At 50.8% G+C, this 138,866-nt stretch overlaps 14 protein-coding genes across 14 annotated transcripts; 7 read left to right on the top strand and 7 right to left on the bottom strand.

Moving 5' to 3' along the window:
- Positions 1-12,588: 12,588 nt before the first annotated feature.
- CAMK1G (calcium/calmodulin dependent protein kinase IG) lies at positions 12,589-19,294 on the top strand (the record flags this gene model as incomplete). The annotated part of the gene is made up of 11 exons (XM_079546505.1): positions 12,589-12,680; positions 14,278-14,406; positions 14,723-14,797; positions 15,034-15,172; positions 15,273-15,396; positions 15,919-15,994; positions 16,521-16,633; positions 17,104-17,182; positions 17,486-17,573; positions 18,301-18,686; positions 19,201-19,294. 11 exons carry the CDS (start codon positions 12,589-12,591, stop codon positions 19,292-19,294), a joined length of 1,395 nt encoding a protein of 464 aa, XP_079402631.1.
- A 2,179-nt stretch (positions 19,295-21,473) lies between these two features.
- LAMB3 (laminin subunit beta 3) lies at positions 21,474-41,114 on the bottom strand (the record flags this gene model as incomplete). The annotated part of the gene is made up of 22 exons (XM_079546553.1): positions 41,060-41,114; positions 40,273-40,427; positions 33,409-33,523; positions 33,200-33,273; positions 32,790-32,981; positions 32,342-32,405; positions 31,870-32,045; positions 31,522-31,642; positions 31,046-31,234; positions 30,808-30,963; positions 30,069-30,265; positions 28,925-29,039; positions 28,296-28,665; positions 27,984-28,144; positions 26,879-27,087; positions 25,618-25,821; positions 24,875-25,019; positions 23,783-23,990; positions 22,667-22,808; positions 22,222-22,398; positions 21,798-21,951; positions 21,474-21,610 (listed from the first exon to the last, which is right to left on the bottom strand). Exons 1-22 carry the CDS (start codon positions 41,106-41,108, stop codon positions 21,474-21,476), a joined length of 3,510 nt encoding a protein of 1,169 aa, XP_079402679.1. The 5' UTR covers positions 41,109-41,114.
- A 6,370-nt stretch (positions 41,115-47,484) lies between these two features.
- Positions 47,485-47,793, top strand: G0S2 (G0/G1 switch 2; the record flags this gene model as incomplete). The annotated part of the gene is made up of 1 exon (XM_079546303.1): positions 47,485-47,793. One exon carries the CDS (start codon positions 47,485-47,487, stop codon positions 47,791-47,793), a length of 309 nt encoding a protein of 102 aa, XP_079402429.1.
- Positions 47,794-52,723: 4,930 nt separating this feature from the next.
- On the top strand, positions 52,724-60,323 carry HSD11B1 (hydroxysteroid 11-beta dehydrogenase 1; the record flags this gene model as incomplete). The annotated part of the gene is made up of 12 exons (XM_079546454.1): positions 52,724-52,811; positions 53,370-53,500; positions 54,020-54,131; positions 54,767-54,952; positions 55,618-55,761; positions 56,442-56,646; positions 58,078-58,283; positions 58,690-58,820; positions 59,107-59,218; positions 59,327-59,512; positions 59,859-60,002; positions 60,079-60,323. The coding sequence occupies 12 exons, from the start codon at positions 52,724-52,726 to the stop codon at positions 60,321-60,323; spliced, it is 1,890 nt and encodes a 629-aa protein (XP_079402580.1).
- Positions 60,324-62,657: 2,334 nt separating this feature from the next.
- Positions 62,658-71,277, top strand: TRAF3IP3 (TRAF3 interacting protein 3; the record flags this gene model as incomplete). The annotated part of the gene is made up of 15 exons (XM_079546273.1): positions 62,658-62,891; positions 63,900-64,014; positions 64,183-64,234; positions 64,399-64,423; positions 64,568-64,597; positions 64,684-64,779; positions 67,608-67,679; positions 67,941-68,081; positions 68,302-68,439; positions 68,591-68,726; positions 68,973-69,035; positions 69,114-69,173; positions 69,723-69,871; positions 70,762-71,034; positions 71,194-71,277. 15 exons carry the CDS (start codon positions 62,658-62,660, stop codon positions 71,275-71,277), a joined length of 1,668 nt encoding a protein of 555 aa, XP_079402399.1.
- Positions 71,278-72,229: 952 nt separating this feature from the next.
- Positions 72,230-73,057, bottom strand: LOC306955070 (UPF0739 protein C1orf74 homolog; the record flags this gene model as incomplete). The annotated part of the gene is made up of 1 exon (XM_079546302.1): positions 72,230-73,057. One exon carries the CDS (start codon positions 73,055-73,057, stop codon positions 72,230-72,232), a length of 828 nt encoding a protein of 275 aa, XP_079402428.1.
- A 649-nt stretch (positions 73,058-73,706) lies between these two features.
- On the bottom strand, positions 73,707-77,119 carry IRF6 (interferon regulatory factor 6; the record flags this gene model as incomplete). Its single annotated transcript, XM_079546326.1, has 7 exons — positions 73,707-73,928; positions 74,244-74,362; positions 74,727-75,119; positions 75,313-75,459; positions 75,565-75,687; positions 76,124-76,328; positions 76,946-77,119. The coding sequence occupies 7 exons, from the start codon at positions 77,117-77,119 to the stop codon at positions 73,707-73,709; spliced, it is 1,383 nt and encodes a 460-aa protein (XP_079402452.1).
- Positions 77,120-85,249: 8,130 nt separating this feature from the next.
- On the top strand, positions 85,250-88,495 carry GUCA1B (guanylate cyclase activator 1B; the record flags this gene model as incomplete). Its single annotated transcript, XM_079546251.1, has 4 exons — positions 85,250-85,453; positions 86,269-86,418; positions 87,693-87,807; positions 88,368-88,495. The coding sequence occupies 4 exons, from the start codon at positions 85,250-85,252 to the stop codon at positions 88,493-88,495; spliced, it is 597 nt and encodes a 198-aa protein (XP_079402377.1).
- Positions 88,496-93,074: 4,579 nt separating this feature from the next.
- LOC306955241 (guanylyl cyclase-activating protein 1) lies at positions 93,075-95,742 on the bottom strand (the record flags this gene model as incomplete). Its single annotated transcript, XM_079546489.1, has 4 exons — positions 93,075-93,235; positions 93,556-93,646; positions 94,226-94,375; positions 95,545-95,742. The coding sequence occupies 4 exons, from the start codon at positions 95,740-95,742 to the stop codon at positions 93,075-93,077; spliced, it is 600 nt and encodes a 199-aa protein (XP_079402615.1).
- A 1,707-nt stretch (positions 95,743-97,449) lies between these two features.
- Positions 97,450-98,218, bottom strand: CIMIP3 (ciliary microtubule inner protein 3; the record flags this gene model as incomplete). The annotated part of the gene is given in 5 exon segments (XM_079546491.1): positions 97,450-97,821; positions 97,823-97,843; positions 97,995-98,066; positions 98,070-98,079; positions 98,172-98,218. Coding segments are annotated over 5 exon segments (522 nt in total).
- A 3,878-nt stretch (positions 98,219-102,096) lies between these two features.
- LOC306955078 (uncharacterized protein C6orf132) lies at positions 102,097-114,454 on the top strand (the record flags this gene model as incomplete). Its single annotated transcript, XM_079546312.1, has 5 exons — positions 102,097-102,238; positions 105,952-106,067; positions 110,872-110,947; positions 111,293-113,996; positions 114,349-114,454. 5 exons carry the CDS (start codon positions 102,097-102,099, stop codon positions 114,452-114,454), a joined length of 3,144 nt encoding a protein of 1,047 aa, XP_079402438.1.
- A 5,542-nt stretch (positions 114,455-119,996) lies between these two features.
- On the bottom strand, positions 119,997-122,981 carry WDR77 (WD repeat domain 77; the record flags this gene model as incomplete). Its single annotated transcript, XM_079546533.1, has 10 exons — positions 119,997-120,156; positions 120,351-120,419; positions 120,547-120,655; positions 120,756-120,827; positions 121,103-121,157; positions 121,535-121,605; positions 122,147-122,196; positions 122,276-122,417; positions 122,536-122,721; positions 122,816-122,981. 10 exons carry the CDS (start codon positions 122,979-122,981, stop codon positions 119,997-119,999), a joined length of 1,080 nt encoding a protein of 359 aa, XP_079402659.1.
- Positions 122,980-127,245, top strand: ATP5PB (ATP synthase peripheral stalk-membrane subunit b; the record flags this gene model as incomplete). Its single annotated transcript, XM_079546452.1, has 7 exons — positions 122,980-123,187; positions 123,308-123,359; positions 123,443-123,588; positions 125,235-125,398; positions 125,790-125,915; positions 126,338-126,517; positions 127,094-127,245. 7 exons carry the CDS (start codon positions 122,980-122,982, stop codon positions 127,163-127,165), a joined length of 948 nt encoding a protein of 315 aa, XP_079402578.1. The 3' UTR covers positions 127,166-127,245.
- An 8,684-nt stretch (positions 127,246-135,929) lies between these two features.
- Positions 135,930-137,723, bottom strand: ADORA3 (adenosine A3 receptor; the record flags this gene model as incomplete). Its single annotated transcript, XM_079546340.1, has 2 exons — positions 135,930-136,545; positions 137,329-137,723. 2 exons carry the CDS (start codon positions 137,721-137,723, stop codon positions 135,930-135,932), a joined length of 1,011 nt encoding a protein of 336 aa, XP_079402466.1.
- Between the last annotated feature and the right edge of the window lie 1,143 nt (positions 137,724-138,866).

Below are 138,866 nucleotides of genomic sequence, written 5' to 3'. Positions count from 1 at the left end.
CATCTCCACACCATCTTTGTTCAGTAGAGCTTCCACAGGTGGCACTGATGGAACCTCATCATTTCAGGCCCTTCAGCTGTGCCCTGCCCAGCACAGCTGATTGCACTGCAGCTAATTGGGCTGTACCTGTGTTCTTGCTGTCCCTGCTCTGCCCTTGTAGTGGAAGCAGAATTAAAGAGCAACAAAATTCAAAACCAACATCTGGGAACAAGGGACTCTTCATTCAGTGAAACAAGTCACTACTTTTCAAAGTGTTTCTATTGGGTTTCACTCAGTTCTTCCAGCTTCGTAGCATCCTTGGCCAACGTTGCCTCCTAAAAGGCTTCTTATTGATGAAGTGTTACATGGACATTTACATTTCTTGGAGGAAAGAAGAGGTGAAGAAGAAAATTGAATTACTTTGCTTAGTGATCTTAATTATCTGCAATAATTACCTTCAGTCAATTCTCAAACAAGAACTCTCCAGAGAGCAGACCATTTTAGTTTGGAGGGAAGAAATGGACCGGAGTCCAATGGAATGCATTTTGTAACTTATTTAGATATACCTAATTAACCCTCTGAGTGAGGAATCCAATCAAAGCTTCCCTGTTACGCTTATTAAAAGCAATTTAAGGGGGGGGAAAGCATAAATGAGGGCTCTGAAAGAAATCTCTGTGACTCAAAGGTAAACTTAAGCAAAGAGCTGAACAAGTGGATGGAAGGAGGACAGAATTAAAAGATTTTTAATAGAAATGGTTCATTTCTCAGCCAGACCCCAGTGCAGAGCTCTGGTGTTGTAGGCACAGCTCTGTGTGCTCCTCTGCTGCAGCTTTTCACAGCTTCCCAAGCAGCAGAGAACAATCTTGCTTTATTCTGATGTATGTTGAACAGGAGTAAATTGCTCCAAATACGTAATAGATTCCCACGCAGTGAGATATTCCAATTTTAATGGAAAATTGTATTTCAGTGGCTGCATCTCCACAGAAGGGGGCTTTGCTCGCGGCAGCACGCAGGCACTGGGATGTGAGCAGGCGGGATCCATTCATCCCTCTCTTTTATTTCCCTTATAAATTGCAAGGAAGTTTTTGGTGACTCCTGCTTCAGACAGAAGAGATCTGTACATAACTGCAGCTCTCTTGGAATAAAAGCAAGGCAGTGTGTGTGTCCCAGTGCCAGCCCATTTGTCCTTTGTCAGAGCCACCGGGAACGAAGGCTGAAGGAAAGCTGACACGCTCACCCAGCCCTTCATGTGGCAGAGGTGGACTGGATGCTTTCTTTCTGCCAAAGCAGGAGGAACTCATTGCTCAGCATGCCAGCTAATGGCTACAGCACACCACAGGTCTCCTTGCAGAGCAGTACAAGGCAGCTGCAGCACAGCTGGGATAGCTGCTCTGCGCAGGCAGCTTTGCTCCTGCATGTCTCTGCACACAGTTCAGCCTCTCTCGTCAGCCCCCGGGGCAACTCAAGGACTTAAAAGCAGGATACTGGTTAAGGGTTCAATCAAAGCAAACAAACTGCTAAAAATACATTGGCATCCCATCTGTTGCCAGGCAGGGAATTTAAGTCTTAGCAGTCAGGGGACGGGATGAAAGGCTGCAATAAACACCTTGAAATAGATATCTGAGAAATTCTGTGGCCTCGGGAAAGCAGGCTGATTTTCTCTTCCTTCCTTTGCACAAAAAAAGTTTGGTTTTTTTTTTTTAATTTATTTTTCCTAAGGGGGGAAAGTGAGCACTGAGCACAGGCTGCTGCAGCACAGGGAGGGAAGCAAACAAATACTGAACCTCTGTGTTTAATAATGTTGGAATGAACCACAGCTGATAAACAGTTTCATGGGCGGAATGGGAAGCATGGGCTGATCTAAGCAGTGCCAGCCCAGCCTGCTCCCAGCGAGCAGCACAGCACCCCACGACACCATCCTCCATCTCCTGACAGCAAAAGCCTTTCCAAGGGAAAAACCTTTGCTCGAGGAGTAAATATTTTGCAAACTGACAGCATGCCAACAGGCTGCAGTCGCAGCACTGCAGCAGCAGAGCACACAGTGCTTGTGAAAGTCCATTTCCATGGGAGAGGCAGTGAGCAGCAAGAGCCTGCACTGCTGCCCGTAGTTTTAGGAAGAGCAGACAAATGATGGGTGACAAATAATGAACGCTTTTGGAATGTAAAAATGCTTAATGCACAGAGAGAGGAGAGGATTTGGTGCTGCTGGCTGCTGCACAAAACTGCCCGCCTGCAGTAGGTGGGCCGGTCCCTGTGCTGAGCCAAAGCCATGATGAATAAATACCTCTCATAGCAGCGAGATGCCTGGACAGAGCATTTGGGGATGTCTGCAAACACAGAAGCGGGTTCTGGCAGTGGTTCTGCCTCTGGCACGCTCTGCTGCCATCAGCTCCTGCAGGACACCCGCTCAGCTCTTGCTGCTGGCAGCCATCTGCACCAACCTGTCACCCACCATCCCATCTACTACTATTATTTCTAGCCAGAGGAGGAAGACGATGGAAAAGAAAATTAAAAAGAAGCATCTGAGAAACTGCAGACTTCATTTTTTCAGCTATCCGGAGAAAATATTAGCATTTTAATTCAGAAAAACACCATGTGGGAATGGTTTCAGGGCCTCATTTGCATCTCTGCAGGCCATAAGGACCACCTTTCCTTACACGCTCAGCTTTCCTGGCCCTGCTCCCTGCACCTCCCAGCAGCTCTGGCCTTTTACCTTTCCTTTTCTCCAAACCTGGTTTTATGCAGAAGGCAGCGCTGATGGAATCACGCACAAGAAACAGGCAATCTGACCCTGCGACTGTGAAGTTTTCCTATTAAATCTCCCCCTGCTTTGTGCAGGAGTAGCTCGTTTGCTGCCACCACTGGTTTTTGGTAACGCTCACAACTGGCCTCACAAGAGATGCTGAGCGCCCGCGTCACCATTCAAGCTGTGAGATCATTACAAACCACAAGACTGAAGCTTTAAGATGCAAAAGGAGGATCACGGCCAAGAAACATATTTGGGAAGCAAAATAAACCAGCTGTTTAAAGTCAGGAGAACCTGACAGACAGAGATCAGCGGAGCCCTGAACGCACAGACGGGTTTGAGTCGAATTAAAGCACCAAGAGGGCTCCTGGGGCTGCTGGTGAGCAGACGGGCAGGGTTCTGCCATTCCCACAGCAAACTGCTTCACTGCATGCAGCCCTGGGGGTCTGGAGCTGCTTCTTAGAAACAGCACTTCACTCTGGTTTTGCTCCTTCCAAGGCAGCCCCACGGGCAGTTTGTCTTTTACACCTTGCTCTTGGGGAGGGATGCTCACAACGCTCTGCTTTCCTCCCTGCGGTTGCCAACCTGAGAATGGACACCTGACAGCTATTTCTGGTACTTGGCAGTATAAATAATGAATGGTTTCACACTGGGAGGAAATCAAATGGCACCAGATGACTCCAGTAATAAATCAGAAGAAAGGCAGGTGGTCTCTTGTCAGGCATCTCAAAACCCATGTGCAGCTTTATGAGGAGGGAGGTGGCTCTGGAATAAAACCCATCAATGTAAATCTCAGCTGCTTAGGAGTTGTGGCACTTTTCAGTGCTGCTGTAAAGCACTGCTGTGATTCTGCTCTTAGAGGAAAAGCCCTCAGCGAAGGGCTGGTTTAAAGATCACACTTGTACCACCCCAACTTCTTTGTGTTCATTGCTGTTCTGTAGCCATACTGTGTCACTGGGGGGGGAACAGCTCGCATGCTGCCAGTTTTGCTAAAGAAAATTCAGCAAATGCACAGATAAGCATTGAATCAGCTGTTCTGCTTAAAGAAATTACAGAGGAAATAAAGAGGGGGAAAAAAAAGGGAAAAAAAAGACTGCTACATAATTATATATCACTGCCTCAATTCCCAGCTCAGAGGCTGCTTTGCTGTCACCTGTCCTGCACGCTGCCAGCTGTGATGGGAGGTGGTGGGAAAGCATTTGGTGCTACTGAGGTGCTTTGTTTGTCTGAAGATGACAGAGTACCTACAGAGCAGTCTGTGTGCCCATAAGGATAACTGCCATCTACTCAAACACAACAGAGAAAGGAGTATTTAAATAGGCTTGGACGTATTCCCCGTGTCACAGCAGACCTTGTTAGCTGGCAACAGGCATCCCAGAGCTATTACCAAGTGGCCAGAAAACAGATATTCTGAGTAATTACATCTAGCAGGAGCTGGGAAGACAAACACTTCTCAAACATCACAAAAAGCAAGAGAAGGACTTGGGAAAATATACCGATGTGTGTCTATGGTCAGTTTATACATAGGTGAGAAAAGCAAAGGCTTTGCAGCACTGCCAGGGGCACAGGGGCAGATTGCAGAGCAGCAGCTCAAGGCTGGGAGCAGCTCCCCATGAGCAGAGCTGCTCAGATCAGCACTCCCACACACCGAGGGATGGACTCTGTGATTGCTTATGAAATGTTTTGTCATCTAGCTTCAAGTTATCAGCAAGCTGATGAAAAAAAAAAGCATAAATCCATCAGGCATGTTGTCTTACCAGCTCCTGATATGTTTTGGCTACTTACAGAGAGTAAGAAGAGTCTCGGGAGCAGATGTGAAACACAGATCTTGTTTGCTCGCTTGTCATCACTCAGCAACCAAAACAAACAGTGCAGGAAGCAGCCCCTGCTGTGTCCCACTTCATGCTGGGGGGGCTTTGCTGGTGCCCCAGCATCACATTATGGGGCAGCAACAGCCAGCCAGGGAAAGCACGTGGCAGTGATGTGATGACATCCCCCATTTTAAAAGCCAGCTCACATGGAACCACGCTGCACCTGAGAGAGAAACGTGACCCAGGAGGGAGAAACGTGACCCAGGAGGTCATAAAGAACCATTTCACACACAATGTCCTCAGGAGTGACCTGAGGCAGTGGGATTGAGTTCCTCCCATTAGGATACTGTGCAAGCACGTGGAGCTTACCTCAAGCTCTGGGTCAGGAAAGCAGGATGAAGGCTGCTGGGAGTATTGCAGAGGGGCAGCACCGTGGCGTTTTCCTTCTTTTCCCATGCCTCCAATTGCAGATAAAACAGAGAAAGTGATGTGAAGCTGCTCCCTGGCCCAGGACAGGAAAGAAAGCTAAGCAAAAACACACATAATCCCAGGTGCGAAAAGTCCCAAAGCATCGAATTAGACTCCTTAAGCTAAATTCTTCAGTATCGTTATCTCCTTGATTATTTAGCACAACAGCAAGCAGACAAGGAAAAATCACTCTTGATGAAGCCCTTCGGCCAGACTTCAGCATCTTAAGACCAAAACCAAAAGAAAACAAAACAAAACAAAAAAAAAAAAGCAGAGAAAAAAAGATTTTTACTGGAATCGATCCTATCGAATTTTTTTTTTCCTGCGAGGACGGAAACAGGAACGACCCCACGCGGTTACACGGCCGGAGTTCCGGCGGTGACCGCCAGGGGGCGCTCGCAACTGACGCTACTCCGCGGAGCCGCCGTTCCCTGAGTAATTAACCACCCCCGGAGTAATTAGCCCTTCAAACCTGCGTCACGAGTGCTTTATGTTTTGAAAAAGTTAACGGAAAGCACTTTTAGTCAGCTCTCAGCCCGAATTACCAACGGCCACCTTATCACAGGGTCTGCGCGGCTGGGAAATACCTAAAAGCACGCGGGCAGGACGGGCGCTGGGAGCACAGCGATGGGCATCCAACACGGATCACAAAGCAATGCCAACTGATTTGGGTTGCAAAGCATCCGTTCCTAACACGAAGGCATTCAGCCACCAACCCAAACCTGCCGCGTTGGATCTGCAGGTCAGGGCTCTGCTGCAAATCTGGGGGCGGTTCATTCGGGTACCGCTGAAGAGCTTAATTAACGGCACGTCACGTGGTTCTTTACCATTTCAAAACGAATGGTGAGTTCACAGGACCTCAATTAGCAAGCAAGAAGTGCAAAACCTGCTGCTAAATTCTCTGCGTATCTCAGCTGATAATTTAACCGCTTACAAAAAGAAAAAAGCCACCATCAACTGAACCATCTATAGAAAAAAGCAGCTCCTTCCAACTGAGCCAGTGCAGATGAAAAACAGCAGCAAGTTGCTGCCCAGCTCGCTCCCAGCCACCCGGCAGCGAATGAACCTCCCTGCCGCACGGCCAGCGCCGTGCTTTACTCTTAAAGCTACAAAAGAAAGCAGATAACGCTCGCAGATGCCACTTGTGAGGGGCACGTAGTTGGTTTGTGCTGCAAGGAGCTCGTATGGAATAACAGCCCGCCCTGACCGCTGCTGGGGAGTCCTGGCTGCGTTGTTTGCACAACTCTGTGTTTTTCAGTGCTTTCATTGGCTGTGCTGCAGTGCTCTCTGCTGGCACCAGCCGGGGATTTCCTGCCATGTCACAGCTGAGCTGTATTTGCTTTCTGAGCTTGTATTTACCATTAGGGTGTCACGTCTCCGTCTGTCTCTCTGTCTGAAAACCACTGTGCTGATGCCTCCTGTTTGCCCTCTCGATGACAACATTCTGAGACGTTAATTTTCTGACTTCTTCACAGATACCAGCAGAGGACACCTGAGCCGAGCCCCACCAGCTCATTTTTCCCAAGGTAAAGCTCTGTGACACCACCCAACAAACAACCCAGCGCTGAAATCACAGCCCTGCCCAGGATCCGGCTGCTCCTCCTGGCCCCTCCATGCACTGCCTGTGCTCGATGCAGGGCTGAGGCTGACGGTTCTTCCCTCCCAGCCCCTCCTGCCACGCTGCACTGCTGCATTCCACCTCCTCACTTCTGATTCACACCATTAAAACCAAGATTGGTGCTGAGAGTCGGAGCATCTTTGGTTAATAAGTGCTATTTTAACACGAGCCCGTAGAGAGCCCAGCACAAGGCCCTGATTTCTGTCCCAGATTTCCACCAGGCAAGGTCAGGATTCACCATCTCAGTGGATTTCTTTGCAGAGCACACACAGCGATGTGTTCCCTCTCCTTTCCTCTGGTCGTTGGTGTTTTTCTCAGTGGTTCTGAAGGCCAAACCCCGAGTGCTGACTTTGCAGTGCACCCACTGCTCCGCTTTCCATTTTCTCAGGCAAGTTTCTTCCTACTTCGACGGTTCCTGGCATTGTCCTGCTATGGCTGTGCTCCTTCTGTAGGATCTGGAAGACATTGGCAGCAAGTGCTGCAGGAGCAGAACAAGGAGTCCTCACCCACTCCAAGTGGGTTTATCACAGCTGTCTCATTTCAGTACAGCTCATAGCAGCACCCAAACTCCGAGGACTGCAGTGCAGTAAATGCTTCCCTTTTGTTCTCATTATCTCTGCCTTAAACTTCTCTCGAGGCAATCGCATTATCCTGTGTAACGTCGCCTTGAATTTCACTTCCCCTTCATCACCCTGTGACCAGCTGTGCGGTGCCCATTGCGCTCACATCACCCAGCAAACAGCCCAGGGATGGGGCAGGGACCCCGGCACCCCAGGGGGAATGGATGCTTATTGCACAGACGGTGATTCATCCTCGGCAGGGGCACTTTATCCTGAATTATGGCCTGAAGAGAGCGATTTCAGCAGGGGATGTGCTGCTTTCCTCCTGCAGCTCCTCTGTTCGTGTCCACCCACCTCCTTGCCGTGTCCTCAAGTGCAGTTGCATCAGTTATCCAATGCCCTCAGCTCTGCCCTTGCCTTCCACTGTCATCCTCAGCACACAGGAAGCAGCTTTGGCCTTCCTAGAGGAGGAGCCAACTCATGGCCATTTTTCTCCTTCTTTTTGCCATTTTTGCCTTCATCTCACCAACGTTAAAAGGACAACAGGTCACGCAGTCCCAGCACAGCACAAGCATCGATTCACAGCAGTGCCATCCCCAGCTGTCCTGTGTGACAGCCATTAAGGGCATGAATAGGTGAACCTTTATGAGGGTTTCAAGATCAAAACAATGCAAATTCCTCCAAAACCTGGAGCTGAAGGAGACATTCAGGCTCTACTCCACACCCAGAAGTTCTGACCCAATCCTGACTCTGGGCTTCACACTGATGGAGTCTGACCAGCAAAGAAAGGGAGAGTTCCGAACTGCCTTCTCTTTGTAATTAAGCTAATGAAACAATCAAATCTTAAGAAAAGTAATGTGATCTAGTGCTGCCCTAAAGCTGATTGTTCCTGATAACAAACTGAACTTGGCAACATAGACATCCGTTGTGCATCGCTTTAGATGACACTGTGAATCAACAGAGTGCAGTCAGCAAAGTTGGTTTTGTCCTCCCTAAAAATTTCACACGATGGGAAAGATTTGAAGAGCAGTGAATATTTCCTGTACTCATGTGCTGCGCTTCCCAGGAAGGTGACAGACGGATTCTGGAAGTCAGTGCAATGATTGGTTCGAAATAGTCTAAAACACTGCTGATGGAGATTAATTAGATTAATTAGTGTCATTTTTCTCTGGGGTTTTGTGCCATATAAGGATGGCGGAGAGCAGCACCCCAACTCGCTCAGTTGCAACTGCTCACAGTGCGCCCTGCCCAGCCCCGCAGCCCTTCAGCATCACGAGAAGCAAACGGGGTATTTTTAATCCCGAGAAGTCATCCGTTTGATGAAAGCTAATCGCATTTGCATTCCCCCCCCCAGCACTGTTTCAATTCCACGCCGGCTGCTGGAGGGCAGTGGAGCAGCCCAGCACCTGGCCGTCCAGCCGGGCAGCGCTCCATCCCGCTCCCCGCACCAGGTACCACGGCTGCGATGCACGGCGACGTGTGCACACATGCACACCCACAAGCTGCTTATTCTCGTGTCAATTGACTCCCTGTAAGTGCTGCCTAGCTACCGGCACGGCGGAGCCATCTCTTCTCCTCCCGCAGCCTCTGCCTGCTGCCACCAGCAGCCCTAATCCCCCCAGAGCTGTGGAGCAGAGCGGCAGCGCCGGGGTCCGACTGGCTTTGTTCCTGCTGACTTGGGTAAGCGAAATCTTATTTCTTCATAACCATTCCCTGGCGGATCCGTGCAGCAGAGCAGGCGGTGTGCTGGCTGACCTGGCTGTGTTTTTTGAATGAATGGTGGCTCGGAATGGGAGGGAGGATCCCGGAGGACCTACGAGCGCGGGGCTGTTGGTCTGATGCCCCGCGTGTGATCCTGAGCAATTCATAGAAAGCTGCCGCCTGGCATTTTCACTTCAGAACTACCATAGGAATCCAAAATGCTCGTATTGATAAATGTCATCTTGAGAGTGGCTCGTCGAGGAGCGCCGAGTTACAGCACTGCTTTTGAATCAGTGGGGCGGTTTGATGTGGATTTGCCTTTAATGGCGAGCTGTGTTTTCAGTTTCTCAGTCTTTTGTCCCCGAACACAGAGGCCTGGCAGCTAATTTCACATGCAGACTGCTTGCTTTGGTGTATTTTGAAAACAAATCCTTTGACATTGTGCTCTCCTCCTTTATATATATATATATTTATATTTTGCTTTAAACTTCTTTCCAATTCCAAAAGCAGAATCATGAGAGAACCATATATCTTCCCCCCACCACATGTAACTTTGTCACAAGACTATTAATCATGCCTACAACCGTTTTGCTGGTGCAGTATACCCATTCAGGAGCCCAATGCTTGTCTGCAGAAGGATTTGTTACCATGAGATATGGAGCCGAACAGATTTCTACAGGAAATATTTAAGCAAGGTCATAATAACACTCATTACATTCCAAGCAGCGACGTGTCATTGCTGGATCAGACAGAGCACGGCAGCAGTTGTGTTTATTGACCAGGTCTGTGGAAGAGCCCAAAGGTTGGCAGTAATGTTGGAACCACTGCTTTCAGTGTGCGCTCATCAGACCGGAGTCCTGCAGGCAGCTTAGTTGTTCATGCTGGGGGAAAGGAAACAAATGAAAGCAGTGTTATGCCCTTCTTTTTCATCTCAGAAGGCCCTTTTGTACATTTCGTTGTCCATTTCATTGTACAGTCTTAACACATTGCTGTTAATGCACTGTTAAAGGTAGGTGGGCAAAGCCAGACCGGTCAGGAGCTGAAAGCAGTGTGCGTTCTGGTGCATGCAGGGTGTGCTCCGTCCCATTCCCTCTGCACATCCCACTGCTCATGGATATCCTCCTGCAGGGCTGTGCTCCAGGAGGGGCATGGATGGGTCTGATGCACAACAGGAGGGCAGGAAGCTTGCCCCAAGCTCAAAGGCTGCCGGCTCAACTTTTGCTATGATGTTTGCATTCCTGCAGAAAGCAAAGCTCCAGCTGAGCCAATGGATCCATGGAACCCTTTCACATGCTGAGAAAGGTCAGGGTGTTGGACCAGAGTCAGAATAAACAAAAAAATAACCCACAGATGTATCCAGTGCCTTGAACCAGTGCAAAGTGCAACAGGTGCCTTAACCAGACTGAGAGAGGTGGGAAAAGATAAAATCACAGAGCCCACACAGGGAAAATCCCAGGTCCCAAAGTGCAGAAACACAGGAAGCACAAAGCCCTGTGCAAACGGGTCCTGTGGGCAGCAGAGGTAACCGTATTGAAAAGAAGGTAATCTGGTGCTGGGAAAGGGGGAAGGTGGGCGAGTATTTATTGCCTGAGTACGTATGCAGCTTTACATCTTGGGCAATTCAAACATTGGATTATTTTGCTCTCAAAATAGCACCACTTACTTACTCCCCTTTCTCTCAGAAGGCAGCGAGGCAGGAAATGACTTGCTCGCAGTGATAGAGAAAAACTGAGAAAGCAGGAAATCAAATACACGTGTATGGAGTCAGAGCGATTCATCCAGCCCTCCCTCCAGACAGCAGCACAACCAAATGCTGCGTGCATGGAGCAACAGAAGGAGAAACTATAAGACCAACAGATGATTCACGGGAGACTGAAGAAAACAGGCTGCTGTCTTCCTTCTAGAAGGAAAATCCATTCTAAATCAGAAACACCTTCCGTCTGCAGCCGGACATCTCTGCTCAGGGTTCCTTTCGTGTGAAATTCCAGTTCTGCAGAGATTGAGAAGGTGGGATGGATGGTGACTGTAAAGTGGAAACTCCACTTCTGAGACCCAGAGGAGGTTTCTACTGATGGGTCACCATTATTACGGAGAACTTTTGGACTTGGCTGATTCCAGACGTAACGTTATGGCTGGTTTTTGTTTTCTTTTTGTAAATATTTGTAATTCTGAGAGTTTCACACGCGTCAGAATACAGAAAGTAAATAAAGGTCAAATGCACAGCGGCCTTTGGTGATTTCACAGAGCAGAGCCTCCAGCTGTTTGCAATTGAGTCAGTTCAGTTTTCCATAACGTTAAATTAACCTCTAAAAAATGGTGTCAAGGATCTCGAAATCCCAAAGGTGCACTAATTAAGGAGGTCAGTGAGGTTCAGGAGGAATTCAGGCACCTATGGTGACTGGCACAGAACATCTTTCAGCTTTCTCTGCTGCAGGACTTTCCCCTTCCCGAGCACTTGTGCACAAGAGGAGCTTTGGCCCCAAAGGCACTTGCAGCCCAGGGCATCTCTTCCTGCTGGTGGGAGGGCGATGCTCATGGCTGCTTTCAGCCCATTTCTTTCATATCTCCATCATGCCAAAAACCAAGTGTTTTGATCGCTTTTTCCCTCCCATGGCTTCATTTTCACCTTCCAGCATACTCCCAGCTCTGTAATGTTAGACCTGATCTTATTAAGAGTGCTCAGACACTTGTATAACGTTTCACCCCCCCCCCTCCCCCTTCTCCAGGCCCCCTATAAGCTCTCCTAATTCTCCCACCACTCCAGTGAGCTCACACAGCATTTCCTCTGTGTGACAGCAGTGCTTAGAGAAGGGAGCTGGGATACTGCCAAGGGCAGACAGCCTGCAGTCCCCGCATGCTTCCAAACAGAGCACACCTCCTGTGACATCCCACAGCCAAACCCCGATGACGGGTGTCCAGCCACCACGCAGCACGGCGGGGTTTGACTGCACACAGCTGTGTTTTCCTCCATCTCTGCCCGTTGTGTCACCATAACCCTGCGATCAGTCAGGCCAGTGAAAACCCAGCTGTGTTTCCTTTTACCTTCATCCTCCTCCTCAGGGCTGGGGATGCTCTCTCCCCACACCTGGCTCGACTCTCACTGGTGGCATCAGTCATGGAGCACAGTGGGGAGCAGGTAGCAGGAAGGTCATGACTCAATTAACAACAATTAGACGACAGCAGTGTAAACTGCCCACAGCAAATCGACAAAATGCTTTCTATCAATTCCCTTTCCTGCAGTCTCAAGCTCTTTCAACCATTTCTCAAGTAATAAATTAGATCAGCTTTGATCCTTCTGAGTTGTTCGTTGCGCCTAACTTTTTAACCCGTTAAGCCACGGGTGCCTTCACTAAAATTAGCAGCCATACTCATTAGCAGAGTTTTTAGCACAATAGGAACATTTGTGGTGGGCAACATGCACCAGAGGAGGGCAGTGACTGGGCAGCACTGCAGTGTGCAATGCCCAGCTGACCCGGTGTTACGCTGCATCAGCAGCTGGAGCTGGATGTAGCAGCACCAACAGCTGTTAAGTAGCAAAAGCAGCACCAAATTCCCCATACTTCAGTGATGTTGAAAAGCCTGAATCCAGGTGAGCGCTGTGCATGGCACCCTGAGCCAGCCCTGCTTGCCATGCCAGCCCTCACCACAGCCCTCAGCTCTCTGCCCCTCTTCCTCACAGCATTCCCTGCTTCCACTCTGGAGGAGATGGGCCGCAAGGAAGAGGATGACAGCAGCTCCTGGAAGAAACAGACGAGCAATATCAGAAAGACGTTCATTTTCATGGAGGCGCTGGGATCGTAAGTACCCCCAGGGTGCAGCAGCCCAAGCCCTGCTCTGCCCTCCAGTCACAGCCTGGATGGGGCTTTGCTCTTTTCCTTGTGAATGCACCGATCTGCTGCTGCAAGGTCAAGCAAGGTCAAGGGATGGCTCTGAGAGGTTTAATAACGCCGTGTCTTTATCTCATAAACCCTGAGTCATTTGAAGGATGAAACGAGAGCGTGGCTGCTCGAGTTGTACAATATTTCCCTGGGAGTTAACAGCTTAATTTGCCTATTGGTCTGAATGAGACGAGAGAGCGTTTCTAAGGCGGTGGAGGAGGAATTGAATTACCTCCAGCAGGAAATTCTGCCATGTCCAGATTTTCCATGACTGTAGAACCCACAGCAAGGCTTCCAAACACAGCTATGCCAGAGCTCGGCTGGGATTTAGGTTCTCATGTTCCTGGTCAGCCTCAAAAATCAGTGACGTTACCCAACAGCTTCCCCTCAAGGAAGAAGGCAAGAAGAAATGCTTGGTTTCTCCTCGCCAACTTGTTGAGTCATAATTTTTTAATAAGGGGCATAATTATTATAAACTGTTCGGGACAGATATATAGAACAGATGCCCCAGCATCTGATTTGTAGGTTGTTCATTTCCTACTACTACATTAATAGGATAATTTAGTATTAGAGTTTAGGAATTTTTTCCACACGCATTGCTTCAGCTGGCCAAGGAAAGCAAATGGAGATCTGGGATTTAAAATCACTAGGAAATTTCCCATCATCTCTATGGGGAATCCTCAGCTATCGGATTAGGGACCTCTGTGCTGCCCATTCCTTGAGAGCCCTCAGGAGTGTGGAAAGCATTTCTGTGAAACAGCCTTCAGGGCTCAAAGGGATGAAAGAGGGAAATATGAAACGAGGAGAAGGTCCTGGCACCAACTGCACCACCAAACCCATCTGTGCCTTGTGTTCTTTGTTCAGGAGATTACAGGAGCTACAGGATTTCTGCCCTTGTTTGATAGGTTTGCTACAATAGCATCCCACCAGCACGCTTCCACCATGCTCACCTTCCTCTCTCTACCCACCACTGCCCTGCAGGGTTGTAGGCTCAGCAGCTCGTCCCATTTAACCGCCACAAATTAATCTGTTGCTCATTTGATGAGGATTACTGGGGACTGACCTGGCAAAGCATGCACTGTCACTGTCCCAAGACACGTGTTCTGCTGCCTGAGAAAAGCCTCTAACAGGATTGCAAGCTTAGGACATGTTGCAGATACCCACTCCTGGCCACGCCAAGCTGAACCCTCATCAGGATCGTACCAAGCACTGCAGGCAGCCTTGAAGGGCATCACTTAATTTGACTGCAGGGAAATTCTTTGTCCACTCCCTCAGTATAGCTCCATGATAAACTATGCAAACATAACCTTTCCTCTACAGAGAAAATTGTCGTGGGTTTTTTTTTTTTTGGTACAAAATCTTGCATTGTGTTTCCTAACTCTGGGACTGCTGGAAATGTACCTTCAGCTTTCCAATCAACGTCCACTTGGTGTTAAACCACTCCCAGGTTGTTTTTTCCTTCTTTTCCTGTTCCTATCTGTCAGTCTCCCCCTGTTCATCACACTTCTCTTTGCAGAGGTGCGTTTTCAGAAGTTTTCTTGGTGAAACAAAGAAGCACTGGGAAGCTCTTTGCTCTGAAGTGCATCAAGAAGTCCCCGCTCACAAGGGACAGCAGCTTGGAGAACGAGATAGCAGTGCTGAAAAAGTGAGTTCACACATGCATGCATACGTTGTCATGTAAAGAACTAACACCCTTTCCCAAGATGTGGTTCCAAAGTGAAACTGATGCAAAGAAATAAGTATTTCTTTTCAAATAATATCTAAATTAGTACGCTAACGGAGTTACTTCTCCCCACAGCCCCAGCACAGCCCCAGGTATGGGAATGCAGCAGGTTGTGCAGGCATGGAACAGCCTGGTGAATTGTCACTTGTGTTGAAAGCAATGTGACGGCTGGGTTTTCAGCTGGAAAAGCCACTTGGTCCTTGTCAGGTTCGTTTCTGACCCAGGTTTGTCTTTGCAGAATAAAGCACGAAAACATCGTGACTTTGGAAGATATCTATGAGAGCACAACCCACTTCTACCTGGTGATGCAGCTGTAAGTATAGCAGAGCCACAGCACACTGCAGCTCAGCACAGCCATTCTAGAAGTCAAAGATTTGCTAGGAACGCTTCCTGATGCTCCAAATGGACTCAGGAGAGCCTGCTGGCTGCTGAGCTGCTGCCTGAGAGCAGCTGTGCTGCAGGAGGAGCTGTAAAGGGCCTGAAAGGTCATGGCTTGTGTGGAGGAAAGCGCACGATCGCCTGTCTATTTTTCATCTTCTTCTGCAACAGGGTGTCGGGTGGAGAGCTGTTCGACAGGATCTTGGAACGAGGGGTCTACACTGAGAAAGATGCGAGCGTGGTGATCCACCAGGTCCTGACAGCCGTGAAATACCTGCATGAAAACGGGATTGTCCACCGTGACCTGAAGGTGCAGTCTGGCCCTCGGCCGCACGCTTCCCGACCTCCATCCCGTAGCTTGCTTCATTTTTCCACCATGAATTTCAACCTCTGGCTCTCTGTATTCACAGCCTGAAAACCTTCTTTACCTCACTCCTGAAGAGAACTCCAAAATCATGATTACAGACTTTGGTTTGTCCAAGATGGAGCAGAACGGCATCATGTCCACTGCCTGCGGGACGCCAGGATATGTTGGTGAGCTGAGAGCTGGGAACAGGGTGCTGTGGTGGGCTGCCAGGAAGAGGGCTGTGCCCCTACAACATGAAAGGGAAAAATATACAGCCACCTTAACTACAGCACACCAGAGGCAGCACTGCAGGACCCCACAAAAAGTGGATTACTGATGGTTTTGGAGACCACAAAATCACAGTGTTTAAAGGGTAATTCTAAGAGCAGTGAGTTTTGCTGTTAGCCACGTATTTATTGAAAATTCACAACAAAAGAATTTAACACTGTGGGATTTTGTTTGATGTCAACCTAAGTGCATTGCCTCCATCCAGCTTCTCAGAGCCTCCTGGGTGCAGGCAGAAGTCCTCAGTGGGTCATTCTGTTCAACAGCATGAAGTGGATACAGAAGGCAGACAGCAATCCAACTGCTGCATAGGGCCAGTACTGGCTCCTGTGCTGACCTCTCAGAAGCCAACTGCACGAGGATCTTCTCCTTTTCCCAGAATTTACCATTGCTTGCAATTTGCATTTCTTTTTGCTTTTCTGCAGCTCCTGAAGTCCTCGCCCAGAAACCGTACAGCAAAGCTGTGGACTGCTGGTCCATCGGAGTCATCACCTACATCCTGTGAGTAGCAGCAGGGCAGCAGCCCTCCCCATCTCCACGTTTCCCAGCTCGTGCACTGCCTCATGCACCTCTGCAGCATGGAAGCGTGAGCGGAGGCGGTGCCGGCCCTCTCCTTCCTCGTGACAGCACTGCAGTGTTCTCCTCCTTCACACAGATCCTCCAGACCATAGAAATGAAAGGGGTGGTGGGAATCAAGAACTGGAGAGGAGATGAAAGGAATCGCATTTTCTCTATTATGTGCCTCATCCTGTGCTTTGTTTTTCTCATTCAGTCTTCCTCTGTATGTTTTGTTTCATTTCCTCCCACACCATGCAGTTCTGTTCCAGCTGTTGCTTTGTTCTTTTGCTGCACAGTTTTTAACTCTTTTCTGCAGCCTTCCCCATGCACTTAGGGACAGATGGATCCATACAGCAGCCTCCTGTTACTCACTCCCTCGTGTTGCACACACGTGCCCAGCCTTAGCAAGCCACACCAAGCTCATGTGGATACACAGCTGAAGGACTTGTGCCCCTCTGCTCTGTTCCAGGCTGTGTGGGTACCCACCTTTCTACGAAGAGACCGAGTCCAAGCTGTTTGAAAAGATCAAGGAAGGCTACTACGAGTTTGAGTCTCCTTTTTGGGATGACATCTCCGAGTCAGGTAGAGCCCAGCAGCATTTCACCTTCTTTGGCCGTGGGGATGGGGACAGCCCACAGCAGCTGCCAGCACTGCAGGGCAGGGCAGCGATGCCAAAGCTGAGCCGTGTGGGCAGAGAGAAAAAAAGAAGAGGAAAAAAAGAACAGAAAATAGGAGGCTGTTCTTTAGAGCAATTTCTAAAACCTCTCAGTCCCGACTTTTGTATTTTTTTTCTAGTGGCAGTGAGAAATTCAGTTCACATTCACTCCATCTAAGCTGAAATTAGGTACATGTGCAGGTGACATTTTTCCATCAGAAGCCTTTCACCACACATATCTCCCTCCACCACTGTAATGAAGTGGTGCAAACACCTCCTTCCCACGCTGACCTTTGTGATGTTTATCTACGAGTGTTTGCCCTCTGCTATTAGGATCTCATCCTGGAACGGGGAGAAAATAACCTTTCCTCTCTGCTTCTCGTCCCTTTCCAAACAGCCAAGGATTTCATCAGGCACTTACTGGAGAAGAACCCGGACACAAGGTTTTCCTGTGAAGAAGCCCTGAGGCACCCATGGTGAGAGTTGTCCCCCAACCTGGCACTGCCATCAGCCACCTCCGCCAAACAAAGAGAACTATGAATAATTAAAGGTGCAATTGGTGTAATATTTGTCTCCATAAACAGAGGCAAAGAAGAAATCCCATTCTGGGCTTTTCTGAGCTTTGAAGTGTGTGTTTGTGTTACATTTTGTTGCTGTTTTTCCTTTGGGTTTAATTAATGCTGATTGAATGTACAAAGCAGTTAGTTGCCTCCAGAATGTGGAATGACTTACAAATGCCATCTGCCTATGAGCCCATTTTCTTCTCTCCCCATCTGCAGGATTAATGGAAATACAGCCCTTCACCGTGACATATACCCATCTGTCAGTGCTCAGATTCAGAAAAACTTTGCAAAGAGCAAATGGAGGGTAAGTTGTTCACCATTGGGAGCCCAGAGCCATTTCAATAGCAAACGCCAGTTGCTGCCATCTAGCAACAAGCAAGGTTCTGTGATGGGTAAGCACCCAAAACCCTCCAAAAGTTGTCTGAAAATCATATGCAGCTACTCTTTGTGGTATGCTTGGACCAGCATTATCTACTGCAATGCACACTGGTCTGTTTACCATGGACACTATAGTGCCATCACAGTGCCCTTCCCAACAAAACAAGGGCTGGGGAAAAGGATTGCTGTCTTTGTGCTAGGGGAACAAAACCAGCACACTGTCAGCAGATCTTTTTGTGAGCTTAATCCAGCTTCTCCTCCCTTCAGACCTGGTACTTCAATCTATATCAAAAGAGCTTTTGTAAGAATTCAGATGGAGAGAGGAATACCGTAGGAACCACTTGAATTAGAGTGTTTTAAATACACTCAAAATTCAGCTTGAGTCTCCGTTCCACACTGTGGGGTAATTTACAGCTGTTCCCCCTGATTTCCTTATCTAGAAAGAGTTATAATCTTCAAAAGCATCAGCAGTTTGTAGTCTGTGGTATTCGCCATGTTTATGCCAGGAATTAGAGTTTTCTGCATGTTGTGCAAACATTCCAGCAGCACCAAGCAGCTCAGCATTACCACCCTGCTGCAGCTTCGTATGGACAACGTTCATCCAGCACACTGGGTGCTATTGCTCACTGTGGGGTTTTTCTCTTCCTCCCCAGCAAGCCTTCAATGCCGCAGCCGTGGTGCACCACATGAGGAAGCTGCATATGAATGGCCACGCCACGGCTGGCAGCACCCACCCAATTATACAAGGCTCTGAAGCACCCAGACCCAGCACACCCAACACCACGCAGCCAGCAATGCCCAGCAAGGATGAGGACATGTCACTGCCCCAGGTCCCCTGTCCGGCCCCTCCTGCTCCACTGGAGCAAGGCACAGGAATGAGAGGGAGCAAGCTGCAAAGCCCCCCAGTGAATGGATCACCAGACAACCAGAGCCCGCCAGCCAGATCGTGTGGCTGCAGCCCAGTGTGCACAGGGCATGAGAGAGCCAAGGCATCCTTCTGCTCCGAGATGGTGCTCCTTAAAAAACCTGCAAAATCCCAGTAGGTATCCACGTCATCAGCCGAGACTTCCGACAAAGTGTATGGGAATAACCCTGCCTGGAAGTTGCTGCCTGGCACATAAGTTGCCAGCTCCAGGTGGAGTAGAGAGGAGGGAGGAAAAGGACAGAAGCAAACATTGCACCAGTACCTAGCCAAGCGTTTTTTTGTGCTTGTATGAACAGCAGGTGAGGCACAGTGCCCAGGCTGCACAGCAAGGCTTGCAGTGGGCTGAGGTGGTGGGGGTTTGGTTGCCATTGCCATCAGTGCATTTGCTTTCCAGAAGCTGAGATGATCTATGGTTAGAGCTGTTGATGCCAATTGCTTAGCAGCTGCTGGCTGAGTGGACCCTGCCTTTGCTGCAGTGTTGACTTGCACTCCAGCTCTACTTTGCTTTCAGCAGATGACACTCTTTATATAAAAAACACAACTGTAATTCACCTGCAGAACGACCATAAACACAGCTGTTTATCTTTTCTTTTTTTTTTTCTTCCCATCTTTCTCCATTTCCATCCAGCCATTTCAAATCAGAAGTTCTCGTTCCAATGAAGACTGGTAAGCACTCATCTCACTGTGGCACTGGGCAAACTGGAGTTTGTTTGATCATGTGATGAGGAAGGCAGCCAGCAGGATCCCCCATCGCCATGGTAAGTGCACACCATCCCACCACCAGCTGCTTGCAATTAAACCCATTACAGCATGAAAATGGGAAAGGCACAACTAGCAAAGTGACTGTACGGAAACAAATTGATTTTGCAGGTATTTTGTAACAGAGAAAGCCCTAATTAAGCCATCTCTTGAGGAAGAAGTCATCCTTTGACTTCCAGGTGGACCAGCCCACTGGCTCTAAAATCAATTGGTTTCAAAGGCAATTATGGCCTGAACAGCCCCTCCTTGGCCCAGATTTGGTCCAGCTGGGTCAGTTCCAGTTGCTTTGTTATCAGCATGACATGGAGATGGTGGTTGTGTAGGTGAGCAACAAATGCCAGAGAAGTAAGAAAATGAAAGTTTCCTCCTGTTTGGTCATAGCTCAGATTAATTCCGAAATTAACATTTGAGACATGTTGTGTATAAGCAGTAGGAAATACTGCTATTAGATTCTGGCTGAGAAGATGTTCCAAAAAGGTGAGCATGGGCCAGCATAAATCTCCCTGGAAACTACATCAAGTGAGCTGCATCTTATCATCTTTTATGACCTTTTCTTCTGATGAGATCACACGAACAGAACTGTAACGTACAAAGGATCAATAGATGAGACAAATGCAAGTAAGATCTACTACAGACTCCAAACAGGTCAATTCCAGCGATCAGTCATGTAACAGCCTTTTATAAATGCAGCATACAAAAGGAACTAAGCTGCTCCTAACCCCCGTGCTGCTGCCGCCTATTAACAGAGCACACTGTGAAGGCAGCAGTCTAGCGAAACAAAGTTCAATTCCCAATTGAAATTCTCACTCTTGCAGAAACAGAAGGGCTGTTTTACTCTTTTCTGCACTTCAAAGCCAGACATCAACAGTGCAAGCAAGAAGAAAGGATGTTGTGTCCCGCCAGGGGCTGACAGGCAGCAGCGTCACGGAGAGCAGCGACGCAGTGATGAGCAGCACAGAAATGCTGGGAATCCATCAGCGCGGCGACCTCGGCCTGCTTCTGATCGTTAATGCTGGGAGAAGGCACTTTAGCAAGGGAAAGTCTGAGGCTGCTGCTAGCATAGTGTATATTATCCATACAACACTGCTCAACGCTGTAAGCTTTTGTTTTCTGTATACTGTTAAGTTGTCCGATGCATAACAAGTGCACTGCACAGCATAAATCCTATAAACCAAAGCCATGCAGAGTTTTATTCAGTGGCAGCTCAGTTATTTTTACAACCTGCATCCTTCCCATTCCTTCCATTTTGGTTTCTCCCAGGCTTCAGCTCTCTGCAGCTCGGTGCCAAGCAGCTGCCCAGGCTGCGTGGTTCTCACTTCAGCTACAAAAGGAGACAACCTGCTAGCAACCTCCCTATGTCTGTTAATAACCACAGCGAGGTCTAAATTCCCTGCTTCCAAGTCTGTAATTGCACAATAAATACTTGCTTAATAAAGCTGACTTTTGTTTTGTAAAGTGCCTGTTGGTTATTCGTAGAAATGTGATGTGGAAATGGTCTATTAAGTCCCTTCTGAAGCATCCCCTGAGCAGCTGCAGAACTGCTCGCTCTGATATTTTTCTGGCAAAGTGTTACACAGTAAATAAGATTGTGGCAGAAAGTCAAAGGAGACATTCAGCATCACACGTTTTGAGTATGAGATTGCATTTCTCCTAGTTGCAGAAATAGAGGTTTGCTATGTAGATACGACGGAGATAAAATTCTCCATTTCTGTGATCTGAATCTTTGATGAAAAATCTAGGATGGAAGGACAGCAGCCATGGCAAGTTCTAAGCATGAACTGCATTGCCCCACATAATGGGTTTTGTCTGAACAGCAAATCCAGCTACAAAAGCTTGAATTGGTTAAAACATGAACTTTTTTTTTTTTTTTTAACCTCTCTGGAAATAACAATGTGGGGGATGTGCATATTTGTAGCTGAAGTTCTGTGTCTGTCCTTCTCCTCCATGCCCAGGTAGCTTCAAGTGTACCAACCAGCACAAACCCACCGAGGGGTTCACCCCTTTGGCTCGGTGCAGCTCCTTTCCAAAAGGACAGAAATCCCATTTGCTAAATATACAGACATTAGGAAAGTGAGAAATCCTGCCAGAACAATGGGAATCAACACAGCAGTCGGTGTCTGCAGCAGGAAGGTGCAGCCTCACTCAGGAGCAGCTCTCATAGTAGGTGACTCGCTTATGGATGGCGTCCCGGATCCTGCCCACCTGCTCCTGAAGGCCTGACAGCCTGGCTGACTTGGCCACAAGAGCTCTGTTGCTTTCTTGAATTTCTGTCTCCAAAGCTGAGGAGAGAGGGCAGGGAAGGTTTTGTGAGATCATAAGTGGAGGAAGGCATTGTGTGCAGCCTGCCTTCCTGGACTGAACCCCTCCTCCCTCCTGCACCCCTCTCTTCTGCCCTAAAAATCCCAACCTCTCTGGCACCCAAAAGCCCCAGTTCACCTGCCCATCACCCCGAGCTCAGAGGCTTACTTCCCATATGGAGCATCATGTTCCACGTTTCCTCAAAGAGAGCTTTTGCCTCCAGATCTATGCTCTGCACACGGCTGCCCTGTGCTCCCAGCGCAGGGCTCTGCCCCTCTCTGCTCTTCAGCTCTGCATACATATCTTTCACTCGTTGGAAAGCCTGGGGAAAAGTAAATTAAGCAGCAGCACATGTAGGACTGAGCAAATAAACTGGTGAAGATTTACCAATGTTGAACCCATTTTAAATACTAAAGAGATACTGTGCTAGAGCTCTGCAATCACGTTAACATGCACAGCGTGCTCACAAAGATGCTGACTGGCATCTGCACGGGCTGCTCTGCCTCAGGTGGGGCAGAGAGCAGAAACAGGTCTTGAGCCAAAGGCATTAAGATTGAGAAAGCCAGAGGGAGCACGGTGCAAGGCCAAATACCTGCTGAGCCCCATTGGCCTCCTCGCTTGCTGCTGCTGCTGCCTGCTGCGCATCGCCGGCCCGCAGCCGGTTCTGCCCTGCTGTCTGCTGCAGCCCAGGGAGCCTCTCCGCCAGCACAGCCAGCTGGGCTGCCACCGAGCCCACGTTCTTCTCAGCTGGACCAAGCACTGCCTCGATCTACAAGCAGAATGTTCCATGTTAAGAGGGAAATTGCAAACAAAAACTTTTTCTTCTGTGCAGTGAGGGCCCACGGATTTCCTCCTTGCAGGCCTGGAGCTCAGAGAAACAGACAAGTGAAGACCCAAAAGGGAATAGGGTTTTTTTTTTTTTACACAAAATATCTCACCCACTTTGCTGGTACAGGGCTGTACCCCACTGCAAAGCAGCAAAGGAGCAGAGAGCAGGGAGCAGTGTGTTATTTGGGAAGTCACTGAACATCACTTACTTCCTCGACACGCTCCTGAATGAACCGAAGGGAAGAACCTGAGCCCCTGATAGCCCCCTGAGCCTCCAGCAGCACTGTGTTTGCCTGTCTCAGATTCCCAACAACTTCTTCCACATTGCCTTCCACAGCATTCGCCCGGTTCCTGGAGAAACACAAGAAACAGCCAGAGTGAGTGTGGAGAATTGCATGGACTGGATATCAGGACTGCAGGGGCAAAATATGCAAGCTGGGGAAGCAAGACAATACTGTAATGGAGAAGGCTGTGATCACCCCACACACATCCAGACACAGTATAGAATAGCCATAGAGCAGATTTCCATTCAAGAGAAGTGTTACTTCCATTTCACATCCCCAAACAGAGGAAATGAACTGAGAAGGGGAGAGATGTAGAAACAACTGCTTTGCAAGGGTGCAGGAAAAAGAATTAAAGGGAAATTAAAGGGAACCAACTTCACTGCATACTATCTGCTTTTCATTGGGACTATTTAGACTGGAGGACAGAGCTCCCCATAGTGTCATGGTTTTTCATTGGTATTCCACATCATAACAGAAGCCAGACTGCTTTGTCTCATCGATTCCAGCGGGCTAAGCAGGTGTCAGACACTATAAAGGAGTTTACATACTTATCCCACTCACCTTCTCACCGGGATATTGCTGAAAGTCAACACATGACAAAGCAGATGCTCCAAATTTGCAAGGGCTCTGTGTAATTGCTTTTGAAGGGACCATGGGATAATCCTCCCAGCTTTCACCCAGAAAACAAATAGCCCATTTAATCCCCTCGTGCTCTCTCGTGTGATCAGAATGTGGGTCACCAATATCAATAACAGAGCCACCCCATCATCTCCCCTTATATGGTCTTGAGAAATAGAGAAAATTCTTTGTTACTTTTGGTATAGAGTTTCTTGCTCTAGGATCCATAACAAGATCTATTCTTGGCAGCCAGATCCTTATTTGAATCAAAGTATCAGAGAAGCCTCTGTAGAGACTGCAAATACATCCTTTTAGCCACCATGCATACACAGAAGCACAGTCAGATTTCACCCCAGCTGAGCATCAGCACATTCCCTCTGGCTCAGTGACCCTCAGCTGCCGAAAGCCTTCAGCCAAGCTGACCTGGCCTGTTCTGCCTCCTGCTGCAGCTGCTTGGCCTTTGCAATGTCCTCGGCTGTCTGGGCAAGTATGTTCTCTGGGCATTGCAGCTTGGTAGCCAAACTTTGAATCTCGTTCATTTTTCTCAGGACTGCAGCAGCATCCGTGGGGAGACGTAGAGAGAGAACAAACTCGCTGATTTCCTGGATTGTTGCAGGGTCCGTGTCTTTGTCTGCATGCAAACAGAGGAACAACGTCAGACAGAAGAGAGGTGAGAGGCAGGAAGGTGAAGGCAGATGTCCAGCATGCTCTTACACGTCATCTCTTCCTTTCAGACAGCTGCCAGAATCTACTCTGGTTTAATCAACAAGCTCAAGTTGCCGTCCTTAAAAGGCAGGCTCAGTATGAACATGATCTGCCCCATCCTGATGGAAATGGAGCACCAAATGGAAAGCATAGAGGGACTGAGGCACTATTGCGCCCCACATTCCTGCAGAGCACAGGCAGGGCTTGCACCACTGAGTAGATAAGGCTGTGTTTCAACACAAGCCCTTTTTATTGCACAAATAAAAGTTAATAAATCTGAGGAATCGGAATCAGGCTGAGCCCAAGGGACATTAGCCCAGTGATTAGCTCAGAAATATCTTCCCTCATCATTAACACCAGGCAGCACCAAGTGACCTGATTTTCTTATTCAGCTAATGCTCGTGAGGCTTATTATGTTATTACAATCTGTCTGTGAACAGTAAGTCATCCCACTGGTTTATAGGACAATGAGGAATTCTCTCACGATTAGCAGCCTGTTCCAGAGAGACATCCATTTATCTCCTGTCCATAAGGTCACTGCTAAACTCTTCTACACTGTGGTCAGTGCTGACTGCAAACCTCTGGGGAGCATCTGTCATGGTTATGGCTTGCCCTTGGACCTAAGGACAGTGAAAGACTCCCAGAGAGGTCTGGATAAACCAGGTAGCTGAGAGCCTAGCTGGGGTGAGCTGCTCAGTGACTCCTTTGTACCCTATTCTCATACATAATATCAGTGTAAAAATTGGGTTTTCCATGCAGAAGCCAACCTGCACACACACACACACACACTGTGAGCTTGCACACTGCTACCTGACAAGAAGTTCCGAACTTGCTGGATGAACTGCTGGGCTTGCCGGACATCTCCTTCGATCTGGGTTCTTGTTATGCTCATCTGTTCCATCAGCCGCAAGGCATTGCTTTGAATCTGATTAGCAGATGCCTCTGTCATTTTAATCTGCAAAAACCAAAATCCTGATGGAGTCATTCCTACTTGACCTGGAATCCCAACAGCCCTCCCTAAACCCTCAGTGAATTGAGCAGGTCACTTTGAAATTGCACTATTTCCATTTCTAACATGCCATCGTTTTCAAGGAGCACAAATGTTAAAGTCTGAGGGCTGGATTTGCAAAGAAAGCTCCCAAAAGAGGCAGTACCATTTAGCTTTTGCAAACCCATTTGAAATGGATTCTGAATGACTTTGAAACCTTGCTTAATCTGCACAAGCCCTTGGAGTCTGTAGAAAAGAGGTGCAGCAGCACGAACACGAGCACTGCGGGCTGCATCAAACGTTAGGGCATCCCTGCAGATTCTGAGGTATTTCCACATCCCTCACCCTTCTGTCATCCCAGTGCTAATCCCAACACCATGAGGAGGTCAAGTTCCAGCTTCTTAGTGACATTCCCACTGGAAATACGAGAGCAGCTTTCTGCCCCCTGTGCCAAGGAGAGGCCGAGACACTGCGCAGACAACTGAACCTCAGACCAAGCTCCAGGCTGGGTGTTTTATGGTGGGCTGCCCCTCCATGCCCACCCCTCAGACCTGCTGGCACTCACCAGCTGTGCTGTCTCCCTTAGCCGTGCACTCAGGCTGTCCAGCTCCCCCGCAGCTTTCCCAGCCACACGCAGGGCCCCACCGGCTAATGGCCCGGCACCGCGGCAGCTGAGGCCATCCCCGCAGGCCATGCCACCATCTTGTGGGCACAGCGAGCCTTCACACTGCGCTGGGGTGCACGTCTCCGCTCGGAAACCACCACAGATCTGGAAAAGAAGAGAGAAGCAGGGCGGTGAGGCCCACACTTGGCTTTGAGGCCTTCTGAAGTCAAGCTGGAGTCTCACAGGGACCTCCGTTTTGAAGGGGGCGCCATTTTGGCAGAGGCCGCCATTTTGTCAAGGGCCGCCATTCTGACAGCGGCCATCATTTTGACAGGGGCTGCCATTCTGACAGGCTCTCTCCAAGAGGCTGAGGAACACTGTGTGCTGTGCAGCAGGAGCTCCTCTTGGGGACACCCTCAGAGGCAGCCCAAGCAATGGCAGTGATTGGAGCACGTCTGCTTGGCTGCTAGCAGCATGCTGGCACATGGAGCAATCACTGCATTGACCCTCAGAACAGCAGCTCTTCCCTCGTAGAGAAACCCTGCTCAACCTCTGTAATTTGCTTTTAGACAGTAGGATGAGGAGGTCTGAGCAGTGTGTTTGATTGCCTGGCACCTTCTGATGTTGCCACCCAACAGAGAAGGCACTGCTGCAGGGCACGGGCAGGTGCACAGCCAGTGCAAGCACCAGCCCCCCTGAGTGCTCAGCAACACGATGGTGCCCTGCAAAGCAGAGGGGAGGCTGGTGGTCTCCACAGCAACCGTGCATTAGGAGGCACTGAAATGGATCTCCATGGCAATAACAAAGCAGTGAAGGAGAAAGGAAAGGAACCTCATCCAGAAATTAAGTGGGTCTGTGAGACAGGAGAACTGACACGTGAGAGAGTCCTTGGAGGAAAGATGCGCATGGCTGGGAGGGGGTGGAAGGAGAGCTTGGGTGTCTGCTGTCTGCAGCAAGGTTCTGCTCTGATGTCCACAAGCAGAGCTTTCCATTCAGGGCAAGTCTCTCTGAACAAAGTCTTCACCAAATCATTGAGATTGGAAAAGACCACTAAGATCCTCTAGTCTAACCATCAACCCATCACCCCTGTGCCCACTTCGTCATGCCACAATGGGCAATTTGAGCAAAGACATGCGACCACTGGGTAAAACCTCTGCCCCTCAAGCTACACAAGGCCGCATTGACAACTATACAAGCACAGAGAACCCCTTTCTATTTTCACCTTATTCACGGTAGGAGTCAGATTGGGAGATGAGGCCATCTGGGATCTGAGGGCCAGCAGCTTGCTGCTGTGCGTGGCAACTGCTGCCTCCAGCCCTGCTGCGTCCATGCGGCTCTCCCTGGACGTGGCCAGCAGAGTGGCAGCAGCAGCAGCAAGGCTGCTGGCGTTGGTGGATGTCTGGTGAGCAGATCGGATGGTCCCAAAGGCTCCTGCAGGAATAAAGGCGGTGAATGACACAAATGCCTCAGTGAGTCATAAATGCAGCAGAGCTACCGAAAGGAAGGCATTGACTTTACCCTGTGAGTGGATGTGTGCATGGAGAGGAGGGGGACACAGCTAGAGTGATTAGTCATGAAGGCACAAATAAAAAGCTCCTTTTATTTCCAAACGCCTTTCAGCCATTCCTGTACATAGAGCTGCAGAGCTTTGCTGAAGGACTGACCTCATGTTTAGGACTCTAAGACTGAAACAAAACTAAAGCAAAAGCCATGCGTGTGCTGATGCAGGGCTGTGCTGCAGCTCTCTCCCAGCCTTTCACACCGCCAGAGCAGAGCCCCACACTCTGCAGTGTAGCACGGGGGAGGCAGCAGAAGATGGCACTTGGACAGCATTAGCTGCTGCAAGGATTTAATGGCAACCTACCACCAGCAGCATCACAGGGCGTAATTAGATCTTCTGAGCACCTGACAGCTAGCTGCTGGTTCTCCTCCACCCCTCCATCCCTTCCATCTGCACACAGCCATTACTCCTGCAGCCGCCCCCAGCGTGATGACGCCTCCTCCCTGGGCTCAGCCCTATCCCTGCTGAGCTGTGGTGTTGGGGTGCTTTGGCACACAGTGCTGCGCTGGTGGGAGGGACATGGGGCTGCATACTGAGCTGCCCAGCCCCAACAACCATGGGAAACAGCCCCAGATTGGTCAGAGATGAGGCAGAGCAGAAAGCATCTCTCACGCAGGAGGGAGAGAGGATGTTTGCTGTTCCTAAGCTGACAGACCGAAAACTTCTCCATCTCCTCCACACAGCCACTAGGAAATCATCAGCTACATAGTCCTACTGAGGTTAACTGTCAGCCTCAAATGAAGAGTTTAGAGTGGTAGTGCTGTACCTGACAGATCTGTGCTGCGGCTGGTTTCAAACTGGGTCTTCTTGCTCTGATACTGGGCACTGATGGTAAGCAGGCTGCTATTGAGAGCTTCAAAGTCATTTGATAGAGAGGCAGTCACATCCAGAAACTGAAAGTTGGGATTAACGCCTTGCATTTGCTCCCTGAAAAAAAGAAAACGCAGAAAACGTGAACTTGAGCAGAGAGAAAAGTGCATGTAGGCAGAGAGCAGGACTCTCACTACAGGTGCACCAGGTGGGACTGCAAGGCAGTTCAATATTTCGAGTCACAGAAGCAAAGCAGTGCATCCCTCACCTGATGGCAGTGAGTGCATTGCCCAGCTGGGCCAGGCCCTGCTCAGTGGCAGATGAGTGACCAAGGATGCCCTGCGCCTGCTGCACGCTGCTCTGTGCCCGTGAGAGCCGGAGGCCCAGGTGGGAGCCCCCAGGCAGCCCCATGCTGGAGTTACTCAGGCTGGCCTGCTGCAGGCGCAACCGCAGCCGCTGGATGTCACCATCATAGGTGTGGAAGCAGGGGTGGCACGGCTCACAGCTGGGGTAGGTGCTGCAGTGGTCCCGTTGGCATTGGTCACAGCGGGGGCCGGTGACACCTGGGCGGCAGAGGCAGCGGCCTGTGGATTTGTCACACCCCACGTCCTCGGTGCCCTGGAAGTCACAGTTGCACTCTGGGGAATGGAAAGGGGAGAGAAAAGGTGTGAGGTCCATTGAAAGGAGAAAATAACAACAGATCAGATCCTTCTAGCTGGATGGCAATGCAACGCGCAGTGGGACCCACCCTGGTAGCTCCACAGTGCCAAGGACAGAGGTGAAACAGCGTGGAGAATGCTGATGTCAGAACATGGACCAAGTGCTGTTTTTCTAGAATAGTGGTGATTTCACAGTGCTAAGAAACGCTGTGCCAAAAGTGAACGTGATGCACCCTACCTGTGCATCCTACCCTGATGTCTCCAAAGTGCCTATCTGGGCAGGCCTGCTCCTGCTGTGCAGCAGAGCACGTCCGCCCCGTGAAGCCTTCTCTGCATTGGCACTGTCCTGTGAACTGAGAAAGGAAAAGGACGTCAGGGAGGAGACTCAGCACTGCTTATGCTCCTGGAAAAGCCCTCCCTGGTGAGTGCTGAGCTGCTCCCCAGCCTTTCTGTCACCTGTCAGCTTCATCTCCTACCTGGGGGCAGGAAAACCATAAAAGGAGTTCCCAGCCTGGGAGAGAGATGAAGCAGAGCAGAGGAAAAGCGGCACCTGAAGTAAAAGCAGCAATTATACTCCGCAATGCTTCTTAACAGATGCAGGGGCACAGCAGGGAGCACAGCTCCCCAGTGCTGTGGAGGCGAAATGGAAATAAGGCGTTTTGTCACCAGCCTGCTGTCAGTCTTCTCTACACAGCCCATGTCCTTGGATGTGGGTGCAGCGATGCCAACAGCAAAGCTGTGGGGCACGGTCTGCAAACAGCCTTGACTCATGAGCACTGCAAAGCTTTAGGTTTTGTTTCCAAGACAAAGGAATCGCCCACAAGAAACCAGTTTTTGAGCTCAGGTCTCCTCCCTGTGTTGTTTAGAACCTATCTTTGGCTCTCTGCTTTTGTAACGGCATTTTTACATTTAGCTATAATTTTCCCAGTTATCTGTTAAGGCTGAAGTGACACACATGCTTTCCGTTGACAAATGAGGATAATTAACTTGCCGTGCCTGCTTGAAGATCTCTTATTAGGATTTCCTTGCTAAATAAATATCAAGCCTTTTAGTGTGGCTTAATCTTGCCTCCGTAATTATCACCTCCTTTTATTTTCCTGTGTAGTCTGTCATAGTGCTTCTAGGAAAACAAGAACAGATTGCGGTATGAAGTGCACTGCCCGTTTGTAGAAGCTCCCAAAATTGGGACAGGTGCTTTCAATGCTCTGAGCAGTCCCAGGCTGCAGTGCTGTCCAGCAGGACAGCTTCCATTGGCAGCGATACCCCCAGCTGCACTGAAGCAGGCAGAGAAAACAATAATAGATATTGCTGGAATGATTTCCAAAGGGAGCACCAAGGCCTACAGACAGCTAGTGACCACCAAAGGATGCTCAGAGCAGTACCTGGTTGCAGTGGATGCTGTGGGAACCACTGGGGTTGCACTCGCAGGGCCGGCAGCCCCGGCCGCTCGCCATGTCCCAGTGCCCAGCTGCACACTGGTCACAGTCGGTGCCCACCACGTTGGGCAGGCAGGAGCAGCTCCCCGTCTCATCATCGCAGGGCACATTCTGCCGCGTTCCCAGGACGTTGCAAGCACATCCTGAAACAGAGAAAGGTTCTTTGGATTAAGATTGGGTGCTGAGCAGCAGCCTGGCTTCTCGCAAAGCTGGGAGGCTGCTGCCTGAGACATGCTCTCCCACTCCTCCCTTTGCAAAAGAGCTTGGCACAAAGGTGCATCCCTGCTCTTGTACTTGCTGCCTGCTCAAGCCTAGCAGCCAGATTCAGCAGCCCCAGAGACCTCTGTTCCCAGCACAGACAGCGTCCACCCCAAGCTTTGGCTGCCCTCTGCTGCACACAGCCTGTCTTGCCTGTGCCGCATTGCCTGCAGCACCTCCTGCAGCTCCCTGCATCAGGAACAGCGCACAGCCCTATGCATGCCTTGAACCCTGTTCTCCCTATCCCTGTGGCCAAACACATCCCTGAAACAGGCCACAGCCTAAGCAAGGAGCTATATAACGTTTTGCAAAACGCAGCTACATCTCAGAAATCCCAAACCCAAGCTGGCTGGGAAGCACAACCCTTGCAGAAGATGCTGAGGGCAGAGGTGCAGGGGCAGCAGGGGCTGTCTCACAGCATACTCACTGCGGCAGCCCAGGGGGTTGGCATGGGCCAGCTGGGCAAAACCTGGCTTGCAGAGGTGGCATCGTTCTCCCTGCACATTCTCCTTGCAGACGCAGTGCCCCGAGAGCGGGTCGCAGACGGAGCCTGGCACCGCGCCGTCTGGGTCACACTCGCAGGCTGGAAAGGTGTGAGAAGTGGCACTGCTGAGCTGCCTTCAGAACAACTGAGGAGTATGAAGGGGAGATCACTGGGCACTCACGCTGGCAGGCTTCAGGATGGGTGAGATCCTGCCGCTGGTTGCGGAAATAGTTGGTTTTGCAGCGCTCACAGTTGTTTCCCTCCGTGTTGTGCTGGCAGTCATCGCAGACACCCCCGCTCACCCCACCGCTGGCGTGGAAAAGCTCCGGGTCGAAGTGGCACGAGGCCGAGTGGCCGTTGCAGTTACACTCTACAAAAAAGCCCAAACAGCCCATCTGGTGCTGCAAGTGTGCAAGCCCTCCAGCAGCACAGGACACGCTGTCACTAGAGGGTGCCCTAGTCCCCTGCATGGCACCTCTGCACCCAGTAACAGTCCCAGTACGGAGCTGAGGCATACTGGGCAAAGCAGAGCGGTGCCAGTGCATCCGTGATATTGCCTGGCTGCAGCCTCTGTGGAGCAGAATGCTTTGGGAAGCCGTTCTATAGAGACAGCTCATACTCAGGAGGAGGAGGAAGAGGGGAAGGCTGTCACCGTACGCTGGCACTCATGGGGGTCGTTGTCCTCCGCGGGGGCCCAAGGGCGGTCATTGTAGAGGGCAGCACAGTGGCCACAGTTGGGGCCAGCAGTGTTGTGCTGGCATTCACAGCGCCCATGCACCTACAGCGGAGAGCAATTACTCTGTGAGAGCTCAGAGCTCAGCCCCTGCAGCCACCAAGCTCCCAAACTCCTCACAAAGCCCCTCTGCCTCCCTCCCCACACAAGACATGGGTTAACGGCCTTCATTCTCATGGCCACCATCCCACGGCTGCAGGCAAAATGGGCACTGCTCCCCCCAGTTACATGCAGCATTGTCCCCAGGCTGTTCTCTACATCACGAAGCTCACCATGGCATGGAGGTCCCTCGAAGGGATACAGCGGTCAGCGTGGCCATTGCAGAAGCAGCTTCCCAGCACCTGCATTTCAGTCACCGCATAGAAGCTGCTGGGCGAGCGGTAGCTGTGGTGCATGATGTGTGGGAGCTGGGTGAAGTTGATCCTCAGGTTGGTGAACTGCCCCAGCTCTGTTGGGGACAGACATTGTGAGAGGACAGCAGCATCAAGGTGCCATCTGCAGAGATGCCTCGCGCTGCGCACAGCGGGCTCAGAGACAGCAGCACCAGCACCCCAAGCAGATGAACCATCAGCAAAGGCCTAAGGCTGCTCCTTGGCACTCCAGGGGCAGCCATTGGGCACACAGCAGCTTAAGGCTTTGCTTGAAGAAGAGCTGTTCCAGCCCTGCATCCTCCATCACCCCTTGGAAAACTGCAGGCTGTGTCTTCCCTCCCTTTCTCAGACATAACAGAGGCTGTTCACTTACTATTAACAGACTGGCTGTAAGAGGTAGTAATGGTAGATGCCAGGTCTTGGACACTGAATTTCACCTTAGAAGCAATAAAAAAATTTAATTAAAAAGCAGAAAAAGCAGAGTGCTGTCTTCTCAAACTCTGAGGGTAAGGGTGTGCTCCAGACCCCAGCCATCACTTAAGGCAGAAAAAAGGCTTCAGAGATGCAGAGGGTTTTGCAGAAAGATGACCTAACCCACAGAGGAGTGAGGGCTTTCCCTTAGGAGCAACAGGAATCCTCCAGAGCCCCCCACTGGATGCGTACAGCATCACTGTATACAACATTGGTAAAAGTTTTTTGGGCCACCGTGTGTTTCTGGGACACCACACAAGCCACCCACCCCAAATCCATGGTCACACTATGGGGCACAGGCACGTGGCTGGAGTCCTTTCCATAACCCACCCAAGTGCCCCAGATCTCACCTTGCCCCCGTGCACAGGGTACCCATGCTGGGCCTGCAGAGGCTGGCATCGAGCATCCCCCCAGCTCTCGGGGGCACCACGGGGGACGTGGGGAAAGGCAGCAGCACAGTCAGAGGCCAGGTACTGGTACACCTCCCATGTCTTGCCAAAGTCTGTGGAGCGCTCAATCAGCATCGCGGCGGGCAGCGGTGACTGTAACATCAGGGAGAGAGGGACATCTGGAAGGTGATGCTGTGAACTGGTTCCCACCCAGGGCTGGGGAGATCTTCATCCTCATCATCATTCTCCTCTCCTTCCCTCCAAAACCTCGTGTCCTGTGGGCCTCCATCAACTTTTGAACCACCGGGAACCAGCAATGCCCACCCATCACCACCCACGACTCCCCATGAGAAGCACTACTGCATACTGACCCTGAAATCCAGCATGACGCTGCTGAGCTGGAACTTCTCATCCAGATCCAGCTGCAAATAAACGTGCTCCATGCCTGTGGGCACAGAGAGATGGCCTCAGAGATGCAGGACTTCAGGAAAACACACCATTTGGCTGCATAAGCCAAGCCATCTATTCCCCTCTTTCCCCGAATTTACTGAACCCAGCCCTGCTGGGGACCAGCACTCACCACTCTGGGATTGCCACCAGCGTGCGCGCCCGGCAGAGGACAGCATGTTGGCCACACGGTGCCCATTGCGGGCGTGAGGCAGCCGGGAGTCACACTTACAGCATCTCATGTTCCACTGCAAGGAGAAAAGGCGAGTGGGAGGTGGGTGGGATAGGGCACAGCCCTGGTGCAGACCCCACCAGCACTGGACAAAGAGCCAACACACTGGGGACATCATTGAAGAGCTCCATCAATGGAGCTGAGTTATTGGAGACCTGGAGAACTGCCATCATGTGCCAAGTGGTACCCAGGACCAGAGTGGTTACCCTCACGCTCCATGTAAAAAGAGAAAACTTATGAATGAAAGGGTTAAAAACTAAAACCGAAAATTGTTTTGACCGCAATATATTTCTAGCAAACCATCAAAAAATACTTCAAAAAAAAAAAAAATCATTCTCCAAAACTGCAAATCTCAAAATAAAGCTCTGGGCAGCTTTTCAGCACCAATTTGCCCCATGCCGATGGCCGAGCAGCTATTTGCTTGGGTGAGCAGAAGGGTCTTCCTCTCACATCCCAAACCCTGTGTGGGATTCAGCCACCTCTGCACTCTCCCCTCCAAGAGCAGTGGCAGCAAACAGCTCAACGGGTGAAAAGTCAGTAGGTGGGAAGTCAGGTGACTCAGAGTTCAGCCCTTCACTTAAGCAACTCATTCAAGCAGCAAACAGAGACGTGGCATGGGCAACGGGGAAATCAGGATCCCCGGGGAGCAAACAAACACCCTGCTTTTGACCAACCAAGCAACGCGCTGTGCTGGTGCTTCTGAACGGCTGCCGGGTACGTGGAGCACATGGGTGGGCTCAGAAACATTTGGAAAGAGACAGAGAGGGATTGAGCAAGAGGCAGGGAGTGGGAAGGTATGGCCAAGGGGGGAGGTGGCATGGAGAAGCAGATGGGCATCACCAAATCGGGGGGTCCTGCAGGTGGAGCTGCGGTGGTTGAATGGGAAGGCTGCAAACAGCTACTGTGGATGAAACCCAAACACAGACCCTGCCTGCTGGTCCTAGCTGCACCCCAAGGCAGGAGCTGGCTCTGAGCAGGAGGCACTTTTTGGCCTGGAAGCCTCTCAGCATTGTGCTGGATATAGAGAAGAGATCCTCAGCTTAAACCACTCTGTTTCCACAATATTTTCCACTCTTTATGTTCTCTGTCTATAAATACCCCAGAACAGGACTTGGCTAACTACAGCACTTATAACAATATTGCAGAGTAAGCAAACACAGACCTGCCACTGCATGATGGTGCAAGTTCCCTGGCTCCACCACCCCCTCCCAGCACTGCCAATAGGAACCAGCAGCACCGTTCTCTGACCCAGAAGCACCATTCCCTGACCCAGGCAGAGGAGCTCGCTGCAGATAATGACTGCTAGCAGCAAAACAGCAGGAAAGCTAGAGCAATTATCCACAGAAATAACCTAGCAAACAACTGCTAATAATGATTAAACTTCCCAGCAGTTCTGACTCTGATTAGAACAGGGGAGGATGCATTTCTGCAAGGGGAAAGGTTAATGTCAGCTAAATTATTCATTAGGAATTACTCATGCATGCTTACTGAGACCATTCACAGCCACAGACATGAGCACATCCCACAGCTACAACCAGTGTTGGCTGCAGTCACACTCAGAACACGGTGCTGAGCAAAGAGGCAGCTCACAGCCACCACATCTGGGGGCTGTGCAGCAATCTTTACCAATTCACAGCTTCCTAGCTTTATCCCCCAGGGCAGCCTCGGACCTGAGTGTGGAAAGTTGAGGTTTTTTTCCCCTCTCCCATCCTCCCCCTTTATTAAGGCCAAAATTAACGCTGGAAAGCCAAAATTATTTCATGCACTTTGAGCAAATTGTGAAATTCCTCTATTGCACAACATGAGAATTCGCTATTACTGACTGTGCATGTGTCTCAAAGTTCCCTGGGGCAGAGGGAATTACCAAAAATGACGGCCCAGCTCTGGTCTGAAGGAAGGCTTCCTAGGAGCACACCTTTCCCCAGTTCTCCCCTTCCTATTTACCAGCACAGAAACAGCCTGAGTGGATTCATCAGAGCCAGCATTGCCAGGAATAGAGCAGGGCCGTGAAAGTACGTGACAAAATGGAAGTCAATAGGTCACAGTTTCTAAACTCGGGCCCTCTCCATCTCTACCCCAGCAGCAAAGGCTCCCGGCTGTGTGGCAAATTAGAAGCACCAAGAGCCACAGTGAGTCCTGGTAGCTAGCAGATGGGTCTGCTTAGAAAGTACTTACTGACTTCAGTGCTGCCCTTGGAGCAAGCCAAAATTCAGGTCATGGAGATCTTGGGAACAAATGAAATCTGGTTGAACCTTTAGAAAGGTAACTCATGAGGGGTCATTTGAGAGGAAAAGCAAGCGTGCTGAGAATAGACAGACTCCTGTTTTACAGGTAAGTGGTGGAGAAAAAATAATCTATGCAGAACAAACAGCTGTTGTGAAGATGAGGATATACGACATAGAAAAGCAGAGCATGTGTGGATGGGCTGCATGAGTGGAAACGTGCACGCACCTATGAGTGATGGACAGCTGCAAAGACCAAAAGACACTCTTGGGACACTTTGCAGAGTCTGGGGATGCCCAGCCCCATCCCTGTGCCCTGCTGCCACTCTGCCTCGTGCTGCTCTCTGCTTTCACCCCGTGCATGGGGGGTGCCTGGCGTTGGCTTTCCTTCCTCATTTCCCCCCCTCACATGTAGGGGCAGAAAACTTCAAATGACCTGAAGCTGATGGCCTCTGACCAAAGTATGTTAAGTAGCTGTAGCTGCCATTTTCATATGAGTAAAGAGCCCTTAAAATAAAACCTGGCTGAGGTGCATCACTCAAAATAAACTGAAGCAACTCATTCAGCACATATGAGAAGCTGCTGCTCTCCGGTCATGAAATAGAGACCTTTAGGAACTCCAGGACCTTGGTGGTCCAGTGCCAACACAGCTCTGTGAGTCAGAGCTCTGCCAGTCAGCTCCAGGCATGCGGCAGCCTCGTGTCTCCTGTGCAATTAATATCCTATTGCGATAGTAATCACTGCCCCAGTTCTATCTGGGGAGTAGAGGGCAGGAAAAATTTATATGTATACAGAGAGATGGAGCATTCAAAAATAGAGTTGGCAGCAAGAGTAAGTTATATTGGGAACAAAGACACCTGTCAGAGCTCTTAGGCAATCCCCTTTTCCAGCCCCACAAATTCCCTGCTCACACCAGCACTGCACACCAGGCCAAGCAAGGATGTGCTCCATCTGCTTTCCATAGGAATATGCTGTAGAAGGACCAATAGATGTGTCACTGCAGCTGAACCTCCTGTGAGCAAACTGTGTTCATAACATGGGACTGTACTTCAATTCTGAAGCACAGATGTGTGTCTTAGCCATAACCTCCAATGCCATTCCCATGCTGAGCCAGTCAGAAGCAACACAGTGAGCTGAAAGCACAGAGCACTCTGTCCTCAGACTGGTGTTGCTGGTGATCCCAAATTCAGAGGTGATTGCAGGGCCGGGACTGCAGCAGGGCGAACATCTTAGGCATGAGGGCTAAGGAAGTAAACTTCATTCCTCCTGCTTGAAAGCAAGCATGTGGGCGCCTGTTTTCCTCACCCAATCTGTCCTCACATCATTTCCCTTCAGAAAAGCTTCACTTAAAGCCTGCCACGATGACAGTCTGCAAATCTGTGCTGCACGAGCTGCTCCCCACCCCACACATTGTAGAGGCCCTGCTGCCTCTGCGAGGGGTGACGTGATGTCTGAGAGCATACGGGGGAATTTGCACTCAGGTGGCAAAAAAAGAGATACAGAGAATGGAGGAGGAGAAAAGTGGGAAACTGCCTTTTTCCTCTGTGCATTGCTGCAGGTAGAGACATATCCCTGCACCAGGAACAAGGTGTGTCTGAATGCCAGAGATGTGATAGCACAGAGCAGCACCACAGCTGCTGAATTAACTTCAGCAGGGCAGGGATTATTTGGTGCAAACCCTCAGCATCGTGAAGCACCATCAGCTCTGCTTTGAGCAGGAGGGGAGATTGAGGTTGGATGTCAGGGGGAAGCTCTTTCCTATGAGAGTGGTGAGGTGCTGGAACAGCTGCCCAGAGAGGCTGTGGATGCCCCGTCCATCCCTGAAGGTGTTCAAGGCCAGGTTGGATGGGGCCCTGGGCAGCCTTGGCTGCTATGAAATGTGGAGGTTGGTGGCCCTGCGTGTGGCAGGGGGTTGGAGCTTCGTGATCCTTGAGGTCCCTTCCAACCCTGGCCGTTCTGTGATTCTGAACTTGGGGACCTCCTCAGTCCCATCTGACTACAATTATTCCCTGCTTCTGAGGAGGCATTTTTCTGTGTAAAGGACCTGAGCTTGATTCATGATTGGGGTCTGGAAAGCAAACGAGCTGCAGGGCCCAGGAACGTTTCAGTGGGAGCTTCCCTATTCCAACACACCCAGGAATCCCAAAGGAGCAGGCTGTGTGGCTTGGACCAACATCAAGCCAACTCATGCAGGTGGATACAGAAGGTAGCAGCAAGGCAGACAGAATCATTACTCTTCAACATATTCACTTTCACAAGCATCAGCCCGTGTTTTTTGGGAGCAGCCAAAACCAACTCAGTGCTTGGGCACCATAGGGAGGGATGCCACGGTGGCACAAGAAGGGATCTGGGTGATTCCCACCTCATACTGCTCACATCCACCAAATGCAAATGCAAGCAGGCAGAAAACCTTACACAAGCAACATTTAACATCCTATGTTTCCCAGGGCCAGGGTGTGAAGACCCACAGAATGGCCACGTGCCCATAGACTGCTCCCAAAAGTGGGAAACAGAGCAACAATACAAAAGGAAGGCAAATCATCTTTTCCCTATCTTGCCTATTCTTTAAACAAAAGATGTCACAGTGATTTGCAGAGTGGTTTGGGTACTACAACTGCAGTTCTGAATAGGCCCTTCAGCTGAAAGCACTGCCAGGCCCTGAGGACACAGGCATCTTCTGACATGAAGGCCAGGGCACATTGCTGCAGAGTAAGTGCCTTCATGCTGTCCTTGAAGGGGCGGCCAGGCCAGGAGCTGCTAATCCACATGAAAGCCACACCAAGCCTCCCCTTGGTTCCCCTCATTGCCTCCAAAGCGCTATGTTTAGCATCCAGACAGAGATGAGCTAACCAGCCTTGAATCACACCTGTCTTAGTCTTTCCACATGCATCAGTGCCTTCAGGACATCAAATTCAGGGACACCTTTTTTTTTTATTATTATTTTTATATTTATTTTTTTTAGTTTTCCTCTTTGCCTTCCCTGCCACCTTGAACAGCCATTTCCTGAGCTCTGAGTGATTTCCAAGCCAGGCCATTGGTCTGTTTGGTTTCCTCCCCCCTTCTCTTTTCTAATCATCGCCACAGTCCCTTGTGCTATAAATGGCAATCCCGAGTCTCCAAGGGATGGAGCAATCAGTGGTGCAAAGTATAAAGGTTAGAGGGATCCGGAGCAGACAATGGAGCAGGGGATGCAATCCAGCAGCCCAGCAGGATTGCAAAAGAAGCCCCCAGGGCGGCAGGCAGACGGCTCATATCAGCCAGCCGGCACCAGGCATCAGCACCCACAGCAACCCCTCATCCCGTGCCCTCTGCTGACACTGCAAAACCCACTCCAAATTTGTACCTATTTGGCACCAACACACGAACCAGGCAACAAAAAGAGTCAGTGAATACATTTGACTATTATATGGGATGAGAATAGGGGGGAAAAAGCGAGTTTGTGAGACTCATCTTGGCTTTAATTAGGAAATGCTCAGCATGAGGATGTCTCCAAAGATAGAAGCTGGAGTATTCACAACTTGTAGCAGCCATCACAGCTGCAGAAAAGAAATGAAGGTCTCCGATTCCAGCAAAGGAAAGGCATTAAATACACAAAGCTTCTATTCTCAAAGCTAGAAGTGATGAATCCAACTCAACATACCAACATTAACTGTTCCAAATTCCTTTAATGTCAGTACTTATCAGCATAAGGTGCTGATTCCACTGACAAGCTATAAGGAATACAAAACCTGGATGTTTTAGGGATCTGAAGACCAGCTGGCCACCACCACCTCTCTGCCTCCCACCAATTCCATTCCAAACAGGTATTTGTGCTCAAGGTATTTCACAGAAGAAAGCTGGCTCATTCCAGCTGGATTTCACTGCACAGAGCACATCCTCATAGAGGACTGCTGTGCCCTTTCCTCCTGAGCACCTCATCCAAGCACCCTCCCAAGGTGCTCCTTGCCTGCCCTTCACTGAGCCCATTCCAAGCTCTCCAGCACAGCCACATTTCCAGACTAACACAGAGAGGTATAAGGAAGCACTCGCATCACAGACAGCACCCCTGCCTGAGCACAGAGCTGAAAAATGCTGCGAAATGAGCCGTTAGCTCTGACTTTGGATTCTGGTTACAGCTTTGGAGCCTGGGAACATGCAGCTGCAGCTGTTATCCTCTGAGCACCACTTCCTACCCCCACACCATTTAATTGGAAACAGCCGCTTGGCTCAGCAGCTCTTCCAGCAAAAGCCTTGGAATGTTCCCATTTCTGACAATTGAAAAATGAATTTAGCTTACAGCTAAGGAGGCTGGGGACTGGATGGCTTTGGATTTTTGGTTGCAAAAGCTTCCATTCTGCCCATTGCACAGCTTGTTCCCTGCTCACACTCAGCTTCTCTGCCCTGATGTGGTGCAGAGGAGGACCCCAGTGCTGGAGGGGACACAAAGCATGCAGGGAGAGAGACAAACACCCAAAGTAGATCAAAAACATTGTAAAGGGTAGAAAGGATGGGTAAAGGCATCAGCATCCCTACACAGGCTTAGAGCAGAGGGAGCAGCACGTACCTCTCCGTGCGGTGTGCAGTACGTCTCAGGTTTGGTGAGGCCACAGGTGGAAGAGGCCATCAGGTGCTGACCCCGTCCCAGCAGGAGGTCCCCAGTGGGGGGATAGCAGGCCCCATGGGAGCAGGCTGGCTGTGCTACCCCTGGCTGTGGGCAGGCTGCAATGGCAGGAGAGGAGAACACAGTGACTAAGGCAGCAGGTTGGCCTGGGACAGAGCTGCACCTGGGCACGCCAGAAAGGATGAGGGTTCATCCTTGAATTGCCTTTGTTTTTAATAGCTTAAAATAGCTTTTTGTAGCTATTGCTCCTGAAACTCTTCTTGATAGGACACATCTCCAGAATCCCAACGTCTCGGTTCCAGGGATGCTCAGTTCCCTGCTCACTGTACTTAGCAACCCAGACTGGTTTCCCTCCATGTACCCACAGGCCCTGCAGGAGGTTGCTCAGCACAAAGCATCCTTTTCCCAAAGCACTATTACTGAACGCCAATCTCCCAGCTGCAGTGCTGCTAATACAATGTTTACCTAGCAGCATTTCTTAGCCTCAAAGGGAAAACCTTCCTATCATTTCCTTCTCATCAATAAACATAATCATCCAATTACTTTTGCAAGAAATTTAGCTATCCGTAAACTCACCTTGCTTAAACCATGGCACACACGGAAGCTCTAGGCAATATAACTCACTGCAGTACTCATTTACAAACCCAATTAAAAGATCAAGGTAATTTCCAATAGGCAACAAACAGCTTTCCCTCCCATTTTTCCAGAAACATGGAATGTTGAGCCTTACCAAGGAGGACAAATAATGCCCACAGCCAAAGCTGGCAGCAAGACTCCATCACGCCAAGGACAAGGACACACCTAGAGAGGAATTTGCAGTGTAAGCAAAAATATCAGAAAATACCATCTTCAACCTCATCCTGGGCACTTTACATTCCTAATCTACCTAATTTTAATTGAACTAGCAGGTGAAAGTCAGGAATAATGTAGAGGGAACCCCTCAGACTGTACATCAGATGAGCACAGGGAATCGCAGCCCTTCACCAAACAGGACACCCAGGGTCCCCCCTGAGCTGAGCACAAGGCAGTCCCCTTCCCAGGCACTGTCTGTGGATCTTTGTGTTGTTGCTGAGGTGAACCACACAGGCAAGAACGGCCCCTTGCTGTCTGCAGAGCTCCAGTTTCTGCCTGCCTGGCTCTGGGGACCCCAGAAAGCCACAGGCACACACACAGCATCGAGCAGTGCCTGAGGAGCCCACAGCCACCCCATGCTGCTGCCCCTCAGCCTGGCCGTGCTGCTTGCTGCCTAACGCAGCTCCAGCTGGAAGATCCCAATGCCCTGAGCCTGGGCAGAGAGCACTGATAAGTGCAGCTGCTAGGGGAGCTGGGCAGCCAGCAGCACGCTCCACTCCAGGAAGTTCCCCCACTGCTGCCCTGTGTGACCGGAGCCCCATTCCCAGCCTCTGAGGTGCCCCAGGTCCCCTCCACATACCTGCCCGGTGGCGAGGGCTGTCCCCAGCAGCTGATCCCTGCAGTCACACCCGTCTCCAAGTGCTGTTGCCTTCCTGTTTGGCTTTTAACAAGCTTCTGCCTCACCTGGAAGAGAGGTGCCCGTGGGTGTAGCAGTGATAAAGGCGTGATTCAGGCACTGCAGACATCCCCACCCAGCTCCGGGGAGCTCAGCTGCTCCAGACTTTACAGTGTGACAGTGGTGTGAACAAGCAGGCCTGCAGGAAATGGCCTCGGGTGCTTCAAGGCACATCCCTACAGGGATGTCCTTACCCCAGGATGTGCCCCAGGTGTGCTCGGGGCTCAGGTGGGTGCTGCACCCAAGGGCTTCGGTCTCCCTCTCCCCAGTGCCAGGCTGCACAGCCAGCAGGGTGAGGTGCCCAGCCTCATGCAAAGGTTTGGTGCACCCCGCTCAGCACCCCGACCTGGGCATTTAAAGCCCAGTGAGATTCTGTGTGGGTTGTAGCCGTGCTGTATATTCACACACCAGGCATCAGCCCACAGATGACCTGGAGGAGGGATGGAGGGATGGGGCTGTGCAGGCTGCAGCACGCATCTCTCCTGTCTCCAGCAGCAGAGCCCCTCGAGGCACAAAATAGTTCTCAACCTCATCTTACACAATCTACATAAATACAGTACTGCAAACTAACTGGCTGTGACAAAAAAAAAAAGGCAAAGAAGAGAAGCACAATTCTCTTTTGGGTATCAAGAGAAGTGCCACAATTTCCAAAGAGACTCTGTATTTATCACACCAGGATGGCTTTAACGGCTCCTTGGGAGCCTGCAGGAAAGTCACCATGAGAGCAGCCCTTCTCCCCTGCCTGGGGCCTAATGCAGACCTCTGCTGTGCTTGGTGCTTCAGTGCCATCAGTGCTTTACATCAGCATGCAGCAAGGCACAGCTCCAGCACCCGCAGCACTGCTGAACTCAGAGGTGCAGATTTCATAGTTACCTCCTCAAATCCCCAAAACCACACAGACCCCCCCATGCTCTTGTTCTGACAATTTTTTTTTTTTATGGTTTAAGCCAACCCCAGGGAAAACTTGCAGGAAGATTTGCTATTTACTGACTCAGCCCAACATCACGTCCTGCGCCCCGTCACGCCGTGCCAGGTGGCCCTGAAGCTGTGTGCCCAATGCACTGCTGGTGGGAGCTGCCTGCCCGTGGAGCTCCTAGAAAAGGCGTGCAACAGAGCTGGGAAAAATACTGCCCTACGGCTACAAAGTGTGCAGTGTTGGTTCCTGCCCTGCTGTGCCTGCCCACAGTGCCGGGTGCAGGAGCAGAGCTGGGTGTGCCGTCCTGAGCCACTGCTCAGCAATGTGGGGCTGCTGCATTCCTGTGCCCAGCAATCCTCCTCCACCCCAGCTGGGGGGTGGGGGGGTGTAGGGAGAACACCGGAGCATTTTGCTGAGGACCTGAGAGCTGAAGCATGCCACGAGCACAGACGGCGTCCTGGCGCATCTCATCCAGGTGGGCACAGGGACCCTCAGCTCAGCCCCATGCAGCCCAGGGCTCAGCACCTAATAAGCACTGCAGGAAACTGCAGCAAACCTCCCTGACTCCTACACTGGCTGGAGGAGAGGAGAGGAGAGGAGAGGAGAGGAGAGGAGAGGAGAGGAGAGGAGAGGAGAGGAGAGGAGAGGAGAGGAGAGGAGAGGAGAGGAGAGGAGAGGAGAGGAGAGGAGAGGAGAGGAGAGGAGAGGAGAGGAGAGGAGAGGAGAGGAGAGGAGAGGAGAGGAGAGGAGAGGAGAGGAGAGGAGAGGAGAGGAGAGGAGAGGAGAGGAGAGGAGAGGAGAGGAGAGGAGAGGAGAGGAGAGGAGAGGAGAGGAGAGGAGAGGAGAGGAGTCTGCGAGTCTGGGCTGAATGTCTGCTGTTGGGCACCTCTTCTGTCTGCTTCAGTCACACCCAAAGCAAGGACAGACAGACAGGTTGGCTTTTGCTCTGCTTAGTGCTCACCACTTTGGAAGATGAAGCTGCACTGCTGGTGCTGGGGGGTATCAGCCATTCCCTGACCCAGGTCAGCACACAGGCTGCTGCCAGGATTTTCACTTCATCTTCCCACAGCAGCTTCAATGCAAACAGTGCCTCGGTGCCCCAGGCAATGCAAGCTCAAGCAAGAACAGCCTCACTTATGGAATACCTGCTGCAAATTTTTAAGTCTCAGAAGGAAAGCAGGTGGGTATTCAGGGACACAGCTTGATGTGGGGGACCCCCATCAGCACTGTGCCTTGATGGGACTTGGGCTTTTATAAGGAGGAAGCCACAGCTGAAGGCTCACCCAGACAAATGCCACTGCATGCAGCTCACTGCCCACCTCACCACGTCCTGATGACAGCACTGTCTGAGCACGTGGGCATTTCAGGAATTTCTCATGAATTCTCACACATTACCAGAAATCCCTGCACCTGCCTGAAAGCAAATAAAACTTTGAACCCAAAAAATCACTGACCTAGTTTAGATCTAACCCGGGGTTACCCCGGTGCCCTCTGCTCAGCCTGGCACTGCCCCAGCCCTGCTCCTGCTCTGATCTGATGCGCTCCGTGTCCCCAGAGAGGAACTGTCCCACTAAGAGGCAGGGAGGGATGCTCCTGCACAGCGAGACCTTGGCACGGCCACATTCATCAACAGGAGAAGCTTTGCAATAAATGCAGGCACTCTTTGAGCTGTGTCCCCTCTGGCACTGCAGAAGTCGCACTGCGTTCTGCTCCCAGTGGCCACTTTGTCCCTCCCCACAGACCAGAGACACCACCAGTGCATGCCATCACCCCACTGTGATAAACACCAGAATTTCTCCCCTCTTTACACTGTCAAAGACCAAACCCAAAAGCATTGAGCTCAGCGCATGGCCATGCTCAGGGCAGCCCCTTCCCAGCCGCCACATGTCCCCCCTTCACACCATGGGATTTGGGTTAAGCCTCACTGTCCTGCACAGCTCTTCCTCCCGATGACGTTCGACTCTTGTCGTTTTCCCAGCTTTAATGCCTGCTTTAATCAAAATTGCAATTAAACCTGACAACCTCCCTGTGACTCTCCTAAATAAGATTAGGAACCGGCTAAAATTAGTCTAATTTAATGTTAATCATTAATCTTTTTATCCACTCTTAATCCAATTTAAATGTCCACACAACGAGACTGCATAGATGTCGTTACTGCAGCTCCAAACAACACTGAATTAAATATTATTTAATTAACTCAGCACCGTGCTGCCATCAGAAGCGCTTGCAGGTGATCACCAACCGCTCAGTTACCCAAACCATCACCAGAGCCCTGAGCTTCTGCAGCTCCAGGTATCAGCACGGTGTGATTGCAGACATCTCCTTCTGCATTTTGTGTATACAAAGTTCCTGGGTTCAGGAGGCAAAGCGATCCTGCCTGCTTTGTTTTGTTGCTTTTCTTTTTAACTTCTTATTTTTCAGGCTGAGCATCACCTCTCAGACCCTCTGCATTGCCTGGGATCACAGCCTGCACCGTCCTGCAGTTTGCAGCACTCTGGGTGGGAGCAGAGCCTGCCCTGGGCAGGAGCACGACCTTGAACTTGCCCTGTCTGATTGCTGTCTCCTCTGGCTATCTTTTCTGCAGCGCTCGCTTTTCAAAGAGCTGCAGAGAGGAAAAACGTGGCTCGAACCAAAGAATTGGCTGCAACCTTTGCCGCCAACTTGGCAGAGAAGATAAGGACTTTATTTTAAGAAGGAAAAAAAAAAATAGGCAGTAAGGAGGAATAGCCTCTTTAGCAACTTTTACAGCCAGCCTTGCAATAAAATTTCCTAAGTGCATTCAGAAGAAAAAAAACCACCCCAAATTTCCCTTGCAGCCCAAGCACCTCCCAGCAGCACGGGGATGGCCGCAGTCCCCTCTACGTGCGGGATGTGAGCACAGGGCTGACTCACTGCTCACACAGCACAGGGACCAGCTCAGCAAGGAGGAAGAGGGAACAAAACCAATGCACCCACTGCTTTCGTTTCTGAGGAACCCAGCGCCCGCCTGCCACCGACCTCACGTGGGCAGGGAGTCGCACAGCAGGTGTGCCAGGAAAAAAGGGGAAGAAAGCAGCACATGGACTGCAAACAGGCTTGGCGATGCGAGCAGGACTTTGGGTTCCTCTAACCATGAGGCAGACTGCTGATTTTAGGGCATAATTTGGGTAACACTGCCTCATAGAGCAGCTTTTCAGGTCATCCAGAATAAGGACAGAACAACATAAGCTCCAGCCGTTCCCAGATGGCTCGGGGTCTCTTCCTGTCTTTCCCACCCCAACAGTGCTGAGCCAGGAGATTCCTCCACCTCTCACCATGGCTCCCTCTGGGCTTTACCCCTTTATCAGCACCTCCTCCTGCACCAGCTCACACTGCACACATCCCCAGCAGCACCCTTAGCTCTGCAGAGCAGGAATTACCGACTGCAGAGCACAGCTGGGACGCTGCATAGGTGCACCAGCAGAGCCAGAGGTGCAGGGAGAGCAGAAGCAGCTGATGTAATGCATGGTATTGATGCAACGCTATCGGGCAGCGAGCCAGGGAAGCAGTGTGACAGTGCTGTGCTCTTTTTTTTTCCCCTGTAAGGAAATACTCTGCTCTTTCCGTGAATCATAAGGGAGGTTAAAATTACAGCGGGGCACTACGGAGTTTCAGCACTGGGAGAAGGATGGTGTGATGTAAGAAGCAGCCTATAGCTTTTACTGCAGGTGTCACTGCCAGTTGTTCCCTTATTTGAACAAATCAAGGTGTTGTCACACACTGCATCTCACAGCTGTTAATGGGTCCCTTTGCCAACCTGCAGTAGTCTTTAAAGTGCCTGCATCCCATCCTGGGTCACATCTGTTGGGCTGTACCTGGATGGTTGTACCCAATTCCCAGGCTGGATGTGGCTCTGTGCAGCCTGGTCTGCTGGTTGGTGACCCTGCACATAGCAGGGGGTTGAAAAGGGATGATCATTGCGGTCCTTTTCAACCCAGGCCATTCTGTGATTCTGTGAATTCACTGTGAAAATGGGCAGCATGAGAACATCAGTACTGCTGAATCCAAACCCCACTTCCATATACAACACCTTACATCCACCAGCTCAGAGATTAAACACTACTGATACTACTTGAACCCCCCCCCCCCGCCAAGCACTGACTCGATAAACCTGTATAATATACAACCTAAGCACGCTGCTTACAGAAGCAACCACAGAGCAGCGCTCACAGAAGCCCTCCTGCTGTGAAACGAGACCGGAGGGGAGGGAAACGTTTTGCAGATTAAAAAAATAAAGGTTTTTTTAGGCTGTCCAGGACCGCAGCCAATGCCGGGGGGAAGAAGAATGGGGGGGGGGTGGAGGGGGGCAGCTCGTGCTTTCAGTGCCCGCCCCCCCGGCACCGCCCGCCCTCGGTGCCGATATAAGGCGGCTGCAGCGGGCAGCGGGCAGAGCCGGGCGGAGCTGCGGGCAGCGCAGTGCGGGCTGAGAGAGCTGAGAACCGCAACGGCACCGCAACCGCAGGGCGGCCTCGGGTAAGGGGGAGCGCCGGGAGCGGTGCTGGGACGGCGCGGGGTGCGGGCCCGATCCTGATCCCGACCCCGATCCTTAAGGCAGCCTCTGGCAAAAGCCAGAAATGTCCGTTTGAACGAAATCGCGGTGTCTGCAACGGAGAGGAGCGCTGAGCTACACTAACGTGCCCCTCTCTTGCTCTCCTCTCGCAGAACGGAGCTCTTGCTACGCTGCTGTGCAGAGATGGAAACCATGCACGAGCTGATCCCCTTTGCTAAAGAGATGCTCAGCCAGAAGCCCAACAGGAAGATGGTGAAGCTGTACATGCTGGGCAGCATGCTGGCGTTCTTCGGTGTGGTCATCGGTCTGGTGGAGGCAGTGTGCAGCCCTTTCACCTCCGAAGGGAGGATAGAGGAGGAGGAGGAGGAGAAGAGACCGACCCCATCTCGAGAGCCAGCTCTCCCTCAGAAGCAGGAGGATTTGGTGTTGGAGCAGAGCAAGAAATTGTCAACGGTGCAGCGGGGGCTGGTGACCAGGCAGCATGCATCCTAAGGGACCCACTGCTCACCCGAGCACACGGCTCTGCTGCCCCGATGTCCCAGTGATGGTGGTTCCAGTGAGAAGGGCGAAGGTTTGGCTGAATGAGGAGACTGCAAAGTGCAGGACTTGAAAGAAAGGAACGGTTTTATTTGCTGCTGTGCAGCAGTAGGAAAAAATACCTTTTGTTGGTATAAAAATGTGCAAGATGCACGGCGTGGTTTCTTATTTTTACTACAGATGCGTTTTACAACGTTTTGCAAAATCAATAAATATTTTATATGGTATCAGTGCTCTCTACTGCGTTCATTTCATGGACAGGATGAGTTTTGTTTGTGCTCTGCAGGAGCCTCCGGTCCCTTCATGAATGGCTGTGGCCAGTAAACCAACCCTGTCCATAAAACTCCTTCCCCTGGTCCAGCAGCTCAGGGCAGAGTGTTGGAGTTGCCCCACTCCAAAAATGCTGCTGCCTTCCAAAAATGGGTCACTGTGTGGGGAGGAGTTGGCTCACAAGCCACGTTCCCAAAGCTGGAGGTGGGGATCTTCCTTCCGGGGTTATCTGAGTTTGATGGCATAGATTCAGGGCTCTGCCATGACCACGTGCACCCAGAGCTGCTGAAAAACCTGTCTGTCCCCCACAGATCTCTAACATGCTATGGGCACAGCTAAAAGCAATGCTCTGCTTTGGATGGGATCCTTCCTGAGCCTGGCACTTGATTGTGGAGAACAGTGTTTGCTCCCCATGTCACAAATGGAAAAGCTGCTGCATGGGTGGACAGAGCAGCACAGTGGGAGTGGTAGAAACAGGCATCTGAGTGCTGTCAGCATCCTTAGAGAGCCTTCACCTGTTCGAAACCTTCCCAGGGTTAGTTCTGAGCACTACAGATTCTTGCTGTGTCACTAATGTTAAACTTTGCAGAAAACTGCAGCTTAAAGATTCTGACCGTGCTACAAAGCAGTGGTGAAATCATCCTTGACAAGCGGGGAAGGGGGAGAAAATCCCTCTGTTTGCTCAGTGCCAAAGGCAGTGTGGCAAGGATAGGGGCATGCATAGAAACGAGGAGCTAAAAGCAAACAGTTGTTACAAACTGCAGGAGGGGCTGGAAAACAAAGCAGCACTGCCTGACAGCCACAACAAACACACAGATCCTCCCAGAGCTGTGAGTCAGGATTAAAATCCAGACAGAATCCACACACACAGCTTCTTGTCAGGCTTTGAACCAAGAGCAAAGTACCTTTTCCTTGAGGGCAAAAAAAAAAAGAACAGAGTCCAGTTTAAGAAAAAAAAAACAAAACAAAAAAGGCCTTGGAGAATGACTTGATTTGGGCTTTAACCAACCCTTTGGCTTTTGGTGAGGCGGAGTGACCCCAGCACCAATGGGAATTTGGAGGCAAAGAGGGGCAGAGGGTCGCAGCCTGCAGCACCCCGAGGCCAGGCTCCATGGTGGAGCACGTTGTGTGTCCCCACAGCACAGCCAGCGTAACGGCGAGGGTCAGCCCCAGCTGAGGATCACGTCTGTCCCGCAGTGCTGGGCTTCACCCCGTGCTGCTGGCACACCGCAGCCCCGTCCCACTGCACCCCGCCGCCCTCGCCGCCTCTCTGCCGTTATCCAGTCACGGGTTTATGAGCTTAAAGCAAAGAGGTTTGTGGCACAATCAAAATAGCTGCTCCTAAGGCAGCTCACGGGATTAGACAGCTCAAGAGCCGCGCCGGCGGTGCTGCAGCCAACTCGGTAAATCCGCGTCCTGCTTCTCTGCCTCCTGTCTCACGAGTTGCCCCCCAGTCCGTGGGGCTGAGCCGTGTGCTGCCACTTCTGCAACAGTGCCTCGGGCTTCAGCTGGGGCTGTAGATCAGGTGAGCATCGATGGCTGATGCACAACTACCGTATAAGGTCCTATTTGAACTATATGGTGACTAACAGAAAAACTGAAAGGAAGGCAACTTTATTTGAATACAGTGAATATTTGAATACAGTGAGGTGACGGAGCACTGGAACAGGCTGCCCAGGGAGGTGGTGGAGTCTCCTTCTCTGGAGATGTTCAAGACCTGCCTGGATGCCGACCTGTGCGACCTGCTGTAGGTAACTGCTTTGGCAGGGGGTTGGACTCCATGATCTCTGGAGGTCCCTTCCAATCCCTACAATTCTGTGATTCTGTGATTCTGTGAAACTCAGTGTGTGTGGGGGATTGGTAGCCCGTTAACATCACTGTAACTGTGATCAACGGCAGACTTGCCAAATGCAGCAGACCAAAGTGCTCTGCAGACGTCCCAGTCCTTGTCCCACAGCAAACCCCTCCAACAAGGCAGCTTCCAGCCCCATCCCTGAGCCCCCACCCTGATACCCAATGGCACAACCCTCCCAAACAGCACCTGCCACAACCACGTGCCATCAGCAAAACGCATCCACGTGGACCAGGTGCGAATTGCAGGAGGCAATTGTGACTGGGATACACTGGGGAGTAACCAGGCAGGGTGTGTGCTGCACAGCCAGTGCTGCGAGGACATCTGAGGCAAGCACAGGGAGCATCTGAGGCTGAGTTAAAGCCACGCAGTGAGGGATAAGCTCTCGAGGAGAGCCACGCGTTGCCCAAGGTGCAGCACATCGCTGGAGCCACCCAGGGTCAATTTCTATTGCTCTGCTGCCTTAAGGACCTGTCTGAATGCAGTTCGCTCTGACCTGTAGATCAGGTGCATTAAGTCCTCGGGCAAATTGCAGCTGGCACAAGATCTGATACCTCTCTGCCTCTGCCAACCTGGCAGCACAGCCACAGAGATCTGATTTCAGCTCAGGCCCTCGTGGCAGAGCTGGGCACCAGGAACGCAGCAGCCCTCCTGCCCAGGCCGTTGGCTTCAAGGGCATGAGCTGAATGTCTTCGGCACGCTCGCCTGCTATTTGGAGTGTGGGCTCTGCATGTTTTGAGAGCTGCCAGGCTAAATTTAGGGGCCCAGATAAGGATATTAGCCTCTCCTACACAGCAGCAAGGGCATCAGGAACATGGAGAGTGGCCAAGGCACAGGGCAGCCAAAGCAATGCATAGAGGCAGAAACTCCTGATTTGGTCACACAGGAAAAAAGTAAATGCAGTGCTTAGAAAAGGCCCAAACTGGACAGGATTTACTCCAAAACAGCAGTGAGTGCAAGCACAAAGTCAAACCAAACTATCCCACAGTCACCACAGCACGTAATGGGGGCACCCCTGTCTGTAAAGAAAGACCTGCATTCATGGTAAAGAATGCTGGGAGAGCAGAGTATGAGGAAGGGTCTCATGTCTACAGGATAAAGGAAAATGAGGGGAAAAGATGAGGAAAACAAGGGGAAAAGTGCAACCCTCTACATTTAATAAAGATTTGCTAATGGGTTAAAAACAGCCAAATATCCTTCAAAAGGGAGAACAAAAAGCTGTATTCTAGTTCCTGCCAAATGCCTCTGTGTCCCCACGGTGCATGCAGGAGCCTGCCTCAATCCCAGTGCTGGAAAACACTGGCTGCAAGGGGCTGGGTGATGCAGGAGGGACATGCAGCAGGAGGGAGCAGGCAGGAGGATTCAGGTGGAGCTGCTCCCCTTGCAGTGACCCCTATGAGGATCTGGCAGCAGCGCAACCAGGAGCAGCTCCATGGGCTGAATTCAGCTCCTGGGATCAGAAAATGCCTCCACAGCCTCCCCGCCCTCCAGAAGAGGTTAAAAACAAGTTCTTAAGCAAAACAAACCCAGAAAAAGCTCTGAGTGGGAGTGAGGCGCAGCGATGCCAGGTGATGGGGAGGGAGGGAAAAATCCCCATGGGCAGCAGAGCACAGCTGGGGTGGGGGCTCTGCAGCATCCGCACCAAGGCTGGCAGCTATTGCTTCCCACAACATCCTCATGCTATGTAATAACAACAGATTACAACAGCAGCTCTCCCCACTCGCAGGACGGATGAGGCAGGGCTGAGGGATTTGTTTTCTCAAGCCCAGCAGTGAGATGAGTGCCCTGTGATCACAACCCGAGTTCAAAGCAAAGGGACTCAGGAAGGGGCAGAGCTTCTGCAGCGCTGTTATGGGACCAAATGTGGGCGAAGTGATTCTTATCAGGAGAAAGTTGGGTCTGAAGTAAAAGAGCAGAACTGGGAGCAGCGAAGGCTGCGGGGAGCACACGGTGCCCACCTCGTGCAGCAGTGTCAGTGTTCTGCAGGGCAGCTCCCAGCCCTCTCCCACACCATCAGTGGCACTGGGTTTGCTGCTGCCTGGACATAGCAAGGGAGCGGATGTGACATGTTTTTCCCTTGGACTGCATTCACTTACAAATAACAGCAAAGCTCCCGCAGCGCTCCAAGCAGGCAGCACGAGGACTGTGACTTCTCTGCAAAAAAACCCACAACTCTCAGTGCTTGCCTGCAGGATTCTCGGTGCTCCCCTTGGAGCTGGGGGTGCAGCCCTGAGGGGGTTCAGCTCAGCCCTCTCAGGAGCAGGGTGAGGTGAAAAAGCAAATGCTGCCTCCGTGGTTTCCTCCCTGGATGACTGAGAGAGGTGACTGCCCTGCGTGGAGGGTCCCATCCAGATGGGTGCTGCAGCTGCATGCATCCAGAGCCAGCGGGCATTAAAGAGGAGCCCCGGCCACCTGCAGCACTCTGCCTCTGATGTTCTCCGAGTGAAACTTGATGCTGTTCAGCAAGGACACACCTCTTCCAGGGTGTTGTGCAAAATTCTGCATTTTAACGTAGGGACAGGAAATATGAACAGAGCCGGGCAGAGCCCGCAGCAGCACCACTGGTTAGGCCACGGCTCCCCAGCTCCGTGGGAGCAGATTGAAGTGTTTGCTTCTCTCACCAACCCCACTGTGACTTCCCAGTGCTTTGGGAGCCACGGCTCCCGCACCAACAGGTTTTGAAGGATTGGCATTGCTGCTGCGACCGGGAGCAGCTCAGCAGAAGCTGTTTTCCTCTTTTCTCTTCCTGCTCCATTTCCTACGATGGGTTTGTTGCAAAAGATTCTCATCCCCGTTTTGGGACTGGTTTTGGCCTTCTGTTTTTATTCGTCGAGGGAGAATTTCAAACCTGGTGAGTATCGCAGGGGAATTTGTCCTGATGCAAAATATTAAAAGCCACATTTGGGCATTTGGCACGGAGATGTGCAGAGGTTGGACCAAGCCTTTGTGGCAGGGCTGAGGATGGAGCGCAGTTTTAGCAGAGATCTGGACTCAAATGGAAGAAGCAACATGCAGCTCCCGGGGGAGCAGGGAGGCAGGGGCTCCTGAAGCAAAGAAGGCTTTGAGCACTTTGCATTCAAGCGCAAACTAACTAACTAATGTTGGATTTTAAGTTCTGCAGCATGCACTGATGGCGTGTTTTTCATTGCAGAATAGCTGGGGTGTTTGTAAGTTGCGTCCTGATGTGTGAAAAGCTGTTGAAGGAGCCAAGAACTGTGCTGTTGTGGTCAGTTCAAGCTGCAGCTGCTCCTGGGTACAGCATTTCCAGGGGAGGGAAGAGGATGAGCAGGACAGAGCACAAAGATCTGCATTCGTCTTGCTATTCGCTTCTACTTGAATGCATTAGGGGGCTTTATTTTCTCTTCAAATAGGGTTTGGATAAATTAAACTCCTGTGCCTTGGTCCCCAGAGATGCTGAAAGGGAAGCGTGTGATCGTCACCGGAGCGAGCACCGGCATCGGGGAGCAGATGGCGTATCACCTGGCACGGATGGGAGCCCACGTCCTGGTCACGGCGCGGACGGAGGCAAAGCTTCAGCAAGTAAATGGCAAGCTGGGCACTCACACATGCACACACAGACACAGGAAGGCCAACCTCACATTGCAGGTATATACGTAAATACGGTTGCATGGAACTGCACCGGCACAGAGAGCAGATGCGTGCAGTTCTGCTCACGGGTGTGCAAAGTTACGCTCTCCAGAGCTCCTGCATGCACAGAAATGGGCCTCCTGCAGGCACGCACTGCACGCCCTGTATGTTTGAATTGCTCGGCGAAGTACACGTCTGCATATGCACAGACTGCAGCCACACACACCCTCATTCCACTGCAGTGATCTATCAGCTCCCGCTTAACCTACACACACAATTCCAGCACAGACCGCACTGATGAGGAGCCAAACGGCCTCGGGCCATGCATTCACCAAAGGAATAAACTTCAAAGGGAGCCCGAGAGATTCAGAGGCTCCCAGAAACCCTGCAGTGAGGTTTGGGGGGCTGAGGCGTGTTTTGGTGAGCGCAGCCCCCAGCTTGCAGGGCCTGATGCGCCGCGTTGCATCGCAGGTGGTGGAGAGGTGCCGGGCGCTGGGGGCCAGCTCAGCACGGCTGGTCAGCGGCAGCATGGAGGACATGGCCACCACCCGGCAGCTGGTGGAGGTGGCCGAGGCTGAACTGGGTATGTCTGCAGCTCCCCAGCACGCTGCTTTGTTGCTGTGCGCCACAAAAGCAAAAAGAAGTGGGGATGGGAAAAGGTTTCCCTTAATTCTGCGCCCTGCAGCCCAGCCTGCATCGCTCCAGCAGAGCCTAAACTGCCCTCTGGATTTCATCCCTGTGCCCTCGTAACATCCTGTCCTGATATCGCAATCCTGGGTTTCATCACTGCTGCTACCAGGGGTGAAGCCATGCAGCAGCTCACAGCTGCACTGCTGTTGTGGTCGTGGGTCATCACTGCAGAATGGCAGTGCTCAGCTCAGTGCCGTGTCTCCCTCTCCCAAAATGAGCCCAGATAGCTCAAGAGCAATCTCCCTTTTGCAGTGTTATTTGTGTTTCAAACTGGGGAGGGAAAGGGACACAACAGCTCTCATCTGGGACGAGTTATTTGATTCCAGCATGTTTTCGCTGGCAGCCACCATCCAGGCCATCCCAGCTCCAGAGATGGCAGGCCGCAGCTTTGACCCAGAAAAACCAACCCCAAGTGACACTGACCCCAAAACATTCTGGTTGCATTGGTTCTGCTGTCAAGAAAGGCTCCATCCTGCCCACAGCAGCCCCCTTCCCACCCAAAACTAACACCCGCTCCTCTGCTTCCAGGAGGCCTCGACATGCTGATTCTTAACCACGTTGGCAAGTCATACTTCAATTACTTTGATGGGGATGTTGGACACGTCCAGAAGCTCCTGAACATCAACTTCCTGAGCTATGTGGCCATGACAGTCTCTGCCCTGCCCATGCTGAAGCGGAGCGGGGGTAGCATCGTGGTGGTCTCCTCCATGGCAGGTGAGTGGGAGCGAGGTCTGGGACGTGGGATTCCATGGGTTGGTTTCTGTATGAAACATTTGCACCTCAGAGGAGCCAGAACTACTTAACACACCCAAAGCAACCACAGTTTCCAGGTCTTTTTCGCATTTCTGATGCAATCCCCCTGCCCCACCTGGTGATTAAATCCCACACCCAGCGGTGCAGCAGAGCTCACGTAGCTCCAGTTCTACAAAGAAAAGGGGAAATGCCGTCATTTCTCACTGCACTGTTCCTCTGACGGCTCGTTGTGGTTTGCCAGGTCAAGATCCTGCAAATGTTTGCAGAGCCTTTTCTAATAAGTTTCTGCTAAGTCAGGAGATTAAATTAACAGCAGCTGCAGCCCCAGCACTGCTGGCTGCTGGGAATCAGCTCCACTCAGCACCCAGCGGCAGGAGATCAAACTTTGCTCCATGGCTGCTGCCTGTTGCTCACACCTGAGCGGAGCTGTGAGACGTGCTGCTGGACTTCAGACTGTGACAGAGCTGGAAGCTGACAGGACTGCTCTGCAGTCCTGCTGCTCAGGTGCCAGGGTGACGTTTCCCCTAACAGTAAACTCCCTTTGGCTAAAATCCTTTATCTGATGAAGCAGAAACAGAGGCTGCTGCAGCTTTCCATGCTTTAATGGAACTTCACTCTGTATCCAGGTAAAGTTGGGTTTCCCTTTACGGTCCCTTACTCTGCAACTAAGTTTGCCCTGGATGGATTTTTCAGCTCCCTGAGGCAGGAATTCAGCATCCAGAGCGTTAACGTTTCCATCACACTCTGCATCCTTGGCTTCATTGACACTGGTAAGCTCCATCCGTGCCATCTGGCTGCCCAGGAACTGAGCATCACATGCCTAGCTTTGTGCCCTCCCCTCCTGTGCCCCCACCTCCAGTGCTGCTTTTCCTGCTGTAGTGGGAGCGAGTGCAGCATCACCTCTGCTCTCAGCAGGCTCCTACCTCTCTTCCACCAAAAAACAGACTCCAGACTGATTTGTTTCCCTGTGCTGTACTCAGGTAGGATATTAGGACAAAGGTATTCTGAGGAAGAGCAGTCAGGCAGCGGCTCAGGCTGCGGAGTCACCATCCCTGGGGGTGTTTGGAGCCGTGGAGATGTGACACTTGGGGACAGAGTCACAGTGGGGATGGCGGGGTTGAACTTGGGGATCTCAGAGCTCTTTTCCAACCCTGATGTCTCCGTGGTTCTATGAAAATCAGCCACTGTGCACAGGCTGGGACAGCCTAAAATTCAATGAGTTTCAGTGGAAGCACCGGCCGCACATCTCCCATTAATCTTACCCGATGCAGCGAGCGACGGGAGCGAAAGCAATGATGGGAGCGACTTGAAGCTGCTTCTGTTTTCCAGTGCACACACTACATTTAGCTGTAGGAACAGAGGCAGCTCCGCAGCTCGCTCATCGCAGGCAAACCATCAAAAGCACAAGCAGAGGGCAGCCCTACTGAAACCTCTCTTGTCCCTCGACTAGAGAACGCCATGCGTGCGGCCGCCGACGTTCTCCTGATGTCCCCGGCTCCCAAAGAGGAATGCGCCCTGGAGATCATCAAAGGAGGAACCCTGCGTCAGCGCGAGGTCTATTACCGCTACGCATCCACCAAACTGCCGCTGCTGCTGCGGGATTGGGCCGCCGAACTGCTGGACCTGCTGGTGCGGCAGCGGTACCGACCCGAGCGGCTGCGGGCGGCCTGAGGGATGCTCACCGCCGGGCCGACAGCCGCCTCTGCTGGCCGCAGCCGTGCTTGCAGCCATCCCCCGTCAGTTAGCTTTAATAACCGCCTCGCCCCCGAGAGGAGCCGGCTGGGATCCCCGGCTGAGCTGCGGATTCCTGCAGGTGCGCCCTTCCTGCTTGGAAGCCGTCCTGATTGGAGCCTTTCCCCAAAGCTGGGGAAAGTAGTAACTAAGTGATTGTTAAGTGCAGCTTACTAACCTTGTTGTGTGCTCTGTGGATTTTTGTTGTTGTTTTGGTTTTAATCTCTTTTTCCATTACTAAACACTGCTGCGAATGGGCATTGTTCCACTGACCCGCCTTTCTTTAATTATTGAATGCTGCAATAAACCATTATCTCACTGGAAGAGTAACAGTCTAGCTTGTTTTTCATTTAGCTTAAAGTCCAAGTTCAATGCAAATCTATTCAGCAAGTTAATTCTTCGGGGTACAGTCCCTTACACAGACATTAACTACAAAACGCCCCTGGACACACAGTGCTGCTTCGGTGTTGCCCTAAGCCATAAGCTCAGCACTAAGCACAGTGCTCACTGAAGGCAAAACCTCAGCATGAGCCTGCAGTGATGTGACACAGCTCCCCTCACCCCAGCACTGATATCCGACCGGTGCTTCCATCCAAAATCACTGCCCACCCTTCTGATCGCTGCCTGCTGCAAGATGAAGTAAGAACCCCATCCCCAGGCCACCCCCCAGGATCATTTTGCTCCTCACTATCTGTAGGAAGCTGGAGCTGCACTTCTGTTCTCCTTATCTTGACACCCATTGTGTACAGAGCAGGTTTTGCCCTTTAAATTTCTCTTTGGGAAAATTATTTGCAAGGCAGTTTGCCCTTTGCCCAGGCAGGTGCTTAGCAGTGACACAGAACACCTGTGAAAGTGAAGATCTTCATTATTCACCTCTTGGCTCTTTAAGTGCCTTTCACAGTCTGCCTCGTTGGATTCCTCAAGAGAGAGTGCAATTTTGTGGGTCTAAGAGCCACACAGGACCTGTCAGCACTGTGCCAATGGTGATGTTACAGAGCACAAGCCAAAAACAGCAGCAGTGCCAGCCCTGTTCTGCCCCACATCTGTATGACCCTGTATCTCAGTGGTCAGTGCTGACCAACAAACCCTTGTGGCACCAGGGAGGAAGGGAAAATTGGGCTCAGTTTTAGATATGAAGTGGAAGAGAGAAAGCTGAGAGGTCTGAAAGGGGGGACACGGGTGTCCCAGCCCCACCAGCAGTCACCAAACAACAAACCCACATCTCCATCAGGCAGCAGCTTCCCAGGGTGGCCTCAGAAAACACCCTGGACATTGATAGGAGGAGAAGGGTGCAAAGAGTCAGCCCAAAGTCCAGCACAACGCCCTCTATTAGGTTAATGTTTGCTAAACTGCAGGGAGCACAAAAGGAATAGGATCGAATATAGAAGAATAGAAGACCTGCAGGGATCAGCTCAGAGCAGCCACTGCTCCCCTCGGCCGTGCGTCTGCTCCAACCCGAGCACTGGCAGAGGAATGGGGCTGCTCCTGAAGGTTCTCATCCCCTTGTTGGGGCTGGGGCTGGCCGTGTATTTTTACTCAGGACCTGGGAATTTCAGTGAAGGTAAGTAATTGAAAATGCACACTTAGCAGCAGGCAGCCGGGCTGCTGCCCAGCCCGCACCACCCGGGGGCATCCAAAGCAGCTGAAAAGCAGAGCGCAGGAGGTGCACAAGAGGTGGGAGCCCTCCTCTCCACGCAGGAGCAGCTCATGGGGTGGTGTGTGGGTCTGCCAGGCTCGCATTCTTACTCTGAGCAAACGGATTTGTTTTGGAGACACACAGTTTACCGCTGTAAATATTTATTCATTTTCTTTGTCAACTCTTGCCAAATGCAGAGCAGCTCCATGCTGGGCTGGAGCCCGGCTGGGGGCTGCAGCAGCAGCAGCTGCATCCTGCAGCGGCACAAAGGAGCCGTGCACAGGGGTGTGGTACAGGCTGTGCACAACCCTGAGCTCTGCATCCCCTCCAGAGATGCTCCGGGGAAAGAGAGTGATCGTGACAGGAGCCAGCAGTGGCATTGGGGAGCAGATGGCGTATCACCTGGCACGCATGGGAGCCCACGTCCTGGTCACGGCGCGGACAGAGGCCAAGCTGCAGAAGGTGGGCAGCAGGCACTGTGAGCATGGCTGCAATGCAGACCCCCGCGGGCAGGCAGGAGCTCAGCTACCCACCCATCCTATGCTCACAGGGATGCTAGATTCCAAGCAGGCTCCTCAGCACACCACCATAAATTGTATTTTCAATGCTGACAGCACAGCATTTCTTCCCCCATGGAATTCAGCTATTGCAGAAGAAATGTCCCTCTGAGCAACATCCCCCCAGCAAAGGGAGAAGGGTTGCCAGCCACCCCCAACACCTCGACCAGTGCCTCTCTCACTGTCCCCAGGTAGTGGATAAGTGCCTGGATCTGGGTGCTGCATCTGCCCGCTATGTGAGCGGCTCCATGGAGAGCACAGCCTTTGCTGAGGAGGTGGTGAAAGAAGCTGAGATCACCTGGGGTGCGTAGCAAGCACCCAAACCCTGTGCTACATTTTGGGGCCACCACAACGCAGCCTGAGGCTGAGGCCTGTTGCTGGCTGCAAACATCCAACACACTCTGCTTCCAGGAGGCCTTGACATGCTCATCCTGAACCACATCGGCCACAGCTTTTTTGACTTCTTCAACGGGGATGTGGATCACGTGCGGAAGGTGATGGAGACCAACTTCCTCAGCTACGTGGCCATGACCGTGTCTGCCCTGCCCATGCTGAAGGAGAGTGAGGGCAGCATCGTGGTGATTTCCTCCGTGGCAGGTGAGCACATGAGTGCCCGTCTCTCCCTGCCTCGTGCCTTTCCTACTCATCTCTGTGCATGCATTGCAAACAATGCAATTCTGCAGGCTTACCTGCGTGACCACACGTTATACACACATTTGCCATACACAGGTACATATGCAGGAAAACGAGAACAGTGCAGCTCACAACAAAGGTCTCTCACGCCACGTGCTGAGCTTTAAACGTTTCTTTCCTTCCCTAAAGCATTTAAGATAGGTTGCTCACGCTACAACATTGCAGCTATAGGAAAGGCAGGGACAGGCAGAGCTGTGCAGCCCTGCACCCACCCAGCACAGGTGAGCTCTGACCCTGCGCCTCTGTCCAGGTAAAGTTGGCTTACCCTTCACTGCTCCCTACTCTGCGACTAAGTTTGCCTTGGAAGGATTTTTCAGCTCCTTGAGGCATGAATTCATCATAGAAAACGTCAACGTTTCCATCACGCTCTGCATCCTGGGCTATATTAACACAGGTAAGCTCAGCACCACTGAGGCTCACAGATAAAAACGTGGACCTGGTGCAACACAGCTGTCCTTCTGTCACTGCAGAGAACGCGGTGCAGATGGTTTCACACGTCATTAAGGGAACACCAGCACCCAAGGAGGAGTGTGCACTGGAGATCATCCGGAGCGGGGCCTTGCGTCAGCATGAGCTGCACTACCCTGCCAGCAGCGTGACCCCAACACTGCTGCTGAGGGACTTTGCCCCTGACTTCCTGGGTGGCCTCATCAGGAGCAACTACCAGGTGGAAAACATCAAGAAAGCACCGCCACCCCAGGGCTCGGGGCATTAGCACAGCTCTGAGCGGCCAACACTTCCCCATGGGCAGTGGTGCCTCCAGAAAAGCCCACCCCAAAGCAGTGCTGGGGCCATTTCTGAAGGCGGCGTGGCTGGGAACTGTCTGCACAACACTGGGCACTGGGAGCCTACGACACAACATAAAAATGTTTATTTATGCTGCCCATAAATGGCTCCTTGCAGGCAGTGGGGGTCCCCAAAAGGGCTCTGCAAGGCCAGAATTAGGAGCAGGCTGGGGGATGCAGGCAGCACCCAGACCCCAACTGCTCTGTGTGCTTTGCTGCATCTCCCCCACATCCCTCCAAATGGAGGAGTCAGTCAAAAAGTTATGGATATGGAAGGCACCGGACCTGTAGAACACAGCCTTGTGCTTCTGAAGGAAAGATGGTGGGATTCAGATTGGCACTACATGAAGATCTGCAGTGACCCAGTTGCAATTAAATATTTTAAATAATAATAATAAAATTATTTAGACTGGAGACTCACGGAAGAGGATTATAAAGCAGAACTGCATACTTACAAAGCTCCGAGCTCCTTCTGAGAAGGGATTTGGGCCAACCCCCATCAACCAACCAGCAAAGACAAACAGAGGATCCTCACACTACAGTGGTTTTTGCCTGTACCCTTACTTCCGAGCAATAAATCCTACATTACTCTGTGGCATCTCTGGTTTGAGTTTTGTTCCTCTTCCACTGGAGTATGCGCAGAGCCCCTCTCAGCACAGAGCTGCTTAAACCCACCCCATGATTTGCATTAACACAGCTTTCACTTCTCTAAGACCTTAATGAATTTCTGCCGTTCGTGACCTCTCCTGAAACACACTTTTTTCCCTCCTTTTCAATCTGCGAGAAGCCTTACAATAATAGCATTACTCCCTGGATTTCCCTACTCCCAAAGCAACCCGGAGTGATTCGGTCACCCAGTGCTGCCGGAGCCCCGGGACCAGTGCTCTGATAAGGGAGGCAGCCGCAGGGACAGGCAGTGGGAGCTGCTGGCACCCCAAGATAACCCCAAACCTCACGCTGCGTGAGCAGGACAGGAACCAGGGCTCAGGCTGTGGCCCCAACGCTTCCTGTTCGACAGAAAGAAACACAGTGAGGCAGCAGCAGCACGAAGCTGCGGGCACCCAGAGGACACGGTGTTTGTCACCCAGCTGCACCGAGGCACGGCCAGGTAAGTGCCTGCAGCCCTGCAGCTCCAGCGCTGCCCTCTCACCACGCTGCTTCTTCCCCTTCTTCCACCCCTCTGTGATGGGCACAGGGAAGCGGTAACATGAACCGGCACGAAACGTTTCTTGTTGTTTGTTTCCCTCGAAGCAAGAAACGTTAACAGGTTGAAAAGCAAAGCTAAAGGACACGGTTGGTAATTAGAGAGGGTAACTTCAGGCAGTGGCAGAAGGAAACAAGGTATTCGCTCACCAAGAAGGCCTCAACGCTTTGCTCAGCTTGGGGTGAGTAACGGACCGCGTGTTTCCTTAAGCCTTACCTTGGTTTACAACAACTTCTGGTTAACTAAGGTGCTGCAAGGAGGCCTGAGGGACGGCCAGGTGGGCAGCGGGGCTCCAGAGGGTGAGTGAGCTATGGATGGGAACAGCAGGGTCATTGTGGTACGGATAATAAGACGTGGAAATAACCTGCTCAGCCTCTCGTAGCCCCAAACCCCTTCTGCTGGAACCACCAGCACAACCACCAAAAAGTAGAACGCTGCTGGAATCGCTCAGTAAGCATTGGGTAAAATTAGAGATGCTTTGGAAGCTGTTGGAAGCTTCAGAATGGCATATTCAGACAAACACAGAGCACAGGAGTGCTGACCATCGCTCAGAAGCACCGGATCACCCGGCCCCACAGCCCCATGGTTTGCAGGGGCTTCCTCTGCCCAGTGCAGGAGCAGCATGCTGGCTGGTGGCACATCCAGACCAAAGGAGAGGCTCACTGTAGATTAACAAGCATAGAAGTGTTATATACATAAATGGGTTTTTACTTGCTTACATCTTTTCCTCCCCATTAAACTCAATGACTTCCTAATTGCTTGAGACAGAATGAGACCAACAAAGTTTTGCTGTCTTTTTTTTTTTTTTTTTTTTTACAAAGAAACTCACCCTGCAGATGCACATGGTGCAATAGCGCAGGTGCTCAGCCGCCCACCTGGTTTCGGGCCACAGAATATCCCCAAATACAGAGCAGAGGAGGAATTTGTGCGGGTCGCAGCACCCACCCCAACGAGCAGCAAGCGCAGGGTGGGATGGGTGATGAGCACACTGAGCTCACAGACAGCACATCTCACTATAACCACCACCAGCCCCTGGTTTTAACAGGACGGGGGTCTCGCCATGATCAGCCCCCCAGAACGGACCCGGCCGCGGCGTGCAGGCGAGAGCTACGAGGAGAAGTGCGAGCGGCGGCAGGAGACGCGCGAGGCCTTGCGGCGCCGTGGCCACGCACACAGCGCCCGGCGGCCGGGCCGCAGCGAGGAGCAGCCACAGAGCCCACGGCAGAGAGAGTTCCTGCGCAGGAGGAACCTTGGCAGCACCGCCGGGGAGCTCGGCGCACCCGTCCTGCTCCAGGTAATGCTTCACCTCCACCGCGTCGGGGCCCTGATGTGCAAAGCGGCCGCATTTGTTTATGGGCTGCAACAGCCGAGGGCAAAGTGTGTCACCTCCCTCGCAGCGTGTTCCTTCCTGTTTGCTAAGCTAAATGTGAACCAAATGGAGAGCTGCTGCTGTTCCTCCAAGTGCAACCCCTTGTCCTGTCTGCTAAATTAGTTTTGCACTTCTGTAATTACTTTTCCCCCCCCCACGAGAACTGCACTGTAAACAACTGGGTTCCTTCCATCACCTTCCCTGCTAGCAGGAACAAAGATCATAAAATTGCTCAGGTTGGAAAAGACCTTAAAGATCATCAAGCCCAATCTCAAGCTAACCATACTACCCTAACTCTAACCACCCTCTGCTAAATCATGCCCCCTGAGCACTGCATCCAAACGGCTTTTAAACACATCCAGGGATGATGGGAAAACAAAGGGGAATGGTCTTAAACTGAGACAGGGGAGGTTTAGGTTGGATATTAGGAGGAAGTTTTTCACCCGGAGGGTGGTGAGGCACTGGAACAGGTTGCCCAAGGAGGCTGTGGATGCCCCATCCCTGCAGGCATTCAAGGCCAGGCTGGATGTGGCTCTGGGCAGCCTGGGCTGCTGGTTGGTGACCTGCACATAGCAGGGGGTTGGAGCTGGATGAGCACTGTGCTCCTTTGCAACCCAGGCCATTCTATGATCCTATGATTGTATGGTGATGTGTTTGATGCTCTGCTCCCCGCTGCCTGCCCTGTGCTGCCCAGCTAACAGGAACATGGAGCCTCAGATCTGCAGAAAGATGCAATGCAAAACACCCAGCAGACAAACAGATTTCCTTCTAGATTTGCATCCTGTGCAAAATCAATAGCAGATCCCATGGGAACAACCGTGCTCTCAGCATCACCTCATTATTCTTCCTCCACCAAAGGCACAAAGCTGGACCCAGCTGCAGCCCTCTGCCCCTTGTTTCACAGACCCTGACACGAGCCATTTCTCATTGCAGCGCCCATGGAGTCACCCCGTGTGCCCATCCACACTCGCCCCACTTGGGCTCAGCAGTCCTACAGGCATTTTGGCTGAAGCCATCCCTGGGCCACGCACCTCTGTGAGCTCCCGAGGTAGGTGAGGGGCACTCGATGGCCCTTCTTCCCCTGAGCACCACAGCATCACATCCCCATTACTCCTGGCTACAGCTGCCCCTCCTCAGCACTGCTCAGCAGAGCTCAGCACATGCACAGAGAGGAGCTTTATGGCCCCAGGTGCATCCTTTCACTTTATTTTCACAGGAACTCAGACTCCTGCAAGCACGAGGGTGAAGGACTCAGGCCAACAGACAGAGTAAGCCCTGCTCCCCTAGGCACAACCCAGCCATGCCCACTCCCTGCTGCCATAACACACAGCCTGCAGACAGCTGCACTGTGCCCACAAGGAGAGAGCTGGGCTCTGGGATGCTGTAAGGGCTTGCATTCACCTCACAAGTGTGCTTTCTTTTTCCATTTCAGCTGTGGAAATACAGTTTTCAATAAGGTAAGCAATATACACACGATATACAGCCCTGTCCCCACTGTTGCCTCTAGCTGATTTCACAGCATTTGAATGCTGTAGCCCATTTGTTATTTGTTTGTGAACTGAAACAACTCCGTGGTCTGAAATACTTCCTCTTTCCTGCAGGAAATCGTGCAGCTCTCTGGTTACCTGAAGGTAGGCACCAGGCACCACGAGCAGCCCTGGAACAAGAACAACCATACATTATTATCATTATCAGACCAAGGGCTGCTTCCCCACAGGAGGCCCTGCACCGTGAGCTGCTGCTGAAGCAGAAGATGGTGATCCTGCAGGAGCTGCTCGCCACACTGCTGCACGCCTCTGAGAAGTCCTGGCAGGTACAGGCAGCTGGGGGCTTTGCTATGGGGCAGGGACAGACAGACCATGTAACCACAGTCCCATGGAGCTCGCTTTTCTGTGTCTCAGTATAGCACTTTGGAGATGCTACACATGCAGCACTGTCTGCAAAACAAAATGCTTCTTTTCTCGCTCTCCCCTTTCTGTTTAGGGCAAGTTGAACGCAAGCTCAGTGTCATGGAGTTGACACTCAGAGAGAAATTGAGGGGACGTGTGCTAGAAATTTTTCCCTCTGTCCTTATCAGGAGGTAAAGTGGAGGCAATGCATTTTAGGGCTCATTCTATAGGGACATAGGAAGCGTTTTATGCAGGGTTGTTAAATCAAACGTTAATAGAGAGTCCATCATACCATCAGAAAAAGGGTTTGAAAGTTCTGTTGGGGCACAAAAGCAGCGATAGGGCGAGAGAGTGTAAAAAACAAGTGTTAGATGTACTGTGGTTAGAAGCTTCCGCCTTCGCTTGCTTCTTCAAACATAATGCAGGAGGAAAAAACACCGACACGCTGCATGAAGTAGCCATGAAACCTCAGATTAGAAACAGGTGGGTGCACTTTGCTTCTTGCTGTCTCTGCTGCAGAAGGGAGGCTTCCCTTTCACTGGGGGCTACGAATTAAACAAATTCACTCACTGCTGGCACCGCAGGCACAGAGCAAAGCAGGCAGCATCATGCTGGGAAGGGGCAAGAGACGGGCTGCTGTGGGGTGGGTTTGGATGTCCCTTGTATGCTGTGGCAGCTTTAAATTCCTCTCAGTATTTGAGGTTTTAAAGACCTGGAGCTGCAGGTACACGGGTGATCTGGCAGCAACTCTTGAAATGGTCAGAGTGATTTAAGGAGATGCTCAGGTGCTTCTAGTTTGAAAGAGCAGCTGCACACCGTGCAGGAGGATGGGAGCATTGCAGTGCTGTGGGGATCAGCCCCTGCATCCCCCCATGGTTTTACCTCCAGGATGGAGACTCTCCTGCCACAGCTCTGACACTCAGCTCTTGTCTGTTGTAAAACTGATGGATTCAAAAGTACCGGCAGGCACAGAAAACACAGTCTTTCCTATGGCTGTTAAATTACTTTAGAGCTGTTCTCTTCTTGAAAATTATTTCTTTAATACATTTGCTTCAATTTCTACCTTCTGAAGTTGAACCCAACGCTTGGAAGTGCCTTACAGCCCCGTAGAATCTAAGCTCTGTCACATCCCATGCTTTACTGTGATTTCATGGACCCATTTTCCTGGCACAAGCATTGTGTTTGTGCAAAGTGGAAGCCCTCCAGAAAAAGCAGTTATTGCTTTACACCAGCTATTCCAAATGGCTCACCAAGGAGTATCGGAAACAGTTCATCAGCCACAGGACAACAACAGCTGCCAGACAGAAGAGTTTTAAAGTCACTGAAGTGGCAGTCATGGAGAAACGCAGCAGCGGAGTTTTCAAGCAAAAAGTCTGGAGCTGCTCAGCCTGGTAACTTCAGAGTTGAGGATGAGGACTATCAAGGGTTCCAATCCAGCATCTACAAGAGTGGACGCTTTTTGAACCCATTAACCTCAGCCCTCTCCCCTACCTGGAGTTTTGCCCCTGGGCTCCTGCACCAGGACTCTGAGTGATGATCAAAAATCACCAGAGAGGAGAGGAAAGACCATCTGACAGTGATAGCTGTAGGGTTTGGTTGTTGTGTGGTGGTTTGCTTTTTTTAAGCTGGCCCCTTTCATGTCAATAACCATCAGCACAAAGGCTTGGCCAGGATGAGCTCACATAACTTTTCTCGTCAGAAGCACAACTACTTCTGCCCTCCCACGTATCTGCACAAACCCACTCGGTCTGGTAACAGGCAGTTTATTCCCTATAGGGAAATCTCAGCCCCGTATGTTCTTCTGCCAACTTATAAACTGCATCTCCATAAAAGCAGCCTGCCAGCACGTTTCTGCTGTACAGCGTAGGAAGGGGCCGGTGCTCTGCTGCCCTGTACTCTGCACAGTGCACAGCAACCACGAAACACCACTGCCCTCCTTTGTAAGCCTCCGCATACAGCAGAACAAATGAACCACAAAGGAAAGACAGGCATAATATTTCATATTTTAAAATGCTTTGCAATATGCCACCTACTTTCTAAGGGGACACAGCCCTGAGGCTATTTTTGTACTGACAACCGAACTGGGAAGCTTTATTCTTTGGGACTGTAAACTTATTCCTGTGCCAATTTAAACAGTGCTAAGACACCAGAGAGTCAGGTTTGGCTTGGGTCTGACAGCTCTTCCCCAAACATCAAGGAGCTGCTTATTCAAAAGCCCAGCTTCAAACACCAGCAAGCAGAAACAATAACGATGCTCTCAGTATCAGTAGTGAAAAAACAGCATATGTGAATTCTGCTAGAAATTGAATCTGAATTTGCATGCAGTCTGGTTTCACAAAACCTAAGTAAAAAGCCCAGCAAACACCGAGATGATAACAGGAAAAATGAATCCTTGTTGTTGTCATCCATCCTCCTGCCTGGCTGCTCAGTGTCACAATGCAGACCTGATCCGTTTCCCATGCAAGCTGCAGGATGAGAGCTCAGCACTGCAGGAGCCATCAGCTGGGACTCACAGCCCTGTGGCCAGGCAGTAGTTCTACCTCAGGAAGGGTCTCACGTGTAAAGGTTTAACTTCCCCCACAACCCACTTATTCCAAGACTGAAGTCTTACTGGAACTCTAAGCACTGAAATACTTTGACCAAATTTAAACACAGTATTATAGAAGAAAATGAACAAAATACAAACTAACAGCGTTGGAGGCAGAATGTGTAAATCGTGATTGCATACACTGGTCCAATTGTTTTTCCCCAGGGTCAGCTGAATGAAGATAAACTCAAGAGTAAACTGAGGGCCCTGGAAAATCAGCTGCAGGCCTGCACCCAGGTAAGGTCTGATTGTCAGAGCAACAAGCAAGGCTGAAGAAAGGCATGAAAAACTGAATCATGTAATTGGGTCAGGTCTCAGTTTCTAGAGTAATCTGATTAGATACGGATCTGAAAAGTATTTTTCCTCTTTGCTGAAGCAATATTTCACAGCAAATTAGCAGTTGCATTTACACAGTGTGGATTTGCTAATATTCAGTCTTGGCGAGATTAGGAATATGTCAGATAAAACCCCTCAAGCACTCTAATTCTTCCTTTAAAGAGTTACTCAAAGGAGTGTGTGAAGAAGATCCTGATAGAGATGGAGGTCCAGAAGCAGACCTACGAGCAGAAGGCAAAGGAGGCTCTGCAGAAAATGCTCGAGGACAAACTCCAGGCAGAGCAGCAGCTGCAAAACTCTCAGGTAAGAAACACGTTTGACACCTGGCTTTGCATCTCGTCCAGTCCCTTTATTTCAGGGAAAGGCAACAACCAGTTTACTGTTTGCAAAGATGCAAAATTACTTTTTTTTTTTTTTTTTTTTTTTAAATGCTACCACCCAAAGTCCAAAGGTAACGACAACCTGTGCTTATTTTATGCTGTTTGTAATAACCTGGAGCGGGGCTCATATCTGCTTCTCTTAGAGGTGCCTGGCTGCGGCAAGGGAGGACCTTGCCTTCTGGAAGGAGCACTACACCGTGCTCAAATCTGAGTGGGCCCAGATGGCCAAGGCACACAGCGAGCTCAAGAGCAACCTTCACGCCCTGCAAAGCCAACTGCAGGTACATCAGACCCCCATGGGAGCAGCGCTGCGGCCCAAGGGAGCCCATGTTTTCTGATTTGCAAACAGCCCACAGGCTGAGATCATTTCATACAAAAGCCCTTTGGTGAAGTTGCTGTTACTGCACACCCAGTCCTTGCTTCTCACCACAGCACACGGCTACAAGGAATGAGGAGCTCTGCCAGGCCCTGGACTTACTGCAGCATGAGCATGCCAAGCTCCAGCAGCATGCTGACAGCCTGCAGCAGGACAACCAGCTCCAAGCCAAGCGTATCTGCAACATCGAAGGTACCACTCCTTCAGGGAAGGGCAGAAAGCAAGGACATAATCTTAAAGCCCTGGTTCTTGGAGCCTAGTACACCCAAAGCAATCTGTATCTGAATGCATTGCATAACCTCAGCTTACTGAGAGCCTTTGGTTTCCAAAGGGTCCCAAATTAAAGATTAAAAGGGTTTCAGAAAGAAGGGTGGAATGGGAAACTTCCATACCTGCATGCAGATATTTGCATGAACACTGGTTTTCTTATTATTTCAGGTAAATTGCAAAAAGAGCAAAATCAGAAGCTAATATTGGAGGCAACAATCAGCCACCTGCACAGTGACTAACACAAAGAAGTACAATGTGAAAGCTCTGCATTACTGCTGTAGCAACGACAGCGTCTTGTTTTGTCCCCAGATCTGATGCAGAACCAGACCAATGAGCAGAAAACACAGGAAGTGGTGGTGCAAAGGAAAGGTCAGCAAACTTTCTAACTTCCACCTAAAGCTGCTCTAGCTTGACATGGGAATGTCAGAAGTGACTCCAGGAGAGGAGAAGTCTGTATTTCTTTAGAATAAAGGATTATATTAAAGCTACACAAAACTAGTTATGATTCTATGATTATATTTTGGTAGTTAACATTGAAAGACAAGTTTATTTTTGAGGCAGATACTTTACAAAAAAATAAATGGTTTTCATTCCAAGTTCTTTTTCAGTGGCTATGCCATTTTGAAAAAAAAAATCAGCTTGTAGCTGCAATTACAGCTGTACTTCTGTACTTAAAGAAAGCAGTAAAAGAAACTTAAGCTCTTACTCCCTTCCATTGCCGCTCCCTTCCATTGGTAAGTGCTTGAAAACATTTCTCTAAAGACTATCATCTTGCATCTACAGGAGAGGCAAGCCTATGATAACTGAGCTCCTCTCTGTACATAGCTTGCAAATATTATCTTCAAACTATGCTGAGAAGCTACAAAGCAAACTGGAGGTCAAGATGTGTTTCTCACCAGCAGCCTGACTGTTTTCTAGATCAGGTTTTCACCATGCAGAGCCCACCTCTCACTCCTGCCAAGGAAATGCAAAATGCAATGTCTGAGCATCCCAAGGAGAAGGCAGAAGAAAGCCTGAGGGATGAGATGCAGGAAAGGACATCCCAGCTTACAGCAAAGGAGAAAGAGGTGAGGAAGTCACTGCTGGGACAGCAACCCTGTCAGGGATTGAGATGCCTTTTAGGTGCTCTCAGGAGCATAGAAAAACAGCACATTAAAGCTCCTGGAGGCAGCCAGAGCTGCAGGCTGCACCTGGGATCCACCAAAAGCATTTACTCTGCTTTATTTCTGTTCTGATACCAGCCTCAGATGAAGCTCACAGTTTCTGCTGGCAGGGACAGGGCACCAAGCAGCCGTGTCTAGAACCACTGCTTCAGACAAACCCATTTCTGTTCATGGGAAAAAAGATAAAGCCACTCTTGAAGAGCCAAAGCCTTAGGCATAAGGGAAGCATGGGAGGGGGAGGTAGGAAGGCTCATAAATAAATAACAACAGAAAAAACCCTGTAACATCTGACTAAAAAGCCCTCAGTTTTCTGACCTTCTGCAAGGTGCTTACCATATAAGCAATTATTTCAGGACAAAAAACCAGTAGCACAAACTGTTCTTGCACACCAACAGTCTCACACATCTTACTGCAGAACTCATAACAGGGACTTATAAAAATAAGATCCATGACTTACCAGAGCTGAGGAACACGCCAGGACCTGTTCCACTAACTCCTCCAGGACTGTGCCCACATCACCTGGGGAAGGGGCTTAGCTGAGTGTAATCACAGCAAAAGGGAACAGCTGTGGGTGCCACTGCATTGGCTCGCACAGAAGGACATGAACCCTGATGTTCCACCCCACATCTTTTTCCTGATTTGTATGTGGTCAGAAGAAGTGGTTATTTTTTTTCTTTCTTTTCTTTCACATAATGTGAAAGATGGCAGTAGGAGCAAGCAGATCACAGGATAGGAGCAGCCAGGGCACTGTCTGGGCCCCCACCTAACACTGAGACCTGCTCTATCCTATTTAGGTATGTAAGGGCACGCGAGTAGCAGAAGGGGAAATCCCCCCTTGTCCCACTGCCCACACACAGGTGAAGCACCATAGCTGCTGCGGGAGCCCTGCCTGTTCTGGGGTGTCTGAAGCCACAGGACTCCCTCCTGCTGACCCCTGCCTCCATTCCCCCTCCTCCAAGTGCCAGGAGCTGCGTGCAGAGCTGGAGGCACTAAGTGAGGAGTACCGCTGCTGCCTGAGCTGCCTGCGCCAGTGCCGCCAGGAGCTCAACCAAAGCCAGATGGTGAAGGTGGGACCGACCCTCACCCCTTCCTTGTGGCAGCTGCACATCACCCTGGGAAACACTCCTTTATTTGGGGGCAGTGTGGAAGGATGAGCAGCATGCCTGTTAGGGATGGGATGAGAGGTTTTCCCATCACCTCCTGGTTACATTTGCTTCCTTTCGCAGAGACAACGCGGTAACTGGCTCCCTCTTCTGCTGGCAGTGATAGCAATAGCCACGGCTGCTGTGCTGGCCAGCTACAGACCATGAGCACCTCCTCAGTGAACTCCGTGCACAACTGACTCCTGACCTGCTGGCAGCAACCTGCCCTCACTGCAGTGCTTCTTCTGCCGCTCCTTGCCTGCTTCATACCCCAAGCTGGTCTCGGCCAGACAAACTGACATGGCTCCAATAAATGTGGGGAGATCACCCTTCTCTTCCATGTGAGTTATTCTTTAACTGAGGGTTGCACTGCTTGGTCCCTGCACAAAGCCATTCAAATGGCATCTCTCGGACTCATGGGGGCAGCAAGGATCGTGTGTCCCATGCATTTGGGAGCCAAGCTGTGTGCATATAGAGAAACAACAATGCAATTCCCTTCATTTATCGTTTCAATGCATGGGAAATATTCCACCCTACACCATCTTTTCTGGCATCCAGCAATAAAACTGCATACCACCCAAGCTGAGCACCCTTCACACCACCTGCCCAGCCCAGGCTCAGCCATACCCCAGCTTCCCTCATGGCCAAGCACCCTCAGCCATGTCTGCTTCTCTTTCATGCTCAGCACACTACTTTGGCAGAGCCAGGTTCTCCCTCCCATCAGAGCTGTGCAGGCTTTACGGCAGTGCTTGTCCCTTGCTCTAAGCATGGGCTCAGACACGAGGTGTGACACCACATCACACACACAATACAGAGCCTACAACAAACTTCACAAACTAAGAATACTGCCGTGTTAGCATTTTTTATTAATCCTCAGTCATTCACAGCAAATAAATACACACAATAACACACTTCACAGTCAGGATCCAGGCTGTGGAGCTGCTCTGTTTGTTCATCCACATACTTGGGACACGCATGGACTTGATCCACACCTGGCCTGGTCAGGCCCAAACCCATCTGGTTCTTGCTCGGGGCCTCCTAGAATTGCCTCAGTGGGTTCCCCACCTCACTCCCTGAGGCACGTGAGGAACAGGATGAAAAGCCAGTGTTTATCCATCTGTCACAAGGCAACTGCTGGCAGCAACACCACCTCGCTGGAAATGCAGAGATCAATGAAGTCGCTCTGTGCACAGAAGTCATCCCTCAGCTCTTTGCTCCAGGCGTCCAGCACCTCTTGCAGCTCCACGCAGAGGCTCTCAGGGATACTGAAGGAGCAGATCTGCACCTGGAGCCCTCCCTGTATCCTGGGGCAGGAGGCCCGGGCCGTGAACACCCTGAGTGGCGTCAGCGCCAGGCAGTTCTCAGCACCCTCCTCCACAGGGAAGGTGTAGGCTGCCGGATAGCCCAGCAGCACCCCGAACACGGTGCAGAGATTCCAACCCGTGGCCACGACCTCACTGCAGGACACGGGGCTGTCTGCAGCCTCCTCCGCAGCCACGAGGTGGGCCAGGAGGGCCTCCACGTGTTCCCTGACGGCCGCAGCTTCAGCTGGGCCGCAGAGCGCAGGACCGGACCGCGCCGCCGCCACGTCAATGAAAGGCCCGGGGCGGGCACGGAGCGCGGCCTCCAGCTGTCGCCGAGCGCGGCCCGGGTGCAGCAGCAGCACCTCGCCCGCCACGCCCAGCAGGTGCAGGCGGCCCAGGCCCAGCCCGGCCTCCCGCAGCCGCTCCACGTAACGCCGCAGCTCGGCGGGCCCCGCCGCCCCGCAGTCGTACAGCAGCGCCGGCTTCAGCCCCGCCGCCACCGCCAGCACCTCTCCGGCCAGCTGAAGGGCGCGGGCCGCCGCCAGCCGCCGCCCGGCCCCGGCCCCCAGCGCCTGCCGAGCCGCCGCCACCAGCTGCGGGGCGGGCAGAACGGCCTGCGCATCGCCGCGGCCCTTGGGGCCCATGGCCGAGCCCCGGCCCAGAGTAGCGGCGCACCGGGCGCCCGCGGCTTCCGGCCCGGCCACAGCGCCACGCGACGCCGGGGCGGAGCGGCCTATGGCGGCGGGGCAGGCCTCACCGAGGCGGTGCTGAACGCGAAAGAAGGCGGAGCGGAGCGATGCTGGAGCTCAGAGCTCCCCCTGCCTTTAGGCGTTATTCTAACGCACGCGCGGAAAGAGACGTGAAATAGAAAGCACAGCGGGAGGAACGTGAGCTGGCCTGAGAGCTTGGAGCCGTCAGAGGCTGGTTAAACAGAAATAAAATAAGGCGAGATAACGTTAAAGCAATTTTAATAGAGTACAGATTAGTTTTTCCTCTCTCCCACTCAAATCTTTATATACAGGATGTCAGTATTTGGTTTAAAAAACATTACAGAATTACAAATCTGATTTATACATAGTGGTGGGTTAAGCAAGCAGCTAAAAACAGTGACGGAGCTAGAAGCATTCCTTATTCCCTTTATTTATAACACTCTCCCAAGAAAAGTACCATGAGACTGTGGAAATTCAATCAGAAAACCAGATTTACAGATTTCTTTCAGGTTCAGGCAAGGCACTTATCAAAGTTTTCTTATATACACATGGGAGGGAACAGCACAGGAGGACCAAGTGCCTGTCACTGCGCGGGCAGCGGCTGTGCCATGTGCATGGTAGGGGCCTGCATCGGCCACCCATCCTGGTGGGTCTGCAACAGGCGGTACAGCTGCTTCAGGTGAGCCACAATGTTGTCCTTGATGTCAGGAGTAGAGATCTGGAGCCGCACGCTGCCGCTGTCAAAGGAGCGCGTGAAGTCACCGGAAAACATCTCGTATATCATCCGAGCCACAACAGGGATGACCTGTTGAAGAAATCCATCATTTCAGCCTAGCCATCACACAGTACATTTCTGTTCCTCAGCAAGGACTCCTTGCCAGAGAAGGTTCCCTGCAGGATAGTTTCCACAGACACCTAAAGCACACTCGCAGCTCAATGCTATTTGGCAAAAGAGCATCTGCATATGCTGTGACAAAATCCAGCAGCCCTGTTGGGATTTCCCCCTACCAGTGGTCACAGAAGAGAACAACAGTACTCTGGTTCCTGTGGGTATCAATCTAGAGCCAGTGCATTGCCCCAGCAGGGTTATCACACGTCACTCCAAGGCCTTCGTTCCTACCTGAACCACGATCAGTTTTCTCTCCCGAGGTTTTCCATCAGGCCACTCTTCCCCAAAACAGAAATAGATCTCAAATGGTGGCTGTTTCTCAATTTGTCCTTTCTGGTGGGCAATCAGCTCTAAGAAGAAAAGCAGAATGCTGCAGGTTTGTCCACTTTTTGGATAGGAATGCTTACCATGTCCCACCCACATTGTGCCAGGTCTCAACTATGCTCCCTTGCCAGAGCTGCTTCTTGCATATCCACAATTACAGCCTGTTTCTTGAATACACAAAAGCTTCCTTTAAAAGCAAACCCACCAGCAGCTCAGAGCATTAAATAAGCCACTCCACAGTCCATCAAGGTTAGGGGAAGCAAGGACAATTACTCACGCTCCATGCATACGCAAACTAATTAGCACATTCAAACCAACCCCCAGGACAGACCGCCCTTTCCAATAATCACCAGGATCCAAAGTTATCTTCCAGAAGCAGAAGCTACCTACCACTTAGGAACGTTTCCAAACAGAAGAGTTTGACTTTCTTTTGCCTCTCAATCAAATTTGGTGTAGTGGCAGAAGGTGCACAGGGACCGGACCAGTACACCTTGCACTGGCAGAGCCGCACAGCGTAGATGGCATGGCCACTGACCTCCAGGATCAGTCCCCTGTCCATAACATCCAGCAGCCGACTGGTGAAGATCTTTTGCTTTTCATTGGTGATTTGCTCTGTTCCTGGAAACCTTACTTGTTCCAAATTAATTGGCCCAAAGAGCTCTTCCTGGTCTGGCATAGGACCCAGCTCTCCGTAGAACAGTCTGCATCCCTGCGGGTTGCTCACAGTTGTTGTCTGCCCAGTCTCCTTTCCTCGATATTCAAACTTGATTTCTAGGTCTGTCACTGAGAGAAACTGTCAGTAGGACTTTTCCTGGACGTTTGCACATACATCAGCAGTAGAGACATATCACACAATACAAGCTAGGCTTCCAGGGATGTTTTAGCTATACACAGATGCTAACGAGCAAAAAGGATTAAAAAATGGTTTTGACTTTTTAAGAACAACGACAGAAACACTACAAACCCATGAACGTACTTGGAAGAGAGCTGATCCAGAGCTCCGGGCTGCTGAAGAAGTCATGCTGCAAAGCAGTCGGGGGCATCTCCATATCCAGAGGTTCATTCTTTGGCCACACAGCTTCAGGGCTGCAGTTCTCTGCGCTGGCTGGAGCCATCGGAGAATCTACAGAAGGGAATTGACTCTTTCCTAAGCCAAGTCTTAATTTCAAGCACGCACCAATATACAAGCAAATAACTTCACTATTACATTACAGCCTGTGGTACCAACCATTGATATTAAGAAATGGAAATGTCTCTTGAATAGGGACATGCTGAGATGGATTCAATTCTTCCTCTTCATCCTCATCAAGATCATTTTCCTTCTCATCCCATGGAGCTGAGCCAGTGGAACCTGCAAACAAGCACAAAGTGGGCAGACAATGGGTATGAAACACTGCAGGGCATTTCTTGGGAAAAAAAAAATAATGTAGTTTTCATATTGGCTTTGCACAATATCAAAAGTTTATTTCTGATTATAAGTTAAACAAAGAAAAATCTCATCTGTACAACATTTTCAGCTTAATACCTGCTTTTAGAAAGCTGAGCGTACAGAAACTATTGATAACATTGGATTTTTTTCAGCACAAAGCATGCCACTGTGTGAAGATGTATTAATTTTAGTACAGGCATACTATGGCTCAAAGTCCTCTTCAGGTGCAGCTGGGCTTACAGCAGCTGCCAGGCGCTGCACACAAAGGCAGCTCGGGAGTTAATGCCACACAGGGAAAGGTGCGCGCATTGGACAAACGCCTGCTCAGTAACCAGCTCTGTACCAACAAGGCCCTCACCTGGATTAATGATTGATCCCTGGGACTGCGGGATATCGCACACTTCATAGATTTTCACAGGATTCATGGGCACCTCCTTGGTGCCATCATACATCAAATTGAACTCCCGGCTTTTGTTAAGAGCACATCGGAGCTGGGCTTTCCATTTTGCAGGGTCTGGCTCGTCGACTCCTTCCTGGTATTTTCCTGTTTCCACAGCCCATGCCTGGGGACAAAGTACAGCACGGTGCTCAGTCCAGCCCTCACAACAGAGCCAATTTTATCAGAAATAAAGCTTAGAAACAAATTTAGTGTGAAAATCCTCTCTTGCAGAAGCCTTAATCACAGCTCTTCTGATAACGGCAGCAGACGTTCCCTCCTTAATAGCTTTTCCCATTAAAAGGAGAAGATAAAAATAAATGCATGAAGATGCATGCTCTGAATGTACAAGTTAAGTACCAACCACACAGGATTGTGCACTGAGTCTCTCTGGCTGTCTCAGCTGTGATACCAGAAGCCATTTCTGCAGTCTGGAAGCATCTCCTGTGCAGGGGATGGATTTGGTTACAGTGGTGTGGAGCAGCCCCAGCATCAGAGCATCAGTCATCCATTGACCACGCAACCATACATCACCAGGCCTGTCATGGTCTGAAAGGGTTAAAGAACTGTACACCTCTCCAGCACAGTGCCAAGCTTGGCACAGAGCACCAAGGTGCACAGAGTGGCATTTCAAAGAGCCAAGAAAGAGAACAAAACGCACCTGGAATCTGTTACTGAAACGCTTATAGAGCTGCGGGGACAACAATTCGGCCCTTTGTGTAACCAAGCTTCTCCCTCCCTCACCTTGAAGATGGTGTTCTCCTCCTCGTGCTGCGGGCTGTGCCGGGTCGCGTGCTTCCAGGGGATCTGGAACCTCTTGGCTTCTCGGTTCAGCCAGATGAGGCCGGGGTACATCCCACTGTCCACCTGGGCCACCAGCCACGGCTTCAGGCGCACTCTGCGCGGGTGTAACGCCATTGTCTAAGACAGACAGAGGTGAGAGCAGACCAACTGCAGCAGGTTAGTTTGATTTCTCTTGTTTACAAAGTGGACTTCATGAAAAAGCACCCTATGGGGTGCTACTGCTATCAGTTGTTGTTACTGCACACTGAAATCACTGACTCAGACTTAGCTAGCGAATGTTCTACAGGAGGAGCTACAAACGGGTCACTAAGCAGAGACTGTAAGTATTTCTAGAACAACAACTTGGTAAATATTCCATTAAGATGTACGTTATTTGTGTTAATTGGGAAAGCTGAGCCCCAGCCAAGCCTGAGCTGGAAATGCTGCACAGGAGATAAAGCCACCAGCAAGCCACAGCAAGAACTGACATTGGAGTTCCAGAAGCCTCCACGTACCCTCACTGAATGGGACTCTCACTTAGTTTTCCTTCAGTCCTGTCAGTCTCGCCTTAGAGAGACAAAGCTAAGGGGCCAAATCCGAAGTTTCTGCCCCAACTGAGGTATAGGAGGAATCATCAGCATGGACGGAACTGCTTTATAAGAGATGGGCTTTCCTCCAGAAGTCATCTCATGTCTTTCCTCAAGTTCCTCAGTGCAGCAGAATCATCTGCAAACATCACTGCAAGGTGCTGACCTGTAGTAACTGCAGTGTTTATCCAGGAGGACACGAACTGCAAGTCCACGCTCATGCTAGAAATCAAGTCATGCTGCCTTAACGGTTTGTTAAGAAAACAAAACTGCAGTTAAACTACAAATCGGATGCCTTAAGTAGTATCTTGTTGCTGCTACATTCGTAACCAGCAATATTCTTCTTCATCAGAACAGACAAAGCCAAAGAGAGTTAACAACTGCCCCCTCTGCAAGAAAAAGCAGCATTTAGCATCTTTTGGGAGGAGGGATTCATGCTACACGTGTTAGAAGGCATATCTCACACATTCATTCTGTGAATTGTAAAACAACGAGGAAAAAATGGCAATTTTCCCATTGATAAAGCAAATACAAATCCTTCACCATGAGCCCCAGACACTGCTACTGGAGTTGCAAAATGAGTCTAGCAGCAGAGATAGAGGAGATGATAAAGCCTATCCAAGAACTAGCTCAGGAACACGTTTTATTTGTTCAAATACCTGCAAGTGTTCACACAAAATTAATCTGAACGCAGCTTATTTTATCTGTTAAGCAAAGAAATTGTCCTGATTTCACTGCAAATCCTGTTTAAATAATACTTGGAAAACGTGCTTAGCCAAGGACCCGGGCATATTAGCAGATATATCTCCAGGTGCTGCAAAAGATCAGAAAGGAATCCTCAACATTATTTTTATGTTTCTGAAAGCTGCTCTATCAGTTATCCGTACACAAAATCCCATCAGAATTAAACACTCCACAAAGTGTTTGCAAAATCACAAAGCCCAGGTTAATTCTGGGCTTAGAATTGAGACAAAAACAACAAAAATCAGGTATTGATCTCACATGCAAAGGGAAAATCAGCAATTTCTCCTTGGAACAAGGAAATCCTAACCGAAGCTTGTTTCTGCAACTTCTCATGCATTTAACTTTACTGCAAGCAGCCTCTCTGCCTCCAGTAACACACACATCTGCAAGGCCAAGATGGAATAGAAACCCATACGCACCACAGAGAAAAATTCATGCCTGCCTTTCATAGAAAACAAATTCAGTCACGTGCACAGAGCATTGGCACTGCCCATTAGGATCAAACTGTCCCCTGGGTGACAGCCAGCCCCTGTCAATACCAGACGTTACAATGCTTTATGACCTTTTATCACCAATGACTTGTTGACACACTACGAGAGCAAACCAACTTGAATCCATTGCAGCAGACAGTGACTCAGCCCCTCACAGCCTTCAACTTCCAGCCCAAGAATCCACGACCACCGGGCGCTGCGAGGGCAAAATGTTACCCAGCAAGAGCTCACGGGGGGCTGGAAAACGAACAAGCACCTCACAGCCCAGCAGCAAAAGTCAGAGCCAGCCACAGTCGATTCCGGTGACCCTCAGCACAGCTGTCAGCCAACGTAACAGCACACAGCACCACGCTGCATAGGGGCTGCTCTGGGTCAGGGTGAATAGCCCGTGTGCCCCGAGCTGAAGGATGCTCCGTGCCCCTCCTGCCTCCCTCCTGCACGCCTCTCCCCATAGCGTTGCAGCCCACGGGTTTTCCCAGCTGCAGCGCTTTCAGGCTCTGCCAGCACCGCCAACACTCAGCACCTTCCCAACCAGCTCACAGCCTCCAAGCAAGGAAGGGGCGTTCTCTGGGTGCAGCTTTGCAGTACCACGGGCTGCCACCTCGTTCCTCACTTGTTACCTTTGTTTGATGACATTCTCGTGCATCTGGTGGATTTTTTTTTTTCCTTCCCAAAGGCAAGCAGCTCAACCCTCGTATCAGTATTCCCACCGACAAACACGCTGAACTTTCATCCAGTTAGCTGACACTCCACCACCCCCCCGCACGGGGAACCTACGGCTCCCACATCTCGCAGCGTTGTACATCACCGCTTCCCCAAAGCCCCACAGCCCCTCGCTGCGGCCATTAACCCTTTCAGCACCATTAACCCTCGCGATTTCCACGACAGAGATGAAAGGAAGGGGCCTCCCAGGTGCCGGGTCTCATAGCTGTGCTATGGGAACAGCCGTCGCGGCACGGAGGGACGAGAGCCACTCCGTCCTGCCTTCGGGCTTCGCTTCTGCTGACTTCAAAGACATCGCTTAAGGCTAACGGCAGCACGACCCGTGCGAGCAGACAGAGAAGGCAATAAACGGACACGGGCCGGGCAGTCCCCACCCCTTACAGCCCGGAACGGGCCGGGCAGGAACACCACGGGACGCCTCCCGGCGCCGCCTCGCACAGAGCCGAATCCTCTCCCCATCGGCCGCCTTCCAGCTCCGTCGCGGCCCCGCGCCCCGACCCGCTTCGCCGGAACCCCGCACCGAGCGAGTCCCGAGAGCGGCCCCGCACCGCCTGGCCCCGCCGCACAGCTGGATCCCGCGCCACTCACCGCTCCGCTCCGCCGGGGGTTGCCGCGCCGAGGCAGGGGCCGCTCCGCTCCGCGCCCCGGGGCTCTCCGCCGCCCCGCGGGGCCCGCGCGTGGGCGCAGCGGCGGGGCGGCGCCGGCGGAGGAGCGAAGGGGGGAGCGCGGCGGCGGCGGCGGCGCGCACACGGCGGCGGCTCCGCCCTCACCTGCTCAGGTGCGCCGGGCGCAGCCGCGACGCAGCCCGCCCCGCCCCTCCCACGGCTCCGCTGCGCTGCGCCCCGTCGCCACGGGTGGGGGCAGCCCGACCTCTTTTTTTTTTCTTTCTTTCTTTCTGCTCTGAAGTGCAATTCTAAAAAACAAAATGAATTTCGTCCTTTTTTTGTTTTTCCCACTCCTCCCCCTTCCTCCCCCCCCCCCCCCCCACTTCATAACCCGTTTGGCCCAGCGCATCCATCCATTACGTTTTAACCAAAACTTAAAGCCTCAGAAACTTAAAAAGACCAGCGCACAGCCGCTTTCTCACCAAGCCGTACCAACTTTCCTCCTCCCGCAGCCCCGGCCCTGCGCGCACCCTCCTCGCTGCCTGCGGCATCCCTCAGCATCCCGCCGGTCTCGCTTCTCGTTCGCCTTTCATTTCTTTTCCCTGTAGGTGGAGAGCCGTGACTCAGTGGTGAATCTTGGTTTCAGGAGATCGCATAATGCTTCCCCGTTCAGTTTCAATGAACTAGAACAAACAGTGGGGAATTTCCCTCCTCCTCCATCATGGAACACCGTGGACGGTGCTGAATCCTGACTTTGGAAAGACTAACCCACCCCCAGAGCTCAGTGCTACACCAAGATTTAGGAATTATATGTGCAGAATGCTGAAAACCTTCATGCGAACAGAAAATGGAACTCTGTATTTTCCTTGGGAAGTGTGCCTTGCAAGATGCCAAGTGAAAGAGAAACCTTTCAGCCTTATTCATCACTGAAGCGTGGCCATTGGAAGTGACATTGAGCAGGAGTTTGTCAGAAGAGAGCAAAATGTCTGGCAATGAGAGACAAACATCTAAGGTTGATGTTTTTGTTGTACGACTGTGCTGTGCTGGTGAACTTCAGATTTGGCTGGTTGGTTTTCCCCAACTTTTTTGATATGGAAAGTGAGGGACAGCTGCTCCTTAATAACACCTCCATGTTATTAGTCCTGCCATGTGCAATCATAGAATGGCATGGATTGAAAAGGACCACAGTGTTCATCTCGTTTCAACCCCTTACTGTGTGCAAGGTCATCAACCACCAGACCAGGCTGCCCAGAGCCACTTCCAGCCTGGCCTTGAATGCCTTCAGGGTTGGGGGCAATGCAATGGCCGGTGTGGTGAACGGGCTGAGCTCCCAGAGTGTGGGAGACCTTTGATCTCCTCCTGAGAAACTCAGCACCAGCACTGGGCACATCCACCCCACATTCCTGTCACCTGCACTGCTGTCTGCTGGCAATGGGAAAAGTCGGAGTGGTTCCAATTGGCGGCCGGATGCTCAGAGCACCTCAGAATGTTCCCTGGGCAGAGCTCTGCTCCTCCCATGCCTGCCCTGGGGATGCTGCAGACTGCCCATCCCAAGGAGTGCTCGTGCTGCTGTACCTGAAATGATGGAGCAGTACAGAATGAGTGAAGCCCTCACTGCACCTCCAGCCTCACAGCAGCCGATCTCCTCGCACAGCCAGGCCTGCCCTGCAGCCATCCCAGCCTCTGCTCAGCAGGGACAGGGAGGTGATCGTCCCTCTCTACTCTGCTCTTGTGAGGATCATCTGCAGTGCTGTGTCCAGGTCTGGAGCCCCCAGCACAAGAAAGACAGAGAGCTGTTGGAGAGGGTCCAGAGGAGCCACAGAGATGATCAGGGGGCTGCAGCACCTCCCTACAGGGACAGGCTGAGGGAGCTGGGCTTGTTCAGCCCAGAGAAAAGAAGGCTGCGGGGTGACCTCATTGCAGCCTGCAGTACCTAAAGGGAGCCTACAAACAGGAGGGGAATCAACTCTTAGAAAGGGGAGATAACAGCAGGACAAGGGGAAATGGTTTGAAGTTGAGGGAGGGAAGATTGAGGTTGGATGTCAGGGGGAAGTTCTGTGCTATGAGAGTGGTGAGGTGCTGGAACAGCTGCCCAGAGAGGCTGTGGATGCCCCGTGCATCCCTGAAGGTGTTCAAGGCTGGGTTGGATGTGGCCCTGGGCAACCTGGGCAGCAGGGAAATGTGGAGGTTGGTGGCCCTGTGTGCGGCAGGGGGTTGGAGGTTCGTGATCCTTGAGGTCCCTTCCAACCTTGGCCATTCTGTGATTCTGTGAAGGGCGCTGCAGCTGCCAGGCACATAACACAGAGCTGTGCAGGGCTTTTCCCTGAGTTCCTCCTGGGCACTGCTGCAGCATGTGGCAGCTTGTTGTGCTGGGGAGCTGACAGGAGCCGTCTCTTTTTCCACGCTGTTGGTGGGGAAACTCTGCAGTGTTTCAGTCGTATGGGCGATGCTCTGCGGATGTGTAATCAGATATTCCCCTTTGCAACTCATCACCGAAATTGCTCATTCTGATGTGACATTTCTTAGCAGGTATCACCCTATGAAGCATTGATCGGAACCCTTCAAGGAGCCGAATAGAACCTGGCTCTTTATTACAGTGACCTGCATCTGTTTTTTGAGGCTCCTTAGGTTGACAAACTGTCCTTCACAAAGTGATGTCCTGCTGGCCATGGAGCAGCAGCTGTGTCTGTAGTCTGCGGAGTGCATGCTTTGGGCTGCAAGAGTGTCTGCAGGGCAATGTTCATACCAGGAGCGATGGTATTTCATTTCAATACCAAAATCACATCAGTACTTGTATTAACCTGATTCCATACCCTGATACGAGCAGCAGCACCAGGCAGACTTTGCAGCTCAGGTCTCTTTCAGTCCTCCGTTCCTGGCTAGAAAAGCTTGTAGTCATCGAAACAACGAGGAGCCATTTTCTGTCCTGGGAACAGATCAGTAAGTTCCCATAAGGCAAAACACAATTATGCAATGAGGCAGCATACTGTCCCAGGCATGCACAGTCTTGTTATGCGCTCTCAGTGCTCACATTCCAACATGCAGCCGCTCACAGAAGCGCTGCACAAAATGGTGCAGAACCCTTCAATGCGCTGCAGAGCCACGCAGAATCCTCCAGTGCAATGCAGGAGCATGCAGAGCCCCCCAGCTCGTTTCCCAGCAGAAGCAGCTATGCTTCTTGCAGGCTCTTTGACCCAGATAGAGCCGTGCCCTCACCAGGTATCAGGTGAAATGAATCAAGGAATGTCAATTGAGGAAAAGGCTTCATGTGGTAAATGGAATGGGGAATACAACAGATGAAATACCACAGTAACAGTCGGTTGGCAGAGGTGCTTTCCAGCAGCTCTGGCTGAATGGTGAGATCCTATATGTTCAGGTGTCACACTGCTCCATTGCCAATGAGTTATCTCAGAGGGGTGAAACTTGTCCACAGCATTTGTAAAAAGAAGAATTAATCTTAGTAATCCCATTGCATTCTAGGTGCAGAGAAGGACAAACGTGATTCCTCCAAATTAGCAAGCCCAAATAGTTGACTTTAATTGAAGGAGAAGAGCTTTACCCTTCCCAACAATTCCCCTGGTCTTCCCCACCCATCACTATTACTGCTGAGCAGCTTTTGTCCTCTTTGTGTTTAAGATCCTGAAGTGAATGCATCATTCACTGCCTGGGCATCCTCACACACTGAAAATTACTGACACCCACAGCTGTGTTCTACTTCTGCAGATCTGCATGCACACACACAGGCATCTCCCCATGCACACGTACTGCTATTGGCAGCACATCAACAGCTGGAAGCAGATTAAGAGGAAGCCCCACTGCAGACACAAAATACTCCCACAGCAGCAAATTTTAGACTGACTGTTGACCTCTCTTTTTCCATATTAGAAACTCTTCTTCCCAAGCCAATCTGCTTCCAAAAAAGAACAGCTTAAATCCTGGTGGTCTTTAATATTACTGTAATGGGGAGTCTACTGTTTCCTATTAACACTACTCCAATCCTCTTAAAAGGAGAATCCTATCTAGCTATCAGCCTGGCTCAGGCACATTTTTAGCTACAGGTCATTTCTTTCCAGCTGACACAGATAAGTGGTTGGTTTCAAAACACCTGGGATGATGAAGATCAGGGCTGGAAGCCCCAGCAGGAATAGGGAACAGTGGTGGGAAGGAGGCTTTTGGCAGCATTTGGCTGTGACCAGCCCCATGCCAGGCTTCTACAGAGCAAGAGGAGGTCAGTATTATAGCTAGACATGGCAAGCAGAAGTACTTCAACTGCAAAACGCACAGAAGAGGAATAAGAGGCCTCAGGTTTTAAAAATACACATTTCTATATAGAAAGGAAATAAAAGACGTGTTGCTGTTCATTGAAAACATCCATCATGTAGAGCAATAGGAACACTTGCCTCCACGTATTCAATTCTTTAGCACTTTGTGTAGAGTTCAGCTTGTAGTAGGCATTCAATTAATTTTATAAGTCAGTGGTCCCATTAACTTTAGCAGCTTCCCTCATGTGAGTGGAGTTGTATGTATTTTATCAGGCTTTGCTCTTAATGTTTCTCATTCACTTGCCTTATTTCACTGAAAAGTTGGAGCGTTCCCTGCAAACAGGTGGTATGTGCTTCCATTAGAAAAAAAAACTAATGAGGGAGCTTATTATCCTTCTTTTTAATGAAAAACATAACGAAGTGAACACAGCTTGTGGGCAATGTGCAAAAGGAAGCTCAGTTCCCAAATTCTTCAGCATAAAGGTGTTGATGTGCAGGAGGACCCCGAGCCTCTGCAGTCTGGTTCTAAATAGGGCACAGCCCAGAACATCTGAAGGTCTCTGTGGCTCATGGGTGGGAATCTCCTAATGATCTTAGTTATTTTTATACGTGTCTGCTGCCACATGCTGCTCTGCCCCAGTGCAGAGAACAGCTCTGTGAGCACCCAGCGAGCACACGGGGAGCTGGGCACGGCCTGGGGAAGGAGAAATTAAAAGACAGCAGCAACACAAAGTCACGATATTCACATCAAATAGAGGCACGGAACAGCCAGGAAAAGAAAAAGCAACTGAAGGCGTTATAAAGGAGCGTACAAGCAAAGGAATTTGGATTTTCTCTTCTCTTACGGAGCAAAATGGGACAGCAGTTTACCAACGCTGAAGGGGAACAGACAGAGATTGACGTTGCTGAACTGCAGGAATGGTATAAGAAATTTGTGGTTGAATGTCCCAGCGGAACCCTCTTCATGCATGAATTCAAGAGGTTCTTCGGCGTCCAGGATAACCACGAAGCAGCAGAGTACATCGAAAACATGTTCAGAGCTTTTGATAAGAATGGGGTAAGCGGCGAGGAGTTCTTATGCTGGTTTGTCAGTGATCAGCACCTTTCCTTTCCTCCTGCAAGATGCAGGTCTTCTGGTGCAGCTCCTGCCCATGTCATGGTGCTCTATTGGGACAGAAGGGGCATGCAAGGTACTGCAGTGTTCTGCATGGGCTGGGATGGCCTCGCAAATCTGCATACTGACTAAAGCCAGAACACCCTGATTGGAGTGTTTGTAGATGGATTGAAAGATTTAAGTTGTAGGCAGTCGTATTTGTGACAATATTACCGAAAGGACATCCAGTTATCAAAGGCTGAGTGGGAAAAAATCTGCTATGCCAGGGGGGTGACAGTGACTTGATATGCAGTAGAAGAATCGTGTGTACATATATGCAGGTGGCATGTAACAAAACATTGATTGTAGTTGCTCAGAAGCAAAGGAACGTCGTCCAGTTCAGACCTCCTGGTATGGATTCCCTTTGCTGTAGGGAAAATGAGGCACCCTTTCCTGGGGTGCTTTCCCCAGGGCTCCTGGGCAAGCAGGCTTGCTGGTTTAGTTGCAGTTTATACATTCTCATATGTTAGTGCAAAAGATAGCTTAATGCCCTCCTGTAATATTCATGGAAGTGTAATATGCTTGCCTTTCTCATCTTGAAATAGGTAAGGGATGCTTGACAATCTTATTTTTCTGAAGCTCTTGACTGTATTCAAAGCAGCACAGATACTCTCAGCCCATACAGTATCGTCTGGCAGTTTTGCACTGAGGTTTTGTAGGCGGTTTTCTATCAGTCATGGCCAGTTAAGCATCAGTGAGACTCTCCTCTTTTCCTTCAGGATAACACCATTGATTTTCTGGAATATGTGGCTGCCTTGAATCTTGTTTTACGGGGAAAACTGGAGCACAAGCTGAGGTGGACGTTCAAAGTGTATGACAAGGATGGGAATGGCTGCATAGACAAACCTGAGCTGCTAGAAATTGTTGAGGTAAGTCGGCATTGCCTCATCCCTCATTTCAGCAATCACAGTTCTTTGGCAACATTGTGATGCACTCAGTTTTTGTGATAACTGAGGTTTCAAGGCAGCCGTGGGCAGCAAAGCGACAGTGCCTGACCCTGGTGAAGGGTCAGAGGGTTGGTGGAGCCCAGCAATGAGAGCAGCAGTGCTGTGAGCTCTGGGTTTCTGCTCAGACCTTTCCATCAGATGTTTTACATCAGAACCCGCTGTCCTGGCCAAGAGGAAAATGCTTCAGCCCTGCTCCTCCCAGCAGCCAGGCTTCCTGACTGCACAGCAGCTGAGAATACGCTGGGAGGCACAAACTAGCAGAGAAATCCCATTTGTAATTAGTCCTTTCTGGGTTTCTGTTCCGTGCTTAGTTTTAATTAGTGACTGTGAAGAAGCGCGAGGAGGCATGTGGGTTAGCAGGCAGATACAGGTAACTGGCCTTTAACTTCAGGTGAATCCCTCAGGCAGTGTGCCAGCCACAGCTTCACCCTTTCATGGCCATATTGATGAGGTTCAACTGATGCTTGTATGATATTTTAAGATTTGGGGGTAAATGCAGTACCAAAAGAAATCAGCTGTGGAAATCAAGTCCTTCGGATAGCCAGCAGCTGGGAAATAGCAACCAGTGTGTCACCTGCAGGGCAGGTGGGGAGCATGTGGGAGCCAGACCTGGGCAGGTTCAATTATGGTTTTGAGGTCAGACTGGAATTGGCCAGAACTGTGTTAGGCCCTGGCTAATCCCCTCTATGGGAAGACATCAGACAAAACTCTTCAGCCTAATGAGCAGAGGTAATGATGAGCAGGTGGCTGTCATGTCAGGCGGAGGTGGAAAATGCCATTTTCTAATGGCAGAGTGAAGCAGGAGTTAGGGTACGTGATGCTGCAGGTTTGGGGCTTGCAGCTCAGGCAGGAGCTCCAGGGGGGGCTGGGAAATGTAGTTGAGCCTGGCTTTGGCTCTGCTGAGGCCTTAGGAAAAAGTCGTATTGAAAAGCCAGTTTTTCCTATCTGAAACTCTTGCCTTTTCTTTGCAAGGGGGCTCTGAGGTCTTGACCAGGTTCTGTGAGGGAAGTAAACGGCTTCAAGGCGCAGATAAAGCAATCCCTAGTTGTGAGTGTAAGATCAGAGGTGGATCTTTCTCAAAAGAGGTTAAAGCTGCAGCCTTTCTAAAAGGCCTCTGCACTGCTGGTGAAACAATGAATTTCATCACTGCTCTTCATTTTCTAAGCCCTTTTTCTGACTTGTGATCTTCCTTTCAGTCCATCTACAAGCTGAAGAAAGTGTGTCGGTCAGAGGTGGAGGAGAGGACCCCACTGCTCACACCAGAGGAGGTTGTGGACAGGATATTTCAGCTGGTGGATGAGAATGGGGATGGTAAGGAACTGATGGCTCAGATTGCATTCATGCATAATGAAAAGCTATCTCTGCTGGGCAGGCTGGTTTTAATTATGTTTATCAAGAAATCGCTTAGAATGATCGCATTACTCAGACAAGTTGGGTTTGGTTCTGGTCTGTTCATGGTCAGAGCTGAGAGCAGCTTGGTGCAGCAGGAGGAAATCTCTTCTTATTTTAATGTAAAATATCACTGTTCTGTTTGCATGCCGCACCACCATTGTTCTCTGAGAGCCCGCAGCAGCCACAGAGTGCATCCCAGCCTGTGAACTGCAGCCCAATGGTGCCTGCGGGGTGTGCTTGTGATCCTGGCTCAGCCTTGGGAGCTAAGGTGGCACTGCACGCTAGCCAAAGGGATGGGGAGGGGGGGTGGAATGAATGGATGGGGTTACAACCCCGTTATTGGCCTTTTTTAGCCAGCTGACCTGTAGAGTTTGTATGGGGAAAACACAGGAGGTGGTTTTCACTTCCTGTTGTCCTCCTCTTGTGTCTGATCTGTCCTGTTTTGTCTCCCTGTCCTGTCCTCCTCACCTCCCACACAGGGCAGCTGTCCCTGGATGAGTTCATCGATGGGGCCAGGAAGGACAAGTGGGTGATGAAGATGTTGCAAATGGATGTAAACCCCGGGGGATGGATCTCAGAGCAGAGGCGGAAAAGTGCTTTGTTTTGAGGGAGCCCAGTTTTGATATGGCTGAAGATGTGATGCAGACTGTGGCTGTGGCTCTCTTACTCCAGGATGTAGTGGCTTTCCTTGTCAATACAATCTCAGCATCCAGATGAAAACTGCAGTGGCTGAAGAAGCTGTATCTCACTCTAAACCCACGTGCTGCGAGGACTCCTGGGACCCAGAGACTATTTTTGGCCAGTGAATAAGTCTCTGTGTGTACACAATGCCACTCTGGGATTTGGTTACACCCCGAGGAACAAACTTTCCATGGTGAAGTGGAGCAGGATCTGGGCAGCATCTGGTCCAGGCAACAGAGCAGGGAAGTGAGAAGTCCTGGTGTGGCGGTGCCATCTCTGTGTGCATCGTTGATGTCTGCAGATAGCAGATGCTAACCCAAAAGCAATAGGGGTGCTCTGATGACAGTCTGCACCATCTGGAATACTGTTATGGTTCATAAAGCGTTTGCATGTTTAGTGGATTACACTACCAATAATGTAAAGTGATTGAACACCATTGTATTGTAGATTATAAGGTTTATATTCAGTGTAAGCCAAAGCTGCACACAGCCGAGGAAAAGGCAGGGGGAGCAGTCACTGCGAGTGCCTCCCTCTGTAGAGCAGATTCTGCTCTTTGCACATGGGACAAGGGCTGCAGGAAGAGCAGGGTGAGCTCAGGGTGTCACTGCCATGAGGAGGTGACACTGCTTGGCTGGCAGGGTTGGAGAACAGGAGGGGACTTTAATCATGACAGTAGTACCTTTCACCAGGTGACCACTTTGCTGGTTTGCAGTTTAGTCCACTTAACCAATGTTTAAGTCCGGGAATAGGAGGAAGTGTTTAAGGTAGGGCACAGTCAGTGCTGGAGACCAAATTTCCACCTTGAAGCAGCCTTTCTGAGAGCTCTCTGTAAATAGGCTCTCACTCATGGCATTCCTGCTTATCAGAGCAGATTGGACTCCTCGCTTATGCTGCTGTAAGGAAGGGTTCAAGGCTCATTCAAGTCAACAGTTGATCCACCTGAAAGAAACATCTCCCTTCCAGTTGTGATATGGGGACCTGGGGGACAAGATTCACTTTGCTGATTTTCAGCCTCTCGGACAAACGTTCTCATGGCAGAATACAAATCAAGCCCTCACATTTCAGCATCTCAGGCAATGTGACAATTCATTTCTGCTTCTCACAGTTCTTAACTCAAATGGTTCTGCAGTTACTGTAGTTTCACAGCCGTGGTTTAACCAAAATGCTGTGGGTTTTGGTGCCCTGCTCCCCAGTGGGGCAGGCAGCTGTGCATCTCTGAGCACGCACTCCTGCACTGGGGTGGTAGAGGGCATCCTAACACCGAGCAGATGGTGCCAGGAGTTTTGTATCGTGCGTTTAATAAAGGTTGGTTTATTAAAAGTTGGTTTGTAGCAATTATTTTTCGCTAGAATGAAGCTGGAGACTGGAGAGTCTGACCACCATTCTGGTGTTTAGGATTGATATAAAGAGTTTAAGGGAAGTAATGGGAGTTAAGAGCAGCAGCTGAGCTGGGTGAGGCAGAGGTGAGGACGGTGTTGCAGACAGAGCAGGAATGGAGTTCCGTATGGCTGCTATGCAACGACATGGGCAAGTGTGTGTGTGATCAATGCTCATTTTCTGAATGGAATTTGACAGAGCTGCTGACAGTGCTGGGAGCTGAGGGTGCAGCAGTGAGATGGCCTCTGGTTCATCCCTGTGAGGGCTCAAGAAGGGACCAAAAAAACGTTTGGGACTCAGCTGCAGGACGCTGGCACTGACGGGGACAACAGAGGTGCTTGAGCTGGAGCAGCTCAGCGGAAAATCTCTTTCCAATCTTGTGATCTTTCGTTGAGAAATCACAAGGCGCTTTGGTCTCGGTCCTCCTTTTAAATCCACAGGTATAAAGGCTTTGATCTCCTCCCAAACTCAGCTCACACTTACATCAAGGTACCGAAGTCAGACATTCTGCATAATCCATTTTCCAGACTCGCAGCCCAGCTGGAATTGGATTTGGTTGATCGGATTTCTTGTTGGCCTAAATGGGGAAACAGGATGGCTTGGAGGGGGCAAATGCCATCTGATTTTCTGAGCTCCTTACCGTCAGCTCTGAGGTTTGATGCACGCAGGGTTGGGTGGGATTGAAGGTGAAATAAATGGGTTGGGAAGCTGGAGGTGAAGCAGGTGGCTGAGAGTGAAGTCTGTGAGTGGGGAGCACTGCATCCTCAAATGCTGTGGGAGGGAGTGCAGCTCTGAGCAGCCGAAATCGTGAAGCTGAGAAGGACAGAGGCTGGTTACACTGTGCTTAGCCACACTATTTATCTGTGTTTGTATTCTGGGAGGTGAGGCTCACCTGTGTGTCGCTGGGGCTCTGTGGCTGCCCAGGGGAAAACGTTGTGTGCAGCTCATCCCCAGAGCAGCTGGGATCCCCTTGGGAGTATTGGGAACCAATGGGCAGCCCAGGGCTTCAGCAGCCCCACGGGTTCACCCACTGCTCCCCAAATCCTCCGCTCTGTGCAGGGGTTGTGCTGCACATCACTCCTTGTTGGCATTGCTGACAGCATGTCTGTGGCTCCAGCACAGCTGCTGCCATTTGGAAAAGAAAAATTAACCAATTTTGCTTGATTAGGAAGTCACAATATTAGTTTTTCAATGTTTTTACTTTGTTTTCATCGAGGCTGAGAAAACATCCTCCTGAGAGCAATGCTGAGGGGTGCAAGGTGCCAGCTGGGTTTCTCAGACCCTTTTAGAGGAGCTTTGTCTTTAGGGTTCCTATGGCATTGAAATTGGGTGTGCTGGGGCTTCTTGCAGCAACTTGGGAGCACAGTGCATCCCTCTGCTCCCCAGGGCAGCAGACAGGGGCAGGATGGGGACAGAAGGAAACAGAGGGAAAGCAGCAGGAGCCTGGGAAGGCCAGGAAATAAAGCAGAACTCTCAGAGAAACAGCTCCAGGAATATCCAGGGGTGAGTTCTGCTTAAAGAAAGCTAAATCTGTTCAATGCAAACGGCACTGAGAGCAGCAGGCAGTGCTCACTGTGAGAAACCAGGGCTCCTTCCTTGCTTGTGCTGTTCTTGCAGAAGGACATAACAAAAACAAAGGTTGTGTCAGAGCTTGTGTCAGAGAGTTAACCTGTTCTGCTGGAAGCAGGAGTGATTGATAGAAAGAGAAAAGCACCAGGTGAAATGATTTTGTAAAACACCTTTATTAATTCACTATAAGATCGGAAGTGCAAAAGCTTCCAGGTACAGTTGCCCCCACATGAAAAATGTGCACAGGAAAAAAAAAACAAAACAAAAAGGACCAAAAATTCGCTTGTGAATTGCAAGCATCCAGAGATACACAACAAAGTCCTTCGGGTGGGCAAGAGCTCCTTCCTGGTGCCCTGCATTGCCTCATCGTGCTGAAATCGGCTCCCAGCAGATGAGGAAACTTCAGGGTGCTGGAGGAAGGGCTGGGTGGGTGTTTGGGGACGGTGCTCACGCCCGCTGTGCTGGTGGGTGCTGGGGCTGCCTGCTCCCCACAGCTGGGGTGTTCGTGGAGCCCATCTCTGCAGCACACCCAGCTGCATGGAGATCATTGCTGCCTGCAGAAAGCAGCGGATGCTCGAGGTGCCACGGAGCATTGCGAGGGTTTGTTTTGTTGGTTGGGTGATGAGACGTGCAGGAGAATTCCTGACCTGGTCCCTCTGGGGTTACTGACATTGTGACCGTTCCAGGTATGAGCATATCCTTCAAGTTCTGACTGTTGGTAGAAAAAAGGCACCATTCTGTGTTTTTAATGCTTTAAAACAAAGAAAAGCCACTGATTCACCTCTCTCCTTTTCTTAACTCAGAGATGTTTTTGTCTTATGTTATCACTAATGATTGCTAATGTAATAGCAACAAATCAAAGAATTGTGTGACCAAAGCCATTTGCTTTTGGGGAAAACATTAAGAATGCTCAGAAAATATATGGAAAGAGACATCTCAGGTCTGCTTTTTGGGCACAAACAAACACTGCTCTGCTCTTCAAAGGGAATTATCCCTGTGCAGAGGACCAGCTGGGGACTCTGCAGATAAACACATGCCCTATTCCTGTTTGCAGCAGCTCTGTACCCAACGGAGGTCCCACTGAGGAGCAGAGTCCTCGTGTGAGCTGAGCTCCCATCCAGATCCATGTGCTCTGTGGGTGCTGGCATTGGCCAGTGGCTTGATGAGAGCTCTGACTGCTCTAATGTACCTGAACCCTGCGTGCTGCAGCTCTCCCTGCCCACAGAGGTGGAGCTCTGCACACTCCTACACAGCAGTGACCTTCAGAGGCACCCGAGTTGAGGTGGGCACTGGCAGCCCTGCAGCAGCATGGCACGGCCGTGTCCCCAGCATGTCATGCTGCATCGACCCCCCCCCCGTGCTCCCTCCACAGTGCTGTGTGTCAGCAGGGCCAAGTGTTCGGGGGGGACGTCAGTCCCTGTGCTCATAGGGTGCCCAGCGCTCCGTCACAGCATCAGAGTGGCATTGGGACAGTCCCCAGCTCCCGCAGTCACAGCCCGTTTCGTGTCAATAATGCAAAGGAAGGGGGAAGAAAAGTTTGAGGGAATGTGTCCTGGAGTTTACTGGGCAGCCTCCTCTGCCTCCTCCGGAGCGTGTGGGTTCTTCCCATCATTCTGGATTAATTTCACAATGTGTGTCAGGTCCAGGCTGCGGGTGAGGATGTCGAGCAGCACCTCGTCCTTTTGGACACCTTCCATGAACTCCTCCAGCGAGAGCTCACCTGTGACACACAGCCAGAAAGGCTTCGTTAGGTCTCATTATATCCTGCAGCCCTCATCCTCCACCCACAGCCCCCACACCAGTCCAGGAGTCGTGGCACGGGCTGAACCATAGCACACAACCCAGCCCCACAGCAGTGCAGCCCCACACTGCAGTGTCCCCCTGGTGCCCACAGGGACCTATGGAAGGGCAGTGGGAGCCAAACCTTCCCCTCACCCACTGCTACGGGGCACCCAACACCCAGAATTGCTTCAGCAAATCGGGCTGCAGGGAAGGAGAAGGAGAGGGCAGAGCTTAACGTTGCATGGGAAACTTCCTTACCATCCCCATTGATATCAATTTTATCGAACACCATGTTTGTGAACTCCTCAGCTGTCATGGCTTCATTGCAGCGGTTGATGGCTCGGATGGCCTGGAAAGAAAGGAAACACAGAATGGTACTGAATGCTGTGCAGGTTTCTGTATTGCTACAAGGAGCTCAATGATCTGACACGAGACACTTTTTTCCAGACATTTAAGTTCTGGAAGGGACAAGTAAAGTCCTTCCTAAAATAATGGAGATTAAACTCACTTTGAATTGCACTCAATGCATTAAAAGCTTAAGTGGGCATACTGGGATAAGCCAGGAGCCCTTCACCTCTGCAAATCCTTAGATTAAATTCAAGTGCTTATCTCAGCCCAGGCTGCAGTGGCTATGCTCGTACATGCCATCACAAGGGGCTCACTGTGCACCAAGGTGTGGGGCAGCTCAGGGCTGAGGTTAAGGCCAGGGTGAGGGTTAAAATTGAGTTAGGATTAGGGTTGGATTAGGGTTAGGGTCACGGTGAGGCAGGTCCCAGTGTGCTCTAAGAAGGCGGGTGGGAGCACTGGGCAGTGCCTGCTGATTTAGGGAGTTGTTTGTTGGGTTGGGATGTTCCCATTGCAGCCTCTCTCCACCCGTGTCTGATAACCCTCGTCTGTGGAAGAAGCAGGAAAAGCAGAGCCCACTCACTTTGATGATGTTTAGCAATTCTCCCCGGTCAATGCAGCCGTTCCCGTCTACATCATAGAGTTTGAAATACCATCGCAGCTTCTGATCCACTTTGCCTTTCAGAACCAAGCTCAGGGCTGCCACATATTCCATGAAATCTATGTAGCCATCCTAGAAGCAGAAGGATTTAATCTATATAGAGCCTTAATGAGCAAACTTCACATATGTACCTGTCAAGGGATTCATGAGCCTCAAATCTCCCCGTGCTAAAGGAATCTTGCTCTGCAAAGCAGCAGTAACTCAGAGGTCAAAGAGGAGCAGGGCTTATGGTGGATCACCCAGCGCTTTGCTCTCTGCACACACGTAACAGCTCCTCTCTGCTGTCAAGGGGTTTGTCTGCAAACTTCCAGGAGAGAAGCAAACCCAGGAGGGACCCAGGGCCATGCAGAGTCCTGGGTACCTGAATCCCATGGCCTTCCCATCCAAATCGCTTCAATGGAAAATGGTACATGCTACAAAACCATGGAAAATCTTCTGGAGAGAGTAAGGTGGTGCTTTGTCAACGAACAAAGCCCCGGGCTGTCCCATGGAGCAGCTTCCAGAAGGGATTATCTGCTCTGCTCCACTGCTGGATTAGTGCAAATCGCTGCTGAGCCCTTCCCAGCAGGGGTCTCCTGAGCATCAATTCCTTTTCCAGGCACGGAGTCAAATACCAGGCAGTGAGCAAGGAAAGGGCTCGGGCATAAGCAAAACCACTTTTAGAGGATTCATGGCCTAAATTGTATTATTTCCGTGGGATTAAGCCCACTAAGCATGAAGCATCCTCCTCATCTCACTGGTGCTCAGGCCCTGCATGCAAACCTCTGCGGGGAATGGCAGCTCCTTGCCAGTGCAGAGCATGTGCAACAAAATCAATGACATGGCAATCTGTTTACAATTCATAACAACAGAAAATCACACCCAAGCTGTGCTGCAAAGCATTGTTTGTGCCATGGTGGGCTTCTGCAGGAAGCAGAAGGTGTCACAACACCAAGCCTTTGAGGGCACTTCATTTTAAAGGGATCGCAGCGTGCCCAATAAAACCCTACAATTTTAGTAACTTTAAATTCAAAGGGAAACATCAATCCTTGGAGAGCCTCTTCCAGAGCAATCAGCAGGTGAGGAGGCTCTGCTGGCTGATGCCCTACTGCATTTCTTCACACTGCCTAATTACAATCTATGAGGCTGCAGACAATCAGGCCATGCATTGCAGATGCACACCTACACTGCCAACGCCCGCCATCGCGCACGGAACAGCACGCAGCCAACCCACAGAGCAGAGTGGGAAGGACAATATTTACCTTATTAAAGTCAAACGTCTCAAACATTTGCTCAACGTATTTGTTTGCTGACGGGCTCAGGTTTTTCAAGCCAAAAAACTGTTTGAACTCATAGAGGGTGAGCTGGCCTGATGGGCACTCCGTCATGAACTTCTTGTACCACTGGTGGCACTCGGTGGCACTCAGCTCCTCCACTGCTTTCCCATCCATGTTCCCCATCTCCACACAGAGCGCTGGGCACTTTGCAGCCAAAGCTGGAGGTCAGTGGATGAGTTCTGAGGTCGGTGGATGAGTTCAGAGGTCGGTGGATGAGTTCAGAGGTCGGTGGCTGAGTTCTCAGGTTGGCAGATGAGTTCTGAAGTTTTGGGGCTTTGAAGTTCTCCTTCTCACCTTTAAAGTGCCTCGTGCTGGTCCCAGCCCAGCGGTGGTGGTGATGGACGCGGGTTCCTTTGTCTCTTCAGGCAAATGTAAAAGCACAACAACCAAAAAGCACAAAGACACAGAGCTGAGGGTGCCATTTAAGTACCAGCAAATCCTCCCTCAGCCAATGAGGAGCAGGGTGGACCCCCACCAGGAGCATTAAGCATTCAGGTTTAAAATAGAAAGGAGGTAAAATGGGAAAGTCTTGCAGATTACAGCCCAGCAGAAGATTAGGAGGGCAGAATTTGCTCCGTGACAGTGTAAGCTCCTAATCTACTTCACTTACAGTTTTCTGTGGGCTCACACGAACAACAGCTTTTGCACCAAAATCAGTGTCAAAGAAAAAGAGAGGAAAGCACTCAGATGTTCTGGTGGTGGTGTCACCCTATCGCTCTTCCTCAGCCTTATTCTACTGGAAGATTCCTGTGTGGGAATCACGGAGTCACAGAATCACAGAATGGCTCGGGTTGGAAGGGACTTCAAGGATCATGAAGCTCCAACCCCCTGCCACATGCAGGGCCACCATTTAATACCATTTAATACCAGCCCAGGCTGCCCAGGGCCCCATCCAACCTGGCCTTGAACACCTCCAGGGATGGACGGGGCATCACAGCCTCTCTAATTCAAATCAATTTGAAATTCAGAGAGGGAAATTTCCATTTTGGCTCCTATCAGGGATGCTGTTAGGGTATATTGGATGGACACAAGCAACATCATTCCTTTGAATGGCAAAGTGTAAGTGTGAATGCAGCTGCCAGATGCTTGTGCATGGAAGTTCCTGCACCACTGTAAGCCCCACATCCACCCTCACAGCACCCAGAGGAGGACTGGGAGATCACAGGGCATATCCTGAGGATGTGGCATGGGCCTTCTGCTAGCGCTGTCATTGTGGAGCTGCCCACAGGGAACCTGTCCCATAGCACCTCTGCTTTTAGATCACAGCCTTAAGACAAAGAGCTCAGTTTTGCCTGCAGAGCCTGGTGTTGAGCCTTCATTGAAGTAAATCAGGAATAAGTCTGCTCTGGTAGGTGGCATTACATAAGCATAAAACAGTTATGAAAAAGGAATTAGATCGAGGAACTGTAATTGGATGTACTAATCCTGCTCCTGCCCGCGGCTGGCTCAGCTCCTGCTGTGCCCAGCGTGGTGCAGAGGGAGCCTCTATGGGGCAGCCTGTCCCAAAGCACAGCCAGGCCTTGCAGTTGTTGGGTGCCCATTAATAGAGGCAGGGTTGCGTGCTAGGGGTGGGTGTGAGCTCACCAACAGTTTCCAGAGGCTTTGCTAACACTGCACCTGGAACACAAGGCTGGGATGCTCCGGGAGAGCAGCACGGAGATGTGCCAGCCACCCCACAGCCACTGGGAATAATAATTTCCCTGTGCGTAGGGCAGCTCTGTGAGCAGTGCCATGGCTCTGCTGCCCGTCCCCTGGCTCCATGTCACTTCTGATCTATGCCTTCGGGTGGGAAGCAGGAGGAAGACCAACAGCTGCTCTCAGTGCTTGGGTTTATTGCTCTGCCTTACGGCTTTGAGTTGGGATGGGTCCCCATTTCATGATGTTAGCGCTCTGGACGTCCATCACCTTCTTGGTGTGATCGGTGTCGTGGTGAAAGAGGTACCCACAGGTCGGCCTCTGTGAGGTGTAGAAAGGGCTGTATGAGTTGGAGCAGTGCCGTGTGTAGAAGAGGAACTTGAAGGAGTCAGGTTCCTGGCCCCCAGTGTGGGCAACAAAGGGGACGAAGCGGGAGGCCAAGGTCTGCTCTGAGCAGTGCTGTGCTGGGGATCCCCGGCCCTTAGGGCTGGGTAGAGGGTGGGGAGCATCCTGCTTTGCTTTGTTCTCCCCCATTCCCTTTGCCCTCTTCTGGTCTTTGCTATGTGTGGCCTTCTGGTGTTTCAGTCACCTGAAAAAAAGTTGGACAAATGCATTTTCAATGGACAAATGCACTGCCGTCAGCCAGCAGTGCTCAACATCCCGACGTGATCATTGCGTACCAGTGGCCAAAAATCAGAATGAACATAAACCAAAACACACTGAGGGACTTGGACTCATCCCCCACTGCTTGCAGGACACTGCTTTTCCCTTTGGTGTTGGGCACGGTGGAGCCCTGGTCCCAGATTAGGGTCTCAGTAATAACACCTATAAATAATAGCAATATGAGCTCCTTCCACTGCCATGTCAAGACTCCTCCAAGCAGCAGCCACAGCTGACAGGCTGTGCAGACAGCTTACCCCAGCCTGATGCATGAGGTGCAATGGGGTGTGAGCAGCAGCAGCATGCAAGCACAGCCTGGAGGCACAGCCCTCAGCAGTGCCAAGAGGAAAACAGAATTATTGAATCTGGTGAGGCCAGCCTGTCCCTGCCCCGAGGTCAGCACACCAGAGACGTGCCCAGCACCGGACCAGGGGCAGCACAAAGCAGCCATCCCACCCATAGGGATGAGAGAACCCTTTGCAGGAGGACACGGTGTGGGTGTGTGCCCAGCACAGCAGCCCTGCCTCGTGCCCCCCGGCTACTCGAGGCTGAGCCTGACTGCAGAATTATTTTGCCATGGTTATTTAACCATGACTCAGTTATCTTGTTTTCATTGATGGCAGCTCTGTGCCGATGGAAACTGGCTCTTCCCCCAGCAATTATCCTATTTACTTCTGGGCGTCCTAAATAAACTCCTCGCTGTCTGAATTTATTTTTAACCACATAAAGAAGTTTCCCAGTTTCCGTGACGCCCTGGCTTACTGGTGCTCTATTTTGGTTCTGCGTATCTGGCTCTGAACAGAGCCTGCTAAACCTATTATGAGGGGAACACCAGTGAATCATTTATAGAAATCTCCCTCAGCCTCATAGGGAAATGATGAGATCCCCCAGGCTTATCGCCTCACTTTGTCACTTATTTCCCAGATGCAGCCATCTGCCCGGTGCCTGGAAGTCCCTGTGGCCAGAGCTCAGCACAAGCACTAGTTCAGCTGTCCCTCCTGCAAGGAAACAACCTGACTCCCAGCACTTCCCATGGGAGACAAAATATCGGGGCTTTGGGTCTCGAAGATGTAAGAGCGGACCTTGCACTGCGGTTTGTGGATCCCTGCTCCAAACACTCTGAGGTTTGCTCAGTTCCAATCACAGTCACACGTATGCATGATTACAGCTCCTTGCCTTGTGCGCTTTGACAGATAGCAGACAAGTATACACACGACTGAGCTGCTGCAACTGCACCCACCCAGCAGGGAGGCATCAGCGTTATTAAGGCAGCGCATTTGGGGTGTGTGGGTAAGGCCTTGAGTGCTTTGAAAACCTAACTGCTAAGTCATGTAGATGCCTTTGAGATGTGCAAGGCTCGCACGCGCCCTGCGATAGGGCAGCGCTGGGCAGGATTCTGGGCCGGGGAGTGCTGAGCTCTGGGCTTTGCTCATGCCATGGGTTCGCCTGCCCTGAGGCTTCCTCCTCACCCTGTGGGGCACTGAAAGATCCCTCGTGCCCGTGTGGGTGCACCTGATTACGTGATCATGGAGGGGAAGCACCAGTTCTACGTCCATGGCACTATTTATGGTACTGGCAGAGCTCTAGCAGGGATTAAGAGTCCTGTGCAATCCTATTTTGTTCAGCCATGCATTTAAGGCCTCTAATCCCTCCCACATTGCCTTTTGACTCCCAGAGAAGATCCCTACAGGTGGGGTCACAGGGGCAAGGCTGAGTTACCAGAGTATTCTGCCCTGCTGGCAGCAGCAGCCCTACCCTGGGATGTTGTCACTGCCCCTGCACAGGGACTGATGCATATGCACAGGGGCAGGGATGCTGCTGCTCCCTGGCACCACGATGTCCTGTTAGCAGAGCTCTCCCTGCACCGGGGCTTCTGGGGCCATTGTGGTGTCACCAGGGTGGTGGCCCCAAGGCAAAGGGGTTCGGCCACAGCTGCCCATGCAGCTGCTCTGCCACCACCACCAGTTCGTGGCCCCGGCAGCACAGACCCAATATTCCTTTTGGCACGAGCTGCTTCGTTGCTTGGCTTTCTCCTCCCAACTTCTATGGGGTCTGGCAGCAGAACCTCAGTGCACAAGCATTTCTCACCAAGGAGATCTGCATCTGCAGGGCGCAGCTCCCTGCACTGATGCAAAGGCAGATTGTTCTGGGGTGTTCACCTGTGATCAAAGAGAGCCTCACACAGCAGTGTTCCATCACGGCAGTGTTCACAGGGCTATCTCTGTGCCACGAAGTCAGCTGGCAGCCACCCCAGTCCTCCCAGTCCTCCCAGCTCCTCCCTGCCAAGCACCCAGCCCAGCAGCCCACCTGCCCCACCAGCAGCATCAGCCTCCCTTAAAACACAGCTGTCACTAAGTGGGGCATCTTCACTACATCATCCGAGCCTGCCCTGTGCCTGCACCACACCTGGTGTGCTTTTCTTTTGCTCTTTCCATTGAGGTATTCTTGTGACCCCCATCTGTAGGGTGCAGAAACTGCTGGTGCTGGTGGAAGGGGCTGAACCATCCCTCCCTGTCACTGCACAGCAGCGCCGCAGCTTCACAGCGCCTCTGACATCTCTGCAGTGCAACAGCATTTTGTGAAGCAGCTCTGTGCAAGAGAGCTTCCTCATCCCATGGAACTTCATTGGCTTATCTCCTCAGAACAGTTCCTCTTCTCCTTCCCCTCTCTTGTGACTTTCTTTGCCTTTCTGCGCGCCCCGCTCCATTTGTTCAGTCAAAGACTGTGACTATCAGCCCAGCACTTACACCTGGCATGTCTCGCAGAGATATTGTGTCCTTTCACATAACAGTGCTTTTGTTTCACCCATCGGCTGGTGAAATAAAACCGCTCCATTTGGCAGCATGGGGCTCCTTCCTCGCATTTGATTTCTGCTCCCCAGAGGTGCCCCTCTCCCCTGATCCATGGCTGCAGCCCCCAGGCAAAACCCGGGGCGCGCAGGAGATGCACTCAGACAGATGTTTGTTTGCTTCCGTTCCACCTCTCCATAAGCAGCAGTTAAGCTAACAGTCCCGAGGGCTGAGCCCCACTAATTACAGAGCAGGTCAGGCCTGGAGATTCCCTGGCAGCATCAGCCTGCAGGATGGGCGTGGGGTGTCGGTGGATCCAGCTGCATCCTGGAAAGGCTCTGAAATATCACAGCCTGTAACAGGCCCAGAGCTCACACAGTCAGCCTCTCAGCTTCCCTTCCTTTTGCATTTGCCACTTTTGTTGGCTCTTTTTCTCTTGGTGTTGCCTGGCCTTTCACGACATGGTTGGATTTGCCTTTTGCCATGTCACAGCAGTGCTCGTTTTTCACTGTTCCCACACTGTGCTTTGTGTATAAAGAAAACGCTGTGGAAAGAGGGATTTCAAAAAGTGATTAAATATGTGATAGTTACCACTGGGAAAGAAATCAGTATCCTTTTGACTGCCAAAACAGCATGGAAGCAGAAATAAATGCAAGACAGGAGGACCTTACACTGTAGCTGTGCTTCAGAGTTAATGTTCTGACAATTATTTGGGGTTTAAAGTTCTCCCGTAAGCCCCATCATTTATTAATAACCAAGGTTACTCATTAACCCTCAGCTCTTATTTGTGTGACGGGACATTGATGGCAGCGTGGGACGCTTCAGAAAAAATGATCTGGGGTCAATTCCCACTGTCTTTCAGCTTCTGTGTCTGAAATAGCCCAGCTGCCAGCAGTGCGGGGTGTGCAGGGAGGGCTGGTGTTTGCATGGATCTGTAGGGGATCCGTATGTGTGAATGGGGCTTTGCAACTCTGCGAGCCCCGTCCTTGTGGGCACCCGAGGGCAGCGGATGGGGCTCTGAGCACCTGATGGAGCTGTGGGCGTCCCCGTGCACTGCGGGGCAGTGGGACCTGATGGCCTTTGCGGGTCTTCTCCATCTCAAGCCGTTCTATGCTCGTGGGACAGCGGGACAGACAGACAACCGTCGGGCAAAAGCTTGGCCACGCTGGGGACGAGTCGGAAAAGTCGCGTGGCTGCACCTGGGGCTGAAGGGGAAGCAGAGGAAGGCGGCGGGAGGAGCGGGGCCGGGCGGGCACCTGGCGGAGGCGGGGCCGGGCGGGGCCAGGTGTTCCGGCCGCTCCGCTCGCTCCCTGCCCGCTGCCTCCCGCTCCCAGCGGCCCGGTGCCGCCGGAGGTTCGGTGCCGGGAGCGGAGCGGAGCGGCGGAGCCCCGCCATGAAGAAGCATCACTCCGTGCAGGGCACTTTCAGCCGCCTCTTCGGCAAGAAGCACGGCACGGCCGCCGCTTCGCTCTTCGCTACCAACCCGCCTTGGATCTTCAGCCAGGAGGTGACCTCCGACAGCGCTGGAGGCACCGGTCAGTGCTCCCATCCTCCGTGCCGCCGGGGGGGGGGAGGAAAGCTTGGGGAGGGGCGACCCGGAGCGCTGCGGGGCGGGGAGAAGGGCTGCCCCGTTCCCATCTCGTCCCTGCGATGCGGCCGCGCCGCTCTTTGCCCGGCTTTCCTCTCCCCTCCCTAAAGCTGTTTCATGAAACGCCGTGATTGAGGGGGGTGCTGTTTGCGTTTCGTTTGCTTGTAATCGCAACGCTGTGCCCTGGGGGCTCAGGGAGGAGGGGGAAGGGGTGACGGTGGTGCAGCCGGGGTGGCAGCGGCCGCTGCAGGATGGGGTTTGGCTGTGAGCTCCCAGCGGAACCTCCAGCGCTGCTCCCCCGCTGTTGGGCGAAGCGGTGCCGTCGCAGCGCGGTTACGCCCCGAAGGCCGCTGGTGAAACTCGGGTAAAACGTGATGGAGTTTCATTGCAGCTCTTGAACGCGGAGGGAAAATCTCTGCTTTCTGCCTGCTGCGAATGTGAGCGGGATTCGGGCCTCTCTCTGATGTGGCTTGAATTAAAAGTAAACAAACAAAAAGCAAGCAACAAACTTGCTGCCTGCTCGCTACCCAATGGGCTCCCATGGCTGCGGCACAGTACAAAGGCATTCCTTGCAGGTGTAGGAGCTGCTGCGCAGAGTAAAAGCCAGAAGTCCTGGAACTTGTGCATAAATGAAGGTGGTTGAATCACTGCCTGCCATCCTCGTGGTGTTCGTGCTGTTGGTTCATTTCTATGGCTCCAGGTTGCCCAAGGAGGTTGTGGATGCCCCATCCCTGGAGGTATTCAAAGCCAAGATGTGGCTCTGGGCAGCCTGGTCTGCTTGTTTGCTACCCTGCACATAGCAGGGGGTTGGAGCGAAATGATCTTTATGGTCCTTTTCAACCCAGGCCATTCTATGATTCTGTGTGGCACATGCATTGAGTGGCTGTGCTCTGAGCAGTGTGTGCTCAGTGCACTGAGTGGAGCAGTGCTCCCAGGCCCTCTTGGATCCCAAACAGTTTATTTTCACCCCATGAAGCCCCATGCGCTCCCTGCCTCTCAAGGGTTTGCTGCATCTTTGCATGCCGTGGTTGCTGCCCAAAAGAGTCCCCTGCCCGTGCGAATCCCCACCTTGGTTTTTTCATACAAAGTAAACAGAAGTTAAGCAATGTGGGAAGGGTGTAGGTCTGCCTGTCACTGACTCAGAGATTCCTGAACGAAGTGACTGCTGCCGCCTCCTCGCTGCGGTTCCCGGCTGTGCTGCGCCTGCTCCAGGTGATGCAACCAACCCTGGAGTAGGAAAGAGTTCCATTGCATGTGTTGTAAATGGCTTATTTTGTTTCCCACAACTGAGGGGACACAAATGACTTCAAAACAGACCGAATGCCACAGAGTGGCCAACGCTTGGCCAGGGCCAGCTGCTCCCTGTGGCTCCAGAGCTTCCCCAAGCTCTCCTTCCAGGAAACAGCACAGTGACAGACCTGCAGCAGGCAGGTCCTGTTTATCTAGCAAAGAAAGCACAACTACAAGCACTTCATTTTACTTTAATTAAATGCATTCAGGTTAGAGATGCTTAGTAATCTAGGATCAAAGACCTTGTGATCTTTAATACATTTTCTCACTGAGTTTACTTACTCAATGTCTTAATAGGAAATTCTCACATTATTTCAGGTCTCTGAACCGCTCTATCTCCGCTCCACAAAGCTGTCTGAATCAACATTCCCATGTTGTGTTGGCCTTGGCTCTTGCTGCTTGCTTGCTGAATGTGGGGTTACCCGAGGGGTTGTGCAAAATTAACATCAGTAATTACGTGCTGGCATCTCAGGGAAGTCCATAGGGACAGAGGATGGTGGATACACTGGGCTGTACGTTAGGGCAGACTGTGGTGGGAGAAAGGAGAAGCTTGCATGCCTGCTGGACCTGGTGTTACAGCTCATGGTTATGCTGAATTCTTTCATCCCTCCTGAGACGTTTCCAGCCCCCACCGTGGCCAATTCCTTCACTCCAGGTGAAGAAAATGCTTTAGTTCTGTGGGGATGCATTTAAGCATTTGCCCTCCCCTTATCTCACTGAACTCAGTGTAAACTTCTCTTTCCTTCTTGGCTGATCTCTGCTGGTCCCCAGTGAGCAGAGCTTCTTGCAGCCAATGAGAGGAAGGCGCACCGGCTCTCTGAAGTCCCTTTGAGGTGTTTGAGTTTGTTCAGCAGGAGAAGTTCCTGTTTAATGATTTCTTCTCTGCAGTGTAAGACTGCATTCCATCCATCCCAGCCCCAGTTGGACCTGTTCTGATTCGTTTACTATTTTAGAGAAAATCTGCCCTGCCTCCTGGTCTTGCCCATATGTATGCAATGCCTGGTGTCTCCTTCCCACTCTGTTTATCAAACCCTGGCAGCAGACGTGGCTGTGTGCCATGACAGCCCAGGATTGTCCAGAGACCCCACCAGGGCCTCCACCTGTGTGAGGAGGGGGTGGCAGCATGGGGACACAAGCTGTGCCAGGGGACATGGTCAGCCTGCTTGGAGGTGGTGGAGGCATGGAACCGCAGCCCTCTGCTACCACCGAGCTTATGCAACTTTTGCTCTTCTGCTCCTCAACCTTTAATTTCAGTATGGAACTTGACAGAAACTATTTCTGCACTTCCCGCTTTAGCATGGGAGCTTGAGCACTGTGCTCCCAAACTTCTCAAGGGGAAAATAAGTCTGTTTACTTCTCAGCGTCAGTGTTTTGGAGCGGAACGCTGGTTCTTGGTTCCACTTTATTGGTTTCTGCTTTATCCTCTTTGCTATCGAAATCTGTTGGTGGGAGCACTGCTGCTGACCTTCTCTGGTCACAGCTGCTTTGCATGCTTCCCCCCCTCTTCCTTTTCAGACCCCTGTATTTGGTGGTGGTCACCCTGCTTGGCTGGGAATTATTGGTGCATCTCCTTCCAGCCAAGGTGGGGTTTACACGCTTCAGAGCTTCTGCTTGTAAGTTCATGCTGTTAATCAGACACAAAGAACGCAATTAAAGTAATTTTATGAGCTTTATTCTCCGTCAGAAATGAACTGACCCAAGAGGTGTGGCTGAAGGTAGAAGCACAGGGCTGGGAACCAGCAGCACCTGAGAGCTTCTGCTCGCAGTGCCAGGGCTCTGTGCTCATCGTAGCATTTCGTGGACAGTTCGGAGCCTCTCTTCATAAAGCTGGCTGGAGGCTCAGTGTTGGGCGAGCAGTTTGTCTTACAGTGCCAATTATGAGAGGCCAACTTGCAGCAACGCACAGAAGGATGCTCAAGGGATGCCATGTCACACATCCAGCTGGATGAGTGGCCCCAGCACCTGTCCTGCTGGGAGTGCACAGAGAGAGGCCAGAAAGCACCTCCTGGGGAAGTTCTGTGTCTGTTGCTGTGCTGTCCCAGAGGGGTATCTTCCTTCCCCAGACCAAATCTGGGTGGGGAGTGAATTGGATACAGTACTGACATTTGGTCCTCAGAGCTAAATTTTGCTTCATTGCTATTAGAAATGAGCCTGACAGAGAGATGCCTGTGCTCTCCCACCTTCACCACCTGGAGCCCAGACCTGCCTCCTCAGCTCCGATCCCCTACACAGTGTGATGCTCCTTGCCCGTTTCTGGGAGCTGATACAATAAATCCTTCCCAGCGCTTTCTGAAGCGAGGTGCTGCCCAGTGCTGTTTCCCTGCTGCCCTGAATGCAGTTCTGCTGCTAACTGTCCTTTCTTCTTCTCAGGGGATGTGATTGAAGTGTATTATGGTGACAACCGCTTTGGGACGATGACCGACTCTGGAACTGCAACGTTGAAGCCTCGTCCCAGAGTGCGGCCCCTGCTGACATTCCTGCCCCTGGTGAGTGTTGGCCAGCAGTGCTGTGGGCTGATACCCAGAACCAGCCAGGCTGGTTGCTTCCCTCATCCTCCTCTTTGGGGAGGGGGGGGAAGAAAAGAAATGAAAAGCCAAACCACTCTGTAATGATGATGAATGCGAGGGATTAGGAGGTGATTCGAGTTCAAGGCTCTTGTTGGGCATAGGCGAGATGCTTGGGTGAGAGATGTGAGCATTATCTGCCTTGTACTTTCATTTTTGTCAAAATTGCTGAGTGTGTAGATGAACAGATCTGGCTGGCGCTGCTCTTTGTGTAACTGCTGGCAGTCTCTGATCTGGCGTCGTGCTGGATAGAGCAGGAGGAAAGCTCTTGTTTCTGGCCCAGGAGCAAGGAGGCGATGCAGCAGGTGCCTGCAGAGCCTGATGGGCTGCACTGACTCCAAATCTCTTTGTTCTGGTGTGAAACAAAGGAGTAGCATCTTCCGTGTCCCATAGCAAACACCAGACGTGAATGTCAAACATCACAAGCTCAGCAAGCAGGGAATGACCAAGCTGCGTTTTTCCTTTTTCTGTAAGGAGTTTAGGGAGTGACAGAACCTTTGCACAAGCCAAAGGCTGACATGGAGGGAAGAGCAGCATGTCCATGTCTGAGCTAATCCCAAAGGTGACATCTTTGTGTTGCTAGATGAGTTTGTGGTGGTTGAAGTCGCACTCCTGGTCAGAGCTCCTCCACCCAGCATGGCTGGGGATGGGACTGGACAGTGGGTTTTGTTCTCTACATCTGAGCAGCTGTGGGCAGTTGTCACACCTGTGTTATCAGGACACTGTCACAAAGCTTTGTGGCTGTTGGACAGTTATTTTTCCCATTCTCTGTGTACGGGATAAAGCTCTGAGCAGGGCTACCAGTGTCCAAAGGAGGGAGTGCCAGTGCACATGGACCACAGGTGGTTGGACCACAGCTGGGACACCACTGCCTCCAAAAGCCACAAGTGCTCAGTGCTGGCTCTGGTGCTGCACTGCCACTTGTGCTGAGCGAGCTATCTTCCTGTGTAAGGCACCCTTCCAGTGGTCTTACCTCATGTAGGTACATGAAGTGGGAAGTGTGGGGTTGCTCAGAGGTAGTTTGGAGATGGTGACAGCTAAATCTGAAGTGATACGGGTCACTGAACACAATTAGAAGTCCTTAGTCTTGACAAGCACGTCCTGTCTGAGTAAGGGATGTTTTCCTTGTACACCCTCATCCTTCAGAGCAGTTATCACCCGCAGCAGAAGAGCTGGTCTGCTGTCACCTGGGTGCAATTCATTCATGGGTTGCACAGGTGTCACTGGGAGGACAACGAGGGGGGAGGCTATAGAGCACTTGAAAGCATAATTAGCAAGCTACAAAGGATTGTGCCCTCCCCAATGCCCTCCAGAAGACCACAGGAGGTGAAAGAAATCACATGGGCTGAGTCAGTTAGGAGCAGTGCCTGAAAAAACTCCTCTGGTATCACAGAGCTCAGCGCATGACCGTAGCTGGCACCCCGTAGCACTTGCTGGGTCTTTGCATCTTCTCAGAGCTTCCAAACGTCTTCCTAGTGGGTGTGAAGGTGATACTGGAGTAAATGGCGCAAATGGAATAAATACTTTGGGCTGTCATCCTGGCAGTGCTGTTTTCCTGCTGCCTTCGGGGGCACAGATGGTCTGGGGGGGTTCTCCCAGAGTGATGGATCCTTATCACTGTGCTCCTCTTCTGAGAGTAACGTGTTTAACTGAAGAAATCGGCAGTAGGTGTAAGCCACATATTTTTGAGGACCAGTCTGGGTTGATAATTTGCATTATTTTGATCAGGTTTGATGATGATTTGTCTTGGCACAGACGCTTCTGCTGCCACACGCATATTTGCGCTGGGCTGATCTGCAGCCTTAACCCTTTCTTCCCACCCAACCCCTCTGCATTCCCCAGCCAGCAGCATGCTGGGGAGCAGCTCGTGGGCAGCTGAGTCAGGCAATTGCTCACACCCTGCCCTGCAGTGCCTGCTCCCTGCATGCCAGCATTCTGCAGCCCTCCCTGCACACCAGTGGGCACCGGCAGCCCTGGATGGAGCAGGCAGAGCACGGCCATCTGTCTGTGCAGTGTCCCTTTCTCCTGCAAAGCTTTGGCACGTGGGGGATGAAATTCCTTTGGTTAGCCACCAAATTTCCCAGGCTTTGCTTCAGAATAGAGTTAGGAGATAGATGTCCTTACATGGGGGAAATAGTTGGCTTCTTTAAGACTCTCAAAATGCAAGGTAGCTGTTTTGGTGCTTTATTTAAGGAGTGGCCTTAAACTGAGCTCACTTAATGGGTGGGAAGCATGGGCTTCCACAGGAAATGCCCAGAGAGGTGGTGCCCTGTCCTTGCAGACACCCAAGCACAGGGCTCTGAGCACCTGTTGGATGTCCCTGCTCAGTGCAGGGCAGTGCAACCAGGTGGCCTTTGGGGGTTCCTTCTGTCTCAAACAATTCTGTGATTCTAAATCCATGGGAAAGATTGGGGGAGCTGAGGACCACAACGACAGGCAAGCTCTTCCACTGGAGACAGAGGATATTTGGTTTTGTCTCAGTGCTGAAAAGGGATTCCTGGTTGTTGCAGTGAAAGCTCACCCTAATAGGATCCTCAGCACACAAATCTGATTTCGAGCACCACAAACTGGAAATGCAGGTTCCTGGTGCACCACCCACGAGCACGGCAGCCTGCTGTGAATCAGCGGGAGCTTCGGGCTGTCACACCCCTAGCAAACACATGGGAGGGAAATAATCTTTCTGGTCATCTCTCAAGGCTGGCAGTGCATTGGAGATGCTTTCCATTTTAGAAGCCAGGTTGTGATGTGAGGATGGGTGGGTTTTCAGATGCTGAGCATTAGTGATTGCCACAGAAATTTTGAGTGTGAAACAGGCTTGCCCAGTTTTTAGGACCTGTTGAAGTAACATGTCCAAAATGGCTCATTTATGATGTGTGGACTTTGTTTCCTCCAGTTTTGCATAGATCTCTTCTGTCTGCTCTTTCTTTTCTACCCACTGCTATCCAAACATGCGATGCATACTTTGCTTTTGATTCAGGTCAAACGAGCCCCAGACGTTTTTGTTCTCCTGTAAATGAGCAGAAACCCTCAGTGTGTTCTGGAGATGGGCAGCAAATGAATTTCCATGGAAAATGGGTACCATTGGCTCCTTCCTTTTGGCCTTTGGAATTTGGTTGCATCGGACCATTTTGTTCTCTGGTCTTGAAGTGTCTCTGTTACTCTTCATCTTCTTTCTGGCTTTCAGCTGAAGCTGAGGATCCTTCCTCTGCATTGTAGCTTTATGAATGGTATGGAACTCTTAGATGAGGTTGTAAAGCTCACCTGGTGCACTTTGCCACTGACAGAGATCTGTCCTAATGCCTCAGCAGACCTTGGCTTCCCACCAGCGTGAAGTTCCCTGATCAGTTGCTCAATGCCATGAGCTCTGCGTTCCCATTTACTCTCTCTGGGCTTGCCTTTATCTGGCTCACTCACTTGTGGTTATAGAGGGTGTTTGGTCATCTGTAGGGCAATAGACTTTGCAAGGGCAGTAGGATGTGCACGTTTGGGTATGGGAAGGACACAGGGCCCTTCTGAAGGGCTCAGGCTTCTGTTGAAGTCAACTCTGCCCCAGCAGCTCACGTTCCCAATTTCCTTACATCCGGTATGTAATGCTCACGTGCTGCCTGTGCCCTGCGTGGGGCTGTCTGTAGGCACTCAACCTTTGAGCAAACAGACTTTGGAATCCTATAGCAATCTCCTGTGAAAACAGTGGTGGTACCAACGAAAGGCAAAGGGCGCTGGCTCAATCATTACCAAGACACTGCACAGACATGGTGCAAGCTGAAGAGTGTCTCCTTTTGCACACACAGCAGTGTGTCCCCAGCTCCTGCCTACGGGAGCTCCTGGTACGTCCTTGCTACGGTTTATCTCAACACTGCTATCTGAAAGCCCAGTGCACTGCTGCAGCTGCTTACGTCTGCGTGGCAGCCTGATTCAGCATCAGGTTGTGTTTCAGCCATGGGTGTGTTATTGTACATTTCATGAGCAACTGCAACCCCAACCTTACGGTGAGTCACTGCAGGAAGGAGGAGAGCCTTTCTGCTTTTGGCAGGCGTGAGGCAGGAGCCCTGGTCAGCACTCTGGGTGAGTCACCGTGCTGTGAATATCTGACAGTGGGTGGCTGTAATTATCACAGCTGCCCTGGCTGTGGGCATCCTCACAGATGTGTAGGCTGCTAAATTGCACGGTCCTGCAAGAGCTAAATGTGCTGCTGAGTCTTCAGCATGAATGCTAAGGGAGTGATTGAGAGTGAAGCAAACCACACAGGCAGCAGTTTTCCCCAGCCTGTTCAGATATGCTGGTGCCAGAGTTTCCCAAAAACCTGGAAGCCTTTCTGCAGCTTCAGTGGCTGTGGCAGAGGCTGTCAGGGCTTGCTGCAGAGCAATGCCCACAAAACCAGAGAGAGCGATTAAATTGACTTGATAGGTGAATGGTGAGAAACTAATGCTGCTGATGTCAAGTTGTGGAGCCCTAAGCTTGGGTGTGAAACAACCACGCTCCTTTCAGCCTGTCTGCACCTGACTAGCAAGGAAAGTTTTGTCCTGTGGCTTGTGCAACCTCGACCGCTTCCAGTCCACTTAAACAGCATCAGCAGCAGCTGCTGCAGTACCTCCATTGCTGTGAAACGGCACTGGATCCCATCAGGTTTCTGTTTGCTTAGATTACCAGCTATACAGCCTACTGCCTGCTTGACAACCTTTTATTCTAAATCCCTGAGCATTAAACAGCTCTGTTTTCTCAACAGAACGCCCAGGAATCCCACGGGGTGGCTGTGCCAACACCATCAGTGCCGGATGACTTTGAGGAAAAGGCAGCTCTTGGTAAGGGGTCTTTCCAAAGTCCTTCAGTGCAACGAGTTCAGCAAGTCCTTGGACTTGGGGAATCCTTTGAAGAAAGTGTGCACGTGCCATGCTCTGGAGCAGACAGTCTGATCCTGAGATTTTAATGCTAAAACCAGACCTGCTGTTAATAACTTTGTGGGGTCGTTGAAAATGAATTTGTTTTTAAAAGTTGAGGTGTAGTGGCTGTTAGAGTTAAGCAAGCTTTAGACAGCTGCTCAGCAAAATAAACCAGCTTCCTAGGAGGATGGCTGACCAGAGGAAATTCTGGTCTTTGCAGTGCTGGTGGAGGTGCTCATGCCACCCTGCTCTCGCTATTCCTTGCAGACCCCGGCTCCCAGATGAACGGGAACTACCGGATGTACAGCTCGGTGGGGGACCTGCGCCCACAGGCTCTCGAGAGGGAAGATGAGGATGAGGACATCCCTCCGCCACCATCAGTGCCCCCACCACCCCCTCCAACAGCCCCACCTCCAGCCCCACCGGCTCCTCCACCACCCGAAGCACTGCCACCATCGCCGCCGCTGCCACCACCTGAGGCAGTGCCACCACCCCCTGCCGTGGCACCTCCACCACCCCCAGAGCCCACTCTGCCCTCCCCCATCACGCCAGCACCTCCAGATTTCATCCCGCCGGCTCCACCGCTCAGCAAGGCTCCTGTACCCTTCAGCAATGGCATCTCCAAGTGGAAGTCTGAGACGGTGCTGAACACGAGGCAGGTGGATGATGAGGGGCCACTCTGTCCTGCTGAGACCAAGGTGCCGGCTGCCCCCAGTGCAGAGGAGAACCCACAGGCCCCTAAGCAGTGCCCCGAGCCCCACCTCACCTTTCCCAGGTCCTTCAAGGTGCCCCCGCCTGCCCCGGCCCGGTCCTCCTCCATCCCCGTGCAGGAGAGCCAGCCTTCCCGCATCGAGCCCTTCACCCGGCAGCCCCATGCACGGCCTCCCCTCCCACCCTGCTTCACCATCAGACCCGCAGCCAAAGTTCATGCAGGAGAAGCCAAGGAAAGAAATCCGCCTTTGAGACAGCCTGTCACCAAGGCAGCCCCTCCTCCGTTGAGCCCCAAGCCGGGCGCTGTGCTCAGCAGCCGGACCTCAGTGCCCAGCTCAGAGCCGAAGAACCTCCAGCCAAAAACAGACATCAGAGACTCTCCTCCAAAATCTGAAGTTATCACTGCAAATGACCTGGAGCTGCCCCCTCCGGACTATCCTCTCTGTGAGGACAGTTGGAAGGATCCCAGCAGTCTGAGCCAGCTGCAGCATGAGCTGTCGGCCCTGCTGCGCTCTCCCAGGAGGGATGAGAGGCAGCCGGAAGGGCCAGCAGCCCCCCAGCCCATCAATGGCAGCACCAACCATGCTGGTAACCATGGGTCTGATGGAGCCAGGCTTGTTGGAAAAGCTTTGTCATCACCTACAGGAGAGGAGAGAGAGAGGAGAGAGGGGCCTGGGAGCAGCCCCAGTACCATGGGGGGACACCCTGGTGCAGCACAACCAGCTGTGGAGAGCAGCCCCACTGCGCAGCCCCACAGCGTGAAGAAGATCAGGAGTGAGCTGGAGGCTGTGTTCTCCCTGAAGAAAGAAAGGAAGCCAGCCCTGGGGCTCGGTGGTGAGAAGCAGAGCCCTGAGGATGGTGGCAGTGCCTCGCATTCAGGGTTGAGCCCTCCTGAACCGAGTGACGCTGTGCTGCCAAAACCAGCCCTGAGCTCACTGCCAGCCCCAGCAGATGCTGCAATTGTGGAGAAGAAAACAGAACAAGAGAAGCATCCTGCTCCCGTCATCCCTGCCGCTAACAAGGCCATGGAGAGCTCAACCCCTGCTCCCCGCTCCCCTGACAGCAGTGTGAGCCCCCCAGGCCCACCTCAGAGAGCAGTGGAGGAGCCGCCAGTTCCCCCCATCCCATCACCCCCCATTTCCCCAGCGCCGCAGCCCAACACCGACATCTTCCAGTACAAAGTGCACCGGGCCGGGGCTGGTGAAGCTGAGCCTGCCTGCCCCCCGAGTTCGGCCAGCAGCCCCCCAGGAGTCCTGGGCACAGGGCAGGAGGAGGTGCTGATCCACCCGGTGACAGGAGAGCGGGTAGAGCGGGGCTCTCCCATGGCACTGCTGCTGGCAGCCCGGCAGCGGGCACAGCGGGGCCGCCAGGGCAGCGATGCGGGGGGACTGCCGAGAGCCAGGCCACACAGCAAATTCGGCAGCAGCGCATCAGAAACCACCTCCAGCACCAGCTTCTACCGCCACGAATCCAAGCCTTACTCCTTCACCGTGGTGCCCCGGCCCTCGGCAGCACAGAGCAAGCCGCCGTCCTTCTCCAGTTCCTCAGAGCAGGGCCAGGCGGTGGGCAATGGGCAGCACCCAGGGCAGCAGCGGGCTGCAGCCTCCAGCCTGCTGCGGGGTCTGCTGGAGCAGCCAAAGAACCCCAACCCTCCCCGCCACACCACGTCTGGAGAGGAGGAGGAGAACGGGGAGGCAGCGCTGGACTACGCCATCATCCCCCCGCCCCCCGAGTTCAGCAATGAGGCGGATGAGGTTGGTGGGATCCCGCAGAGCCGTGAAGAGAACCACAAGTGCCCCAGCTTCCCTGACTGCAGCCGAGGCTCCGACGCACCGCGGTACTTCAGGTGGCCTGGCTACGGCCGTAGTTACGGCTATGGGAGCAGCCAGGAGCCCTCGGAGCACAGCAGGAGGAATGGTGACCTGGCACCCCCGTGCCCAGATTACAGCAGCGCCGCCGGTTACCTCAGCCGAGGGCCGAGCAGCCGCCCGCTGATCAAAAAGCGGCTCTACGTCTCCGAGCCTGAACACTCCTACCCCAGAGCAGCTGCCCGGGGCACGGGGCTCCCATCCTATGGCTCTGGGGCGTACAGCTCCTCAGCTGGGGATGGGACCCGCCGCCTCAGCTCTGCCCACTGGAACGGCCCTGGTAGCGCGCAGGGCAGGCGCACCTCCATCGATTCAGCTGGGAAAGCTGGGCCGTACGGCGGGGCTGATGCCAAGTACAAGGGGCAGAATGGGGACTTCTTAGTAGCTGGCAGGTATGTGGCTCCATGAACTGACCTCTGGTCGTTAGTAGAGTCCTGGGCTGAGAAACTGATGGGAAAGCGACACCTTGGGTCATCTGCCACAAATGGCAGAGATAAACGCTTTGCAGTGGCTCTCGTTCCACCAGCTCTGTGGTGAGGATGCAAGGGCAGCCCAGAGGCCGTACTGATGACCACGCTTACTTCTGCAGCTGTGGGTGGAGGGCTGCTGGGTGGAGGGGCTTCTTGTGGGGAAAAGAGGAAAGCGTCTCTTGTAACTATCTTCAGTAGAAAAGCACAGCCATTTTGAATACAGACAAATAGTTTCTTTGGCTTTTGGTGACTTTCCCCACTGTTTTCCTTCCAGACCTGCCCACGGCAGCTCACAGTATGGTGGACCCACCAACACCTTCATGGTCAGACCCGGGGCACGGCAGCCCATCTCCTACACCTACCAGAGTGGGCACCGATAGGCTCATCCTTAGGGCTGCTCCACTGCCTTCGTCCTTCTGCTGGGAAGAGACAACGAGGTGCGTGGTTGTTGCAGGTTTTCTCCACCTGGCCAGCAAACACTGCTCGACACTGCTGAGGATGAATGTGGAGAGCAAACCTGGGACTTGGACTCTTCAAAAAGACTGTCATGGAGCATAGTTACTGCAGACCAGCTACTGTTGTGTGAGCAAAGATGTTTTTCTTTTTCTTCTTCCCTCTTCCCCAGTATTGGTTTCAAATTTGCAGCCTGATAGGTCTTCTAAAATGCAAAAGACCCTTAGTTTAAAGATCGTTACTGGAGAGTTTGGGGGTTTTTTTGTTTGTTTAATCGTGCTTGGGAGTGGGGAGAAGCCAAAGCTGGAGATGTGTGTAATGGAAGCAAGCCAGTATGTATCTGAATTTAGGGGGAATTAAGAACGTGAGGTCAATTGGATAGAAATAGTTTAGGATGCCTGCATCACCGCCCCCTCCGCCTTGAGTGAACACATTACGCTGATGCCTTAAGCCAGCTCGTGCTCTCAGTGCCCATCTCCAGGGCTGGGAGCAGCTGCTCTGCGAGCACAGCTCTTGCTTTCCCACTCCTTTTGGTGCCTGCATGTTTGTGTTGCCGGTTCTTTGTCATGGGAGACTGCAAGGCCTGGCTGGGTGGCAGTGAAGCATGTTGGCAACGTGAGATCTCTGATCTAGGGAATGAATAAGCTAAGCTTTGGTGTAACTGTAAAGTTTTTGACACTCCGGGGTGTGGTGTACCTGAGGGACCTTTCTCCAGCTGTTTCCATCAGCGTCGTGGATACTTCAGTGCAGATCTGCCTGAAGGAGCCAGTGCTGTGTGATGGGAGAGGAGAGTGGTCTGAAAGAGGGTATTTCACACTGCGGTCAGCTGTAGTGAGAATGTATTATTCTGAGGTTTTGAATAGTTCCAGAAGTTAGAAGCAGATCTTCCTCCCAGGTAAACTTGCTGCAAATCACTGTAAGATAGGTGTAAAAACTTGTAGAGAGTATTTTCTAATCGCTGACAAACTTAAAGCACTTTGAGACACGAGTCTACCTTTATTGAAAGCACTTTCTGTTCTCAATGTCATACAGTATCATTAGTTCCATTCAAGCTTATTCTGCTTTGTGTTGCGAGTAGATTTTGCTCTACAATTAGACTCAAAACTCGGTGATAAGTTTTCCCCTCACAGTGCAGGTTTCAGAAGCTATCTTTATTAATGTCACGCCGTTGACATTCTGTTTTACATTGTTTCCAGCTCTACCTAATAATTTAACAGCTGTTTCGAATGCTGCAGGGGCTTCAAAGTATTCTGAACTTTACTTTGCTGTGAATGAAACGAGAACGCAAATACCATAATCAGCCTAACAGCTAATTCATAGGATGTTTTTATGCCAGTAACTCGCAGTGACTTGGAACGCTTCCAGCTGCGCTCCCTCCAGCTGGTATTGAAACAGCGCCCTTTAAACGGCTGGATGTTGGTTCATGGAGGAGAGTAGCTATGGAGGAACTAGGCAGTAACTCCCTGGGCTCATACAGTGTGTGTACCACAGCCATTTGCCAATCTCCACCCCCAGTCAGGAAGTTCCCCACGTGAGGAGCGCCCTGAGAACGTTTATTGATCTTTGGGAGTGAAGCTGGGATGCTGTCTGCATAGCTCCAGGCTTGTGTTTCACACATTCAGGATGGAATTTCACCACTTTCCACCACTTTCCCCTAAAACAAAGAAGCTTCACTGATAATGTTGCAACCTGATCTTTTTGTTTCCTGGTGTAGATTTTTGCATAATGAGTGAAACTTCAAATGAATTCCTAAAATTACTTTAAAAGACTTGCTGGGAGACTTCAGACTTGGAGATGAGTCCTTTAGCATATATGCAATTTCTGGATTGCCTTCCTCTTTCGAATTCTGCTCAACCTCAACAAACACCCCAAACAAAAGTTTCATTTTTTCTTTTCTCAGAGCAAATCTGAAATCCAACGTTGGCACTTGCTTTGAATTCCGTGTTTACTGTTTCAATCAGACATGCAATTCCCAAGTCGCTATAATACAGTGCTACGTGGAGCATCTTGTTTCTAGCAGGTGGACACTGCTTTAAATTAAATGGCATGAGAATGTAAGTCAGGTTCGTGTAACAGCCGTTTATTTACTCAAAGAACGCCCATGCTGGGAATGCATATGGACTAAGCTGTAATGAAACCGAGTAGGGCTTCCCAGTAAAACTGGTTAACGTGAACGTTTGAAGCATTGAAACGATTCTGTTCTTTAGACACTGCGGGCTGTCCCCGCCGCTTTAGGAAAATAGTAGGATTTCAGTACGACTAAACAGGCCAAGGCCATGGGGAACTGTTTGCATTCCAAAGAAATCGCTGTCAGAGCTGTTCCAGGGCAGTTCAGTGCAATGAGCAGTGAGGGCTCAGCTGCTGGGAGCTCCCTCTCGGCCGGGTGATTTGTCAGCACAGCACACACACTGCTTCGCTCCGATTCCTGTTTCTCTTCCTTCTCCCCCAGCTGCTTTACTACATAAACTTAGCGATAGAGGAGGGAAACTGAGGGGTGGTAACAGAGCCAAGTGACCTTACAGTGCTGGCAGCCATCCTGAAAGCTGACAGTGGAATTCTTAATGCCTCGACCCTCTCTTGCCAGTGTGGTCATTCAAATCTTGATTCGACTTAAAGGAGCCCCTACAACCTCCTCTAAAGCACCTGCTGATGTAGTAGAACTGAGAGCTCTACTTGTAAAGTGTTTGAACAAAGTCTCTTATTTATGACTGCCACTGAACACCAACCTTCTTGCATTAAATGTGTCTGGATGTATTGTTTGATGATACGTGGTGTGACTTTTTTTTTTACTGTTATCTAACCTTATCTACTGAACTTCACCTTTCCCAGCTTCTGCTTAGGGCTCAGTATCAACATCTGCTGTGACAGTGTCAGTGATAACAGAAGCACGAGCAGGCAGCTCTCCTCACTGCCCATTGCTGCAGAACCACCCGGTACCCTGCAGGGCAAGCAGCCTGATGGAGCAGCTTTACAGTTCAGCCTGGGTTTCTATAAATAGTGCTCTTGGTTTGGAGCTTTTCATTAGGAATGAAACTTGCAGAGTGATTTGCAAGTCCTGACTGGAATGCTGTGCTTAAAATTGAAAATGCAGGATGAGCAATGCAAGCACTAACATAAAAGGCAGCTTGTTTCCAGAGTGGCTAACTCTCTCCATGCCTCCAAATTATACTTATTTGCATTCTCATCTCTTTAATCCTGGCTACAAAACAAGGTTCTTCATTAGGGAAGCGTGCAATGTATCTTGAAGCGTTTTCTCTAGCCACAACATATTACAGCAGTGTCCCCAAGCCTGAGCAGGGTGTGAAGCAGCTTGGGCAGCATCAGCACACCACAAAACCCAGAGGATCCTTCAGTTCCTTTGCAGATAGCTTGTAAGTCAGTGGGCAGTGTGCTGGTGTGATGCTGCTTGTTATGGCCTTGCTGCCTCCCAGTGCTTATGGCCTTGGTAAGCTAACAAACTAGCAACTGCTAAATAAACTGATGCTTTTGTGCTTATTTTATGATGGTAGGGGGGAAAAAAAACAAGTGGTAAAAAGGGTAAATGATCTTCAATGCGTGCAAACCTCTGGCTGTTGTCATGCTGCTGCCCTCCTGCGGCAGAACACAGAGCCGTACCCGAAGGTTTGCAGGACGAAGCCCAGAATGTGCTGCCATGCTTTCTTTAATCGACTGTACAAGAAGAGGAATAATGTATCAACCATGACCTTTTCTCCACACGGTCCTCATCTTCCACCACTGTGCTGCTTTTTGCCCTGGACCGCAGAACTCTGCAGCACGGTGATCTGAGAACTCACATGGTTTAAAACTTCCCATTTGAAACTTGTCCCTGCTTGCATGGCATCGGCGAATGTTTATTTAAGCACGGTTGTAACTCCAGGGACTGAAATCACAACTTCAGCAGTCCGTGACCTCAGCTGGCTCTTAATATTGCAGAGGTTGCCCAGTGAAACTTAAGAGCCAGTTGTAAATGAAAATTATGATTTATTTAAAATCTGCCTTCCACCGTTTCCAAAGACACCTTTCTCCACAAGCACCAGTTTGTAACACGCAACCTTTGGCCTTAACTCTTTGAAGGGACAGTTTTGAGGAAACTTCTTGTTCTTTTTAATTGTTTACCTTTCCAATACAATGCTCAGCTGGGGAATTTTGCTCTGAAAACAATTATGGCATTGTAGTTGCTTACAGTGTAGTGTTGCTATCATGGTAAAGAAAATGTAGCATTCATTTCTAACACAAGTTGTTGCTTCATTGGCAAAAACCCACTGTTGTCTCTAGGAAAGCCAAAACCTGGAGCAGCGGCCATGGATGCAGAGCAATGCCATTTATTGTCAGTTCAATATATTCAAAGGAAACAGTTTAGTTTGAGAAGTTGTATGTTATATTACCAAAAAAAAAAAACCAAACCCAACCTCTAAGGATTATGTGAAGTCTTTGAGGAGATTATGGGAATGCTTGATCTTCTCAGTCTCCAGCGCAAAAAGTCACTCACTGAAAGTCTATCAGGAGCCTTAATTATCTCTATTAACACTACTTGTGTTAATAACACTATAAGCAGTCTGATAACAGGAGCAACAAAATGAAGACTCAAGTCCTTAGTCCAGTTTTTCTCTTATATAAACTTCTGTTCACAAACCTCATTCTGGAGTAAGTTGTATTCAGCACAGAGAAACTGAAATGTGCCAAGCAAACTTCTGTCAGCATTCAGCATGCTGCAGAAAAGCCCCTGATCTGCTCTCAGCTCCAAGCAATGGTGAGCATTGCAAGTCCTGGTATTTCAGCATGTCATGCACCATCACAAAGATGTTTAATGACTGCAGCTGGGATCCTTATCGTACAGCATATGACGTATCACACCAAGCACTGGTACTCTGACACCCACCAGTGGAGCAGAAGTTGACATACAGTTCTCACCACGGGATTATTTGCAATAGAAGATAGCAAAAACCAACCTTCTAAACTGAATGTGGCATTAAGGACAAGGAAACTCTTCTACCATTAAAATTCCAACTCATCTTCCTGCCCAGTTGGAAGGAAGTATTTAAAGAGCAAACACTTTGCTCAGGCTTTTGCATCTACCTCAGTAAAGGTACCTCCCAATTATTTTTATTCATATTCAACCTCCCCAAATAATTTGTTCCTATTCGTTCTGTGAGTGGTTTGAAGAAACAAGTCTTTTCCATTTCATTATACCTAATTCCCTCTTCCAAGGCTCCTCTGTGGCTGAAGTCACTATTTTTTTTTCCAGGTAAAAAACTGCAGTCTTTTCGCAGGTGAATCCAACTCCTGAGGAGATGGCACAGACTAGTTTGCAACTAATTTATGCTTAACTCAAAACTACTACAGGAACCTTCTTAGCCACAAGGTTCAAGGCAGACAACAATCCGTAACTACTCCAGTTCACAAACATCTTCGATTTCAGGAGAACCAAAGTAATGCAAGGAAGAAACTTGGACCAACGAGTTTATAAAACTATTCTTTTACACAGTTGATTCCGGAAGCTTCACCAGCTGGTATGGGGACAGTGTGATGTAAAACCTGATGATCCCATCCAACTGTAGTGAGCAAGGCATTGTCTGAAGGAGACCACGATAAACCTTTTACAAAGTCTCGATGAGAACGGCTTCTGAACCTGGAAAACAGAGCACTGTTAGCCATGGAGCACTGCTGCTAAGAATTTTTGGCTTGTGCACATCCTTATTGCTAGTTTGCTAGGACAGCGTTCCCCACTTTAAGGAGTATTTTCACCTTCCCTTTAGTACATAAACAATTAATGAGGAGACATCAGGACAAACAGCCCCAGTGAATACACTGCCTGGTACTTACACCTCTGAAAGGTCTGAGTTGAGAACAGCTACTGTACAATCTTCACTGATGGAAGCCAGCAAAGGTGAACTGGAGGGCAGAGAAGAGACCACAGTTAGAACGATTAAATACACAATTAAATTTACAAAAAATGCTTTACTCTGGCATTCAAGTGCATCTATAGCTGCATATTCTACGCCCCTATTGTAGACAGTACCTATGTGCAGAAAATGCAAAGCCCGTAACACGTCGGGCATGCACAATGGAGCTGAGGGCAGAATCAGGATTCTTTGTGTCTACTAGTGCAACTGTTCCACTTTCATCACCTTTTGGAGAAGAGAGAATGAGGTTATCAGCAAAGCTGTCACATGAATAGAAAGACCTCAATTTGTCTCGTGAAAACTGAACAGGAAGAGCACTTCTTACCTAAAGCAAAGATGTCACTTTCCTGTGGATGCCACAGGACTGAGGTAGGGAGGTAATTACAGGCACTGCAAACTGTAAATAAATAAATTGGGGTAAGAGTGAAGAGAGCAGTCCTTATAAAGACATTCCCTACCCTAGCCCAGTTAACGCTGCTACAGCACTACGATCATTATTGAAACGTTGATTTTACTTCTGTGATAGAGCTAGACTTCTTAAGATTTAATGGGCTTCTGTGACCAAGTGGCCAGGCCACTAGACTGAGGTTAGACATAGAGAACTCAGGCATGAAATAGTCTATTTCCTCACACAACTTCATACGTCAGCAGTGACTGCATTCAGAAACATACCAATTCGAGTAGCTGGTTTGGGGCATCTGGTGTCCCACAGTAATATTCTTTCATCCTATAGATTCAAAGCAAAAAAGATGTTTACAATTTCTTTCTGGAGCAGAGGCAGGCATAAACTCAGATTCACTGCAGTACTGTTACCAATCCACATTCAAACCCAAATCAGCTCCTCCTGTGTTTAAAGTGATGCTGGCATTAACACTCAGCTCCTTCAGTAACGCCAGGACAGAGCTGGGAATTCCCATGTTTTAACACAAACCTGCACCAACAGCTGGGTGAGCCCATCAGCAACTTATCAGACTGCAACATTGGAACAAAGCATACATGCAGACATTTTATATGACAGGTAGTTTCTCAATAAATGCATTTAAGTGCAAATAATTAAGTTAAATCTCATCTTTATCAGGCAGATTCAGATAGAATTAGCTTTACCTCAGCACAGGACAGGAAGATGGTGTCCTTACCAGGACAGGCAGCCACACATGTCACTGCATCGGAGTGAGCTACCAAAAGCACAAAAGGATAAAGAGCATCAAAGACTGTATCTGACATTCCCCTGTGTGCCCAGTGCCTAACTGCACAACACTGAGAAGGGAGCGAGGATCTCTGGAGGCACAGCAGACCAAGAGTAACTTCTGTTAAAGGCTATCCAAGCACTTCCTAAACACACTGAGCTGCCAAACCCAAAGAGAGCTCCTGCAGCCACATCCTCACAATGTGCACCAGCTTGAAGAATCCTCTGCAGACCAGAGGTTGGTTACAGAGGGGCAGGAGGAGATGACCAAGCAAGCAAAGCATGGCTTCTGTGACAGCCCAGTGTGAGCTCCCCAGAGCTCTAGTGAGCATCATTCAAAGCTTACTTTATGCATGCAGGTGCAGGGAAGAAAAGATAGCAGAGAAATTCAAGAATATACTTGGAAATGAGAAGAAACGGGTCCTATAACACAGGTTGTGTAGGGAAAATTGGACAGAGAGGTAAGCTTGTGCTAGGAACTGAAGCACCCACGTGTGGGGGCCACAACCTGCAATGCAGCGGGCACTCACCTCTGTAGGAGTGCAGCACGGCCTGCTGCGGGAGGTCCCACACCTTCACACTGCAGACGAGAGGCAGCAGTCAGAGCCTGGCATCACATCCCCGGGGGGGGGGGGAGAAGCGGGGCCGGGAGAGCTCACCTGAAGTCTCTTCCACCGCTGACCGCCCGCGTGCTGCCCGCCAGGACGTCCACCGCCTCCACCATGTCGTCGTGTTCATATTTGCAGAACTTATTGACGATGAGGGTCTCCTTCTCGTCCAGCTCCCACAGCTCCACGGCGCCTGAGGGGCACAGTGGGGGCCCCGCCTCACCGCGGGCACCGGGACGGGGAGAAGGGAACGGGGGTGCAGCCAAGGGGAGCCCGGCGGGAGCGGGCGGGGGGCGACGCCTCACGCTTACCGGAGTCGGAACCAACCAGGATGCCTCTGTCCGCCACCCAGCGCAGGTCGGCCACGCCCGCCTCGGTCTGGACGCCGGCGGTGCAGAAGCCCTCGCTGGGGGCGCGCCGGGGGTCGGCGAATACCCAGATGGAGCCGGCCCAGCAGCGGCCGCTCAGCCCCGAGGCGCCCAGCAGCAGCGCTCCGTCTGCGGGACGTTCAGCCGTTCAGCGCCCGCGGTGCCGCTCCCCGCCGCCCCTCCCGCCCCGCTCCCCGCCGCCCCGTGCCCACGGGCCGCTAACCTGCGCGGTAATGAGCGCGTTCCAGGTGCCGCTCCATGCAGGCGGGCGCGTTGGGCGGGATGTTCCATTCGGGGCCGCCGGCCGCCGCGGCCTCATCTTCCTCCCCGCCTGCTGAGGGCGTCGGAGTCGCGGGGGGCGGCGGCTGCTCAGGCGGCGGCTCCTCCATGGCGGCGGTGGCGCAGCGGGACCGGGACCGGCGGCGTCCCCACGTGCTCCCGCGCCGCGCGCGCGCCGTCTCCTCTCGCGAGAGCGGCCTCCGCGAGAGTCTCGCGAGAGTCTCGCGAGATCCGCCCAGCCGCCATCTCGGTGGTGCTGAGGCGGCCGGCGGTCACCGGGACGAAGGGTCGCTGTGCCGCCATGCTGTCCCGCCTGGTCCTCCGCGCCGGTGAGCGGGCACGGCTCCGTACGGGGAAACGGCGGGCGGGAGCTGGGGGGGAGGGGAGGGTGTGTGAGCTCCGTCCTGACGTGCCCTCTGCCCCTCTCCTCCCGCAGCCCCGGCCGTGCTGAAGGGCCTCCAGGGCCTCCCGCCTCCCGTCTGTGCAGGGTGAGTTCCGCGCTGTCAGGCGGGTTTCTCTCGGCGGTTCTTTCTGCACGCCGTGGAGCTGAACGGAAGCTTTCTCATTGCAGCGTCTTGCACGTCGCGAGGCCGCTTCACACCGCTCAGCACCGCTTGGCTCCTGTGCCTCCGCTGCCGGAGAAAGGAGGAGAGGTCCGGCACGGCCTGATCCCCGAGGAGTTCTTCAAGTTTCTCTATCCTAAAACCGGGGTCACAGGTTAATATTTGCGTTTTGATATGGCAGCAAATCATCGGTCTTGGAGGGAGGGTTCAGACAGGGTTCAGATAAAAATGTCACTTTGTTTTGGCCTCTTCTTTTGCTTTCCTGAATTCTTAACCTGACTCACATTTTGATGTGCAGAGAAGTGAAGGACTTTTGTAAGAGTCGAAATTGAACGTTCTCGATTGCTTTCTTCTCAAACTGAGATTCCCCATGAATCAAGCACTTGGGGAACACTTTGTTTCAAGGAATCAGTCATCAAAGTCAGTCCCTATTTAATAGGGAGCCTATTTGAGGAGCAAAAAAGTGTTCTGCAAAGCCTCACCTAATTTGTAGTTTATTTCTCATCTAGAAATAGGAGGACTTTGGCCCCCTGATGCCCGGCTCTGGTAGTGCAGCAGCCCCTCCTGGGGGAAGGGGAATTCCAGAAGGGAGTTCTGCTCCCTCTGCAGTGAATGTTCCCACAAAACATGTTGTGCCAAAAATGCTGACTGAGCGGTTTCATTTTATTCATGTTGATTGAATGCAGATGCTGTGTTCCTCCCTGTCCAAGAAACAGATTTCACATCTGCCTGGGAGATGGACTGGATGATCTCTAGAGGCCCCTTCCAGACCCTGCAATTCTGTGATTCTGTGATGTGTTTTTAATTTGCATTTAGTTAGGCTTGTTTAGATGTGGCTGTAATTTGTAGCATAAAAAAAGGTAAAGTATTTGGGAATACACAGCATTGGTCAGCATCCTGCATGTGTTTAACACGTGATATTTAAGGAGAAGAGGAAGAATTTTTACTCTTTAGGTATGATGAGAGGGTGGTTTTGAGGCCTGTGTGGTATTCCTCATGCTAAGTGCATTTGAGCAACTTTACAATAGTCAAGTCAAGGCCTGCAGCAGGCAGTTCTGTGTGAATATGGCTTGAATTTGGGCAGTTCTGTGTGGAGCCAGGAGCTGGATGCTGCTGGTGGTGTCCTTCCCACTGTGCTGTTCTGAAGATGTCTGATTCTGCCTTTGGTTATGGTAGAAAGGAGTCATAGAATCACTCAGGATTGAAAAGTCCTCAAGGACCTTAGAGTCCAACCATGAACCCAGCTCTAACAGCAGCTCAATCACGTCCCTGAGCACCGCATCCAGATTTCAAACACATCCAGGGCTGGTGACTCCACCACCTCCCTGTGCAGCCCATTCCAGTGCTTCACAACCCTTTCTGCAAAGAAGTTTTTCCTGATATCCAACCTAAACCTCCCCTGGTGCAACTTGAGGCCATTTCCCCTCGTCCTGTCACCAGTGAGAAGAGACCAGCCCCGCTCTGCTGCAGTCAGGTATTGGAAGAGAGCAGTAATGTCTCCCCTCAGCCTCCTCTTCCCCAGACCAAACAGCCCCAGCTCCTTCAGCCTCTCCTCACAGGCCACATTCTCCAAGTCCTTCCCCAGCCTTGCTGCTCTTCTTTGGTCCTGCTGCAACACCTCAGTGTCCTTTCTGTATGTTTCACAGAATCACAGAATTGTAGTTCACAAACAAAACCCAGTTCACAACTGGATCACAGAATCTAGTTTCCTGGATTTAATCTGTTTCCTGGAGTTAATCTATTTGCTTTCAGGTGTTTCACATCAGTGCAAGCAATGCTGATTTATTTTATTTTTTTTAGGGCCTTACATGTTGGGAACTGGACTCCTGCTTTACTTACTCTCTAAGGAAATCTATGTCATTAACCACGAGACAGTTGCAGCTGCCTGCATATTGACAGTCATCATTTATGCCGTTAAAAAGTACGGTGCTGATGTAGCAGCTTTTGCTGACAAACTTAATGAGGTAAAAATAATAATATTTAATCCAACTTTACAAAAAAAGCTAAAAATTAATTGATCTGCTTAAGCAGGCCTGGGCTGTAATAGAATCTGAGCCTACTATTCTTGTATTAATGCTAATATGAGGTATGTTTTAGATCTTAGGTTGGTGTTGCTGTGTGGGTTTGAGGAAAAAAAGTGAAAGAAAAGCAATTTACACCAAAACAAATATTTTATGGCTTTTGATTTTTTTTGTACAGTGAGCAGTAATTGTTGTCATGTCCCAAACCTGGTGCAATCTAGCTGGTGTAGGCATTTCTCAAATTGTAGTGCAGAATTTCAGGAATAGTTTGCAGATCTCTTGTTTTCTTTGCAGCTTGCTTTAATTCTGAATCGTTTTTTGTTTCTGCTTTCAGGAGAAAGTTGCTAAAGCTTTAGAGGTGAAAAATGAAGCAATAAAAGCACTGGAAACTGCCATCGAGGAGGAGAAAAAGGAGCAGTGGAGAGTTGAAGGCCGCAGTTACCTCTTTGATGCTAAGAGGGTATGCAGCTCTAGCTCTGCTGCTCACTGTTACTGCTGTTGGCATCACATCCTGTGGGTGCCTCTCAAGTTACTAACAAGTAACAAACCACTGATGAGACATTTGTTGCAGCCGAGGCCAGTTCCACTACCATCTGTTGACTGTGTGTGGGGCTGTGTTCTGGCTCTCTGTGGGGCTGTGTTCTGGCTCTCTGTGGGGCTGTGTTCTGGCTCTCTGTGGGGCTGTGTTCTGGCTCTCTGTGGGGCTGTGTTCTGGCTCTCTGTGGGGCTGTGTTCTGGCTCTCTGTGGGGCTGTGTTCTGGCTCTCTGTGGGGCTGTGTTCTGGCTCTCTGTGGGGCTGTGTTCTGGCTCTCTGTGGGGCTGTGTTCTGCTCTGTTGTCCCGTTGTCAAAAGTTAATCTGCTGATTTCATTTTTGTGTCTAGAATAATATTGCAATGCTGCTGGAAGCCAATTACCGAGAAAGATTACTGACAGTATACAACGAAGTGAAGAAAAGGCTGGACTATCAGGTGGCTCTGCAGAACTTAAAGCGTCAGAAAGAGCAAGATCACATGGTTCAGTGGGTGGAGAAGAGTGTTATTCAGAGCATCACGCCTCAGCAGGTATTGGTGTTTGCTGTTGGCTTTCATCTGTGTTATGTTTTAGCCTGTAGGCATTTTGCTGTCCAGTCCTTCTGAGTCAAAAAATGCCAGATGATCTGGGTGGCTTGCGGGCACAGCAGTGATGCGTTCTGCTGCTGTGTGAGAGCTAACAGCTCTCCCGCACGTAGGTACAAGGTGTCTGTGCTGCTGGTGAAGTGAGCAAGTGGTTGGTTTTGTTTGCTCTTGCAGCACAGAGCTAACCCTGCAGTAAGGGCACACCAGGGAATTAATTGTCTTCTAAAAATCCCTCTCTAAGAGCAGGATGGCTGAAGATCCCCAGATGGACTCTGGATGCCCTTCCTTTTAAGGAATGAACCTGATAACAATGAAAGATGTACAAGCAGAGCTAGAAATATGGCAGATCACTGCTTGGATATGAATCTCACCTTATAAGCTACATAGCATCGTACCTTTCAGTCTGTAACTCATTTTGAGTGTCTAAAGGGAAAATGAAAAGTGCACTAAGTATGTGCATTGCTTGTTTAGCTTCTTTTCATAAAGGCTTTCTACTGAAAATGTTTTGTTTTTCTTTTGCAGCAAAAGGAGAGCATTGCAAAGTGCATTTTGGACCTGAAGGCACTTTCAAAGAGCGCCCAGGTGGCAGCGTAGCCACGTAGCATCTGATTCCTCTGAGGTGTCCCATTACTTGTTGGAAACTCTGATTGTAAAATGTCATTAAAACCAACCAACAAAAATATTCGCTGTCTTTGACTGTGATTTCTGTATGTGTGTGTTTGCAGTAGATGATAGTGGGGCATTGCTTCCAACCACAGCTTTGTTTGGTTCCTGGTTCAGTTGTGAACCTTTCTGGAGATGAGATGCTGACTCTCACTGTGGTGCTGACACACTGGTGAATTTTGTTTTAATTCAGAACTACCTGTACAAATGCCCTATGGTTATTTTTGTTAACGTGTTTTAAAATCAAAATGACTGCTGGTCTTCCCACTCACCCAGTGAGATGCTTGGAGCTGGTGTCCTCAGTTCATAGGCAAACAAACAAACAAAGAAGTAACAAAGCTTTAAATAATTACAAAAGCTTCTTATTCTGCAGAGAAGAGAATATGACTGGCAGGAAATATCAGAAGATGATAAAGCTCAGCTTCTGCTCAATTTACCAGCATACAGATTAGAACAGTAGGATTGATAAGTGTGCCCTGGAGGGACTGATGCACCTTTTGTACGTGGACTTTTACATCCTTTTTCACTACAACAGCTCAGAGAAAAAGGTGTTCTTTGGAGGTGAGGCACTCCTAAAGGCAGAAGTCACCCACCTTCAGGTAAAGGTGACTTTTTTTTTTCTCCCCTGGCATTTCCTGGCAGTAAAGGTTCCTCATCGTTTCCTGTTTTAAAAAAAAAAAGTGAAGTTACTCAACTTCCACATTGATGTCTCATTTGAGTTGAAGCTTACTGGTGCTCTCACAAGCTGGACACGTTCTTTTCACAAAGGCAGCACGCAGTGCTGTGCAAGCAGTGCCAACACTACTGGAGTTTTCCACAGGCAGCTGTTGCACGGTGTGAGGTAAGGTGAAGCTGTACCTCAACATTGCTTCTGCTATGGCAAATGCAATGAACTTTGAGATCTGACATGGGGAACTTGGAGCTGGCTGTTGGGGTATGCAGGAGAAAAAGGTGAAAGTAACAGTGAGAACAGTTTATTTTGTGTCGTGAGCAATGCTGGATGTTGTTTGCAGTGTGTAGTTTGAAAACTATATAATGAGAGAGACCAGGCTGGGAATAGCCCAGTAAAACTGTATTTCCCCATCTTCACGCTTGCACCTCCTGAATTTGAGAATAATGTTTTAATTCGGAACTTTCTGTGAATGTAACCTGTGAAAAAATTGTCCCTTCAGGTTTTTCCTATCCGTGCTTCTGATAGAGAAGTTCAGAAGCTTCTTTCATGAAGTTCACTCTGTTTTAGCTATGTGATGCTGGGGATATTTTTTAGTCCAATATGAAATACAGCCCATCATTTCGAGAGGAGACTCTGTGCTTAACAAGGGTACTGGGTGTGTGTGCTCACTCTGCAGAGTGAGATGTTGAGAAGCCAGGCTCGTGCTCTGTTTATTGCCAGATTTCCTGCTGTGGTTTCATGCAAGTTTGTGTAAGAAGCCCAAAATACTGACACAAGTGAAATCGAGCCTGAGTTGTGAATGAGAACGCTGGGTTTGTGTTGTGTACGTGTGTGTAAATGCAGCTGTCCTCTCATCTTTAGGTTCTCTTGCTGTTCACTGGTGTTTGGAAAGAATGGGAGGTTCCTCCTCAAAATCAAAACCAGGTATTTCATTTGATTATTGCTATTATTTTTTAAGGAGTTCTGTCAGATCCGGTGCTCTCGGCTACATCACCGCTTTCCTGGCTCAGAAAGGGTTGTTGGGGGGCAGCTTTGTGGATAAACGTATTTGGGGAAGTACTGCACAGCTTCCAAGGGCTGCTGGGGAGCAGTGGTGGTGTGGATCACTGCTGTTTTTCTGCCTGGTGTTTCCACTTTCAGCCCTCTGGTACAGAAATGTTATGCTTACATTTCTTGCAGTCATTCTTGAATAGGTTCACGCTTCTAGGAGGTGGTTTGCTTGTTACTTGTAATAGTACTTGTAATAGAAATATTAACACATTTAAACTCTTTTTCTAATTATTTTCAGTTGCACCAGTGCCCATTTCCACCACTGTCACAGTACATACCACTGTACAGACCTCTACTGCTGCCTTACCAGACTCAGAAGGCGAATCCTTGTTTGACAAGTAAATGCTACACCTTTATTTCTGAACTTTGAACACCAAGTTCCTTGAAACGACAAGCCCTTTCTATAGGGAAGAAGTTACCCATAATGTCCCATGTTTTTACAAGTTGGCTTAGAATTTCCTAGCCTGTGCTCAAGGTACTCAGTAATTCTTACTGCAGATATCTTGTAATCTCCTGGTGCTTGGCAATAGGATGTTTGATAACCTTGGTTGAATTTGAAAGCTACTCATTCTTTGATATTTCTGTAAGAATGTGATTCTGACTCTGTTTCCTGTGCATCAACAGCCCTGACATATTCTACTTAGCACTGGCCTTTATCTCTGGCATCCTGTCAACTCTTCTGGTGGTTGCAGTCGTCTGCCTCATTAGGAAAAGTAAGTGGCACAGTCAAGGAAATGCCAGCAGCATGGTTCTTGGGTTTCCAAATTGCTTGGTTTGCAGTGAAGATTGCAACAGATTTCAGGTCAGATTGCCCAGCTGTCAGCTGAGAGGAAACTGTACAATTGGCTGGTGGAATATCACAGCCAATTCCTCTTTCTGTGGTACAAATGACAAGAAAGCATACCTCAGTGCCTTGCAGTGAAGGGGGAGGGGAGGAATAAATTGTCTTGCATGCAGGGCAGGCTAACCCACTGGGTCCTAATTGCTCCCTAGTTCTGTAATTAAAACATCCTTGTTGTGAGTTTTGACAAAGAGCAGGAGTTCTGTTCTGTTACCTTTAAACGACCACCAGGGAGAGCAGTGTGGACTAAGAACTTGTTCCAAAGATAACAGCTGCACCACCTGGCTAATCCCACTCTGCTCTCCTCCTTTCTAGGGTATAAGAGATCCCAAGAAAACCTACAAGAACAAGTTCCCTCCAAGGCACAACGTGAGGAATCTGCTGAAAACATCCAGGTAAAGGTCAAAACTACAATTCCTGGGGCTGCTCAGTTTCCGTAGCGTTGAGGTCAAAATTGAAGCAGGACATTTGTCCTGAGATGTTACATTTGCGCTTTCTCTGATATTTATAACCTCTCATATCCCAGAATGAGGTTTTTTATGCCTCTGTGGTCATCAAGCCCCAGCCAAAAGCAGCGCCTGTGTGACAGTGGGATTTGACACATGAACACCTGCACCTTGTGCATGCTGGATGCCATGGGATTGTTGCACGGAGGACGGCGGTGCTCTGCGAGGTATCCAGGCTGCAGTACATAACATCAGCTGAATTCATAGCTAGGAGGGGAAAACAGCATCTCCAACTCTACAACTCTCGCCAACACTGGGGACAAATTGCTTGCTACACCACCTTCCCTCATCTGGAGCAATCCTGGTGACAGCTTGTTGCACAGTTTCCGTGTGGGTTTCCGCTTTTGCTTGGAACTGCTGAGGAGAACTGAAAAACAGAAGTGTTTCTCTGCACCTGTCCACATCTGTGCCCTTATTTCCCTGTTTGGTCACTGGCTGCAGCATTTTTGATAAGAGCGCGCAACGCTTTGATTGAAGCACTGAATTACATCATGATGTACCGCTGCGGGGCAGCACCGAGCAGCCGCCGGAAATACCCGAGCAAAGTTTGATCCGTGTTATTCTAAGGTGTAACGTTTTGTGCTTTCTGTTTGTTTGTTTGTTTTTGCCTGCTGAAAGCAATCGGTTCCATCTACTGACAGCGGGCACGTCTCCAAGCTGTGATGCACTCGTGCAGTGACTTCCTTTGCCAGCTGCTTTGTGAAGGGTGGGACCGTGTAACGGGGTGGGTTTGGGCAGCAGCAAGGATTACATCAGATGTTGAACTAAGATCTCTGATCTTTGTTAAAGGAGCAGGCACTGTGTTTATGTAGCTTACTGAGCTACAGAACAGAATGATGCACTCCCCTTTGTTTTTTTTTCCTAGACCACTTTTACCGTGCAAAGATGGAGAAAAAAGAGACTTGCCTTTAATTGCCTGTGTTCAGTTTAACTCCCTGAAACTAAGCTGTGCTATAGCATCTACTGCAGTTTTGGAGCTGTAGGGACACCTGCTAAAACAGAGCAGGGATTTCATGCAGCACGTTGACTTTGCATAAAATCCACTTAATATTTTTATATTAACTAATTATTTTTATATTAACTAATTACTAATATTTTTATATTAACTAATTACCTCAGCGACGCAGGCGGCGCCCTCCCCGACCGACCTCGGTTCCTCAGGTGCCCCTGAGTAACAGGTTTGAAACCCTGGAACTGGAGGGTGAGGAGGCTGAGAACAAGGTGGTGGAACAGCCTCTGAGCTTTGCTAAGGAGAGGCGGTCGGCTCCACGCTTGCAGACCGCCTCTTCTGGTAAAGAAAGGAGGGTGATAGTTGTAGGAGACTCCCTTCTAAAAGGAACTGAGGGCCCGATATGTCGTCCTGACCCCACCTGGAGGGAAGTGTGCTGCCTCCCTGGGGCACAGGTCAGGGACATCTCTAGAAAGTTGCCTGGGCTTATTCGCCCGTCTGACTACTACCCCTTATTGGTAGTTCAGGTTGGCAGTGATGATGCTGCCAAGAGAAGCCTAAGGGCTATCAGGGATGACTTCAAGGGTCTGGGGAGGGTACTGGATGGTGCGGGAGTGCAGGTAGTCTTCTCTTCTATCCCTTCAGTGGCGGGGAAGGACTCTGAGAGGATCAAAAAAGCCCTCCTCATCAATAAATGGCTTAGAGGCTGGTGCAGGCAGAAGAACTTTGGTTTTTTTGACCATGGGGCAATTTACTCAGCTCCTGGCATGACGGCTGCAGATGGAGCTCAACTGTCTGCAAGGGGTAAAAGGATCCTAGCCCAGGAGCTGGCGGGCCTCATTGAAAGGTCTTTAAACTAGGTAAGAAGGGGGAAGGGGACAAAATGAGGACTGCTGAGGTTCAGGTAGTTCAAGGCTCAATATTGAACTTGATGGGTGACGAGGGTGGAGTTCGAAGGGATGGAGTGTGGCAGGGGAATGCTGCCTCCCTGAAGTGTCTATACACCAACGCGCGCAGTATGGGAAATAAACAGGAAGAGTTGGAGATCTGCGTGCGGTCACATGGCTACGATCTCGTTGCGATCACAGAGACGTGGTGGGACAGCTCGCATGACTGGAATGTTGTCATGGAGGGCTATGTGCTCTTTAGGAAAGATCGGCCGGCGAGGCGGGGTGGTGGAGTTGCTCTTTATGTAAGAGAGCAGCTTGAATGTATTGAACTCCACCTGGGGGAGAGTGGTGTAGCGGTGGAGAGCTTGTGGGTGAGAATCAAGGGGCGGGCTGGTATGGCTGACACCGTTGTGGGTGTGTGCTACAGGCCCCCTGATCAGGAGGAGGAGGTTGATGAGGCCTTCCACAAACAGCTGGAAGCAGCGTCACGATCCCAGGCGCTGGTGCTTATGGGGGACTTCAATTATCCAGATATTTGCTGGAAAAGCAATGTGGCCAGGCATGCGCGGTCCAGACGGTTCCTGCAATGTGTTGAAGACAACTTCCTGATGCAGGTGGTTGAGGAACCAACAAGGAGAGGGGTACTGCTGGACCTTATTCTCACTAATAGAGAAGGGCTTGTCAGGGAAGTAAAGGTCGGGGGTAGCTTGGGTTGCAGTGACCACAAGATGGTGGAGTTCAAGATCCTGAGTGGAAGAAGTAAAGCAAAAAGTAGGATTGCTATCCTGGACTTTAGGAGAGCCGACTTCGATCTCTTCCGGGACCTACTTGGAGCTGTCTCATGGGCTAGGGTGTTGGAAGACAAGGGGGCCTGTGAGAGCTGGTGGGCATTTAAGCAGCTCTTCTTCCAAGCTCAGGATCGGTGTGTCCCTGTGAGGAAGAAATCGGGAAAGGGTGGCAGGAGACCTGTGTGGATGAGCAAGGAGCTCGTGCGCAAACTCAAAGGAAAGAAGAAAGCCCGTGAAATGTGGAAAAAGGGTCTGACTACTTGGGAAGAATACAGGAATGTTGTCAGGGTCTGCAGGGATGCGACAAGGAAGGCTAAAGCCCGCCTGGAATTAAATCTGGCAAAGGGGATAAAGGATAATAAAAAAGGTTTTTTCAAGTACATTAACAGTAAAAGGAAGACTAGGGAGAATGTGGCTCCCCTGCTAAGTGACGGGGGTGTGCTGGTAACGGGGGATGCTGAGAAGGCGGAGATACTGAATGCCTTCTTTGCTTCTGTTTTCAGTGAAAAAGCTCCCACTCGGGAATCTGAGACCCTGGAGGTGAGTGAGAGGATCTGGGGAATGGAAGACCTCCCTTCTGTCAGGGAAGAGGTGGTCCAGGAGCGCCTAGGCAACACCAATGTTCACAAATCCATGGGACCTGATGGGATTCATCCACGGGTGCTGAGGGAGCTGGCAGAGGTGGTTGCTGAACCGCTTTCTGTCATCTTTGAGAAGTCTTGGAGGACGGGGGAGGTGCCTGAAGACTGGAAGATAGCCAACGTCACCCCGGTCTTCAAAAGAGGCAAGAAGGAAGAGCCAGGCAATTATAGGCCAGTCAGCCTCACCTCTGTCCCTGGAAAGGTGATGGAACAGCTTGTACTGGATGTCATCTCCAGACAACTGGAAGAAGAGGAGGTTATCAGGAGTAGTCAGCACGGGTTCACAAGGGGGAGGTCATGCTTGACCAACCTGGTAGCCTTCTATGATGTTGTCTCTGGCTGGGTGGATAGGGGGAGAGCAGTGGATGTAGTCTACCTTGATTTCAGCAAGGCATTTGATACTGTCCCCCACGACATCCTTATAACAAAGCTGAGGAAGTGTGGGATAGATGAGTGGACAGTGAGGTGGGTTGAGAACTGGCTGACTGGCAGAGCACAGAGCGTCGTTGTTGGTGGTGCAGAGTCCGGTTGGAGGCCTGTAACCAGCGGTGTTCCTCAGGGGTCTGTGCTGGGTCCGGTCTTGTTCAACATCTTCATCAATGACCTTGATGAGGGAATAATGGCCACCCTCAGCAAGTTTGCTGATGATACGAAGTTGGGAGGATTGGCTGACACGCCTGAAGGCTGTGCTGCCATTCAGCAAGACCTGGATAGGCTGGAGAGCTGGGCAGAAAAAAACCGGATGAGGTTTAACAAAAGCAAGTGTAGAGTCTTGCATCTGGGGAGGAATAATTGCATGCACCAGTACAGGTTGGGGGATGAGCTGCTGGAGGGGAGCTCTGCGGAGAGGGACCTGGGTGTCCTGGTGGATGACAGGTTGGCCATGAGCCAGCAGTGTGCCCTTGTAGCCAAAAAGGCCAATGGCATCCTGGGGTGCATTAAAAAGAGCGTGGCCAGCAGGTCGAGGGAGGTGATCCTCCCCCTCTACTCTGCCCTGGTGAGGCCTCATCTGGAGCACTGCGTCCAGTTCTGGGCTCCCCAGTACAAAAAAGACAAGGATCTCTTGGAAAGAGTCCAGCGGAGGGCCACCAAGATGGTGAAGGGCCTGGAGCATCTCTGCTATGAGGAAAGGCTGAGTGAACTGGGTCTGTTCAGCCTTGGGAAGAGAAGACTGAGAGGGGACCTGATCCAGGTCTATAAATATCTAAGGTGTGGGGGGCAGAATGGCGAGGCCGAACTGTTTTCAGTGGTGAGTGGAGACAGGACAAGGGGAAACGGCTGGAAACTGCAGCATAGGAAGTTCTGCACAAACATGCGCAAGAACTTCTTTACAGTGAGGGTGACGGAGCACTGGAACAGGCTGCCCAGGGAGGTGGTGGAGTCTCCTTCTCTGGAGATGTTCAAAACCTGCCTGGATGCCTACCTGTGCGACCTGCTGTAGGGAACCTGCTTTGGCAGGGGGTTGGACTCGATGATCTCTGGAGGTCCCTTCCAACCCCTACAATTCTGTGATTCTGTGAATATTTATTATCCTTAATGGAAGCGTGGCAGCACTGACTGCAGCACAAGCTGACCAGACTTCATCTGATCATCGAAATGGACAGGAGGTGATGGGTGTAAGAGGAGACAGTGAGGACATCCTGCACCGCAAGCATTTATCCTGTTTCTCAGTGCACCCAGACAGTCGTTATGGGAGGGGGGGAAAAAAAAGGACAAAATTAATCTTAACTCTTTTCTGTATTTTGAAACGACATGATGCAGACATACAGACATAGGACATGTATGTAGTGACCCAGGGGGTGGGGACAGGTCCTGGTGAAGTCTTTCATTTGCAGATGGAGGTCTCATGTGATGCTGTGACCGCACTTGTGCTGCTGGAGCGAAACGTCGGTGCAGGTGTGGTTGTGTGCAAGTAAAGAGAAAGCAAAATGCTGACCAAAAGACTTGTTGTGCTTGAGTTAAAGCTAGAAACTAGCAAGAACTGTTGCATTATTTCTTACTGCCTGTGGATTGGAGCTGGAAGTAAAAAGTCCATCTTGGTAACTGTGCTTTGGGTCATAGTCTGCCAAGCAACACTCAAGTCAGTAAACATGAACCAGAAGGTGCTCTTAAACGCAGGTGCTTACCTGAGAAGGTCTGGGCTTGGTACAGCAACAACCAGGCCAGATTTACTGGGTTATAATAATATAAAAGTTTGCAAATTAACTTTGGAGCTTAATGTCATATGGGAATCAGTGTGTGAGGAGCTTGCTCTTATCGCCAGCTTGCGTCAGGCAGCAGATGAACAGGACGTGTTTTTCCCACGAGTTCCTGAAAGCATTTTATCAGTGGTCTGGTGTGTGCTGGTGGGTCAACGTTCATTCTGTGTCTATGACAGCTGCTGTGTTTAATCTGTAAGAGCTGAGTCTGGCTTCGGGCTTTTTTCTGCATAGGATGTAGGTCCTTAAAATTAAAAGGTAAGTGGTTTTGAACTTCTTTATCTTGCAAGCATAGACAATGGGGTTTATGGCAGAATTGGCATGAGACAACAAGATTCCCAAGAAGATCCAAGGCTTAGGAATCTTATATTCAGGGTGAAAGTAGAAAACGCAGTTCATGATGCACAGAGGCAACCAGGACACAGCAAACAGGAACAGAACGAGTGCCAGAGATTTGGCTTTCCTGAACTCCTTCCCATAGAACACTCCCACTCCCCTCCCGTTGGTTGCTCCTTGACTTAGCTTTGTCCTGATGATGTAAAATACTGCCATGTAGAGAGCACACATGGTGCTCAGAGGGATAAGAGTCCACGTGAAGAACGAAAAATACACCATGTAATCCATCCTCATCACAGAGATAAATTCACACGTGTGATAGCGGGCGCTTCTTCGTTTGTTCCATCCAAACATTGGGGTTAATCCCACCAGCAGGGACAGAGACCAGCACAGCCCCAGCGCCCACCAAATCCTTCTCTCTGTAGACACTGTTTTATATCTGTTGAGGAAGAAAACCGAGGCCACATTGAACAGAAGTGTTTTAAAATACTTGTGGATGATTTCAGTAACTCATGTTCAAAAACTCGAGGTTTATCATGATCAACCAGCTTGCTTTTTTTTCTTTTTTTTTTTGGAAGTAAAGCCTTATTTTGTTATGAGCCATAGATCTTCACTGTAACAGTCATGAAAGACGAACTATGTTTAACTTCCCTTCTTTGTGGCTGGCTGCTGTTTTATTTCTTGTTTCATTAAGATCTCAGTGCTTGACACACTGGCACAGGTTGCCCAAGGAGGCTGTGGATGCCCCATCCCTGCAGGCATTCGAGGCCAGGCTGGATGTGGCTCTGGGCAGCCTGGGCTGCTGGTTGGCGACCTTCACACAGCAGGGGGTTGGAATTGGATGAGCATTGTGCTCCTTTGCAACCCAGGTCATTCTGTGATACTACTCGTATTTCCACTGCTAGTGATCTTATTCTATTTCTCAGCTTCCTTGCATGCACCTTACTCTTTATGTTGGTTCATTCTATTTGTAAGGCCAAAGTGCTTTTTCACTTTTCAACATACAAGTCTTCTCGCCACAAAAACATGTTCCTTTTATGCCTGCAGTTATGCTTTCTGTACGTCTTTCCATTCAAACCTAGGAAAGGAAAGCCTTCATAACTCTTCATTATTTTCAGGAGACAGTAAAAGCGAACGTATTTAAAAGATTACCCTCAGAAACCCAAAGAAATCTGTAGTGCATTTGGCATCTGCTTAACAACCCATTGAACCATGAGCTCACCTGATGGGCAGCTTCACACGCAGGTAGCGGTCGATGGCGATGGCCAACAAGGAAAGGATGGAGGCTTGGGTGAAGACCACCATGAGGCAGCAGATGAAGAGGCAGAAATGGAACGGGATGCTGACGTGCAGACTGACCAACACGGCCAGCGGGATGACGACCAACCCCACTGCAATGTCAGCCAGCGCCAGGGAGGCGATGAAGTACATGGTGGTGTTGTGGAAGGCTGCGTTCAGCTTCACCGCCCAGACCACCGGGATGTTCCCCAGGGCAGCGAGCAGAGCCACCAGGCACTCAACGCCAATGTAGATCGCATCCGTGCTGCCCATCACCTGGCTGGTGTTGAGGGTTCCATTGGTGGGGCTGCTGCTGGCTGGGCAGTCGGGTGGGCACATGGGTGCCGGCGGTCTCTCTGGCACCCGCAGTGCTGCTGTGGGCCGTCTCTGTGCTTCCCCGGTGTGTGAATGTCCTCCAGAATTTCACATCCTCAGCGCTCAGCAGTAAATCAGCTGTTGCCCATCCCAGAGTTCAGGAAGCATTCTTCGTTTTGGACACCGCAGCTCACCGCAGCCTTTCCGAAACTCTGTAGCTTTCACGTTCTTTAGAAAGGTGTTTGGAAATGGAAAAAAGAAAAGGAAAAAAAAAAAAAAAAAGGAAAAGCTCTCCTAGGGCTGCTCAGCAGCAACCCAAAACCAAATGTGACCAGTAGAAGGAAGCAGATAAGGCAATTTTAGAAGTGAGAGACCTGTACTCGGAACTGACTGTGCAATGCTGCCTCTGTCAATGCGGGTAATCGCTCTGTGGTCGCTTTAGGAAATGATGCAGCTTATAGGGTGCTTTGCTGCATTCCAGACCTTCCTCGGTGTGGCATTACTATAGTGAGTGATGTTTTCAAGCAGGAGCCCTCAGTTCCAGTAGAAGCCCATGGGACCACCAACCCAACCTTGTTGTTGGCCTGCCCCAGGGTGGTGGGTGCCAAAAGGCCTCCTTGTACAAGCAAAAGGGACAGCAAGGCCAGGGTTAGCTCACGGAACACAGAACAGACAGCGGGCAGCACAGGGCTGTGTATGTGGAAAGCACTGCCTCCAGCCACAGCAACCTTATCTCTGCCATCTCTGGCATAGCCAAGGAAGTGAAGTTGGCAAGAGGCAGAGTCAGAAATAAAGAAGACTTCTTCAGTTCTCTTCTGTGAAATGGGCTGGCTTCCTTGAAACGTGTAAGTACCCCAAGCTCCCCGAATGGAAGGTGTGTTGTTGCCATTACTGCTGGGGAAAATGCAAAGAAGAACCTCTCTGGAGTGGTCCCAGTCTGCACATGGGCTTGGGACTGGTTTTCTAACAGGAGCTGACAGCCGTGGGCACAGCAGATGAATGCCAGCAGTGGCATGTGCTGGGTTTGCAGCCTGAATTGCTTCTCCAACCAGCTGGTGCTGTGCAGCTGTGAGCAGGAGACAAACACATCCTGGTGGTTGGGTATGAGCTGCTGCATCACCTCTGTGGCTGACCTCATCCTCATGTCTCCTGTTGCCCAGGCTGTCG

This window comes from Tetrao urogallus (genome assembly GCF_951394365.1).
Source record: "Tetrao urogallus genome assembly, chromosome: 24".
In the NCBI taxonomy this organism is placed as follows: Eukaryota; Metazoa; Chordata; class Aves; order Galliformes; family Phasianidae; genus Tetrao; species Tetrao urogallus.
Note: the sequence above shows the minus strand (reverse complement) of the source record. Positions and strands in the feature narration are given on the sequence as shown.